The sequence below is a fragment of the Vombatus ursinus genome, unplaced genomic scaffold, assembly GCF_900497805.2.
Source record: "Vombatus ursinus unplaced genomic scaffold, bare-nosed wombat genome assembly UNPS02006779.1, whole genome shotgun sequence".
In the NCBI taxonomy this organism is placed as follows: domain Eukaryota; kingdom Metazoa; phylum Chordata; class Mammalia; order Diprotodontia; family Vombatidae; genus Vombatus; species Vombatus ursinus.
Window position 1 is genome coordinate 6796777 of NW_020946557.1, and position 139330 is coordinate 6936106.

Sequence of the window (139330 nt, forward strand, 5' to 3'; positions counted from 1 at the left end):
CCCCAAAGGACAGAGCCCAGTCATCTTTCTTCTGGGCGGGACCTATTTGCTATTTAAGATACACAATTGGTTGATTTGTGAGAAGGGCAGGACCACGATCAAATCATTACTGCAGTTCCCCAAGCCACTCCCCACTCCCCCATCCCTTTACCAGTCTAAGCAAAACTACGCTATGTTTACCTTAGAGACGGCCCGCCCCTCCTCCTCTGAAGTTGCTATGGAAACGGGTCCCCAAGCCGCCGGAGTCCCTGGAGCAGATCTGCTGGCGCCCCTTGTCCTCGAGCCCCACGCGCACCCCTTCATATAAAGCCAGTACCCACAAATCCACATCTATCGTCTCTCGCAAAAGCCATGGAAGTCTTTGCCTCCCCCAAGCCCGAGGAATCCCATGAGGAAGATCAGCAGGAAAAGCAAGAGGAGGGGGGAGCCAGGGAAGGCGGGCAGCCTGGGGAAGTTGCTCCACCTTCTTCGTCCCAAGACCCTGAACCCGAGGTAGCTGATTCCCTTAAGGAGGAAAAGGAGTCGGCACCCGAGCCCCAGTCCAGGGATGGGACTCCACCTCAGAGCTCCGGATCTGGAGGGAGAGCCTCTGGAGCACCCCCAGCAGAACCAGACGCTGCAGTTAGCCCTGCCTCTTCAGAACTAAGTTCAGAAGGTCCTCCTCAGCTGAGGCCAGGTCCACAGGGCCTTACCTCACCTACCAAGACTGAACATGACAGTCATGCAATTTCAGTGGCTGGGGAGCCTCGTCCTAGCCATTCAGAACAAGTTCCTTATGAAAGAGAAGCAACTCTTCACTTTACTGGATCAGAGGAATCCTCCTCTTACCTTTCCCAACAACCCCAGTATCTTCCCCAGGACATGAATCAGAACATCAATCCACCAGAAGAACACACAAATGCAGACATTTTTCATCATGATGAATCCAACAGTAACTCTGATCTCTCTCAGCTAGAACTTGGGCTAACGCAAAAGGGTGCACCTGAACCTGCTGCACCTAGTAAGCTAGAGATTGCTGCCCAGAATGCTAAGGCATATCTGCTGAAGAAAAGTAGCAAATCGGGCCTAAATCTGTGAGTCTTAGATAAATAGATATTGACTGAGGAAAGAGGAATATAACTAAGTAATTGAGTGTGTGTGTATGAGTGTGTCTTCAGAAGAGTCCTATTAGTAAAGAAAGTGACAAAAGACTGGAAGCCCAGGATGTGTTAAATGGTTATCTGGCTAGTAGTTTGATGAAGCCTAGGCACATAGTAATAACATTTCTTTCCATAAATTAATGGTTCTCAGTTATGCCTATCAATCAACAAACATTTTGTTGAATGCCTGGTTGGTTTTCATGTGTAGTGAATTGAATCTGTTTACTTAAATATCAGAGACAGTAGTAGTAAAATAGCTCATTTTGTTTATATTTAAAGAATATTCTATATTTTCACAAAACCAAAAGTAGGGTAAAATAGTTAAAATATTACTTCTACTTAATTATTTAAAGCTAGAATTTGTTTAGGCTAGAGAGTTTACTTTTCTTATTAATTATCACTAGTTTTCCTTTTCCATAGATTTTGATAAAGAGTAAAAAACAAAACAAAACAAAACAAAACAATTCTCCTGGTCATAAAAGCCTTTATCTATTCCAGGAAACAAGAAAAAGACAAAATTGGAGACTGGCCAATGATGTAGAAGGGGCATCATTCACATTAAAAGCAAATTTAAGCATATCCTCAAATAAGCATCTTGATAAACATGAATAAAAATGATGCCAGTTTTTATATGCAAAAATTACCCCAAAAAAAGTGAGTACTACTTATACAATGCTGAGGATAGTATCCAACATATATAAATCTATGAAACATGAAAATCAATGGAATATAAACTCTTTGAAGTTAGAGTTTGTTTGATTTTTGTGTTTGAATCCCAGTGCCTAGTACAGTGTTTAGCACATACTGACTATTTAAGTAATTACAGATCAATGAAAACTCACCTTGCCTATTGGTGTCCCCCTGTATATGAGAATAATGTGCTCTTTACTCTTGATACCTATTCAAGATATGCAAACTCTTTTCTTGATTTCAAAAAGTTCATTAATATAAATATACCAGAGCATAATAGTAACCAGCATAAATAGGAAAGTAATTCATTAATAAGCAATATGGTCCTTACTATACTTTGCATAGAAGTATGTTAAGGAAGTGGATTTGTACAAAATAAAACATCTCTGCCTTAGAAAATTTGACAGTTCATTTGAGGAGAATTCATATGAAAAATATATACATATGTATATATGACACACACACATATATATATACATACATATGTGTGTGAAACATATATTTGGGGTGTGTGTGTGTGTGTGTATAGTCAGTAAGCATTTATTAAATACCTGTTATGTGCCAGGCATTTTCTAAGTACTAGAGATTCAAAGAAAGGCAAAAGTCAGTTGTTGCCATTGTAATGGGGCAGACAACATGCAAACAACTATGTAAAAACAAGCTGTATACAGAATAAATAGGAGATAATTAACAGAGGAAAGGCACTAAAATTGAGGGATAGGGAAGGGCTTCTTATAGAAGGTGGGATTTTAGCTGAGTCTTAAAAGAAGCAAGAGAAGCCACGAAGCAGAGATGAGGGAGGGCATTCCAGGCATGGGGGACAGTTAAGTGAAAATGCCTGGAACTGAGAGGTGGAGTGTCTTGTTTGAAGCACAGTGACATTGGATGGGAGTGGAAGGTGAAAAAAGACTAAAAAAGGGAGGGGAGGGGCTAGATTATGAAGGGCTTTGAATGCTAAAGAGAAGATATACAACATGTAAACATTCATAAATGTAAAGTATATTTTAAAAATATGTAATTTCAGGAAGGAGCACTCAAGAACAAGTCAAGGGAACAGGAAAGTTTTCACGTAGGAATTGACACCAGAGCTGAGCCTAAAAAGAAGCTAGGGCTTCTGAGAGGCTGAGATGAAAAGCAAGAGCATGCAAACAATGGGATGTACAAAGGCATTCAGGAAAGAAATAGAATATTACATCTAGGGAATTGATAGTACGGCAGTTTGGCTATAGAATATGTGAAAGAGAGTAATAGGTAATAACAATGGAGAGGTAGGTGGGAGCCAGACTGTGGAAGGCTTTAAATACCAAACAGAAGAATTCATATTTTATTCTAAAGCAATAGTCACTTTTGAGTAGAGGAGTAACATGGCCAGAGCTGTGCATTAAGAATATCACTTTGGCTGCTGTATGGAGGATGGATCAGAGTAGGGAGACATTAGATATAGAGAGACAAAATAAGAAGCTATTGCCATAATCCAAGCAATTATTGATGAGAACCTGAACCAGTCTACTTGGTTATGATTGCAAAGAAGGGGAAAAATGGCAAAGATATCGTGAAGGAAAAACAGCCAAGACCAGGCAAGTGAATGAGTACAAAAGATGAGAGAAATGAAAGATTGGATATGTATATTTGGAAGTCATCTGAATACAGATTATTATTGAACCTATGGGAATTAATGAGGTCACCAAGAAATAGAATGTAGAAAGAGAAGAGGATCTAGGACAGAACCTTGCTGATCACCCTTGGTTAAGAAGTTGGGCATGGATAAGGACCCAACAAAGGAAATGGAGGAGTGGTTAAACATGTAGGTCCTCTGATCAGAAGGAAGAGGATGACATTATATGAGAGGCTTGAGGAGAGAAGAAATAATTTAGAACAGGTTCTGTAGGGGAATGCAATAGCCATTCAAGAAGGAGTGAAAGGATTAATATGCAGCTAGGAGTGCCAAATTGAGATAAAATAACATAAAATTTTAATGGACTTAATTAGTATGGTTGTTTGACTTCTTCAGATGGTGAGCAGCAGCAGCCAGGTAATAGGGAAAGCAATAGTAGAGGTAAACCAAGGTTGGAAGTTGTCAAGATGTGAACAACAATAAGACAAGAGAGCAAGAGATTCAAGGATACAGTTGGCCTGGTGATCTGTTGGTAGGACCAAGAGATGTAAATCAGGGAAACACTCTGGAAAGAAGTGAATCTAAGCCATGTCGTGGAAGGCAATATTATATAGATATTATAAGGGGAATTACAAATAGCAAAGAGAGATTTAAAGGCAGAAAATTATCAAGTTGAATAGTGGTGATGGAGAACAGACTTTTTTGGCTAGATCAAAGGCTCTAAGATAATGTATAGTAGTTATGATATGGTATTAAAGAGAAGGCAGATAGTTCTGGACCTTACTGAGTGACATCTTTTTCAGATGATCCCAGGTCTAGGGTTAAATTTTCACATCTGCAGGTTAAGATACTCAATTTTGTCGGTCAACTTTGAGGTAATCATTCCTTGGAGAACTGATTCATACTAAAGAAGCTCTCAAGAAATTGTTATTAAAGTTATGAGTCTGAGGGACAGGAAGGATGGTGTTGCCCTCTACAGTAATAGGGAAGGTAGGAGGGGTGAGTTTTCAACATGTTGAGTTTTAAATGTCTGCTGGACATCCAGCTTGAGATGAATGGCATTTGGAGATGGGATGAGATTGGAGGTCAGAAGAGAGATTGGGGCAGGATAAGTAGATTTGAGAATCATCAGTATAGAGATGGTAATTAAATCCATGAGAGCTGATGAAATTGAAGCAGGATAAGTAGCTGATGAGAAAACCAAATGAAGTAGTAGAGAGGGAAAAGTGAAGAGGGCCCAGGACAGAACCCTGTGGCACTTATGTTAAGGTGCCTTCTCCCTCTGAAAGTGCAAGAGACTTTCTGAGGAGACAGAAGGTGTCATCAGTGTATAAGCAATTAATATCTCAGTAAGCCTGAAAGTTTTCAGGCTCCTTGAATGCCTAAGTCTTTGCACTTTCATCAGTTTTATTTGCTACACTTAGAAAGTCTAATGCCCTTTTCTGGAATTTTCTCTGTTTGGGTAGATACGATCATCTCTGTGAGATGCTGACTAGAATTTTAGATCAACGTCCTGAAAATGTTGTTGACATCATTGAAAATATCAGTCAAGATGTGAAAAAGGCTCATTTTAATAAGAAATTGGACACACTCCAAGATGAACATGAGGTACCTTTGGCATATGAACTAGCAGAGAAGCAAAAAACACTTTTTCTCCAAGGAAATTTAGAAGGTGATCAAGAACAGGAAGATGAAATAGTAAGTCACTATGGTCAATTTTTTTTAATTTAAAAATCATACCTTCTTATTTCATAGTTCTCTATGAACTATTTTTACCTTTGTCTTTGTCAAGTGTTCTTCAGGTAGCATTTTCCAACTTATCTCATCTAATCATTAATTAATTAATTAACCTAAACACTAATCATTCCTTTGCTTTGGATTTCCCATTGATGCAATTTTAGGAGTGCAGGGACCCCAAAATACCAAGGTTTGGGGCGGAGTTGTCTGGAAAGAATTCACAGACTCAAGTGGTCTTCCAGTCAAGTGGCAAAAAGTTTATTATAACACAAATAAAGGCAGGCAGAGCTCCTTTAGGGAATTCACAACCTAACAGGAGTGATGCTAAAGCTTATACAGAAAAAGATCAGTGAATGTGTGCCAAGAATGCTAAGTAGGTGCTGAACATACAGTTTCTGTACCTTGGGCTCAGGTGTCATTCATTATCTCGCATCACCTGGAGGGGTAGGGGGGGGACTTCTAAGGGGTCTGCATGTCTGTACATCTATGTCTGTAACAAGATAGCCTTGGGAGTTGACATCTATGACTTGACCTCTGGCTTGTATATAGTAACTGTGGGAATCAGTACATGGTACTTCAGCTGGTACAAGATAGTACTGTTCATACAAGGGAAATTCTACAGAAGTCAGCTTGTTCCTGTAGCAGGGAGAGATAGTTTGCCTCAGTGGGCCTACTCATGAGTTATTGCCAGAGATAGGGTCTTTGGCCTGGGGAAAGATAAGGGAGAGATAATGGGGTCCAAGCACAAGCACCCCATCACCATCAAATTTGTAAAGTTGTACGTTAGCATTTTAAATTTTCTAGAGTCTCCTTATATTCTTGCCTTATCTACTTAAATGCATTTTTAAAGTCTTTTGTGGCAGGGGAGAGAAGCAGCATGATATAGTAAATAAAGAGCTGGCCTTGAAGCTAGGAAACCCACTGACTGTGTGATCCTGGGCAAGTAATTTAACCTTTCAGTGCTCTATGGTACTGTAACTCTATAAGACTATAAGTTGGAAAGGAAGTACCAAATTATTAGTAGAGAGAGAGATTTCTTATCTAGGAGGTCCCTATATCAATGAAATCAGAAGTCCAGTTCCTATCCCTGTGGCAGGGACAATATTTTGGTCATTTTATGTAAAAATACATCAAACATATTACCTGCTACGGAGAGGTTGTTGTTTATCAGCCATTTCAATCTTGTCCAACTCTTCATGACCCCATTTGGGGTTTTCTTGGCAAAGATCCTGGTGTAGTTTGTATTTCCTTCTTTAGCTCATTTTACAGATGAGGAAATTGAGGCAAACAGTGTTAAGTGACTTGCCCAAGTGTCTGAGGCTGGATTTGAATTCAGGTCCTCTTGACTCCAGGCCCAGTGGCACTCTATTCACTGTGCTACCTAGCTGCCTTCTACAGAGAGGTAAAATAGTATAATGGAAGAAACCCAAATGTGATGGATTTGAGCCTAGGTTCTTCCACTTGCTAACTGTATAATCTTGTACAAGTCAGTCAATTACTCTCTAAACGTTTATTAAGCACCTAGTGTGGTGCTAGGTACTGTGCTAAACCAAGGGATACAAAAAAAGGCAATGGACCTTAGTTTCTTTATTTAGAAAATAGACATGATACTTATGCTACCTACTTATAGGGTTATTGAAGAAATCAAATAAGGGAATGAGACATTATGAAAGTACTTCATAAACTATAGAAGTGTTATGTAAATGTTATTATTTTAGTTAATGCTTAATAAATGTTTATTGCATGAACAAATGTAGAACAATTGAAAGTCTGTCTTTAAATGACTGCCTTTACTTGGGCTTCCTTTGAATCTTTACCCAGACTGGCCTGCTTATATTACTCTTTTTTTTTTCTTTTTTTTTTTTTACACAAGTTGTTAAGAGATGAGAATGTGAGATGATTCAGGAAGGGCTGACAAGAAAGTGGAAAAATGAGATCATTCCTGCATATGTTATAAGAATCTGTGAACGATTCTTCACAGATCAGAGTAAGCTAGTATGAGACATAAGGATAGTATACTCTAATTATCGAATACGTGATGTAGTAACTCAAATTTCTGATGTGCAAATTTCCAAATAGAATCCATTATTCTATTTCCTAGCTGCCTGTGTATGTAGTATGCACTTATTATTCTGTTTCCCAGATGCTTCGGTAGTAAGTGAGACTATTCGTAGATGCCATCTTGAGCCTATCTCTTTGTTTATAAATTTGTTAGTTTAAGCAGATGCTATCCTAGAAGAATAAAAATGTCATGTATGTTCCTGGCCCTGTGGCTAATTTTTATCTTTATTTAGATTAGGAATTTTTAACCAGGGGGTAAGAGGTCTACAAAATGCCAGGTGCCTGTGGATAGATTTCAGAGGGTCCATGAATTTGAATGGGGAAAAATATACATTTATTTTCTCTAACTTCTCATAAAAATGTATAATTTCCTTCAGTTATTTAAAAACATGATTCTGAGAAGAAGTTGGTTTATAGACTTCACCAGACTGACAGAGGAGTTCATGACACAAAAAAAGATCAAAAGCCCCTGAGTCAGATAATTCATAATTCTTCATACCCTTCTTTAATAACAATCCACCAAAATAGACTTACTTAATTTCTAATTAAACACTTTAATATTCTCATATGAAATGTACACTAAGATTTTTTTTAAAACCACATTTAAGTATCTGTAATTCTCTTTAGTTCTGCTATAAAATATCTTGAAGGATCGATGCCAAAGACTTGCTTTATAAATGAGGCAGCATATATTAGAATGTTCTTTTGGAGGGTTACAAAATAAATATCGTTGGAGGGCTCAAGATAAACTAATCTTATATATAATTCTCAGTAGTGAAGTTCTAGTTAGCATATTTGCACATAATATATATTTTAGTGGGAGAAAAGAAGACAGATTTGTGATTCCATTGGTACTAGGAACCCCTGTTTAACTCCCCTGTACCTTGTCTGTGGTTTATAGTTTGAGAAAACTGGATGGTATACTGAGAAGTTAAGCAATTTACCCAGGGTCCCATAGGTAATATTTATCAGAGAGAGGACCTTTATCCAGGTCTTCCTGACTACAAGGTTGGTTTTCTATCCATTGTGCTATGCTGCCTCTCATGTAACAACACAACTTTATGTTTATATTACATTAGAAATTACAAAGTACTTTCATATATTGTGTCATATTAAATCTTCATTACAATTCATTGTGATGGGCAATATTATTATCCTCATTATAAAGGTGAAGAAATTGAGATGAAGGTTGTTACTGAGTTAAGTTCGTATGACTAGTATATGGCAACACTAGAAATTGAATCAGTCCATTACTAAGTCTTTGGAGAAGATTCATTCTAGGGCTTCAACCTCCAATGTTCTTTCCATTAAACCATGTTATTGGGATGTTTATTTGTTGGTAATCTTCAAATCTAAATACTATTATTACTTCCTTTATCTCCTCTCTATACCTGTGTGTGTATGTATGTGTGTGTGTGTGAGTGTGTGTGTGTATGTATGTGAGTGTGTGTGTGTGTGTGTGTGTGTGTGTGCGTGTAGGGGGCATGAGCATTGGAGGGGCAAGGGAGCGTGTAAAGAGACAGGCTTGCTTGGAATAGAAAGAGTACAAAGCCTTATTAGGTGAAGTGGTATCAATTTTGGAGGACCTTGGATGCTAGACTTCATCTGATGATAATTTTCATTCCCTTATTCATTAATGACTTATAGAACGCCTTCTAGTGCTTTGATGGATACAAAAAAAAGGAATAACCATTAATGTAGTTGTAGATTTGGTAGTAGATGCATGACTGAATCCAAAGAGTAGTCATAGAATTATAGATTCTCAGAGGCCTAGTCCAACCAACACCTTAATGGGAATTATCATTACAATGGTCCCCAAAAGTGATAGTCTCTGCTTGAATACCTCCAGTGAGGAGGAACCCACTGCCTCCCAAGGCAGCCCATCCTACATTTAGATAGTTCTAATTGATAGGAAGCTTTTTGAAACACCAAGCCTAAATCTGCCCCTCCTCAACTTCCATAGATAGCACCCAGTTCTGCTCTCTGGAGCCAAACAAAACAAGCCTAATATCTCTTCCATATGACAGTTCTTGAAATACCAGAGGACAACTAGCCTACCCATTCACATGGACTATTTGTGCCCGACCTGTGGTAGATAGAGCCTTCTGAGCTCATGTTGTTCTGATTGGCCACAGTCAGATATACTGTAACTTGACTCTAATGTAGTGATGTTATTTTGGTCCTCTTCAGGAACAAAGGACAACAATTAATCAATCATTCTACTTAGCAGCCAAAGTGGGCTACTTGTTCTGTACGTACCCAGTTCAATCCTCCAGCTCTGTTCATTTTCATCAACTGTTTCAAGTGCCTGGAATGCACTCCCTCTTCTCTGTTCCTTAAGATCCCTAACTTTGTGAAAGGCTCAGAACAAACCTACTACATGAAGTGTGAAAAGTTACATCTTTGTGTAATTATACCCTTATGGAGTATAAAAAAATCATGCCTATAGGAATCCTTTCCTGATCCTCTCAGTTGTTAGAGCTCTTGACCCCTTCCTCCACACACTTATTTACTTTGTATGTATTTTATATTACTAGTTTGTGTACATATTGCCTCCCCCCAATGTAGAAAGTAAACTCCTTGTGGCTAAAAGTTGTTTTTCTTTTTGTCTTTGTGTGTCCAGTGAATAGCACACAACAGACACTTAATTTGTTCAGTCATGTCCGACTCTTCATGACTCCATTTGGGGTTTTCTTTCAAAGATATTGGAGTGGTTTGCCCTTTCCTTCTCTAGCTCACTTTACGGATGAGGAAACTGAGGCAAACAGGGTGAAGTGACTTGCCCAGGGTCACACAGCTATGAAGTGTCTGAGGCCAGATTTGAACTCAGGAAGGTGAGTCTTCCTGACTCCAGGCCTAGCATTCTATCCACTGTGCCACCTAGTTGCCCCTAGACATTTAATAAATGCTTCTTATATGAAATATGGCATAGTCCCAGTCTTTATCATCCTGGATGCTCTGGATGCTCATCAGCTTAACAGTGCCCTTCCTAAAATGGGGCACCTAGAACTTAGTATAATATTCTATATGCAAACAGATCAAGATAGAGTGCAGTGGAAACATCACATCCCTCATTCTGAACTTCAGGAATCTCTTAACATAACCTATTGTCATGTTAGCACTTTTGGCTACCATATTGGACGCTGTCATTTTGAAAGCTGGCACATTTTAAGTTTGCAGCCCATGAACAAAAACTCAGGACTTTTTCATATAAACTGTTGTGTCCCATATAATTCACTAGTACATTTTTATGGACCCAGAGGTAGGACATTATACTTATTAAATTTCATTTTCTTAGATTCATCCCATGATTCTAGCCTATTGAGATCTTTTTGCCCCCTGATTGTCATCCAATATTTTGGGTATTCATCCTGGCTACATGTAGCCTATAAATTGATATCATTTCCTAAGACTATGATAAAAATAAAGAACAGAACAGGGCCAAGGATAGATATTCCACTAGTGATCTCCCTCCAAGTTATAATCAAGCCTTTAATGATTACTCTTGGCATGAATCAAATCATTCAACTAGTTCTGCTTTCATAATTAATTGTATGTTCATTTAGTTCACATCTTTTCTACTAGTTAACATGGGAGATTTTCTTTTCTCTTTTTTTTGTTTTTTTTTTAAATTTCCTTCCTTCTCTTTCTTCCTTCTTTCTTCTATTTCTTTTTCTCTTTCTTGCTTCTCTGTCTCTCTCTCTGTCTCTGTCTGTCTCTCTGTCTCTGTCTCTCTGTTTCTCTCTCCTATGTCTCTCTATTTCCCCTAGGCTAGAAATGCAGGAGTCATAATTAGGGACCTGATCCAAATGCTGGTCAGTATGGAAGCTTTAACTTGTATCAAGTTTCCAACCTGAACCAGTTTGCCCCTTCTAAACATCCTGGTGACCTGACACTCCCAGGGACTCACCATATTGGTGTCAGACTTATTGAAGACACCTGATCAGCTTTAGCCTTGCTGCAACTCAGAACCCCCAACTTAAAAGTGATTCACCAGCTTCAGCCTTCCCTAGAAGCATGGATTATGACACAAGTGTATGGCACCATGCCCAGCCATGAGGGAGAGACTTTTTCAAATGCTTTCTTGAAATCTAGATGTGCTATGTCAATGATAGTCCTCTGAGTCTTGTCAAAAAAGGAAATGAACTTGGTCACAAGTTGATGGATTTTTCTGCCACACCCACTCACAAAGACTATTACTTGTATATAGAAGAGTTGTGATCTGTGTCCCTGCAAGGGAATACCTATAAGAAATGAAATCAGAAATCCTTGAAATATTAAAGTAAGTATAAGATGATAGGATAAAAGCCTCCTATGTTAGTAATAAAAGAGAATGTAAAATAAATAAGTGATAAAGATGTTATTGAGCTAGGGACTCATCCCTACAGGATGATATCGAATTAAGAATTGAGAAGATAAACTGGCTGAGAGGTTGGTGGAACAGCACTGTGGGTGTCAGCAGTAACATGAACAAAAGTGTTGTGATTGGAATTAGTAAAGCATTCAAGGGAATGCAGGTGAAGAAAGGAATGTAAATAGATTCTCTTGTATTCAGTGGTGTGCAGGAGCTAGTTCTATTGGCCTGTGAGAGATGATAAATTTTCAGTGTGAGTATATTACCCTGGAAATCGACAATTGCTATAAATCAGGGCTTGATTTATAGTTTTGTTGATTGTCTAGACTTAAGAAAGTGTTAATAATACTGACTAAATTGAAAAATACACGTGCATATATTTTCCCCCTAAAGAGCCTTGCTAAACATTTATCAGCATACTCCTGTATTGCTTGATAAACATTGCTTGAGTTCATCAGAAATGCAGTAAAAGACTCAAGGAGTGAAGCTATTACCAGACTGGAGGACTGGTGCCTGTATGATAATAATAATGATAATAATTAATAGTAATAATAATAACTGACATTCACATAACACTTTAAGGTTTGCAAAATGCTTTACAACCATTATCCCATTTAAGTTTTTCAACACCCCTGCTTGTATCTGACATTCTAATGTATTTCTCTCTTAAGGCAGAAACCCCTCTTCCAAATATAATGGAATCAGCTTTCTATTTTGAGCAAGCCGGAGTTGGTTTAAGTACAGATGAAACCTACCGCATTTTTCTTGCCCTCAAACAGCTCACTGACACACAACCAATACACACATGCCGCTTCTGGGGGAAAATCTTGGGTCTAGAGATGAATTACATTGTGGCTGAAGTGGAATTCCGTGAAGGGGAAGATGAAGAGGAGATAGAAGAGGAAGATAACATTGAAGAAAGTGAGGCAGATGAAGATGAGGAAGATGAATTACCTAAGTCTTCTTACAAGGGCCCACAAGTGATACCAAAAGAAGACAACAGAACAGGTGCCAACAAATACACCTACTTTGTGTGCAATGAGCCAGGAAGGCCTTGGGTAAGCTTACCGTCAGTGACACCAGCACAAATTGTTATTGCAAGGAAAATCAAGAAATATTTCACTGGACGATTAGATGCTCCTATCAGGAGTTATCCCCCCTTTCCAGGAAATGAGAGTAATTACTTGCGGGCGCAAATCGCTCGAATTTCAGCAGGAACTCACATTAGCCCTCTAGGTTTCTATCATTTTGGAGAAGAAGGTGAAGAGGAGGAAGAGGTAGAAGGTGGACAGGATAATTATGAGAAGAATCCTGATTTTGAAGGCATCCGAGTCACTGAGCTAGTAGAATCCCTGTCCAACTGGGTTCACCATGTGCAACATATTCTACCTCAGGTATGCTCCTGGAAGTTCTCAATCTATCAATCAATCATTATTTATTTAATTTCTACTGTGTGGGAGACAAGTATAAGACAATAGTCCCTTAAGGAGTTTATAGTTTAGCAAAAGAGCTTTATAAAGGAACAAAAATATCAACTAAAAATACAAGTCAGAATACCAAATAAATGTCATCGATTAGAGACTTTCAAACTGTAGGAAGGAGGGAAATAAGCATTTGTTAATAACTGCTATGTTCCAAGCATTGTACCAAGTGGTTTATAAATATTATCTCAGGGGCAGCTAGGTGGCGCCGTGGATACAGCACCAGCCCTGAAGTCAGGAGGACCTGAGTTCAAATGTGGCCTCTTACTAGTTGTGTGACCCTGGACAAGTCACTTAACCCCAAATGACTATAAATAAATATTATTTCATTTGATTTTTCCCTTCTTGAGAGAGATACTATTATTATCCCCATTTTAAAGTTGGGGAAACTAAGGCAGATAGAAGTTACTTGCCCAGGGTCACACAGCTAGCAGGCCTGAGGCCAAATTTGAATTCAATTCTTCTCGATCCCAGGGATAGGATAGGGATCCATTGTGCCACCTAACTGCCTCAAGTGTGCCACTTACTAGTAGTGTTCTGTGAACTACTTCAAATAAAGTAGTATTTAGGTGAGTTTGGGAAATTATCTATTTTTTTCACATTTTAATTTTATGGAAGCATATTATTTTTAGGTTCTTGTTCCTTTTCTTTAAATCACATTCCTATTTCACCATAGTGGTACACTTATTACCAAGTATATTCAAAAACTATGTCAGAGAACATATAATTATTGCCACTCATTTGTCGAAGGCATACTACAATTATTTTAGCATAACTCACAGAAGGAAAAACATGAAAAAGATAATGAATTACATAAAAGAAAAGTGAGAAACTATAGCTTTCACTATAGCTATCCCCATCTCATCCCATCTTTTCTCATCTCTTCTCATTTATTTTCTTTTTTTTTTCCTCTTCTTTTCTTTCTTCTCTCTGCTCCCACTTCCTTCTCTCTTCCCTCTTTTTAATTTTGTCAGGATAGGGAATTCCACTTGAAGAAATTAACATCAAATAAAGATTGACACCTGTTCTACACCACATTTTTTGGAGCGTTCACTGCAATGCTAAGATTTTAAATAACTTATCTAGAGTCACTTAGCCAGTAGGTACCAAAAGCAGAATATACCTTTGACACATTACAAATATTATTGTCTTAATATTTACTCATTTATTCTTCTTATTATATTATTTATTTTTTTATTTTTAGGCAATTGGGGTTAAGTGACTTGCCCAGGGTCACACAGCTAGTAAGTGTCAAGTGTTTGGTCTGAGGCTGGATTTGAACTCACGTCCTCCTGACTTCAGGGCCAGTGCTCTATCCACTGCACCGCCCCCTATTATATTATTTCTAATGACCTCTTCATGTGCATCATTGATGATAAAATGGTTAAAAATACGGGGTATCCCAAAAGTCATATGTCGTACATATGTAAAATATGTAATACATATGTAAAATAAATATGCCATACATATGTAAATATGTAATACATATGTACACATATACATAGAGCATTAATAACTTAAAACTGCACTAAGATTTTTGGGATAACATACACATAGAAACACACACTCACACACACACAAACATTCCTTGCTTCAGGAGGTTTGAAAATCACTGTAAAACAATAATAGAAACAATAGTTACAATCTACTTTTGTTTGAGTTAACTGTATAGTTGAATAAAATTCCTCTTCAAAGTATGATTTTTACTAAAATTATCATAATTTAATTAGGCCCATTTTAACATAAGTTGGTGGTGCTGTGGAAATAATACCGGGCTTCCCATCGAAGAACCTGACTTTGAGCTCTAGCTTCAGCTCTTACTAGTGATGTGATGAGCAGCAAGTCACAGCTCTTTGAGTCTCCAGTTTCCTTATCTGAAAAATGGGAATAATAATTCTTGCACTATTTGCCTCCCAGAATTACTATTAGAAAATGATGAACTCTAAAATTTATCATAATCGTTGTGAATTATTATTATCACAGAACTGCTATCATAGGTTGAAGATTCTTATTAGCCTTCTAACTTTTGTTCCATAGGGCCGGTGTAACTGGTTTAACCCCATACAAAAAAGTGAAGTAGGGGAAGAGGAAGAGGACGAAGTAGAAGAGGAAGAAGTAGAAGAAAAAAGAGAGGAGCCAGATAACATTGAACCAGAAATGGGGCCACCTCTTTTGACTCCAATCTCTGAAGATTTAGGTATTTTTATACACACATGGATTCATAATTACAAAAATACTATAAAATATCTAGAATACACATATATGATACATGCATGTGTGTATACACATACAGAGAGATATTAGCCTTTGAAAAGTGATGTGCCAGAGTTCTCACCTCTTTTTTGTCATAGCTTGAAGTGGAGTGGAAAGAGTACTGGATTTAGAGTTAGGTAATCTGGATGTGAAACCCCTCTTTGCCACTCATTAACTATATAACCTTAGACAAGTTATTTAGCTTCTCTCGGATTCAGTTTCTTCACCTGAAAAATGAATGGTAATTGCACCGCCTACCTCACAGCGTAGTTGCATGGCTTAAATGAAATAATGGGTGTAAAGTATTTTAAAGTAACCATAAGGCACTATATAAATTTTTAGTTATTATTATTATTTTCTTCTGAGGTACCTGGGCTGCATTGGGAGTTTGGAATGCAGCAAAGCTTTGTTGACTGATGACTGGTTAGAATCATGAAAAAATTTTATTAGATGTGGTTCTCACAAATGTCTCACATTGATGAGAACTGGCCCATGTGGCACCTTTGGTATGCATGGTATAGGTTGTCAACTCAATAAAGTACAGAATACATTTGTATATTTTTATATAGTATTGCCTCAGTTCAGACCCTCAAAACCTCTTTCCTGTGCTATTGCAACAGCCTCCTAATTGGCTTTCTTGCCTTGAGCTTCTCTTCTCACTAGTACATCGTCTACACTGGTGCCAATTTTCTGCTCAGTAAATTCCCATGGTTCCTTATTACCTCTAAGATCAATTATGAACTCCTCTGTTTGGCATCTAACTCTTCATAACTGGGCTGCAACCTACTTTTCAAGGCTTGTTATATGCTACTCCTTTTCACATGTGCCATGGTCCAGGCAAATTGGCCTTCTTGCTGTTCCATATACACCATTATCCCATTTTCTATCTCTATGCCTTTGTAAAGTCCTTCATGTCTATAATGGCACTCCTTCTTCACCTCTTCCTTTAGAATTCAAACTTGTCTTCAAATGTCAATTCAAATGACACCTCCTACACGAAGCCTCTCCTAACCCCTCCTTGGCTGTTAGTGCCACCCTCCTCCCTACCCACCCCCACCCTCAAATCTTATATTTACACACTCTCTCTCTCTCTCTCTATATATATATGTATATATATACATATATATGTGTATGTATATATGTATATTAAATAGGCACTTAATAAATGCTTGTTGGTTGATTCATAATACTGACTTTTAGATTTCTAACACATTTCCCATCATTTTTATATTTATTCTTCTTTTGTTTTTGTTTACCACTTAATGTAGATTTGGAGTCAGTAGCCTTTGCTTTCATTTATAGGACTTGACCTTTTATTTAATAGCTTTGGACCTTAAGCGATTGTTCTCCTGCTTCTGTCTCATCTTCTTGACTCATGTATTTTAGCAGATTTGTAGAAAATGAGATGTTATATCTATCCATAATGCACATCCTACATGTGCCTAAGAGGTAAAAACATTATTTGGTGAGAGCCAGGACTATGATTTCTTAGGTATAGAAAATTAGTTATATGGAAACTCCCTCCAACAATGGCATTAGCAAATTGTCTGTAACTTATGGTCTTAGATGGGTACCTGCAGAACCAAGAGCATAAGTAATTTGCCTATAATTCACTTAGCTAATATGTGTCAGAGATAAAACTGATTTGATTTTCTTCTCTTTCCACTACCCAGTTTTGGCTTTCAAAAGTAAAAATTATCTATCTTATCTATCTTTGGTTCATAGAAATTCAGAACACACCTCCTTGGACAGCCCAGTTATCTTCAAATTTGATTCCTCAATATGCTATTGCATTCCTTCGATCTAACCTTTGGCTTGGAGCATATGTCTTTTCTGATGGCAAGTAAGTACTGACAGCTATACAGTCATTACAAGATACCCCTTAATAATTTACAAAGATTTCACACAATAACCAGACCCTAAGGAAAACAAAGCAGATAATTTAGGAAATTATCAGAATAATTCAATCACCTTTCTTTGTCACAGTCATCCTCTGAATGTATTGAGACCAAAGATTCTCCACCTTGTCAAATTCTCTTGTTAATTGCTTCTGTAATTCACTTTATTTTTCTAGTGAAGGAAAATCTAAACAGTACTTAAATCATTTTACATTTAGGGGTATTTGCTTTTTTCATTGGCATGGGATGAGAGATCTATAATGGGTAAGGGAAGGCTCTGCTAATTTATTTAAATTGTGGTTAAGATATAAATGAAGGGAATTATGATCAAAAGGAGAGTAAATGTCTTTTTCCCTACTTAGAACATATACCTTTACTACTCTTTCCTAATGATTTTACCAACACACAGTCAAGACTTTGAGAAGACTAATGGAATCTTTCAGGTTAGCTATGAGAGTATTTAGCTAAATGATCTCTTTATACAACATTTAAAAGACACAAAAATGTAAATGACAAATTGTATTTTGTGAACCAAGGAATTCCTAGGAAAATTAAGACTAGATATTAAAGATATTGAAACAGATCTTTAACATCTAGTTCTAATTTTCCTGGGATTTCCTTGGTTCCTTTGTTCATGTTTCAGACACAATTATTACTAATATTGATAGCCATCAGCTTTAGTACTTATGGTAAGGAAGTTTCCTCTGATAGGATAGATCCTGAGGGATATTTCACCTCTACTACTTCTAACTGAAGTTTTGTTTAGGGCTAGAGAAATGTAAAGCTCTCCAATGTTTGTTCACTGTTATAACCCATTCAGGTTTTACTTTTCTTTCTAAAAACTTATATGGTAATCATCCTTTTGTTTACAGAAAGTTTGAGAATCTTTACATAGGTTGGGGTCATAAATACAGTCCAGACAATTATACACCTCCACTTCCACCACTTGTTCAACCAGAGTACCCCAGGGGGATAGATATCATGGAGATAGATGACCCCACTGTGGATGAGGAGCAGGCTTTCCAGGTTGCCCAAGAGAAAGCTTTATTTGAATCTGAAAAAATTGAAGAGACTGAAGAAGAAGAAGATGATGATGATGAAGATGAAGATGACTAATAAGAATGGAAAAACGAACTCAGTACCTCAAGTGTGAGTAATAATAGCAACTAATCATGTTCAGGAATGTAATTCCTTGAAGATATGAAATTTGATGTTTCTTATACGAAGCTCTTATATGGTTCCAGACAGGTATTTTTAAATGGCAGGATAAAAGTAGTGACACTGATACTTTATATCACTATAAAAAATGCCTACAAATTAGTAAGGGCAGTATGGAATAGGAAATTAGGAAAATCTTAGCTTGACCACTAACTGACTGTGTGATCTTGGGCAAGTTACTTAGCCTCTCTGTGCTTCCCTGCCGCCCAACTTCCGCCATCTATAAGTGCTAAGTAATTCTAAAATTTTATGATCCTAAATTCAATTATGCTTTAGAAAATGGTCAATTTAGAGGTCAATTTGACTTAGGCCATATTTTGTTTTGAGAAAAATTATTTTAAAATCCCAAATTTTGATATTTTTATCCCAAGACATACATTCCTTTACTACGTGAGAAAGAGAATGAAAAAAAAAATGGAAAACTTTAAATTCTTCAGGGGAAAAGTATTATATAGATTACAGGTTCCCAACCTACAGTCCACAGACTATAGATTTCAGGAGCCTTTAAACTTGCATAAGGAAAAAATAATGTCATCATTATTTTTATTAAGTTTTAACTAAAATGTAGCATTTCCTTCAATTATTTAAAACCATTATTCTGAGAATGGGTCCCTAGGCACCAAACTGCCAAAAGGGTCTATGATACAAGAACATTATTAAGTCCTGATGTAGATCCAGAAACACAAATACTATTGCTATATAATTAAGAATTGAAACAAAATCTCATTCTATAAAAAAGCAGAATAAGCCAAGAAGAGCCAGGTTCTAATTCTGCTGATGACACGTACTGGTTGTGTGACCTCTGGGCAAATCACCTAAAAATCTCAACACTCAAGACAACTCAAAGATTTTAAGTTGCCTAGAAGGTGTTGACCTGCATTGGGCGAGAGGGGTTCCTCATCCAGAATCTCTCATTCCAATGTAATCACAGGTGCAGTCTCTACCTATATCCTTATTGAACCTCATTGCCCTTGTAATCATTGTCAACTTACAAGTGGGAGATAAATTTCCCTGGGAACATATTTCAGGTCTCCCAGTGTCAGTGGCTCTGATCTACCTGTCTTGTACCCTGCTATTTTAATAATGATGCCGATGTCTCCTAGTAAAGTATTGTTGCTGTTCAGTTGTGTCCAACTCTTTGTGACCCCATTTGGAGTTTCCTTGGCAGAGATACTGTAGTGGTTTGCCATTTCTTCCAGCTTAGTAAAGTAGTTGATTGACAATCATATTGGTATACTAATCCATTTTACAAACTGTGGAAGAGATTCCAAACATCTGAAGACAAACATACTAACAGATTGCCACCAAAGAAGCCTCTATGATTTAGAGAACTGTTATGACAAGTTCTGCTTGGGACAACAGCTGTGACAAGCAGCTAATTTGGCCCCAGCCATGTGACATGTTTCAGTTGTATCTATTAGAACAGCATATGGCTGTTATGAGGAAATTAGGTTTAAAAATACTCAATTATGGTCTTTTAAACTTTTTGAAAGGATTAAGCATTTACTGGTCAGCGGCTTTACTGCTCAATAAACACATTTTTCAATCAATCAGTTAGCATTAATTAAGTGCTTAGAATGTGCCAGGTGCTGTGCTAAATGTTGAGATATGAACAAAGGCAAAAAATAGTCCCTGCCCTCAAGGAGTTTATATGGGAGAGTTAATGGGGAAAACAACATGTTAATAAATGGGTACATACAGAGTAGAAGGAAAGTACCCTTAAAAAGGAAGGCAGTTAACATAAATTTTTATAAATTTAACTGCGCTGAGAAAAAGCCTTTCATTTAGATAGTGCTTTACAGTTTATAAAACATTTCTACAAATATTATTAAATTGCATTCTCATAGCAAGGAAGAACAGATATTATCCCCTTTTTACACATGAGAAAATACACTTAGAAAAATTCAGTGATCGGGGCAGCTAGGTGGCGCAGTGGATAGAGCACTGACCCTGAAGTCAGGAGGACCTGAGTTCAAATCCGACCTCAGACCAAGCACTTGACACTTACTAGCTGTGTGACCTTGGGCAAGTCACTTAACCCCAACTGCCTAAGCAAAAAAAAAAAAAAGAAAGAAAAAGAAAAATTCAGTGACTTGCCCCACATCCTATATCTTGAGTAAATGGTGTAATATAGGAAGGAAATAGTGGAAGTGGGGCTCAAACCAAGGTCTTGATTTCAGGTCCACTGCCCTTTATCTACTTTGAGCTTTGGCTTATGATTCTTTAATCTACTATAAATGTTCCAGCAAATATTTAAACTCTATTACCTGATAATTGTTTTGATTATAAAATATGTTCAGGTAAAGTGGAACCCATAAACGTAACTATCAGCCCCAGATAAGATATTCTGATGCTACCATGATTAAAATAGTCAATTTTGGATAAACTTTTGCAACTGTAAAAACAAAAACCAAGAAAATGTGACGAATCATAAACCAAATTCAATTTTTAAAAATGGAACTAAATTTTGTTTTGAAAAATGCCTGAATGAAACAGCTCCAATGGAAACTAAACTTCAATTTTCTAAACCTTTTGAACCAGGATATCAGAAGGTTGTTCAAACTATATCCATATTTCATTGTTTGAATTGCTGGTATAAAAACTAGTATATGTCAATCTTCCAATTATTCCTCATCTATTGAAAAATAATTTAATAAAATATCAAATCAACAAAATTGAATCAGTATGAAAAATCAAAAATCAGTCTGTATCCCAAAAAGATGAAAAAAAAAAGGTAAAGGACCTATTTGTACAAAAGTATTTATAAGCAGCTCTTTTTATGGTGGCAAAGAACTGGAAATTGAGGGGATGCCCATCAAGTGGAGAATAGCTAAACAAGTTGTGGTATATGATAGTAATGGAATACTATTATGCTACAAAGAAATGATAAGCAGGCTAATGTCAGAAAAACCTGGAAAGCCCTTCACGAGCTGATGCAAAGTGAAATGAGAAGAACCAGAAGAACATTGTACACAGTAACAGTAATATTGTATGATAATCAACTGTGAATGACCTATTTTCAGCAACAAAGGACTAATGATGAAAAAATTTTTATCCATATCTAGAGAAAGAATTGATGGAGTCTAAATGCAGATCAAAGCATACCATTTTTCAGTTTTTTTTTCATGTTTTTTTTTGTTTTGGTCTGTCTCTTCTTTAAAACATGACTAATATTAAAATGTTTTACATGATTGCACGCATAGAACCTATTTCAATTTGTTTACCATCTTAGGGAGGGGGGAGGTGAAGGAGAAAATTTGGAACTCAAAATTTAAAAAATCTGAATGTTAAAAATTGTCTTTAAATGTAATTGAAAAAACATTATTTTAAAAAATGTGTTCAGTTTGAGCAAAAGCTTTTCAATTTCATGTAATCAAAATTATTGATTACAATATTTTTTGATTTATATTTATTGATTACAATACAAAAATATTTGTAACTGTTTTTATCCTTTATTTAAGAACTCATTCCTTATCCATAAACATGAAAGGTATGCGATCTGTTTCTCTTCTTATAATTTTTTTAAAAGTATTATCATTAATATTCAGGTCATGTATTCATTTTTAACTTAATGTGGAAAAGTGGAAAATGTTGGTCTAAGTCTAATTTTTGCCAGACTGCTTTCCTATTTTCCAAGTAGTTCTTACCAAATAAAAAGTTCTTTTGTATGTAATTTATGATTTGGTTTTACTGAACACTGGATTGTCATTTGATTTTTCCTTTTCTAGTGTGATGTTGATCTACTTTTCTATTTATTTTAGCTGTACCAAATGGTTTCGATTATTGCTGCTTTATAATAGCTAAGTGGTGACTCTCCAGGCCTGAAGTTAGGAAGACTCATCTTCCTGAGTTCAAATCTGGCCTCAGGTACTTCCTGGGCAAGTTACTTAATCCTGTTTGCCTCAGTTTCCTCATTTGTAAAATGAGCTGGAGAAGGAAATGGCAAACCATTGCAGTATCTTTGCCAAGAAAACCCCAAATGGGGTCATGAAGAATCAGACACAACTGATATGACTGAACCACAACAAAACAGTGGATAAAGCGCTGTGCCTGGTGTCAGGAAGACATGAATTCAAAGACATCTTCAGACACTTGTTATATTGAAAAATAACTAATTTCTAATTTGTGGGTACAATTAAGACATTCTTTTTCCTATAACAATAAAATGGGAATTTTTATGAATATGAAGCAGGAAAACAAAACCTCTTTCAATGCAACAGAGAGTTTATTAAGTCAATTATTAAATAATGAAAGAACTAGCAACAACAGCTAAAAACATCTAAATTACATTTTAGAAAATCTGTAAAAGTACTCTCAACAGCTGAGTGCTTAGTAAACACATACAGATTAGTAAGCTGCACGTATGAGTTATTTCTGAATTCAGGAAATGGCACAGGTCATCTAGGAATTGTAGTACTTCAAGGAATCCTCTCAGCTGTAAAGATTTGAGAAGCTTTCATCCGAGCCTTGAAAGAGAATTAAACACATTAGTTAAAAGGTAAGCAAAATTATTAGAACATGTATAATTTACAATATTACAATTAAAATTTGGGGCTTGTAGTTCATAAAGCTGCACCCCGAAAAGAAATAGCAAATCTTAAATTCTAGAAAGTAGCAGCAAACTCTCCCATAGTTCTCTCTCATAGTTATCTATCCCAGCAAAGTTATAGATCAGAACAAGAGTCTCCAAATGTTTTTGATCTTACACTCTTACCAGCAGCAAATATGAGCAGACTCCAATGGGTATATTTACTTGGAAACTTTGTACATGTTCTCCTCTACTGATAATTATGGACATGATAAAACTTACTGCAAAAGTAAAAATTAAAGTGATGAGATAAAAAGGAAATATTTGATCCTAGAGTCAATAGGGAACCACTGCAATGATACGGGAATGACTTAGATAGGAAAATCAATTTGGCAGCTCAGCAGAGAATGGAATGGAGCTGGAAAGACATGAGGCTTCAAGACCAAAAAAGGAAGCCACTGCAATAGTCCAAGTAAAGAAGATACTGGGGTTGGGAGAATCTAGGTGACACAAAGGATGGTGGTGCAGTAGACAGTAAATAGGGAAATTTAAAAGACAGATGGAATGCAGTTGGTGGTGGGATGGAGATCATTTAATGACATCTGGGTACCTGTAATCCAGATCACAATCCATTCCCACCTCCCCCCCCCCAAGGCAGTTGGGGTTAAGTGACTTGCCCAGGGTCACACAGTTAGTAAGTGTCAAGTGTTTGGTCTGAGGCTGGATTTGAACTCTGGTCCTCCTGACTTCAGGGCCAGTTCTCTATCCACTGTGCCACCTAGCTGCCCCCATTCCCACCTTCTTATCCTATGTGCTTCACTCTTATCTACCCAAAATGAAAGAGGGAAGACAGGGCTCTTTCTCACTGGTCACTACCCTGCAAGTGCAACAGTTTCTTCAAAGGGTACCTGACACAGCAAAAGTGTTAAGAGACTAAGAAACAGGGACAGAATTTTCCCAACGACATTTGATGCAGCTGCTATGGGTATTCATCAGTTTAGGTTATAAATGCCCTGGAGGGCCCACAGCAGGCTTAGAAGGGAGACATGGAGTTTGCAGAAGTGGGTGGGAGAGTGGTGGAGGATGAGAGTTGGCTGTGTTATAAATCCTAAAACTGGCTCTTGCAGCAAGGGTGTTTTCTCTGATTGGAGATGACTGGATTAGAGAATGTGGAAAGATCAGAATTTAGGGAGGAGTTGAATGAAATGGAGTGGAAAAAAGGCAAAATTGTCATATCTTGTGGAAGAAATTATTTTTTTTTAAAAGAGAAACAAGATGTTCTGCTTATCTACTTTAAAATGAGTATCACTGAGAAATTATAAAAAGGTTCAGAGAGACCTGGGAAACTTCCATTTCATTCTTCATCATTTATTAAAATCTTTAAAACTGTCTGTTCTTCTAGTTCTGCTTACTTCATGTTATATCATTTCATCTGTGTTTATGCATGTTTTTAAATTTATCTATTTCCTTATTTCTTACACATACAAGTATTCCATCACATTCAAATACCGCAACTTATTCAGCCATTCATCAATTTAGGGGCATCCCTTTAGTTTCCAGATTTTTTGCCAGCACAAAAAGAGCTACTATAAATTTAAAACCTTTTTCCATTTCTTTGATCTTATGGGGGTAGAGGCCTAGCAGTGGTATAGCTGAATCAAAGGGTAAGCAATGGTTAGTCATTTTTTGTACATGCAGTCAATCCTCAACATTCACATGTTTAACTTTTGTGACTTCAAGCATTCCCATGATTTTATTAGTAATCTCATTTTAACTTTTGCACTGTGAATTGTACAACTGTGTGCAACACTGTGGTTATGTGCAACAGAGAGAGAGAGGGAGGAAAAAAAAAAAAAAGATGTGATGCATGCAAGTTTTTGTAGCAACTGGTATCCTGCCTAGGCACCCTTTACTGGTCTTGTTCATCTTACCCTGTAAAGAGCAACCTGTGCATTTGTTGCATATTTTCACCGTTTGTCTTTAAAACTCAAGTTTTGTGATACAATTATGCCCCCAAAGCATAGAGCAGGTCCTTTGGACTCTAAACCCAAGTGTACAAAGTCAGTGGTGCAACTTAGTGAGAAAATAAAAGTGTTAGATAAACTTTGTACTGGCATGTCTACCTACAGCCACTGTCAGCTATGGGTTTGGTGTTTATAAACTGACAATTCATTATGTTTGCAAAATGGAGGAAAGTAAACAGTACAATGCCCTTACACTACCATATGACACACAACTCTCTAAGACTATAAGATGCACAGAAAGTGCTGACCTGTAGGGATAGAAGGAATTTCCTAACTGTGGAATTCCCTATATTAATGAAATCCAGTCCATATCCCTGTGCAATATGTACACTGAATATAAATGTTTATGAGAAATGAAAAATTCACCTATGTTATTACTGATAGTGTCTCAGACAACTCGGGAAAAATGAATATTTAATATTGTCACATATTGACAAAGAAAATTAAATGGGCAACTGCAAGATTACATAAGCAAAGCTCTGAGATAAACAAAGGCCTTTTATGACTGATGTTTTATTTATGGTAAGAAGCATGGTGACTATATATGTAAGAAATAAAGATACACCACAAATAACTGACTCAGCTATGGAAACAGAAGTTTAGCATACATGCCTATACCTCACTACCAAAAAAACTTCCTTCTGCCCTTAATATTCCTTCAGATACAGATCTCATGGTTCAAGTCCAGTAGTATTATTTCTAGTTCAAACAATATTGTCAGCAGCAAAAATTGTTTGAGAAGCACCCATTTTTGGTGCTATGCTTCCAAACCACAGGTTTCAAATATGAGGAAATAACTCTAAAATTCCACCACAACCCTAAGGCAATCTTCAACCCCAAATAGGATTTCAGTTGTTATTTACAAATTAATAACTGTGCAACTTACAAATTCCATTACTAGATTAATCTTTGGTTTCACTTGGCTAAAATCAGTAGTAGGGCTGAGCACTGAATATGTTTATATTGAGAAAAATTCTTTAACTCGTTAAGAAATACTAAGCTGAAGACTTTCTAAAAATTTTCATATATTATCTATCTGCTATCTTTATAACCCACATTGTGAATAAGTGTCAAAATGCCTAGCTATCACTATTATTAAATACGCCTATTTAACTGTACTCATAATTGTCAGCATTAGATTCTTTCCTATAAAATCTTAAGTGTCAGACTCTGTCTAGGTAATGGAGAAAAACACAAGGGCAGGTAAATAATGAATATAAATTTAAACATGCCTTCAAAATATTTAAGAAACACTCCATTAAGCTCCTACTTCCTAAAACACCTTTCCAGACAGGTATGAGAGATAGCCAATATGAAGCTATGTTATGTTTTATATCACATATATGTGTATACACACACACACACACACACACACATACACATTACATTATGTCCCTAAACAGGGAGTTTTTCCTTAAGAACAATGGTCTATGCTTTTTCTTCACAAGAAATGACATGTAGAGTAACGTGTTCATCCAAGGAGGAAAAAGTCTCCATTTAGGTTCATCTAATATGAAAACTATCACCTTAATAATCTATCACCTGAAGGATGAAGCAACACTTTGGGGGTTAAATGTACAGAGGTGTTGGATATTCAGATATTTCTGACAGCTTCCATGCGACTAAGTCAAGACATCAGGGATAATAACTTTTTGGGAAACATCAATGATCATTTTGCTCTTTCTCACTATTAAGTTATACTTCCTTATACATAAAATGTTTGTAGTCACCAAATACTTGATATGAGATTAAATTTAAAATGTGCAAGAAACTTTGAGGTCTTCAATAAATGCCATGAAAATCTAAAGATAGTAAAGTATTTCTTTTCCAGTAAGTGAATGAAAATACAAGCAAAAACTTTCTGATTACTCAGTTAATAAATGCAATTACATGCTGAGATCTTTTTTTTCCAGAAATTTTAAACTGCCAATAAGCTCAATCTCTTCTTTATGATAAAAAAAAATTTTTTTTCAGATACTTACAACTTTCTCTTCTGAAGAAAGTACACCCTCTACAGTTACTATCTGGTATTGCTTATGCTTTAAGTTTCCCACAAATCTCCAGAGCTGTTTGAGACTGGTGACCTCAACCTCTTGTTTTAATAGTTTTTGCATTTCCCGAGAAGGACAGCCTGGGTCAAATATTAGTAAACAGAGGGTTCTGTTCTTTCTCTCTTCAATTCCAATAATAGTTCGGCTGTGTCCTAACATGAAAATAAAATAACTGTTAACAAAGTTACTGAATATTTTATCCACGTGTTTTATGGTTTACATTACTTGCTCTAGCAAAATTAGACAATAAAGAATATGTGATATATAACTTATAGAACAACAACATTGCATTTTCTTTGTAGGACAATGGGATTCTTTTACTACTAATACGCTTCCCCTTGTTTTTGTTAGTCAATTATCTTTCGTTTTCCACCATGAGAATGGAGGTCTAGAAGACCTACTCAAAAAAGAAGTGGGACTAGTTGTAAACCGGCCCTGCCACCAAACATTTTGCACTGTAATGAAAATGTTACTTGATATGTCATCCTAGAAATACCAAACACAAAAATGTAAACTCAGTGCTAACCTTGATGCTGTAGATAGATGGGAGGTTTGGAGGAGCATACTACCTTTGGACCTCCTTCTCTGCCTGAAGAATAGTAATTCAATACCCATTCAAATAATCGAGGGTGTGTGCCCAAAGGCCCAGTAGACTTGTGAAAATCAATAATTCGACACCTATAGAAATTCAGTGAAAAAATGCTCAGAAAAGTATATGTTAAAATATATTTATATTCATGATTAGTAAATAGAAACAGAAAGTCCATAAATTAACTTTTATCTGCCTGTGTTTTCCCAAGAATAAAATAAGAATATTTTAATTTCCGTCAGAATAGAAGTTATTTATGTTGAACAAGTGGCTATTTGCAAAGTTGTCCATAACAACTCACATTTAAATAGCTCTTTAAGGTTTCCAAAGAACTTTCCCTACAAGATTGTGATATTGATGGTGCAATTATTATTATTCCCATTCTGCACATGGGAAAAGTGAGGTTCAGAAAGGGTGAGTGACTGTTCCATGGTCACATGTCTACCAAGTATCTGGGGCAGGATTTGACCTGTGTCTCATGAAAAAGGCTAGCACTCTTTCCATTACTTCACCTTAGACTCAATTACCCTCATTTTAAAATAGTAATAACAAATTAGAATAATACCCATATAATCTGCAGAAAGAGTATAAAAAAACAACAACACTGTTTCAGCTGAACTCTACAAATAATTTATGCATAGTCTGGGATACAGCTTAACTTCCAAGTTCTTCAAGTGTGAGGGTCAGAGGACAATGACAATTTTTATTCTCCCAATTTAGCTATTAATATCAGGCAAAAATGCTCATATTTGACTGCCAAACTGCTATAATTGTAACAAAAGGACATAAGTAATAATTAAGAGTTGTGAAATTATTGTAGGCCATGCCTAGAATCTGGCCTATGTTTTAACTAATATTCTCTCCACTTGAGAGGTCAAAGTATCAAGCTTGAAATAAAATTTTACTAGTAGTAGTATTAAAAATATCAATGCCTACATGCAAGCCCATCAACAACCATATCGTTATCATAAATTTAGACAAGACTCATACATAAACAAATCCTCTCTTCAAATTCTTCCTTAGAGAAAATAAAATCTAAAGATGTACCTAAAATCATTAACAGTGGGTAGGCATAAATAAACGTGATACAAAAGTGTGCATCTTATCAATTTATAACTTAAGTACTGACAATCTATTAACTAGTTACTAATCAGAGATTTTACCAATGAATGATCTTCCACAGAGATTGTTTAGAAGTGAGAAAAAAAATCATAGCAAAGTAAAGATTTTTTTTCTTTTGGGTTTGGAAATTTAATTGCTGGGAAAATGGTTGTCATTTTAGACAAATTCCATTTTTTAGTATTGTTCAAAATAATATAATTCAAGAAGCAAAGAGTTGCCATTTGAATGACTGAAAATAAACTCACATTCATAATCTCTTGTTGAAAGTACAAAACCAATGACAACACTGAGAGAAGCTGTTGTCTAAAAGATAATCAAATGAAAATATGCCTCTTTTTCCAAAATTATTTGTAAGCTTAGTTGTATGATACAGTGTATACTTAATATGTATAAACAGAAAGCTAAGGAAAAGACAACAAAAAATACAATCTGACAGTCCTTTAAATTGGCTAAATTTTAAAAGTTATGATCCTAAACGTGCTACAAAAGTGTGCATCTTATCAATTTATAACTTAAGATTATTTTCATATGTAATCTCAATGACAAAAATGATTTTAAAAATTAGTTGAATTACTAAAAAAGTAAGACATAAAAGCAATGAAACAGTAAAAGAAAAATAAGCAATTACAAGAGTTCCTGTTAACAGATACGTACTTTAGTCTGAGAGAGGTTAGCAGTGAATATATTTCACACGCTCCAATCCAGGCTCTTGTTCCTTGTAATCTGTTGTTAAGTTGAGAGGCACCCTGAGGATCAAACCCTTCTTTCCATGCATCTTCAATCATGGACTGAATTTTTGGAATGCAAGGAATTGACATATCTGAAATTATGTCAATAATGTACCACATATTATAAAACACAGAGACATTATGAATGGTTGAATTTTTAAAATATTCTATTTTGTTGCTTTTAAGTCACAAAGTAATAACATTTCAGTTAGGATGCATTAAGTGGTAAATTTTTCTTTTGTACAGTTATAAACCTCAAAACACAGAGTCTATTCCAATTCTGACAGCTTTCATGTCACTTCTTTTTCTATACACTAACATTTAAGCTCTGTAGGAAAAGCATATTCCAGTCGCTCTATATACATACTGTTCTATCTCCATTAATGCCAGACACCTCAATATATGAAGTATATAAAGCATATAATTTCTAAAATTTTTTTTTCCTTTTGTCTTAAAGACCAGCCTTAACCCCAAATCATTCTGGCTCTCCAAATCACTCTTGCTCTCACTGATTGGCCAATAATAGATTCCAGGCCAAGCCCTACTAGTGTTTGGGCCCAGACTGGCTCAGAATGAACGTAAATAGCAATTGTTTCTGTTTTGGCTAGAAACTCTGAGGGTCTTCCCCTTCCAGATATTTTTTTTTTTTAAAGGCCATTCCTTGCTTCATTTCTTAAGACTTAATCACTGAATAGGCTTTGCCTCAGTCAAACAGTTAAAGACCTTAGCTTGAAAAGGCCAAGGTGCCCCACTGCATCTCGGACCATTTCCAGTTGTCCTAATCTATATCTCGCCACTGGACCCAGATGGCTGAGGAGATGAAAGTGAGCCTGGTGACTCTACACAGTCCTCCTTCACTTGCATGTCATGACATCTCCTTCCAAATATGTCATGGTCCTCTTTGAGAACAAGGACAAACAGCAATATAAAGAAGCACTAAGTGCATGTTCTCACAGATAGCCTACTTTAGAATGCAGAATTGACTTAAGAAAGAAACAGACAAACTTAATGTCACCTTTTTTGTTTGTTTAGACATTGAAGCTCTTTACCTTAATTCCCAGTGAACTATAACTTTATAGATAATGGCCTTGAGTGTGGTGGAACGGACTCTTGGTCTTTGGGATTTCCAGATAAGAATAAGAAGATATACTTCACATATACTTGTGAAATTTCTGTAGCCACAACCACAGACCTCAACCAGGGCCACAACAACAGAACTAATACATTTACAAAGTAAGCCAATGGATTAGCCAAATTCTCCCTAACTCTTCCCTTTTTCTCTTCTGCATTCCACTCCTCCAACCAATTACAGTGTTCAAAGAACTCAAACCATAGATATGGGATCAGAAGCAACAGAAAACATATGTCTCTACTAATCACTGCACTAGAACCCCTTGGATGTGATAATACTTTGTGAAAAATCACTGACATATGTCACAGATGGCCCCTATTCTGCATATAAATAGGAAGTTGGGGAGTCGTTTTTGTGCTACTTTTTCCTCACAAACCGATTTAAGGACGTCAGCACTTTCATGCCACAGATGGGTGGTTTAGACTAGATCTAGAGACTCAAATTAAAAAAAAAAGTCTTCCCAAAAATGCTTGGAAGAAAACCTACTGCGTTCATGTTTGTCTTTAGCTTTTGATACTTTATCAGATGCCTTGGCTGACTACAAAAGTATCCATCGACAAATCTAGCTAGGATATATTAGGCTTATGCACTGCCTATCTTTCATTTCTATGATGTAGTCTCTGACTGCAAAAATCATTCATTTAGAAAGTATCTGCTGCTAAATGGAGAGGAAGGTGAATAGGAGAGCTTGATCACCTTTCCTTCCTGCCTCTTGCCCTTCCACCCTCCTGAAAACTCCAAAGTAAAAAAAGCTATTATAAATATTTGTACAGATATTTCTTTACTAAGCCACTAACTGCTTCCTAAATAATATAAACTTCACATATACTTGAGAAGATAATGGGTTCAGAAAAGCAAACAATATTTTACATACCTTTCAAGCAGTCCTTATAAGAATCATTTCGCAATAGAGATGAAAGTAGCATTTGGAAATTTCTGTAGCCACAACCCCAGCCTTTATCTCCTAAAGATGAATAAAAATGGTCTACTCCTGCGGACAGCCACACTCGCCTCACCTCTCTCGTGTCATTCTGATAATGCCTACAGAGAGCTTCAATTATTCCTGAAGTAGGAGAAAATAAGATGAAAAGGCTACATAATAGCATTCTAGAGCATAGTGATTTTTTTTAGAAAGAAGAAATCAAACCAAGAACAGGTACTGGCTGAATGCCTACTAAAGGCACAATACTTAAGTTACATACAAGTATAAGACATTAACTACATATTTTAGATACTACAAACAATGAATAACGTTAGGTAGATAACACACAGACAATTAGAATTCAGCTCCAAAATAAATAGTATTCTCAAGGTTCCAAATGTATAAATGGAGAAATTTAAAGTACTGGCTAATCCAATTACCACTCACATAATTACTTTTTAAAAAGCCTTTACTATAATATGAAAGCCTCTTCCTCTTTACAACAGCATAAAAGGTTATTTTCCTTTGTGCTGTCAATTAAGGCAATAAAATATTTACAGAAGTGCCACCAGCATAATTTCAAAAAGCAAATACACTTCACACAATCTTATTACTTAACAAAAATTGTGTAAGTATAGGTACCAATCTAAGCAGACCTACCTAAAAATTTTTAAAGTCCATCAAACAAGAGGATAATTGAGTAACATTTTCATGGTGCTCTAAAAAAAAATCTCCCTATTAATCTTTTGAAATAGGACTTAAATACCTACCAGAAGTCCTTGTTTTGCCATCATCTATGCCAAAAGCTAATGATTCCAGCATGTCAGCTTTTCTTTTATGAAACTCAATAGGCTGCATCCTTCCTCTCCGTACTTCAATTTCCATATTTCTCAGTTGCTGCTGTTTATAGCCTCCAGAATTATCTAAACCATATTGTTTCTGTTGGAAATAAAAATGTATAACTTAATTATTTGGTCCATCTAGGTCAACATAGGTGGAAAGTAGGTGGATTAGACAAATAAAAATCCTAACTCTGTTATTACCAATGTGACCACAGGCAAATCATTTAGCCTCTCTGGGCTGTACTGTGTAATCTATAAAACAAGAGGGACAAACAAGATTACTTCTAAGGTCCCTTCCAGGTCAAAATTTATGATCCCACAAACGATAATGCAGTATTATTTAACCTATTTGGCAATGTACTATTTAAATAGTGTTATAAAAGGCAGCGTAGCATAGTTGAAAGAGAATAGATTTCAGAACCCCTGAAGACTTGGGTTCAAGTTCTGACTTAGCCTTATTTTACATGTGACTGTGGATAAGGCACTTTAACCTCTCAGTGCCTTCTGGCAATGTTCTAAGACTAAGTTTCAAAGCAGCTGCCAACATGACTTTATAAAATAAGTTTGCTCACCAGATGTTCTCTAAAGCAATAAAATCATAGGTTCAGAGAAAAAAGGGAAAAAACTAAATAATAATAATAACTTAAATTTATATAACATTTGAAAATTTAGAAAACACTGCCCCCAATGACCTTGTGAAGTAGGTATTGCAAGTATTATGATTTGAACTCTACTTCTACCACTTAAGAACTATATGACCTTGGCCAAGTCACTTAACTTTTTCTAGGCCTCAATTTCCTCAGATGTAAAATGAGGGGACCGAACTGAATGACCCTTAAAGTCGCTTCAAGCTCTAAATCTATGATCCTATGGTGCTATTTTACAGATGAAAAAACCAAAACTCAGGGCAATAAAAAGATCTCCCAGGGTCACAAAGCTATTGTGGGAGATGGGCTTAAAGCCCAGGTTTCCTGGCTTTAAGTTGGACTGATTTCACTTCAACTGATTATACATTTATTAAACGCCTATTCTGTGCTGGGCACTGTACTCAGTGCTAGGAAAATAAGGACAAAAATGCCTTCATAAACATAAATTGTATCAGGGAAAACAATATGTACATACACAGACAAGTAAATACAAGCCATATCAATGTAAGTACAAAGTAATTGGTAGGGGGAGAGCACCAACAACTGGGCAAAAGGTCTTATCAACGAGGTGGCATTTGAGCTGACCCCTGAGGAAGAGTGAGGGATATAGAGGCAAAGATGAGGGAGAACATTCAAGGAATGGAGGATAGCCTGTACAAAGGCATGAAGGAAGGAGTTAGAAAGTTATATATGGGGAAAAACCAGCCTGACTGGAATGTAGAGTACGTGAGGAGTCAGTCAGCAAGCATTTATAAGTACTATTATGTGCCAGGTATGTGTGCTGAGCAAGTATTGTGAAATTAGTCTAAAACAAGGCCTCAAACCTGGGGTCGATGAAACTTGTTTTTTTTTTTTATTAATTTATTTTGAATTATCAACAATCACTTCCATAAACTTCCGAGCTTCAAATTTTTTTCCCTCTTCCTCCCCACCTCCCTCCCCAAGACGGCGTGCGATCTGATATAGGCTATACATATACATTCCTATTAAACATATTTTCACATTAGTCATGTTGTAAGTAAGAATTAGAGCCAATAGGAGGAACCACCAGAAAGAGGAAACAAAACACAACAGAAGAAAAAAAATAGTAAATAGGATGCTTCAATCTGCATTCAAACTCCATAGTTCTTTCTTTATGGACAGCATTTTCCATCATGAGGCCTTTGGAGATGTCTTAGATCCTTGTATTGCTGAGAAAAGTTAAGTCTATCAATATTAGTCATCACATGACATGGCTCTTACTGTGTATAACTTTCTCCTGGTTCTGCTCACTTCACTCAGCATCAGTCCATACAAGTCTTTCCAAGTTTTTATGAAGTCTGCCTGCTCATCATTTCTTATAGCACAATAGTATTTCCTTACATTTATACCCCACAACTTGTTCAGCCATTCCCCAATTGATGGGCATCCTCTCAATTTCTAATTCTTTGCCACCACAAAAAAAGCTGCTACAAATATTTTTGTACATGTGGGTCCTTTTCCCATTTTTATAATCCAAGTCTTGACCAGCAGTCATTCCCACCTACCCCTATACATAATTAATACCAGTTTTCAATTAACAGGCTATCCCTTTAATGATCAGATTATTTCAATCACTTTTAATTAGTTCTCCATAGAGGATTAACTCAACCTAAATAGATATGGGAAGTCATTTGATTAATACTTTGAAAACAAGGTACAAATGAGTGTTCAATTAATAGATCAACCTTTTAATGACCAGGCAATTCAATCATTATTAGTTCTCCACAAAGAACCCTACCAACCCAAACAGATATGGGAAACCACTTCATTAATGTTTTGAAAACAGGGCAATCCCTGAAGATGATGAACTGGATTTGCTGAAAACCTATAAAATAGGGGCTAGTTATTCCTATCTTTATTACTTTGTATCCCTGATTTCCCCACTCCCAATTTGCCTGGGAATCCAGGCCATCAGTAACTATTTTAGCCATAGTACTAATAACCAAGGACCCTAGGTCCCCCAGAAATGTCCAGCTGGGCTTTCTCTCCATGACACATAAATCTCATCAAGTAGACGATTAAAGTTACAACACTCAGCCACATCCTCAAGAACTTTTCCTATGTGGGGGAAAAGCTTCACATAGTATGAGATTTGGTTTTACTCAAGCCTCTTCCTTTCCAAGACAGAAAACACAAAACTAAGGAATGGAATGGAATGGTTTTTTCCTATTAAGATGAAAACAATGAAACTCAGAACTGGATCACTTGGCCCTTTCACTTCTTATCTCCTTCCAGTTCAAAATGCTTACGCTTCTTAATGACAAGCATCCTCTTAGACCTGCAGTTGGGTTCTACACATTCAAGCCTCTATACAATCTTTTTTTGTGATCTTTGCCTTTTTCCAGAAAATTGGTTTTGTTTGACCACCATAGCCATTTTGCTTCCGATCATATCACCTTTTTCCCTGCGAGTACATGGAATCCTTGCCTTTCTTGTACTGCGCCACTTTGTGAGGCTGGTGCTTGCCACACTTTTTGCAGAAAGTTTTGCGGGTTTTAGGAATGTTTACCAAAGGGCAGCGCTACGCTTCCAACTGGGCTTCTCTGATGTCCAGGCTGCTGGGATCCCTCAGCCCACCTGAAGAAGATGACTGGCTTTGAAGGATGACAGTGCAAGGCTCGTTAGTCTTATTTTTGAAGGTGTTATTTTCTTCAGTATTTTTTTGGGTCTCCTTTAACAAGCTGTTGACTCATTTTTCAGTATTTTCTTGTACCACTCTCATTTCTCTTCTCAGTTTTTCCTCTACTTCTCTTACTTGCTTCTCAAAATCCTTTTTGAGCTTTTCCATGGCCTGGGACCAATTCATATTTTTCTTGGAGGTTTTGGTTGTAGGAGCTTTGACTGTTTGTTGTCTTCTTCTGGTTGTATGTTTTGATCTCCTTTGTCACCAAAGTAAGACTCTATGGTCTGACTTTTTTTGTGCTGTTTGCTCATGTTCCCAGTCAATTATTTGACTATTAAACTGCTAAGGTAGGGGTCTGCTTCCAGTGTGGAGAATGTACTGTCCCAAGCTTCAGGGGTTTTTGTGCAGCTGTTTTCAGAGATACTTCTAGGGACCTATACATTTTCAGTTCTTCTAAGTTGGTATGATCAAAGGTGAGGTGTTTACTTCTTTCCTGGCCTGTGCTCTGGTCTATGAATGACCACAAGCACTCTTTTCTGCCTTGGAACTGTGAGGACGATTCCCTTTCCACTGCCACTACAAGCCCCACCATGCCAGCGCTCCTCCTCACCCCAGGACTGCCACCCAGGACTTCGACTCAGATCCAAGCACAGGCAAAGCAAGAGAATCCTACCTCAGCACCAGCAAAGAGATCCCTGCAATCCCCCTCTGATCAGCTGCTCAATCCCCCCTCCATTTGTGGGCCCAGAGCTCAGGAAGCAGCTGCCGCCCCAGGGCTGCGCCAGGACTGGGGCCTGACCAAGCTTCTCTCACTGTGGGCACAGACTTTTCCTACTGACCTTCTAAGTTGTCTTTGGCATTTGTGGGTTGAGAAGTCTGGAAATTGCCACAGCTCCCCTTGATTCAGTCCCCTGAGGTCTGCTCCAGGTTCAGTGAGGCCAGGTCTTTGCCTGCGTGGTCTCCGCTGAACTGTGCTCCTCTCCCAGCCCAGTGCAACAGACCTTTCCAATCAACCATCCAGGTTGTCTTGGTCTGGAAATTTGTTTCACTCTGTCTTTTTGTGGGTTCTGCTACTCTAGAATTTGTTTAGTGTCATTTTTCATAGGTATTTGGAGGGGTTTGGGGGAGAGCTTAAGCAAGTCACTTTTACTCCATCATCTTGGCTCTGCCTCTCCATTGAAATTTTGATGATGCAATATTGTGTCATATAACCATAGGGTATTGTAAACAAGTCACTACATGCATATGTTCCTGCTGATGCATGCTAGACTTCCCAACAACGCGCAACACACTCGCCTGCCAACATTTGCTTGTTAAGACCTGTTGGTCGACTTGACTGCTAATTAATTATAACTTGCATTTTGTGTGTTTATTTGGAAAATAATATAATCACTCCAATTTTAACACTGTTACACAACAGATGAAACTGGTTTTTCAAAATTCTGTTCTCTTCTTTGTTTATGCTTCCACCGCCCTCTCATTTTCATACAACTCCTCCCAGTTGCACCTGAGGCTACTACTGCCCCCCCCATTGTTTGCCCCCCAGGGGGCAGTATCACCCACTTTGGGAACCTGTGAAATACAATGACCATATGCAGGCTTTGATTTCTAAGTCTACAGTAGGGAAGTCTTGTATCTTTGGTAACAAGGAAAAATTAGCCAGGAAAAATGAGTCTATGTCATATGATCACAGATTAAGAGCCACTACATTACATTTAAATTTAAGGCTGTCTAAATCAGTAGTTGTCAAAGTATGATGTGGGGATCCCCAAAACCCTTTAAGGAGGGGTCTTTGAAGTCAAAAGCATTTTCATGGTAATACCAAAATCTTATTTTTATAACTCACATAAACAAAAACTTGTTGGAGTCCTCAGTAATTATGTAAGACTATAAAAGAATCCTGAGACCAAAAAGTTTGAGAACTGCTTATGTAGATCAACTTTCCTCATTTTATAGATGAGGAAACTGAGGCTCAGCCTATATCTGTAACAGTATTGTTTACTATTTACTATTTTTTAATTACAAAAAGTATTACAGTTACATTTTGCTTTCGTAAGGTTTTTGAGGAATGTATTTAGAATCTAGCTACCACTTAACACCATTCCATGGCAAAATGTGTTCCAATTTCCAAACAATCAATATATTTGAAACCCTTTTGTAAGTTGGCAACTTCCTATGTTGATAAAAGTCACATACTTATATAAGGTAAGGAAGACAAGGGAATAACTAACTTTTCTATTTCTATATACTAGCAGTCAATTATTTTGCAAATGAGGAAATCAAAAGAGAAATAGTTTTTTCAAACTAACACACAGTTGAGATTCTTTAAATGTCTTATAAGCATTACTGGCACAGACTATACAGCAACTTTTGAAAAATTCACATTGAAATAAGCAGTTAAAATTAATATCCCTTCCAATTTCATCTTCGTCTTCATGCAAAAATATTTTCCACGAGAAATGTTCCTTAATAAAACTTTAATAATTCAAGGGAAAACCCCACCCCAACAACTAGCTATCAGGAAATCTGCATTTTTGTGTTGGTTCTGCCACCAATTAAAATCTTTTTTTTTTTACTTTCTTCTAAAAATTTTATTGTTTATTATTTTAACATTCTTTTTTTTATTTTGAGTTCCAAATTCTCTCCCTCCCTTCCATCCCTCCCCTACCCACTGAAAAGGTGAGCAATATGATATCAATTATACATGTGAAATCATGCAAAACATATTTTCATAATAGCCATATTGCAAAAAAAAGCAAAAAATAAAGTGAGAAAATTATACTTCAATTTGCACTGAGTTCATTAGATCTCTCTGTGGAGGTAGATTGTTTTTTTTTCATCATGAGTCCTTTGGAATGGACTTGGATCATTGTATTGATCAAAGTGGCCAAGTCTTGTTGATAATCATTACAACATAGCTGTTTCTGTGCACAATGATCTCCTGATTCTTCTCTCATTTCATTTTGTTGATATAGGTCTTGCCATGTTTTTCTGAAATCACCCCTGCCCTTGTCATTTCTTATAGCACAATAGTACTCCATCACAATCATATGCCATAGCTTGTTCTGCCATTCCCCAATGGATCACCAATTAAAATCTTGAGAAAGACATGCAACCTCTTTGCGTCTTTTTCTACAATTGCCCTACCATGTAAAGTGGCTGTGAACTTAAAGGGGCACTACAGGTGAAAGTACTTTGAAGAAGTTAAAAACATTCAAATTTTAAAAGATACAAATTTAAAAAAAATCCAAATACATGCATTTTCTCCATACCTGTAATTTTTGGAATTCTTCTATTTCTTGTCTTGACCCCTCAGACATCCTCTGTCCGTCGTCTTCTTGCTGGAGCTGACGAGCCAATTCCAGGTCATTAGAACCTTTATTCACCCCTGGGAATATGGTTTCAGAAGGGCCAATGATAAAATTATTAGCATAATATATAATAAAATGTCTATCTTTGACAGTTAATTATGAGATTTTATTTTTACCTAATTTTTAGTTTTCAACATTCACTTCCATAAAATTTTGAGTTCAAATTTTCTCCCCCGCCCCCTCCCCCAAGACAGTGTGCAATCTGACACAGGCTATACACATACATTCATATTAAACATATTTTCACATTAGTCATGTTGTAAAGAATTAGAACCAATGGGAGAAACCACAAGAAAGGAAAAACAAACAAACAAAAAAAGAGAGCAAATTGTATGTTTCGATCTGCATTCAAACTCCATAGTTCCTCTGCACGTGGATAGCATTTTCCCATCTCGAGTCTTTTGGGGTTGTCTTAGATCTTTGCATTGTTGAGAAGAGCTAAGTCTATCAAAGTTAGTTATCGCACAGTATTGCTGTTACTGTGTACAATGTTCTCCTGGTTCTGTTCACTTAGCATCAGATCATGTAAATCTTTCCTGGTTTTTCTGAAGTCTGCCTGCTCATCATTTCTTATAGCACAATAGTATTTCACTGCATTCATATACCACAACTTGTTCATCCATTCCCCAATTGATGGGCATCCCCTCAATTTCCAAATCTTTGCCACCACAAAAAGAGCTGCTATAAATATTTTTGTACATGTGGGTCCTTGTCCCATTTTTAGGATCTCTTTGGGATACAGACCTAGAAGTGGTATTGCTGGGTCAAAGGGTATACACAGTTTTATAGCCATTTGAGCAAAGTCCCAAATTGTTCTCCAGAATGGTTGGATCAGTGCATAACTCCATTGACAATGCATTAGTGTTCCAATTTTCCCACATCTTCTCCAACATTTACCATTTTTTGTTTTGTTTTGTCATATTAGCCAATCTGATAGGTGTGACATGGTACCTGAGAGTTGTTTTGATTTGCATTTCTCTAATCAATAGTGATCTAGAGCATTTTTTCATATGACTATAGATAATTTTAATTTCTAAATTTGAAAACTGCCTGTTCATATCCTTTGACCATTTATCAATTGGGGAATGACTTGCATTCTTATAAATTTGATTCAGTTCTCTATATATTTTAGAAATGAGGCCTTTATCAGAGACACTGGTTGTAAAAATTGTTTCCCAGCTTTCTGCTTCCCTTTTAATCTTGGTTGCATTGGCTTTATTTGTGCAAAAACTTTTCAGTTTAATGTAATCAAAATTATCAATTTTGCATTTCATAGTGTTCTCTATCTCTTGTTTAATCATAAATTCTTCCATTCTCCATAAATTTGACAGGTAAACTATTCCTTGCTCTACTATCAGCCTTTATATCTAAATTGTGTAACCATTTTGATTTTATCTCGGTACATGGTGTAAGATATTGGTCGATGCCTAGTTTCTGCCATACTGTTTTCCAGTTTTCCCAGAAGTTTTTGTAAAATAGTGAGTTCTTATCCCAGCAGCTGGACTGTTTGGGTTTATCAAACAATAGATTATTATAGTCATTGACTACTGTGTCTTGTGTACCTAACCTATTCCTCTGATCCATCACTCTATTTCTTAGCCAGTACCAAGTAGTTTTCATGACTGCTGCTTTATAATACAATTTAAGATCTGGTATAGCTAGGCCACCTTCTCTTGCATTTCCTTTCACTGACTCCCTTGATATTCTGGTCTTTTTGTTTTTCCAGATGAATTTTGTTATTATTTTTTCTAGCTCTATAAAATATTTTTTGGTAGTTTGATTGGTATGGCACTGAATAAATTAACTTAGGTAGAATTGTCATTTTTACTATATTAGCTCAGCCTACCCATGAGCAATTGATATTTTTCCAATTATTTAGATCCGACTTCATGTGCATGAAAAGAGTTTTCTGTAATTGTGTTTATATAGCTCCTGGGTTTGTCTTAGAAGGCAGATTTTTTTTTTAAGATTTTATTTTTAAAAATAGGGTAGAATTATGTTACAATTTTATTTTAAGTAAAATAGTTTTGAATGGAACATTGAGCTCCAAAACATCCCTCCAAAATGATACGGTGTTCTCCATGTATGGAAATATAGTAAGATTTTCTTACATAAGCTGATAATCCTTATATTAGAACTGAAAGCCACCTGGTATACAGGCTAGATACAAATTAAGTGCTTTTAATCATTTTTCAGCAGTCTAGTAAAGCCTATGGAACCATTCTCAGAATAATGCTTTCAAATGCATAAAAAACAAAGGATTACAAAGGAAACTGACTGAAATATATTTTTCAAAAAAAAATGTTTTGGGAGCAGCTAGGTGGCGCAGTGGATAGAGCACCGGCCCTGAAGTCAGGAGGACCTGAGTTCAAATCCGGCTTCAGACCAAACACTTGACACTTACTAGCTGTGTGACCCTGGGCAAGTCACTTAACCCCAATTGCCTTAAAAATTTTTTTTTTTTTAAAAACAAGTTTACAGAAAGCAGGTTAAGAACTGCTACTGGTTTAGACCAACGCTATTTACTGTATCTCAAGATAAGTTTCAAATGGATACAAGAGAGATATAAAAGCCTTATATCTAAATTAGAGAAACAAGAAACTACCTTTTGAACATACATGGGAAAGCGTTCATGGCCAAACAAGGGATGGAGAGGATTGTAGAAGACCAAACTAACAATTTTGATTAAATAAAATTAAAAAGTTTTTTTTTAATAAAAAAGTCAAAGTTTTAAACAAAGTAAAATTTTAAACAAAAAAGTCAATAAATATTTTAGTGTCTACTATGTGCCAAGTACTGTGCTTAGTGCTAGGAATACCAAAAAAGGCAAAAGACAGTCCCTGTCCTCAATGATCTTAGAGTCTGGAGAGACAACATGCAAACGACCCAGTACAAATAAGCTATATACAGAATAAAGAGGAAGTAATCAACAGAGGGAAGGTACTAGAATGAAGAGAGATTGAGAAAGGCTCCTTGTAGAAGGTAGGATTTTAGCTGGGGTTTGAAAGAAGCCAGGGAAGCCCAGAGTTGGAAATGAGAAGGAAATGAGAGCATTCCATGCAAGAGGGACAGTAGGTAAAAATGCTGGAGTCAGGAGATGGAGAACTCTCATTTGCAGAACAGCAAAGGAGGCCAGTTTCAAGGTATCAAAGAATATTGAAGGTTGAGGTGGGTGGGGGTGAGCACAGGGGTGGGTGATGCAAGGTGTACAAAGACTAGCAAGGTGGAGGTCAGGGTAGGGCTAGGTTATGAAGGGCTTTGAATGCCAAATAAGGTTTTATATTTGATCCTGGGAGTGATAGTGAGCCACTGGAGTTTACTGAGTAGAAGGTATGACACATTCAGACCTTTCCTTCAGGAAAATCTTGTTGATGGCTGAGTGGAAGATGGACTGGGGTAGAGATCTGAGGAAAGCAAACTAACTGGCAAGTTACTGCAGTAGTCCAGTAGTCTAAGAGTTAGGAGATGAAGGCCTGCACCAGGGTGGTGGCAATAACAGAGGAGAAAAGAGGGCACATTTGAGAGTTGATTCAAAGGTAAAATTGACAGGCCTTGGGAACAGATTGGATATGCCACGTGAGAGATAGTGAGTCAAAGATTCCGCAAGCTGAGGGGACTGGGAGGATAGTGGTGCCTACTGTAATGATAGAGAAGTTTGTAAGAGGGAAAGGATTTGCAAGGAAAGATTATGATTTCAGTTTTGGACATGTTGAGTTTACTGTCACTTACAAGACATCCAGTTCTAGATGTCTAATAGGCAGCTGGAGATATGAGACTAGAGGTTAGCAGAATAGTTTGGGATGGATATGTAGATTTGAGATAATTGAATCCATAAGAGTTGATGAAATCACCAAGTAAAATAGGAGTGAGGGAGAAAATGGCCCAGGACAGATATCTGTGATATAATGACAATGCATAAAATGCAGCTAAGATCAGAAGACAGTTAATGGGGGGAAAAAAATCACTGCAGCAAGTTTCTTTGATAAAGATTTCATTTCCAAGATACAAAAGGAATTGATTCAAGTTTGTAAGAAAAAGAGTCATTCTCTAATAGATAAATGGACAAAGTATATGACCAGGAAGTTTTCAAAAGAAAAAAAATTCAAGCAGTAATTACCCATATGAAAAAGTCCTCCATATCACTAATAATTAGAGAAATGCAAATTAAAGGAACTCTGAGGTTTCAGCCTCATGCCCATCATCAGATTGTCAAAACTGACAAAAGGAAAAATACAAATATTGGAGGGGCTGCAGGAAAGTTAGCACATTCATGCACTGTTGGTGGAACTGTGAATCTGTCTAAAGAGGTGGGGGGCCTTAAGGCCACATGTGGCCTTTTAGGTATTTAAGTGCAGCCTTTTGACTAAATCCAAATTTTACACTTTATCTGATAAATCCAATCACATGCAAGGTTCTTATTGTGAGATTTGTGTTTTACTTATTTTGGATTGATTTTTTATGCCTTTCCTCCTTTGATTCAATACCTTGTCCCTGCCATTAGTTTTGCTTACCCTACTCTGATGCTAATGTATTTCAACAGGCTCCCCCACCTCTTCACCCCACAACAGCTTACCTTTCTTATCTATATTTCCTTGAATTTACTTATACTATAGAATTTCTTTTTCTATTTATGTCTTTCCACTATTGTTTGACCTCTCCCTTTCCCAATATAAATAAATGTGTAAGTCAAAAGAATTCTGCTTTCCAATTTTGTAGCTTAAGCAAATTATTTTGGGATATCTTTTTCTAAGAAGTTTTCATTTTATATGATCATAGAGGCCAATAAGACAAAGAAACTGTGGCAAAGAGTTATTAAATATCTGAAGTGGGATTTGAATCTAGGTTTGACTCCAAATCCAAGGCTCTATCTGCTATACCATGCTATCTTTTCCAAATCACCTTCACAAGTCCTTTTCCTTCTGTTTATATTCTTCTACTCCTTTTCCCCACATTCATTAGAGTAGAAGCACCTTTGCCATAAGACTCCATCATGACTTCCAGAGGGGGTTAGTTACAAAACTTATGATTTCAGTTTCCACTTTACTGCACAAAGCAAGAAATTTCACAAGGATCACAAGAGATAGAAGGAAATTTAGAGAAACCTAAGTCTAATCCCTTCCTTTAAAGATGAAGAAACTGAGAGCCAGAGAGGTGTCCAAGATGATATAGTGAGGATGTAACAAAACTGAATCTGCTAAGCTCAAGACCAAAACATGGGACTCCCACTACAGCAAAGCTACTTTAAAAGGTCCAAGCTAAGCAAAGTTTATCAAAATAAAAACTAAATGACAAAAGCACAACAGAGCAGTAAGTAAACAAACTCCATATAAAACATGAGCTAAATCAGTAAAATGCCAAGTGGTTGTCAACCCAAACCTAAGTACTTTCCAGTCCTTGTCTTATCAACTGCTACAATGTATACAACTGATACTGAGCCTACCCATTGTTCTACATTGTGGCTATTTGTGTATATTCTCTAATTAAACTGTAAACTCAAAAGTAGGGACAGCTTCTCATTACTTCCAAGGTTCCACAGTTTAGCACAACATCTTACCTACAGTAGGTCCTGAGGAAAATTAAGGAAGCAGATATATCTAATTTAATTGAAATTATTTAATAGAATGACAATCTCAGACTTTGTTTTTAAACAGAAGAAATTATACCAAAGCTTTGAAAATTATTTTAAGGGGCAACAGATAACATTTACCCATCTAGACTTTCCTTGCATATTTTTAAAAAGTAGGTCAACTAATCATCTTCTTTAGTGCAGTTCTAACAGGTGATACTAGAAAACAATGTTCTTTCCAAGTCTAAGCCAATATATATTTAACTGATAATATCTGAATTAGCCCAGAAAACAATAAAGATGGCACCAAACTAAGTTCCCCCAAGAGCCTAGCTTCTCACTTTATCTGAAATTATTAGACTTTCAACCTTCAGGAAAGCTCAGTGGGGTCTCTGAATTAGTACTACTACTGAAAACAGATAGCCAGTAGAGAAAGAAGAAAAACCAGTCACTCTAACTCAGCAGTTCTCAAAGTATAGTTCACAGACCTCCTCAGAGTCCCCAAGACCCTTTCAGGAGGTTTACAAGCTCAAAATTATTTTCATAATAATTAAACATGAAGACATTATTTGCCTATTCAAATACCCTTCCTTCTTCCAAGTACATATCTGTGTGAGGCTAGACTTTCTTCATCCAAAATAACATATCTCAACAGATTAAATGAAAAAGTAGTTAAGATTCTAGCTATCTTTTAAGCAAGACATCAAAAAGAGATTTGTAAATACACACAACTCTTCTCACTATTTTCTTTCTTTCTTCCAGTAGTAGATTGTTATTTATAGTTAGTGTCAAGTACCTGAATGGTGGCAATGGGATTGGAGCAAAGGGCATAGATTCAAGATGGAGTATGGAGGTAAAATTGACAAGACTTTGCAAGTGACTGGAAAAGGAGGAAGAGAGAAGTAACAAGAATCTTTCCTAACTATCTTTATTCTTATTGGCATGACTCATTATTAATTTTGGGTATTTCTCCAAAATTGATTTTGTCTTGTGAAATTAAAATCAAATAATGGATGTACAAGATTACAAGAGTATTTCCTAGCAATTATCAACATTTTCATTTTTCAACTCACCTTCAAAATGGCCTTCTTCTAAATGCAAATCGATATGTTCATGTAGGATCTGATAATTTGTGCAGATAAGACCACATATTGGACATTCATAGAATGGCTGATCTTGACCTGTAAAAACATAAATCAAGTTAGCTCTGTTTTTTTTTTTTTCCACAACTACTCTTTAGATCCATTCCCAGGGTTAGGTCTTTGTCTGTCCCTTACATATGTAAGCCATATTGTTACTTTCTCTCCTTAGGCAGATTAATGATCCTTTTAAATAAGGGCACTTTTACCTGTTTTATCTGGTGTTTATGCAGATTAAGCCATGGGTTAAAAATAACACTGGGGATACAGAATCAAAGGTACTTTGGAGAAATAAATAGTGCATTGAAATAATTTTTTAAAATCACAGAAAATAAATGGCAGTGAAAAACAAGTCTTAGTTTTTTACCTCCGAGGCCCCTATCCCAAAAAATTTAAAACTGAACTTTAATCTATATTCACATAATTCAAAGATGTATACAAGTACCAAATATTACTTCCCCAAACACTAAAAAAGAATATGCAGCTGTAACCCTGATCAAATATCTCAAACACCCTGGAAGCTCTTCAGTTGCAGAAGCTGACAACCTGCTACCATAGTAAACCACTCATAAATCCTTCCCTAATTTTCTAATTGTTAACAGTGCTTTAAAATTTATAGTGCTATCTAAACACACTTCTATTTCTTCACTACCTTCTTTTCCACTAGCCCTTATAACATAGGTTCTACTTCCTCTACAACTTTATTAAAACTACTTTCTTAAAAGGTCAATGACCTCCCAATTGCCAGAACCAATGGCCTGTTTTTCAGTCTTCATCCTCCTTGACATTTGAGGCATTTGATACTCCCCCCACTATTGGGTATGCCCTCAAATTTCTTGGCTTCATACACTAAACTCACAAAGTTTTCCTTTTACCTCTCTTTGCTAATTCCCATCTTCTTTCTGATTCCTTAAAATGATGGTATTCCTAAGAGTCCAGCTTTGTCCCTCTTCTCTTGCTTTATTTAATAATAATAATAATGATGATGATGATGATGATGATATAATAATTATAATAGCTAAAATTCATATGGCACTTACTATGCCAGGCCCTGTGCCAAGTGCTTTATAACCACTATCTCTTTTTATCCTCACAATAACACTGGCAGGGGGGGTGTTATCATTATCATCCCCATTTCACAGATGAGGAAACTGAGACAAACTGAGTGACCTGCCCAGGGTCACACATCTAGTAAATGTCTAAGGTCCAGACCCTTGTGCTCAGGTCTTCCTGTCTCCATGCTCAGGTGCCCTATCCACTTTGACCACTACGACATCTAGCTTCCTATATATACTTTCTCTCTTGGCAATCTCATTCACTCCCGCTCCTTCAAGTAACATGACCCCTAAATCTGTATCACTGGTCTCGATCTCTCTTCTGAGCTCCAGAACCACATTAGCAATTGTCTCCATAATAGCTCCATTTGGCTGTCTTACTGGCGCCTCAAATTCAATATGCCTGAAACAGCTTATTTTTTCTCCTAAACTTGCTCCTTTTTGTGTGGTAGCACCATTGTATCCAGTGTCTTGGGTCCTTTGATACTAGCAAGTTATAAGTCCTGTCTATTCTACCTTTGAATCAACACCATAACTCATATTGATGCCCTCCTTCCAGTTGTTTTTTTTCTGCCTTTTTGGTGAGGCAATCAGGGTTCAGTGACTTGCCCAGGGTCACACAGCTAGTAAGTGTCTGAGGCTGGATTTGAACTCAGGTCCTCCTGACTCCAGGGCCGGTGCTCTATCCATGTGGCCCTCTAAGTTCTCACGTGTGGCCCAAACACTTTTATTAAGAGGATTTCTTCTGTGAAGTTTGGATTCAGTCAAAGGGCTACATTTAAGGACCTAGAGGGCTGCATGTGACCTCGAGGCCTCAGGTTCCCCACCCCTGGCCTAGAACATAGGAGATGTTAAGTAAATACTGATTTAAATTGAATTATGTGTCTGGCTAAACCACAATTTGTCCAAAATGAAGTTTCTTATCTGTAAAATGTGGATAGTAACTGCCCTACCCCCTCACAGTGCTTTCACAGGAAAGTATATATAAACTAAAGTGCTTAATAAATGTGAGTTATTATTTGTAAGCACATGTTATTAGGTAAGGTAGAGTAGCACAGTGGAGAATCAACCTTGGAACCACTAAAACCTGAGTTCAAATCATGCCTCTGACAAACACTGGCTAATGTGACCCTGAGTAAGTGACCTGACCTCTCAGTGCCCTAGGCAAGTCTCTAAGACTATAAATTGCAAAGTAGCTATCAAACTGCATTGGTAGAAGAAGTTTCCTATGCTAGTGAAACAGCAGGTGCAGTTCCTGTTATAACAACTGAACCTTTTAAATATAACTAATTCAGAAATAAGAAATACTTGTTCCTTTCTTATATTACAAAATGTATACTATACCTTCTGCTGGAGAGTCCAAAAGATTGGCATGCTTTTTTTTCACATGTGTTTCCAAATCTTCATTACATGCTTCTATTTTCCCACAGAATGGACATTCTGGGATACTGGACAGTGATTCATTTATTTCAGTTAAGTCAGATTGATTAAGTCTATTTTCTTGCAACTCTCTGAGTTCAGTCAAATTCTCTGAATGAAAAGTTTTACACTTTAAAGATGCATCCTTAGAGTGCCTGTGGTCTGTAATTTTCAGATCATTTGATGCACAAGCAGAATAAACATCTTCATTAACTTCCATTCTATAGTGATGAGAGTTTTCTTTTTCAGTTTTTCTATCAAGAGTTCTACGTTGTACTTGGTTAACTTTCTCCAAGTCTCTCTCATTTTCATTTTGTTCAAAATGAGCTGTTTCAATGTGTAAACACATTTCATCATAATTCACACCAGACAATTTGCAAAATGGACAAATCACTTCATTTTCCATATGAGTCAAAAGAAGATGAGTTTTCATGTCTTCTTCAGAGGCTACTAGTTCTCCACAAATATCACAGGTAAACATAGTTATTACAGGGGCCTAGAAATGAAAGCACACCATTACTTCTAATTAGAAAATATTATTCCAATACTTCAAGACCTTTTAATTTTCTAGATGTAGGTAATCCTTGCACTGATGGGAAATCCCCATGGTTCTAGAGCTTTAAACAATGTAAAAAAACAAAAACCAAAACCTGAGCATTTAAAAATCAGAAACAAATGATCATATACCAAACAAAAAATATTTTTTACTCAATTCATTCTGAGTTCACTTGAATTTTCTCTACCTCCAGCTTTGTCTTCTCTTTTATTTACAGTTGTAGTTACTGTACATATTATCATTTCTATGGAGTCAATTTATATCACTTTAGAGATTTTATAATATATCATCATATTGTTATTTGTAATTGTATGGCCCTACAGTATTCTTTAATGAACTACCTGGTTAATATACTCGTTCCAAAAGTATATAGCTCATAAGCCACCTATATAGTTATATTATGTATGTTTCTCTTCTATGTATTCACGTATATATTTCACAAGGGGACCTTATTGTAGGTCTGTTGGCATTACATGGGTACTAATGTTACATCTGTGCTATCTTGCTCTCACTATATTAACTGGTTATTTCCTATTTCATACATGTTTTATTGTCTTTAAGACCACTTTCTACAGGTGATTCATTGTTGACAACATAGTGCATCTTATTCACATCTACCATACTTCTATTACTCATTTAATGACTCTAAATTTTGATTCCTTAGAGACTAGTATGGCATGATTTGCAGTCATATAGTATAATTGGGGGGTTGGGGAAGATATTAAATATGGACTTATACTTCAGGGAGAAGTTCAAGATCATAAAGAAAAAAAAAAGCACTGCACCATTTACCCAAAGCAATCAAAACCTCTCCCTTCTTCCTTCGAAATCTTGGATCCCAGTTGGTTGTTTATCTGTATTGTCTATCCAACATACCCGTGGACAGGACAGTTCTATGGGTTCTCTCTCCAAACGCATGTTCTCCTCTGGACAATAGGCATTCTTTATTCACTTGCTTTTTCCCCTGCCCAAGAAAATTGTTTAACTGTTTTGAATGATTATGGACTTCACTAAGGAAGTTATTTAATATTCTATGATTACTTGATGAAATCAGCACATCATTCCCAAAGAGGATTATGTAGAAGACTTCCTCTTCTACTGAGATGTTGAAACGGACATCCACCTAGACCAAATGGATTTGTTCTGTAAAATTTGGATTGTCAAAAGGCTGCACTTAAGGACCTAGAAGGCCACATGTGGCCTTAAAGATACAGATTTCCTACGCCTAGACAGTAGCAAACAACACTGGGAAACATTGTTTTATGCCTTTATTAATACTACTTACAGGTGCTCAAAAAATGTTTAGTTATTAGGCCTTTTTATTTCCTCTTTGAAAAACCGTTCAAGTCCATTTTCTTTTTTTTTTTTTGAGTGAGACAATTGGGGTTAAGTGACTTGCCCAGGGTCACACAGCTATTATGTGTCTGAGGCTGTATTTGAACTCAGGTCCTTCTGACACCAAGGCCAGAGCTCTATCTATTGTGTCACCCAGCCGCTCCTCAAGTCCATTTTCTACTGCTTCACTGGTAGGTATTAGTATTAAAGGTAGGTATCATTTCCTTACAGATCCTAGAATTCAGACCTTTATTCTCTGTATTTAACTGCAAACTATTTTTCCCTATTTGTTTTTTCATTTTAGAAGGACCTTTTTTGTTACACAAAATCCTCTTAGCTTTGTAAAACAAAACCCAGTTTTGTCTTCAATAATTCCTCCCATTTGCTTGGCTGATAAAAATGTCTTCTTTGCATTGTTGGGAGCTATTAGTTATTAGAGATTTTGCTCCACTTAATTTTAGCTTTACTAGGTTTAGGTTTGTCTTTAAATCATTCTATTAAAGGGAATATTCATCTTTCTATTTTTATGTGTTATTAATTCAAACTCAACAAAATCATTTTAAAAGTTTTTCTATCATGTAAATACGTAAGCATCTTTAACTTGCACTTCCTATTTATCACAAATAGGAGTTTTACTTTAAGATTACTTTGCCTACAATTCTCTTATTAATTTTCCGTTTCTCTTAAACATCCTTCTGAACCATTTAGTGACTTAATCAAAACAATATTCTGCCAGTTTTAATATTCTGCTAGAATCTAGTACATCTTGATTTCAGAAATGTGAGGCATTTTATTCATGTAGCTTTTTTTTTTTTTTGGTCTTATGCATGTGTAAGTAGTGTTAATTCTTGTTTAATCATTTAAAATATGATATATAAAAAGATATATTTGAAAATGTCTTGGGCTATTTCTTTGTCCATCTCCCTACCCTCTGGTACTTTTTTCAGATGTTCCACAGTACCAGTACTTTTGTTCATTTTCTATTTTGGTTGATTTTTATTTTCATGTGTTTTACACTTTATTCTCTTTAGTGTTTATATGTTGTTTTATATCACTTCAGCTCCTCTCCAACTTAGAAAATGGTCATCTAGAATTGCTATGTCCAAAACGCCTATCAGCCTGTGGCCAACCTAGTGAAGAAAATAGCTAAATTTGGTTAAAATGGTTCTCAAATAAGTCATATGTATGCCTCTAATACTTCCACACTGTCATGTAGTAATGGAAGGGAGCTTTAGTAGAGATAGACATGAACGTAAAAAAACTGCTATTGATGTGTTTTTAAAATAGCATATGGATTTAGAAAAATAAGAACTAAATATAGTACGATCTGATATCGACAATTTTTAAAACAACATTTCCAAATTCATGTCGATCTGCGTGATTTTAGATAAGGAAAATCCTCTTCAGAACACTAAGTAAGACAATAAAAAGTTCACAATTCACAGATCTGAAGGAGGCACTGTATAATTGAACCCTACATTTAATATCACATTGCTAGCATAACTCTCAAGACAGAAAATAAACATGTGCAAAAAACTTTCCTGATTTTTCATGAGACTTATGTACATGAAAAACAAAGTAATACCATCTATCTTCTTTTGGAGAAAATTCTTCCTTGATCTGGGTAACCATGCCCATTGTATTTCTTCACATTTAATGGCAAGGAACAGGAGTGGGTTGCATCTCCAGCACCTAGCACGGTTATCTCCCGGTTAAATGGATACCCACTTTACCAATCAGGCCACTGAGGCTCAGGAAGCTACAGCTACACACCTGGCAGGTGATGTGAACAGGAGAGAAACCCCTATTCCCGGGTGGGCCTTCATTCAGTAAGCAGACCATCTTTCGATCCCTCTCCTCCCCCCATCTTCAGGAAATGAGCAGGAGCGGGCAGTTGTCAGGGCCTCCCTGCCTCCCTCATTTCAGTTTCGGGACGAGGTCGCAGGCTACAGGCTACAACGACGGCTACGCGAAGCCGGTGTCAGCAGCAAGGAAACGAAACCTGAGCCGAGCCCAAGGAATGGGAGGGGCCCCGGGCAGCCTCAAAACGCAGCACTAGTGCCCAGCGCCCCGGTAGTGCCCCCACTTTCACCCCGCGGCGGCAGCTACCTAGGCCACCGCCAACTGAAGCAGCTGCAGCCGCAGCAGCTTCTTTCTACTCACCTTTTCCTCCCGCGGGGAGAGAGCACTGCGCAAGCGCGTCGTCCTAAAAGGCTACCCCAGCCTCAATCGCCTGACTTCTGCCCTTCCTTTCGACGGCAGGGACAGGGGAACCCCAAATCGGCCACGGGCCCCCAGGAGAAGTAAGAGCGAATCATCCGATTGCACCTGGCGACGCTTTTGGAAGGCGTTGGCTCCTCGATTTTTAAATCGCCCTCCTTCCGTCACTGCGCAGACTGGATTGTCAAGCACTTCCTGCTCCGTAACTCCCTCCCTCCACCGCGTTGCATGCTGGGATTTGTAGTCGTCTTCTCTTGGATTTGTCCTGAAATTAACACATTAATCCTAGGCAAGGATGACTAGGAAATGTGGAAGGATTCCCAGCTGGAACTGGCTGAATTGGTTTTCCGCCTGCAAGGAGCAAGGAGCGGAAGGAAACATCTAGGACTGTTTGTTGGGTGACTTGGTGACACGCGCTCTAGAACTACTAAGCAACGAGAAGGCTTTCATAACCACATCCTCCTGTCGATAAAGTATTTCAGAGATCTTTTAACAAATTTTTCTTTATAGTAAATGAAGAAAAGTAATTTTTTAGGGTACAAAAACCCTTATACAACTACCCAATCCAACATAAAGGTTTAAGGTTTGCAAAGCACTTTACATGTTATCTCACAAATGAAGTAGGTGGTATTATTATTTACCTAATAATGGCATTGACCCATGAATTACTTTTATACATTACCTTTATTGATTACCACATCAAACCTAAAAAATAAGTTAACAGTTACAACTGGCATATATAGGATGAAAAATACAGTGTAAGTAAATAAGTGCTGTACTTGGAGCTGGGAAGATCTGAGTTCAAATTCTGCCTCTTACACTTATCTTGAGGAAGTCATTTAACTTCTCTGAGCCTCAGTTTCTTCATCTGTAAAATGAGCAAAGGTTGAACTAAAAAATGGCCTCTAACATTGTTTCCAGCTCTAAAATTGTGAACCATTGTTTTTGAAGAGGCGTGAAACAAGATGCACTTCGCCACTTCCTGCAAGTGAGTATTATTTTCTCTACTTTACAGATGAAGAAACTGACACCCAGAAAAATTAAGTGAGATACCCAAGGTCAATCAGTCAAAAAACATTTATTATGTGTTTATTATGTATGCATTATACTAATCACTGGGAATACAAAGAAAGGCAAAAACCAGTGCCTGTTCTCTCTGAGCTTATAGCCTAATGAGAAAAACAACATGAAAACTACCATGTACAAACAAATTATATATATAATATATATAATACATATACATACACACATAAAATATTATACATATATGCACATATATGATAAATTGGTAGTAATCTCTAAGGAAAGCCATTAGGGAAGGGAATCAGGATTTATGTAGCACCTACTATGTGCCTGACACTATGCTAAGTGCTTTATGAATGTTATCTCATTTGATCCTCACAATAACTCTGGCAGGTAGGTACTATTAATATCCTCATTTTACAGTTGAGGAAGCTGAAGCAAGTAGAGGTTAAGTGACTTGCTTAGGGTCACACAGCTAGTAAGTTTCTGAGGCCCAGCCCTTTTACTCAGGTCTTCCTGACTCCAGGCCCAACACTCTATACATTGAACCATCTACCTGCATCATTAAGATTAAGCAGCACTACAGAAGATGGGACTTTAGCCAAGCCCAAAGGAAGCCAAGGAAGTTAGGAGGCAGAGATGAGCAAGGAGAGAATTCTAGGTACCAGAGACAACTAGTGAAGGTGTACAGAGTTAGGAGAAGGTCTGTCTTATTCTGCTATAGCAAAGAGACTAGTATCACTGGAAGGGAGTGGGGAGTAACATATAAGAAGACCAGAATGGTAGGAAGGAGTCAGGTTATTAAGGGCTTTAAAAAACAAACATGATTTTGCATTCAGTCCTGGGGATGAGGAGCCACTGGAGTTTTTTGAATAGGTGGTGACAGTGAAACCTAAATTTGACAGCTAAGTAGAGGATGGACTGGAGTAGGGAGAGACTTGAGGCCACAGTGGTATTGTAATCATCCAGACATGAGGGGATGTGGGCCTGCAACAGGATGGTGGAAATGTCAGAGGAGAGAAGACTACACATATAAGAGATGTGATGAAGGTAGAAGGGATCTAGAGAAATGTAAACAGTCCCTTCCCTTAAGGAGCTCACACTCTAAATGTGTGAACATATAAATAACCAGTTACATACAACATATATATAAAGCATGGGGGGGAGGGGTGGTAGAGACCAGGAAAGATCTTCAGCTAAAGGTGTGGTTTGAGCTGTCTTGAAGGAAGAAGGAAAAGTAAAGCAGAGGTGAGGGTTCAGAGCCTTCCAGGCACAGAGATTGAAGATCGTCAAATTCTTAAGAAACTATCAGAAGGCCAATGCAGCTGTATAGAGTTGGGGAGGAAACTCTAAAAGGGCTGGTAATACCTTGCACCTCAAAAGGATCAAGTGGTAAAGAACTTTAAATAACAGAGGACTTTACATTTGAGCTTAGAGGAAATAGGGAGCCACTGAAGCTCTTTAAGAGAGGTGTGACATGATCAGACCTACAATTTAAGAAAATCACTTTGGTAGTTGAGTGGACAGTAGAATCGAGTGGGGAAAGACTTGTGGGGAAATGAATTAGGAGGTTATTGCAGTAGTGCAGGAGAGAGGTGTTGGGAACTAAGTGGCACAGTAGATAGATTCTAGATGTGGAGTCAAGATAGACTTGAGTTCATGTACTTTCTAGTTATGTGATTCAGGAAAAGCCACATAGCTTCTCCTAGCATCACTTTCCTCATGTGTAAAATGGTATAATTATAGCTATTTTGCAGGATTTTTGAGGATCAACATATGTATTTTACAAACCTTAAAGTTCTATATAAACACCACTTAATACTTTTTTATTATTATGAGGACCTAAAATGGGTTTGGTTATATGGGTGAACGGGACATATATTGGAGATATATTGTGAAGGTAGAAATGACAAGATTTGACAAGAGACTGGTTTTTCGAAGTGAGTGAGTGAGGCGTGGAGGATGACACTTCGGTTGAGAGCATCATGACTTCCACGGTAATAGGCAAGTTTGAAAGAAGAGAGGGTTTAGAGCAGAACTGCACAACCTGTGTCCCCAGCTGTGGCCAGAGAGCAGGTTGCAGCAAGCCAAAGGATTTCAGGCATCCTGCAGAAAAAGGTAGAGGAAAACCTTCTTTGTATGTAGAGGAAATCCTTTGGCATGCCGAAAACAGCTCGAGGGCTGCAAGTTGTGCAGGCCTGGTTTGTAGGAAAAGATAATGAAGTTTCTTTTGCACATACTGAGTTGTTTAAGGGAAATACAATTCAAGATATCCAAAAGTGATGCAGGGCCAGCACTCAGAAGAGTAAATAGGGCAAGATATATAGATGCACATAACCTAGAGTTCCAGCCTGGTACATTTACATAAGAATTTTCTCATTGGTAGAGAGAATGATTATGGACACCCAATGCCTAAGGGAGAGGAGGTGTTTGGGGGACTAGAGCCTTTCATTCTAGCTTTCAGCTTTGCTAGAGAACGTGAGAGAGAGGCCCCTAGAAAGAGAAAGATTTTCATGAAAAGTCAATATGTAGAAGAGCCTGTGCCTCAGACAGTTTCCCAAATACTACAACTTTGAGAAATTTCCCCTTGGATTTGATGGGGACTCTCTTTTTGCATAGATATCTCCCTCCCAATAAGAGAGCTCATTTGTTTTGTATTTTATCTGTATAACTTCTTTGATTTCTATTTACTATTAACTTGGATAAATGGGCTTATTCACTGTTTATTAGATGGCATAGTTTTTGTATAAATAGCAGTTGATGGGAAGGGCAAAAAGGGTTCAAGACTTTGGATCTAGTTTGGGGTACTTCTTTTTCCATTAAGTGATAGTAATTAGGAAATCAGCTTGAACCTAAAAAATCATTTCCCCTGGACTAGCAATTTTTTTTGGAAGGGGGGGGGCAGACAGACATAATTCTAGTCTGATATACTCTTTCTCAGGAGAGCAGAGTAGTCTAACCCAGGGGCCCCAATTACCTGCTTCCCTTAAAGTACTTATTAGTCTCCCTTGGAAAGGTGCATAGAGATGATACATAAATCTATGGTTGCTGCCTAGATCACTAAGTGAAATTATATTGGTGGGTACAAAGAGTGCCCTAGGATTAAAAATAATATTAAGGGTTACTTTCCCAGGCCTCCCTGAAGGGGTTTGAGGCTCATTCTGTAGCCTATTCTGTACCTTGAGATCCTAGAACTTGAGAACTTCTCAAGTCCTTTTCCCCTTATGAAATGTCATACAACTTGTACCAAAAGAATTGCCTTTGTCTCCCTTACCCTGTGTTCCTTATGCTGTCATTCATCTTCCTCATTCTATGTCATGACAGTTTTTTCTTATCTTGTAAACAACCATCTTCCTCATCTTTTGTTCTTATCCTGTCCCTAATCTCCAACTCCCATAAGAAATCATAAATATATGTCATCACCCTATAGGCTGTGTAGCTTTCTGTCTATATAAGCCTGGGTCTTTTCCTATATCCACACCCTTTGTTTAGCTTCTTGCTAACCTCAGGCCCGTGAAGCTTTGACAAAATACAGCTCCCAATGGTTACAGAGAAGGTCTAAGTGAATTCTTTCACACCTGAACCAGCTCTCCCAACTCTAAACTTCAACAATATGGGAAGGCCCAGGGATACCACTGTTATGAGGATGACATGGATGAAGAACCAGTACAGGAAACTGAAAAGGAGCAATCCGACTGGTAGAAGAACTGAAGAGGTCTAGAGGTTTTGGGGTGCTGGGAAACCCCAAGATTGCGGCGCTGGACCCTGCCTAAAAGAATTCAACTCAAATCTTCTTCTAGCCAGAGAAAAAGTTTATTACAGATAAAACATCCAAACACTTGACACTTACTAGCAGTGTGACCCCGGGCAAGTCACTTAACCCCAAATGCCTTAAAGAAAAAAGAGAGATAAAACATATAGGACATACTCTTAAGGAACCTGAACGTGCCCATGGGGACGAGTGGGCATGAGACAGTCTCAGCCTTTTGGGCATGAGAAAGTCTCAGCCTTTGAATGGGGGCCAGGGTGGATCTTATATACACTAAAGTAACTTTGGGTGGTCAGAGGAAGGGGGGGGTGGTTGGGAAAAGGGTCTAGTTGAGAATTCCCATTGGAAGGTCTGAGAGATTGAATAAACAATGGAAATAGATAATGAAAGGAACTGGAAGGAGAAAGTTTGAAAGCATCAGAAAATGGGGTTAGGGCTTTCAAAGGGAGATAAAAAGAGTGGATAAGGAACCTAAAAGTTTAAGGGTTTTGTGGGACCACTAGACAAAAGGGAGCCAGATTCTTTTTAGGGCTAGGGGCAAAGGTGCATCTGAATAAGATCAAAAGGTAAGGCTAAGGCTTTCAAAGGGAAATAAAGGGAGTCTATAAGGAATCTAAAAGTTTAAGGGTTTTCTGGGGTCTGTAAACAAATGGGAGCCAAATTCCTTTTGGCGAAAAGCGGCAAAGGTCTTGGCTTCTGAAACTGAATGATACCCCATCAGAACCAGAAGCAGTTCTTTCATTTTCTCATGAAAATAAGAGAATACAGGAGAGGGTGATTCAATAGTGTGGAAGGCTGCTGAGAGGTCAAGAAGGATGGTGACTGAAAAAAAGACCGTTAGATTTGGCCATTAAAATATCATTGGTAATTTAGGAGAGAACAGTTCCAATTAAATGTTGAGGTCTGAAGGTAAATTATGGAGGATTTAGAACAGATTGAAAAGAGTGGAAGTTGAAGTACTCATTGTAGATTACTTTCTTAAAGAGTTTATAGGGCAACTGCTAGACTGGTGGGATTATTATTATTATTATTTTTAAAGCATGGGATACATATAGGCCTATTTGTAATGTCAACCATGAGAACAAATGACCAAAGAGTTACAGAAATTTTGTAAGCACTGTTAATTCTAAAAAACAAAACAAAGCAAAAAATCCAGAGAGCTCACACAGATTACCAAAACCACAGTTAACTTTAAAAACAAAGCAGGACAAGACCAAAAAGCTAATGGTTGTTATAAGCAAAAAGCTTTCTTTTAAAAAATTTATTTATTTTTAGTTTTCAACATTCACTTCCATAAGATGAGTTCCAAATTTTTTCCCCCATCTCTCCCCTCCTAAAAAGGAGAGATATTCTTTATTCCATTGGAGAACAGAAACTAGACACATACGCCAGGGCTTCCTCTAGGAAGAGACCCTCTTTAGTGTGGGCAAATCTTAATACACATACTAGTGAATTCAAACTAAGCTGTAGCCCTGACAATGTGGGGGTAACAGCAACAATGAAACAAGTTTGACTCATAGCAGGACTTCATCACCGCAACATGGGGACTACAGATGCTTGGTTCAAGCTAAGAGACCACCTGGAGCTGTGTGAAATAATTCTGGGTTTTTGCTGTGGCTGAGTTCATCCAGAGGGTGAACGAAAAAGATTGCTGTTATGCCACGCTCAGGGCACAGCTTGCTTGCTGGGTCTTAGCTCTGGAAAACAAGATGTGTCCTAATAGTAAAAGGACAGGAGTAAAAAATGGGAGGGGGGGTAGTGGTGGTGGTCTTGAAGTGGAGATCCTGATAGTAGGCAGAAGGAAAGGAGCCTGTAAATAGGGAGAAAATGAAAAAAAAAAAAAAGAATGAGGAAGATAGGGGAAGAAATCCGATAGAGGGAAAAACTGGGAGTGGATGGGTTCAACGTCATCTCATCATCTGAGAACTTAGTAAACAACATATGTGAGTCATCTTTGCCTAGCATCTTTCAGTGATGGGGCTCGGGGCAGAGCAGTGAGGAAATGGGGAGGTGTGCAGAACTCACACAATAAGCAAGTTTAAAGGTCCCAAACTCCAACTCAGGTCTCCTTCCTCCAAATTTACCGCTCTTTGCATTAAGCCAAGGTACTTCTAATTGTATGCAATTAATGCTTGCTGAACTGAAGGAAATGGGACACTGTGATTCAGAAGAACTTAGACGATTGTAGATGGTATGGTGCCAGACAAATCACACCCTAAACCTGGGTTCTGGGTTAACTGTCTCTTAGCAGAACGAAAAGAGGACAGGATTTAAGTCTGTGAACATGGGTTCGGAATCCTGTATAACCCTGGGCAGGTCACATAGTAAACCTCAGTCACATAAGCGTCACAGATTAGAAGAGAAAGCAAAGTAAGGGAAAGGAGGGCAGAAAGAGAGCATGCGTCAAAACAGGTGTCGACTTTTCCCAGCATTCTTCCTGAGCGCGTCCCCCTCCCGGTGTAGCCAGACGCTTCGATCTGAGTGGGCGAGGCTGAGGGCTCGCACCTCTCTCCCTCCCACTTCGTAGGGCAGGAGCTCCTCGCCGGGTGCAAGGGCTGCTGGGAACGGAGCCTCTGGGGTCTCGGGGAGGGGGCGCCGGGCGGCCGCCATTTTGGATTGCGAACGCATCAGCCAAGCTCCTACCCGGCGAACTAGCTGAGCTGCTAAGCCGGCGGAGGCGTTAGAAACGACTTAACGAGCAGTCGGGAAGCAGCAGCCGAGTGCGGAACCTGGCCTCTCGATGGGTAAGGGGCAGTGACTGGGCTTTGGGCCTTGTCTGGCCGGGGGAGCGGGGAACACCCCCCTGGGGCTTCGGAGGAGGCTCGTGCCTGCGCTGGGCTGACCCGAAAACCCTGCGGGGGGTGAGGTCTCGGCGGTCCTTATTCTTGGGCTCGAGATCGCGCGGACCCCCCCGGCGGGGTCGTGGCTGTTTAGTAACCTCCCCTTCCCAGCCCCGGAGGTAACGAGGGTCGGCTGCTTTCTGGCCCCCACCACTTATTGGTCCCTTTCTAATGCCTGGAGGAGGTGGGGGGGAGGGGCGGGGAAGTCCGTGGCCTTGAGGACCCCCAGAGGCGGGGCACTTGGGTTAACAAACCTCAGCTGTTCTGCACCTGGTTTTCGACGTCACTGAAGACGCGCTGGGTTAAATCGGTTTCTTATTTAGTGTCTGATGAGACCCTTAGGGTTAGACCTTCCCCTCTGATTGCTTGCCCCCCTATTCCATGATAAAATTCTTACATGGGGTAATGAGTAATTTAAAAGGCTTCTAAAGATGGGGAAAGGGAACAAGCATTTATTAAGCTACTACTGTGTGCCAGCTACTGTGTTAAGAGCTTTATAAACATGCTTAAAGAATACGTGACAAGCTTCTGTACTAGATTCTAATTGCTTATTACAACCTTAACAATTGATCTCCGAGTGGGAACATTTAAGTTTCCTGGTTGGTAAACAAGTTCTAGCTATATAAAGGGAGGGTACTTAGGGTCAAGATATTTATTTTAACTGTTGCTTCATTAGCTGTTGGTGAGTTTACCTGCATTGTTCACGCATTTCTGCCTTCCATATTTATATCGATTTTTACTGATAAAACATAGGAATGGAAGTTGTAATTTAATGATATCAGTAAATCAGTACCAGAATTAGTATTAAAACTCTTTTCTAGGTCCTAAGTTCTTAGCTGTGCATTAGATTTTTCTTTTCCAGTATGAGAGAGGAATAAACAGAAAATAAGTACATGGTTGCGCAAAAAGGAAATAAATCCTATATAGGACAGCCTTACAATGCTTGATTATCATTCCTGGCATTAAAAAATGACTGTTTTGTGAGTCATCAGGCTTTAAAGTACAGCCTCTCTAAAAATTATATTATTACAAATGAAATTGTCTCATTGAAGTCATCCTCAGATCATACTATTTGGATTTAGAGCAGCTGAGTGATAAGGCGGCTTTTTGATAAGATACAGAGGATTGCAAACATAGATAAATTAGTTCCTAAGGAGGAAAATGAGCAAACTCTTTTGAAATTTTCAGGATAAATTTTTTTTGGGATAATTTTATGTAGAAAGATCTTACTACAACTTAACATTTGTGTAGAATTAGTATTTTGAAAAAGGATCCTATGAAATCTTCATTTCTGAAAAATCATTTATCATCTATTGAACACATAACTATTAATTTATTTCACAATTATATGATTTGGTCTTTTCCCTCCATGAGGTAATGGTACTGTTGGAGTTGTACAATCTTCACATAAGAAATGAATCAGTGGAACACAGTGTTTATATTTATATTAAATCTGTTTATATTAAATCTGTTCTAAATAGTAACGTGGACATGTGCACTGTTGCTAAGGTGAATTTATCAGTTATAATTGATATGATAGTTTTACTACTACATAGTATACTAGTTAATAGTAATACATAGTTTTATGTATAATATAATATACATTATGATATATACAGTATAATACATTTGCCAATAATAAACAATATTACTATATACAGTATAATAATACATAGTTGTAATAGTATACTATTACATCATGATTAGTGGGGAAAGCACTGGAGTTGAAGTCAGAAGAAACTTGCCTTTGAATCCCACTTGTGACACTAGGGATGTTACTGGGGACAAATCAAGTCACTTAACATTCCTTCAGTTTCTTCATCTGTAAAATGGAGACAGTGATGCCTGTGGTACTTTGCAGGGTTGTTGTAATACAATCCATATAAAAATCCTTAACAAACTAAAAGGTTACACTCATGTTTGCTGTTGGAAGGATTCAATATAATTACATTATGAATGGTCATACTTAATTTAGGTAAACTTTCACATGCATGAAGTAGCATTTGAATATCAAATGTAGTAATAATAGCTATCATTTATATAAAGCTTTAAGGGTTAGCAAAGCACTTTATCTGTGTTAACTCATTTGACTCTTATGATCCTAAAAGGTAGATGCTGTAATCACTCCTTTTACAGATGTGGAAGCTCCGTGAGGTTTAGAGGTTTTTTCAGGGCCACATTGCCATGTATGAGTCAGGATTTGAACTCAAGCTGATTCCAAATTCAGCGTTCTATCCACTCTGCTGCCTAGCTTTCTCTAATCAGATTGTCAGTAACCGGAATGGCAGATTAGATATTTTAAATATTTGATTTCTTATTCCCAAAATATTTGGTTACATTAGTCTGATTTTTGCACTGAGGGGAAAACCATTGTTCTTATTGCAGACTTTTTACGAAATAGTTTTGTTGGACAGTTTAAGCTTAGAATATGGCATCTCATTGTCTGGAGTGTCATCTTTGTGTTTGAACTTTTTCTTCCACCAGATGCCATGGCAAGCCCGGGGAAAGATAACTACAGAATGAAAAGTTACAAGAATAAAGCATTAAATCCTCAAGAAATGCGTAGGCGAAGAGAAGAAGAAGGAATACAACTTCGAAAGCAAAAAAGGGAAGAACAAGTAGGTTTCTTTGAATGTTTAGTAGTGATTTACCATGTAAATATTATTTGAGATGTGTTTTGGGAGTTTTACTATTATTCAGTTGGAGACAATTGATTTTGTAGTAATTAAATATAAGGATTGTGTCTGCTTAACTTTATTACAGTCCATGCAGTCTCTTGGCAAACTAAGAACGTTTGGAGTCTTTGTTCTCAACAAAGGAAAGGTTGTCAGGATTGTATCATCAGATCTCACTAATTCTTAGACTAGATGTTAACAGTCGAGGGAGTTTCCACATTGGAAATTTCCTATGCTCTTGAAATCATTCCTCCAGACTGCCTTTTCTTCCTTCCCATGAGATGAGATGGCCAGTCTGAATTAGAGAATACTTCAAAAGAGTGAAATTGTAATTTTTTAAAATTTTAACACTTCCTATAATCTTATTTGAACTTTCACTATCGTTTTATAGTACAAAGAGTACAGGTGCAAAGAATGAAACAGTCCCTACTTTCAAGGAGCTTGCATTCAAATGGGGGGAAAATACGTTTATAAATATATAAAAAGTAGTTGATGCGAGCTAGTTTGAGAAGAGCAGTAGTAGAAAGCAGGAATGGCTTCAATTAGAAGGTAGTGTTTGAACTGTGTCTTGAAGGAAGAGACTTCTGTAAGCCAGAGGTAAGGAGTGCATTACAAGCATGTAGGACAGATAGTACCAAAGCATGGTATGGGAAATGGAATGTCTTGATGAGGAAGAGAGAAGGCAGGTTTGGCTGGATCACAGAGTGCAGAAAGGGGAGTAATGAGGTTAGAAAGATAAGTTAGGGCAAGGTTGTTAAGGTCTTTAAAAGCTGAACAGAGGAAGTTTAAATTTCATTTTAGAGCCAGTACAGAGTCACTAGAATTTATTGAGGATAGGACTGAAATAATCAGATCTGTGCTTAATTAAAATAACCTTGGCAGCAGAATGGAGGATGAACTGGAATAGGGGGAAAGACTTGATTGGGGGAAAGACTTGGGTCAGGGAGACCAATTCAGTGGTTTTAATAATCTAAGCAAGAAGTAATGAGGGTCAGAAGTACAATAGTGACCTTGTAACTAGAGAGGAAAGGTCAGGTGTGAGAGATGTGGAGATAGAAACTGAAAGATTAAGCAGCTGATTATATTTGTGGGGTGAAAGAGAGTGGGGAGTCAAGGATAATCCCAAGGTTATGAATTTGGGAGACTGGAAGAATTTTGGTGCCGTCAGTAGAAATGGTTGCTTCGTTGTTGTCCTTCGTTCTAGAAGAGGACCACAATGACAACACTGTGTTAGAGTCAAGTGTATGGTGTGTCTGACTGACTGATCAGAGACTAATAGGAGCTCAGAATGTTCTTTTTTTTTTTAATTTATTTTAATTTATCAACAATCACTTCCATATGCTTTTGAATTTAAAATTTTTCTCCCCCTTCTTCCCCACCATCCTCTCCATGACGGTGAGCAGTCTGATATAGGCTGTACATAATAGATTTCTATTAAACATATTTTCACATTGGTGATGTTGTAAGTAAGAATTAGAACCAATAGGAGGAACCACCAGAAAGGAAACGAAACTCATCAGAAGAAAAAAAAATAGCAAATAGTATGCTTCCATCTGCATTTAAACTCCATAGTTCTTTCTTTGGATGTGGATAGCATTTTCCATCAAGAGGCCTTTAGAGATGTCTTAGATCCTTGTATTGCTGGGAAGGGTTAAGTTTATCAATATTAGTCATTGTGCAATGTGGCTGTTATTGTGTACAACGTTCTCCTGGTTCTGTTCACTTCACTCAACATCAGACCATACAAGTCTTTGAGGTTTTTCTGCAGTCAGCGTGTTCATCATTTCTTATAGCACAGTAGTATTACATTGCATTCATGTACCACAACTTGTTCAGCCATTGCCCAATTGATGGGCATCCCCTCAATTTCCAATTCTTTGCCACCACAATAAGAACTGCTATAAATATTTTTGTACATGTGGGTCCTTTTCCCATTTGTATGATCTCTTTGGGATATAGCCCTAGAAGTGCTATTGCTGGGTCATTAATAGCCCTTTTGGCATAGTTCCAAATTGCTCTCCAAAATGGTTGGATCATTTCACAACTCCACCAAGAATGCATTAGTGTTCCAATTTTCCCATATCATCTCCAACATTTATCATTTTCTTGTTTTGTCACCTTGGCCAATCTGATAGGTGTGATGTGGTACCTCAGAGTTGTTTTGATTTGCATTTCTCTAATCAATAGTGATTTTTAGAGCAATTTTTCATATGACTATAGATGGCTTTAATTTCTTCATCTGAGAACTGCTTGTTCATATCCTTTGACCATTTATCAATTGGGGAAGCTCAGAATGTTCTACTACATGTCAGGCATGTGAACATTTGAGGTGGGTTCTCTAAATTTGCACATCTGTTTCTTTTGAGCTACTTCAATTCTGCTTTGCTCAAAGAGCACAGCACCATCTTTGATGAGGGCATGCCATGCTGGACATTTCTGTGCCAGTGTCTGCCATTACACTCAATTAATTCCAGAGTTTTTCAGAGAGACCTTGAGAGTGTTCTTGTATCACTTCTTCTGACCACCATGTGAGTGCTTGCCTGATGTGAGTTCTCCATAAAATAGTCTTTTAGGAAAAGCATACATTTGGCATTTGAACAACAGAAATAGGAAATTTTGGAAGAGGGGTTGGTTTTGTGGGAAAACAATGTGTGCTGTTTGGACATGTTGAGTGTGTGATGTCTTGGGACATCTAGTTTGAAATGTCCAGTAGGTAGTTGGTGATGCCAGAGTGGAGCTCAGGGGAGAGATTGGGACTGGATATATAAATTTGGGAGTTTTTTGCGATAGAGGAGAGAATTAAACCCATGTGAACCAATAAGGCTCCAAAGAATGTGTAGAGAGAGAATAATAGGGACCTAGGATACGATATTGGGGAATACCCCCAATTAGGGGGCTTGAGTTGGATAATGGGCTGGCAAAGGACCGTTCAGTCAGGTAGGAGAACCAGGAGAGGGTGGTGTCATAAAAGCCCAGAGAGGAGAAATTATCCTGGAGGAAAGGATGGTCTGCATTATCAATTCAATAGGAGGTTGAGGACTGCTAAGATATCATCAGATTTGTCAGTTAAGATATCATTAGTAACTTTGGGCAGAGCACTTTTCCCATTGATGAGATTGGGAGCCACTTCTCCAACTGCCCATTAGACATCTTGAACTGAGTCTTCTGAGAACACCTTAAACTCACCATGTTGAATGCTGAACTCATTGTCTTTCCCCGAAAACCTTCCCTCCTTCCAAACTTCCCTGTTATTATCAAGGCACCACTATTTTCCCAGTCTCCTAGACTTGAAATCTAGGTGTTATTTCTTCCCCCCATACCTAATCTGTTGCCAAAACCTGCTGATTTTTACTTTTGTAATATTTTTCACATGTGCCCTCTTCTGTCCCCTTTTACTACTGCCATCCTGGTGCAGGCCCTCATCTCCGTATTCTTGGATTACTGCAATAACTCAGTTACTATTTTGCCTGTCTCAAGTCTCCCCCCAGTGCAGTCCATCCTCCACTTAGCTATCAAAGTGATTTTCCTAAGGTGAAGGTCTGACATATACATCATTGTACATATCAAAAAACTTCATTGGCTCTGTACCCCTTATAGGATCAAATATAAAGCCCTTCATAACCTACTCCTCTCCTAGTCTTTACAGTCTTCTTAAACCTTACACCTTTCTTCCCTCCCCCACTTCAATCTAGTAACACTGACCTTGCTGTTCCTTAAAGAAGACTCTGGACTTTGTCTCCTGACTGGGAAGCCCTTCCTGATCTTTCTTAGTTCTAGTTCATTCCCTTTGTTGATTATTTCTTGTTTATCTGCATATAGCTTGTTTGTATATAGTTCACATGTTGTCTCTCATTAGATTGTGAACTCCTTGAGGGCTGAAATTGTCTTTTGCCTTTCTTTGTATCCCCAGTGCTTAGCAGGGTGCCTGGCACTTTGTGGGTACTTAATAAATGTTATTTGACTGACTATTGGTACTATCAGTTCTTCGTCATCTGTGATACTTAGCTGGATAGGGATCATATCAGGAAAGAAAGGATCCAAAATTACATGTATATAATTAAGAGTGTTTGACATTGGTTATGTGGCAATTCATTCTTTTATTTTAGCATGATCTGTTCTTGAAAAATCATATTACAAGTAGGAAGTGATCAGAAATATTATGACTATTCTGCCTCTAACTTTTTTAGAGTCTTGAAATACTAGATTTGGAGGGGACCACAGAGCCCATCTAATTTCAGTATATACCTATGCTTTGTACAGTGTAACCAACTTGACAAGGTCATGTGTCTCATTTCACCCACAATTTTGAATCTTCAAAGATTGTGGTGTTGCAATATTTGTAACCATACAGAATCAGTACAACATTTAAATTACAAAGATGCTTTGGTCCTGTCATCCCCTCCCCCCCTTGGCTTTAGATCATTGAAAATACCAACATTTACCAATTTACCAAATGCCATCTGGCCTATTTTCTTTCTCTTAATTGATTCTCACCCTAACTCATCGTTCATCTTCAGCTCCTGTCTCAGATATAAGAACTATTCATATAATGGCTACATGCATCTCTTAATCAGAACAATAACCATTTTTTGTCAATTTATTTTTTTCTTTATGAATTGTTAAGAACCATACCTTCTACGATATCTTTGATCTTTTCTGCTTTGCCTCTCTATCTTACTATGCTGCTTACACTTTTGAGGAAATTTTCTTTTGATCTTTAGATGTAATGCAAGGAATTACTTATTTAACTTCCAGTTCTTCTCATTATGTTCCATTCCAAAGTATAGGTCTTTTCTAATTGTTAATAAATTAATCAAGCTTTTTTTCTGATGGCACAGCTTCTCTGACTCCTTTTTTCAGCATTGGTTTCACTTGCATTCATACCTCTGGGACTCGATGAGGGTGTTGGGATACTCTGTGCTCCTCATTGCCACTTCCAGACTCTCCTTCCATCACTGAATAGCCTTTCTTCTTTTGATATTCAATTCATATTTGTCACTCAGTCAAGATTCTGGTAACTATTATTTACTGACCTCCAGAAAATTTTCCTTCAAACCATTAGACTTAACCGCTACCCTGTCTCGTATCTGTTAGGAGAAATCATTGAAGACAGGAGGTCCAGTTTCCATATCAGTACCAGCAACAACTGCTGACCATCTGCCACCAGCAGTCAGGCACAGGAACCCTGAGGGTCATAGCACCCCTACATTATCAGCCCTTCTTCCAGCAGAACTCTCATCTGGGGAAGCAACTCTTGTGAAGAAGGGGCCAACTATCCCCACCAATTGTCAATCAGCTGCCACATACAGGGCAGGCAAGCTAGCCTGGATGAAGCAGCAGTGCACCGTGAGTGAGGGACAGGAGGTGTCATGGGCCAGGCAAGTCAGTCTACTACCACTGAGAGACTACCACCATCTCTTCTCTGACCTTGATGGAGATAGCCTAGGACCTTGCACCCAGAAGCCTGAGCAGTAGCATTGTTTTCAGCCCATTGTTCTCAACTATCATTCTGGGAAGTAACACCTGTGCAGCATGACAACTGTTCCTGCAGGTGCTACAGTCACAACTACAGAAGACCCAGGAAGGAAGGTTCTTGCAACTGAATTACTTGGCACTGTCGAATAATTCAAAATTGGAAACTGATATAATTTTATCTGTGGTAATAACATTAAAGAAACATTAACATCTTCTTTGAGGCTGTACCCTAAGGACCATAGAATTTTTCCATCCTGCAGCTGAAACCTTCTATGTATGTTGTCTTCCCTATTAGAATATGGACTCCTTGAGATCAGGGGCTATCTAGTGTTTCTGTTTCTGTCCCTAATTCTTAGTTTAGTGTTTTGTACATATTTTGTGCTTAAAAGATGCTTCCTTCATTCATTCTTTCCTCAACAAGTTCAATGCTTGACTCGTTGCCTTTATCTTTTCCCAGTTCCTGCTCTTATGTTAGGGGATTCCATCATACATATTAATATTCCCTCAAATACCCTAACCTTTTACTGAATTTACACGTTTCCCATGACCACCTCCAGCTTTACACACTTGCCATCACCAGCAGTTGTTCCTCTTAGATGTTCATGAACTCTGAGATTCCTTTATCTGATTATAATCTCTTATCATTCCACCTCTCCCTCTGCCTTGCAACCACTAACCCTCTTCTTTATCCTCAGTGTGACTTATAGTCCCTCCACTTGTTAGTTCTTTCCCAGGCTGTCACCTTGCCCTGGTTGCATTTTCTTCCCTTCCATGTTAACTCCTTGTTGAACCAGTTTAACTCCATACTATCCTCTTCCGTCAAATACCTTTCCCCCTTATCTTATCACTGGCCAAACCACAGTCTTGCATTAATTCCATCATCTTCTGCCTTAGCTCCTATTCATGATGCCGAATGAAGCTAGAGAAAACCACAAAACTGTTGACTGGATCCACTACAAATTTATGTTATGTAATCTCAACTGGGCTCTCACTGCAGCAAGACAACCCTTTTGCAACCCTTTAATGCATTCACTATTCTACTTGCCACTGGGCTTTTCTAAACCTTTTTACCCTTCCTCAAATCCCCCATGACTCTCACTCCACCAACCCTTTCAGCTTGTCCTGTTTTAATGAAAAAAGAATGAGGTGATTGGCCAAGCCCTCCTCCGTTTCCTCTTCATCTCATATCATTCAGATGGCTTCCACCACTATCTCCTCCTTTATACTGTCTCACATGAGGAGGTGGCCTTTCCACTTGCCATGGCAACACCTGGGGGTGGGGTGGGTGGGGAGGCCACACAGGTGATCCCATTCAATCCTACCTTCTCTATCAGATTTCTCCTTCTATTGTCCTCACTCTTTTATTAATCTTTGCTCTCTCCCCCTGTTGGTTGTTTCCCTACTGACTGCAAACAGACCAATGTTCCCCCCCCCCCCCCCCCCCCGTCCTTAAAGAACAGTTACTTGATCTGTCCAGTCTTTTTAGCTATCATCCTATATTTCTCCTCCCTTTAATGGCTCAACTCCTTGAGAATGCTATCTAAAATAGACCTCTATTTCCTTTCCTCTCACTCTCTTAACTCTGTAGTTTCATTTCCAATCTCATCGTTAAAACTCTGCAAAGACACCAATAATGTCATCTGGCCTTTTCTCGGTTCTCATCATATTTGACCTCTCAGAAGCCTTCGACCCTATCAGTTATCCTTCATCAAGGTTGTCCCCACTAACTGTGGATGTCCACCATTGTTCTTTCTTGGACCCTCTTTTCTTCTCCCTCTATGCTGTTTCACTGGTGATCTCATCAACTCCTATGGATTCAGTTATCAGTTATGTAGATGATTCCCAGTTCTACTTATCCAACCCTAACCTTTCTCTTCACTTTTATTCTGCAATTTCCATCTGCCTGTTGGACATTTTGAACTGGATGTCCTATGGATATCTAAAACTTACCGTATCTGAAATTCAACTCATCTTTCCTTATTGAAGCTCATTCCCCTTTTGAGCTTTTCTCTTACCATTAATGGAACCACTAATCCCCTGGGCTTGCAACCTAAGTGTCATCCTTGACTCCTTATTCTCACCGTTTCCCCTTTCCCAATCCAGTTCTTGCCACATCTTGTCCTTTTTATCTTTGTAACATCTTGTAATAGCTCTGGTATATAGCCTTATCTTTCTAACAACACTGCTTCTACCCTGGTACAGGCCCTCATGTACTATCTCTGATCTGCACCTCCTTCTCTCCTTTGAAACTGCAGGCTCTTATCGCCTCATTCCTGGACTAGGAATAGCCTGCTGGTTCATCTCTCTGACTCAAGTCTTTGTTCTCTCCAGGCCATCCCTGACTCAGCTCTCAAATTGATCTTCCTAAAGCACAGGTCTGATTATGTCATTCTCATTTAATAAACTCCAGTGTCTCCCTGTTATCTTCAAGATCAAATATGAAGTGCTCTGTCATTTAAAGATCTTTATTTATAACCTGACCCCTTTCTACCTTTTGAGTTTTTGTACACTTTACTCATTTCAGTGTACTCTGAGCCAGCGACGCTGGACTCATTGCTGTCTTTTGCTCAAGAGTCTCTATTTCCCAACTCTGAGCACTTTCACTGGTAGTCTCTTGTGCCTGAAATTCTCTCCTTCCTCATACCAGTCCCCTGACTTAAAGACTCAGCTAAAAGCCCACCTTCAAGAAGTTTCCCCCATCTCACCTACTACTGCCTTCCCTCTCTGATTTTATCTAATTTATCATATCTCTAGCTTATTGGTACATAGTTTCTTGTTGTCTCCCCATGTTTAGCACGAGATTCTTGAGAGAGGAGGAACTATTTTTTGCCTTTCTTTGTATCCCCAATGCTTAGCAAAGTGCCTGGAACATAGTAGGCACTTAATAAATGCTAGTTGACATGACTTAACTTGACTATAAGCATAATGCAGGGTGTCATTGTCGCCTCTCAATGAAAAATGCATAATGGAGGCATTGGTATAGTGATTAGGTAGAAATGGCGAATTATGGAAAATATTTGGTAATTGAAGAGTGCGTAATAGAAGAATGACAAGTAGCAATGGTCATTTAGATACTGTAGGAGTTTTAGTTATGTTGTTACCTGGTTTTGATTTGAGAGGGAGAGAATGTGTGTACTTCCCTTCCCTAGTGCCCCATTATAGTGTTTCTTTTAGGTCTGTCCTCTCTGCTAGTATCCTGTTTCATCCTGCTTTGCTCTCTCCATCCTTCTTTCCCTTGATTACATAATAATCAGAAAATGTCTTTTATCTCTGGGTCTTAAACTATTCTTTGTTAATTTGATACTCCACTTATCTTAATTGGTTATAAAGTACTAGTCTCTCAGCATTTTTATGGGAGATTTTAGAAGCAGCTAGATGGCACAGTGGGCCTGGACTGAGAAACACCTGGGTTCAAATACGGCCTTAGACACTTAACTAGCTGTATGATCTTGGTCAAGTCATTTAACCTCTGCCTTAGTTTCCTTATCTGTAAAATGAGGATAATAATACCTATCAAGGTTTTTGTGTGGATCAAATGTGTTATTTGTAAAGCCCTTAGTACAGTGCCTGGCACATAGTAGGTGCTATTTAAATACTTGCTGTTATTAGCTATTATTATGATGATTATGATTATGATAGAGCCTACTGCAAGTCAGTGAAGATACTTTTCAGCAGATGAATTTTCTGAGGCCTGTGAAATCATGCCATGTAGCTCCCCATCTACCTGTAGGATTGATGCCTTGATTGATGGGATTGTGGTTGGAAGTAGCCTTAATCTTTGCAGAGAAGGAGCCAGAGTTGCAGAAGAATTCTAGCTTGCTTCTAAACATCAATTCTTTTAAAAGTATCTATCATGTGTGAGAGAAACTGACAGTACCTGCCCTGTACACTTGGGATTTTATCTTGGTACACTATTTGCAGATTATTGTGATGGATCTATGTAGCTATGGGTTACAGTTGTTGTTACTAAAGTGTTCTCTCCTTCCTCAAATATTTAAATAATCCCCAAATAGTGTACCAAGATAAAACCAAGGTTTACAGGGCACAGAAGTTCATTCTGTGAACAACTTCTTTCACTCAGAAATCCTTGACAGTTTGTCAGCCCTGTGTGCTAAGGATCTGCCTCTAGATCTGGTGACATGGCATGTATTCTAGTAGAGTAGGGAAACTGTTTATTGGTTGTCTCTTTCACTAATTACATGACCAGTCTACTTCATTTTCCAATTATTATACTGTCTGCCATCGTATGAGAAGTGTTGATTTTAAATTGTCAAAATTGTGAAAGTGATAGCTGTTCATGTCACTCTTCTTAAATGTTTTAATATGGCAGAACAAAGTATTAGTATCAAAAACTTTCATGTGATGATGCTGATTTTTTTTTTGTTGTTGTTGTTGTTTTTGGCAGTTATTCAAACGTAGAAATGTCTCCCTTCCAGCAAATGATGACTCTATGCTTGAAAGTCCCATCCAGGATCCAGATATCAGCTCTACGGTACCAGTTCCAGAGGTATATTTTAAATCAATATTGTACAGGGTGACAATGAAAACAAAACATTAAATGGAATGATAAGAGAAAAATATGTGTTAAATATACTGTGTTTTGTGCATTTTTAGGAAGAAGTTATTACTGCTGATATGGTGCAGATGATTTTCTCTGATGATGCTGACCAACAGCTTACAGCAACACAGAAGTTTCGAAAGTTGCTTTCCAAAGGCAAGACTTTCTTTCCACAAGATACCTTGTTGCCATTTCAGATTTAAAGAGGTTTTAATTTAGACTTCGTATATTTATTACAGTTCAGCATTTTATTAAGGCAACCTCTTATAAGTAACATTTTAGTGTGGCTTTGCTATTTTTGTATAACTCAGTCACGAAAATGAGCAATTTGTATCATAGCCTGTTTAATTGACATTTCAAACATTTTATTCCCCCTTAGTGAATAGAGATAAAAATACATGTATTTTAATTATCAACAGAATGATTGAGTTGTAGATTTATATGTTTGTGCTACAACTAATATTCCTACCACTCCTCTTTGAGTTCTTTGAAGTCTTTTACTTCATATCACCTCTCTACAAACAAATGACAGAATCCCATATGTTAAGAAGGGGACAGAGTTAACAGTGTCCCACAGAGAGCCAGAAAGGACCCCAGTAGTCATTTAGTCCAGCACCCTCCTTTTACAAATGGGAAAAATGGGCCCAAAGAGGCTAAGTGACTTGGTTCGAGGTTATATAAGTATTAAGTGGTGGAGCCAGAATTCAAAACCTGGTTCTTTGACTCCAAATATAGCACTTTTCCACTGTGCCAGGCTTCCTTTCATACTACTTTACTTAATTAGCACTGACTTTTGTTTAGCCCAGAAATTTACAATTTGAAAAAGTTAGAACCCTCTAAAATTTTTTTTTTAATAAAGGGTAGGGGGAAAGAGAGGAAGTAACATTCTTAGATTGTATTAATAATGTCTTATCCTTTGTTAACAATAGGGGAAAAAAGCCCCTTAACTTCTTATTCAAAAAAGGCAGGATGTTTCGTAACTTCTTAGTAGGTCTGTTATTTGTTTAACTTTTAGGGGAAACATTTTCTGTACTTTGAGGCTATTGGATATTTCTATAATTTTTATAGTAATGAAGAGTTAAAAGCATTTTTTAGTCATGTTAGATTGACCTTAGAAGCTGTAATTTCACAGGTGTGAACCATAGCAGAGGGACAATGAAAGATAGAAGGCTTAGAAAGGATTCTAAGTATTAATATTCTCCTAGAATCAAAAGATCACAATAAAGCAAAATGAAGAAACAGTTGGAGTCAACGGCTCAGCGTCACTGCTACAATATTTAATTTCAAGTTAAACAGTTTATTATGCACCTACTATGTGCAGCAATTGCTGAAGGATATAAAATTGATAATAGATGCCTAATTCACAGTGTACTAGTGAGATGGGACATGCACACACATGAGTCAAACCAAGTAGAATATGATAGGTTGCTTTATGAACATTGAGGAAGGAGAGAACACTTTCAGTAATAACAATTGTAACCCATAGCTCAAAACACAAGGCCCCAGTTTTACATGGATGGGTTTATTCCTGTGTGTTTTTTTTTTTTTTAAATTCTTTGTCTAGTACCTCCACCCAGGTTTTTCCCTGGGAATATCTGTGTGTTAAAGAAATGACCACTGGTCTATCTAAATCTTTTGTTTGTTATCAAAATTTTTTCATGTATTCAGTTGAAAGATTTTTCTCCTGTTGGAAGATACCAGTATTTTATAGTTGAAGGCTAATAGGGAAAAAAAATTGCTTTGAAACTAACTTTCATGACAATTATTTATTTTGTAAAGAAAGAAAAACCAGACCATTTTTTCTTTCTAAATCTTATGACCATAATTTTGAGGATTTTAGGAGTTGGCCAGGGAACAATTTCCTTGCTTTAGTGATCAAGGACAAGAACTGACATTTAAATAATCTAGTAATTTTTAAAATATAAAATTGTAAAATAAATCAATTATAAAATTTCAGAACCGAATCCACCTATTGATGAAGTTATACAAAAACCAGGAGTTGTACAAAGATTTGTGAAGTTTCTTGAAAGAAATGAAAATTGTACCTTACAGGTGAGTTTTTCAAATGTTTCTTTTTATATTGTGTTTTTGAGATGACTGTAGAGTGATTTTAATACAGTCTCAATAATAACATAATTTTATAGTGCTTTAACATTTACACAATGCTATTCTCATAGCAATCTTGTGAGTTTAGTAGTAATAATAGCTAGTGCTGTATAGTGCTTTAAGGTTTTTGTGCATTTTTATCTCGTTTGATTTTCATAACAATCTTGTGAGGTAGGTGCTATTTTCTCCATTTTAGGGTCACATAGTAATAAGTATCTGAACTCAAGTCTTCTAACTTCAGGTTCTGCACTCTTACCCACTCTGACCTCCATTTGCCTCTAAGTAGTTCAAGTATTGTTATCTCTTTAGTTTACATATTCAGAAACATATTCTAAGAAGTTACATTTTATACCCTTAAAAATAAACATTAGATAATATTAGGCCCACTAATGCTCTTAAATAAAATAAAATTAAGTTTTAGTTCTGTGAACCTTGAAGACAGTGACTTTCATTTTTATGTTTATATCCTTCCTTAATGCTTTACGTAGTATCTTGGACAAGGAATGTATTTGGAAATATTTGTTTAGTTGAATAAAATTGCAGAGGGAAAAAATGGAAAATTAGCAAGCTGTGGTGGGGCAGGCAGGAAGCAGATGAGCTTATGTTGATGGAAGGATTGTTGAAATCAAGAGACTCATGGAGAAAAATAGAAATGGTCCTTAATAATATGGGAAAAAATAATGAGAAAGCCTTAACTATTTTCAGGAAAAATACCGTTTAAAAATTTTCTGTTAGGTTCTAAATTAAAATGACTTTAGGCAGTTATGTATATCTTTATCTTGTTATCAGATTTTACTTTTAACAGTTTACTAGATCAGGCTATCCAAAATAGCATCTCTCTCATAGTAACATTAATCAGTCTTTTCTAGAAGAAAGTGATAATTGCCCCTCCATTGTATTATCCTAAGTAGGAGTATAATCTTTGAATTTTTCCATCTTACATAATTTCAGCTTACTGCTGCTTGGCAAATCAGTGTTTTATTTGTGTCTAACACCATTTCTTTCAAATTTTAATGGTGTTCTATCTAATTCTAAAACTCAAGGATTTAAGTAGATAATTCCATATTTACCCTGTTGGAACTGTTCATAATTTTGTAAATTTTGATTATGTCCTTCATATTTTTTCCCAGGCATAACAATTTTTTTTTGTCTTTTTGTAAATGGAATGTGTTGATCCCATTGACTCTTTTTTACTTGAAATTTTCTGGATCTTTTCTAGTTTCTTTATTATGTCTAAAACTTTATCTTGAATTTTGTTTTTTCTTAGTTTGAAGCTGCTTGGGCTTTAACTAATATAGCATCTGGAACCTTTCTACACACCAAGGTGGTAATTGAAACTGGAGCTGTTCCAATTTTTATCAAACTCCTCAATTCAGATCATGAAGATGTACAGGAACAGGTAATTTTTCTTATTATTTATATTCATTATGCTTTTGTAAATTTTCTATGAAAAGTTTAGTTTACTATGATTGTATTCAGTTTTGTTTTTAATTAGAGGACCAAATCTTGAACATCTTGAATATACCTCATTTATGAGGCTTCAAAATTGTTATGGATTAATTGTACAGTTTTAGGTAATGCTAAAGAAGTTAAAGTAATTTTGGGGCAGTTAGGTGGCGCAGTGGATAGAGCATGGTCCCTGGAATCAGAGGAGAACCTGAGTTCAAATGCGGCCTCAGACACATGACACTCACTAGCTGTGTGACTCTGGGCAAGTCACTTAACCCCAATTGTCTTAAAAAAAAAAAAGAATTTAAAGTAATTTAAATTTTATGCCCTTAAAATAAACATTAAGGTCTACTAATATTCTTAAATAAAATTAAATTGGGTTTTAGTTTTGAATGTGTGTAAACTTGTGTTTTTGTAATTATTTAAAGTTCAGTAATTGAAATGAGAAAAACAGTAAAGTTTATGATGAACATTTTCAAAGTTTATGATAATTTTGATTTTGTAGGTGAACCCTTGTTTTTCAATGATATCTGCTTCAAAAATTAATCTGAACTAAGTTTAACTAATAAACCTTTTGGGAAATGTTTTTTCCTGTTAAAATCAGAACCACAAATAAATTTTGCTCAGATAACTAAAAAATCAGAATAAAAAATTGTTTTCCTCTGATAATTAAGCCAAGTTTTTAAAATAAATTCTGTATTTTGTGCTCTTAAAAGAGCAACAAGGGGGTTAATGCTGTACTTTAATATGACTAGGAATATAATTATTCAGGAGAGATAATTTTACGATTTGGCAAGTTTTTTTAATTAACTATCCCAGTTGTTAGTCCATTAGTAGTAAGCTGCCATATATGTGCAATATAGATTGATGAATGATTAATACTTCGTCACTGTTAAATTTATTTTTTATTTCCTCTTCCAAAGAAGTTGAAGTATGAGATTGCCCACTATTTCCTTAACATTAAAACATCAAATTTGGGTACTGAGGAAACCTAAAGTAGTATTGGAAAGTGTTTTTTTCTTGTTTAAGTTGGCAATTGATGTCTAAACCTGTGGGTTTCACTATAACATCTTGGTGACAATTTGCTCTTCTTATGAACAAAATAGTTGAATTATGCTAGTTTTTAATTTTACTTCTTTTACCAACACCATTTCTAAGAGATATTATTTGTGCAGCTGTTTAACTTTAATTTAGGTCTGATTAGGTTTTGGTGATTAAAAAACAAACAAGCAATACAGCTATATTCCTTATTCAAAGTCTTGCTTTTGAGAAAGTAGCATTTTTTTAAAGAACTCCAGAATTGTTTGTTATATCAGTAAGCTTCTCAGTTAAAAAAAGACAAATTTCATTTAATCTGTAATTTTGCTATTTTCTCTTGCTTTTTATGTCTATGCCAATAACATTTAAAAAATTCTTAAAACTGTTTCAACTACATGTGACTTGGTATAGATTGTACTGAAGCATTGGTCTACTGTAATGTCTGGTTTTTATTATTAGAAATTCTAAAATGGTCAATTCAGATTATGGTTGGGAATTGCAGTAAATATTGTCATCATATCACTCACCCTTTTTCTTATATGCCTAATTTCTTTATGTCATTCTGACCATTCTCTTCCTTTCTCCTATTTTATCACAACTTGCCCTTTTTGTTTTCCCTCTGAATAGCAATTCACAAATCACTCTTGTCTCATCTTCTTCCTTTGGGTATTCCAAGTGAGTTGGACTTTGTAAATATGCGTGAACATTAGTGAGACTTGAACTGGACTGTGATGGAGCATTCATTGCTAGGATTCTTGTGAAGTTCTTTAGTATAGTTTAAAAATTAAGGAGGTGTCTGTTATGAGAAGTTGCTTATTCTTATTTATTTTTTTTCTTTTTCTTTTTTTTTTATTAAGCAGATTTAATGCCCTGATAATTTATCAATGCAGTTTCTTGGAAAACTTGAACCCATACTAATTTAAATGTTCTGCATTTTTTTTTTTGGTTGCCAAGATCATACCTCCAGGGTTATGTTGTACTCATAATGTATTTTGATTTCATCAAAACATTTGGAGGTGTCTAATTTTTATATATCTTTGAGTAAGCTGGTAAAGGTGGTACCCGAAGAGTTTTGATGAATGATTCCATGTCCATTTGGAAACTGAAAGAAGCCAAAGAGATTCTGTACCTTTGAACATGTTTGTCAATGTCTTTGAAAAAGCCTTAGAAGGCATGCTCATCTAAATTTCAGGTGATAACATAATTTGCACAGATTATCAGAAATATGATGATAATGATTCAGAATTACTTAGGCAGGAAATATGGGCTGAAATAAAATGCAGTTTAACAAGAATAAATGTAAAGTTCTGCATTGGGTTAAAAGTACAGGATGAAGGGAGATCTTGATTGGCAGCAGTTTTATTTGAAAAAGATCTAAGGGTTTTAGTTGATCACAAACTTAATAAGCAAGCAGAGAAATGACTTCTTTAAGAAGTTTATATTTACATTAATAATAACATTCAGATAAAAGTCATTTGTTGTGTTTACATACCCTGCACTGATTAGAATATCTCTAAAGCACTGTACTATTTTGAGCCCAATGTTAAGGGAGCTTTGACAATTCAGAATTTGTGGATGAAGAAAAAGGTATAAAATTTCAGAGTTTGAAGAAACCCCAGAAATCATTTAGTCCATTTGCTAACATGAAGAATTCATCATCACCCTGAAAAGCAGTCATTAAGTCTCTGCTTAAATATCTCCATGGTTGAAGAATTCAGTATATCCTAAAGCAGTCCATTCTATTTTGAGACACCTTTGTTAGGAAGATGGTAAGCTTCTATTCATTTAAACCTGTGTTCCTATAGGTTCCACATATTTGTTCTAGTTTCGTATTCTAGAGCCAAATAAAATATACAATACCTCTTTTACCTGGCAGACCTTTAAATGCTTGAAGAAAGCAAGCAGATTCCCACTTAATTTTCACCCAGAGACGAGAACACTAACACAGTCTCAGATTTGGAAGGGATCTTGGAGGCCATCTAATTCACCTCCAAAAATCTATGAGAATCTCCTGGGTAACAATTTTTTGAGTAATAGGTGATCATCCTGAGCTGACAACATGTTGTATAACACTTGATAATCCTGTGCCTTTTGTGGCATGTTTTAGAATTCCTTCACCAGTTAGCCACTTTGGGATATACGGTGTTTTTGTCATTGTTCTTCATGTCATCTTGCTCAGAAGTGAACATAGTACTGCAGATATGTTGTAATGAAGGCAGAGTACATAGGGACTATCATTGCCTTGGGTCTTGATTATCATGGTTTCGTTAATACAGGCTAACATCACTTTTACTCTTTTTGGTCTTCTTGTTATAACATTGCTTTGTATTGAACTTGTAGTCCACTAAAATCCACACATTTTTTTCATGAGGACTACTTTGTAGCCTTCTTACGTCTTCCCACTCCTTTAAGCAGTTGATATTTTAAAAAACTAAATCTAGGACTTCACATTCATTCCTGTAAAATGTCATCTCATTAAATTTGGCCTATAATTGCAGCCTTGAGGAAGATTTTTGTATCTCAATTCTGTCACCAGTTGTATTACCTATCTCTTCTAGCTTTTTATCATTTCAGAATTTGGTAACTATGCCATTTTCTCCTACCTGCATCATTGATTAAGAACATTGAATTGGGAAGAACCCTGGGTTCTGCACTGTATACTTCCCTCTAGGTTAACATCAACCAATTAGCACATTTTATGTTTTGTCTTTCAACTAAATCCATCTTACTGTATTACTATATAGTCTCCATCTGATCTTTAATGAAAGATTGTCAAGTATTTTGCTAAAATCCAGGTATACCGTTTCTGTGGCTTTGTATTTTACCAGTCAGAGAATCTTGTTAAGAGTAAATAGGCTTAGCCTATCATGACTTCCTTTTAATAAGTATATGCTGATTTGTGCATACTACTTTTCCCTTTTTAAATGTTCATAAACTAACTCTTTAATAATGACATCCTAGAGTTTTGCCAGGGATTGCAGTTAAATGCATTGACTCAATTTCAGAAATCCTTCCTTTTGTGTGAAAATTGGGACATTTGCCCAGTCCCTATGCATTCTTCTATTCACCTTTATTTTTCATGGTTCAGCATTGTATTCACAAGCTTTCTGTACCGTAGTGGTGGAATCCTAATAGAGCTGCCCACAGCCCCAATATTCTAACTTCCTTATGGGCCCCACTGAACAACAGGCATGTCCTGATTTAACCACACAATCTGGCTTTAACCACATCACAAGCCCACCAACTCTAAACCACTCCCCTCAGACTCAGTGTAGCCACTGCCTCTAGCTAGCCACTGCCCTTTGGTAGCCCCTTGCCTCCAGACTCGATCCTTTAGCTAGCCCCTGCCCCTAGATCCAATTCACGTATTTCCCACAGAAGCAGGTGTGTCCATGCATTCAACCACAACCACATCATCCATCTTTACTAGACAGGACCACAATAGCTAGCCAATCAGAAGGCAGCACCACCAGGATGTAGAGCAGGATGCTTGACCATCAAATCATAGAACCTAAGATAGTGCCTGTGCAATAATAATAAAGAACTGACCTAAAGTGAACTTACGATGTAGAGAGGCTTATTATAATATCATTATCATACATACCCCCCCACATGGGTTTTTCTGTATGCATTGTGGGTAACGATTTGTGTGCAGTTCCACTGACTGAGACCCCTTCCCCATTGCCTAATCCCTTAACAAACTCCTCCTGCCTTTTTTAATATTAATCATATTCCTATATTCTATGTAAATTTTGGTGGTTTAATCAGCATGATATATTTTATAAAATTGTCTGAATTGCCTTATTGAAGTTGCTAATTCCTCTAAGGAACTTAGCCACTCACCAGAGTGTGAGGCCTCAAAACCATAATAAATTTTTTTAACTGGCTTGGAGTCAGCCTGAGTCTTTGAAATTCTTTGGAGATGTCCCCCTGCAACTCAGCCTGACCCTCATCGGCAAATTGGTGTCCCAGTTTGGGGCATCCCCGGGGGGGGCACTTACTTGTCTCTTTGAAGATGCGTGGTGACCAATCCTAAGGTAGGGTGTGACATACCTGGAGGGTCAAATTGAGGGTATCTTAACCAGATGTCTTGGACCCAAGGCAATTAGGAGTTCTTTTACTATGTCTTTATTTATCTTCAGTTTCAATACCCACATCTTTTTATTTTATCTTGATTTCAGGCTCCTTGATAGAGAAGGCAGAAACAGAATAGTTAAGTTTTGCTTTCTCCTTGTTTTTTACCCTCATTCTATCCACCTATTCCTTTTTTATTTTTCTGGATTCTAAATGTAGCTAACATACCTTAGCATTGCTTCTGCTTAGACTGACCCTCCCTGACATTATTTCAACAGAGAGCATTGCCATTCTTATGAATTTTTTCTTGGTTGTGTGCCCTTGTTTTCATATTTCTTAAGTCACAAAATTATATCAGCCTCTTTCGATACATCCTCCTATCAGAGTTACTTTAAAGCTCCTTTCCCTCTTAAGAAGACTTCCTTTCTTGGAATTAATCCAAAATATTGTAACATTAAGAAATCTGTTTTCCTAAATGTAAGATCGTTATCAGACTATACCCAGCATTCCCTTCCTTTTGTTGTTATTGTTCAGTTGTTTCAGTTGTGGCCAACTCTGTATGACCCCATTTGTGGCTTTCTTGGCAAAGATACTGGAGTGGTTTGCCATTTTCTTCTCTAGCTCATTTTACAGATGAGGAAACTGAGGCAAATAGGGTTAAGTGACTTGCCTAGGGTCACACATAGTAAGTGTCTGAGGCCAGATTTGAATTCAAGAAGAGGAGTCTTCCAGATTCCATGCCCAGCACTCTATCCACTGTGCCACCTAGTTGTCTTTCCTTATCAGTCAACATTTATAAATTGTCTGCTAGTCTGTCAGGCGCTGTATGATGGCACTGGGAATACAAAGACAAAAAAAAAAAAGAAAAGAAACATGCTTAAGGAATTTTTGCTCCAACAAACAATGTAATTCTCAAGTGATAATGTACAGAATAAGTATATAGTAGTTAAGGGGATAGGGCATGTAGTTTGGGAGACCAGGAAAGTGGTGGTATTTGAGTTGCATCATGAAAGTGAGGGTTCTATGAAGCAGAAATAAGGAGTGCATTCTAGGCATGGGGGATAGCCAGTATAAGGACATGGAGGTGGAAGATTAAGTGTCCCATGTGTGACAGACAGAGAAGGCTATGATGTCTGAAATTGAGTGCAAAAAGGGGAGTAATATATAATGATGCTTGAAAGATAGAGTGGGGCTGGGATTTAAAAAGGACTTAAAAAGCAAAACAGAGGAATTTATATTTGATCCTAAAGGCATTAGAGAGGCACTGGAGTTTACTTGAGCAGGGGACTGACATAGTAATGTCTGTGTTTAAGGAAAATCACTTTGGAAGGGCTCAGTGGAGGATGGATTCCAGCTGGGTTTAGGGGATACTGGAGAAAAGGGCAAATAGACCAATTAGGAGGCCATTGCAGTAGTCCAGGTGGCTGATAATGAGGGCCTTAACTAAGGGGGTTACCATGTGAGTAGAGAGAGAAAAGGAGTCATATTCATTGAATGCTGTGGAGGTAGAAACGGAAAAATCTGGCAAATAATTGGATATGTGGGGTGAAGGAGAATGAGTAGTAAGAATAGTGTTCAAGCCTAGGAGACTTGGGTAGGTCAGTGTAGGAGAAGATTTTGAGAAAAAAATAGTGAGTTCTGTTTTGGATATGTTGAGTTTGAGCTTTTGTGGGATATCCAGTTTGAAATGCCCAGTTAGCAGTTGGTGGTGCAGTATTATAGTTCAGGGGAACTGTTTAGGGCTGGATATGCATATTGCTGATAAGCCCATGTGAGTTGATGAAGTCACCAAGAGAGAATATGTAGAGAGGAGAGTAGGGGGCTCAGGACAAAACCTATACTCAACATTTAAGGAGTGTGATATGGTTGATGGGTCAGCAAAGGAGACTGAGGTCGGACAGGTAGGGAGAGAACCAGGAAAGATTAGTTGCCTAAAAAAAAACTAGAGAGGAAAGAGTATCAGGAAAAGAAGGTGACCAGCCATATTAAATGTTACAGAAAGGTCAGGAACAAAGAGAACTGAGATAAGAGCATCACATTAGGCAGTTGAGCCCATTGGAAACTTTAAAGAGGGTAGTTTCAGTTGAGTGATGCCATATCATTTCTATGTAGATGACCCCAATTTTAAGAATAAATTCCCTGTATTCCCACTTTCCCACCCTCTATCCCATAAGGCAGCCAGGTAAAGATGCCTTTTTCTTCCTCCTTCCCTTTCCCTGCTACCCAGATCCTATCTAGGGTGGCTGAGCAGGGAGATCAACATAGAGAGTCATAGTGTTTGAATAACCTGGGAGTTAGCAACTATAATCTTTCTGGTGAGGAAGACCACAAGGCCTTTCCATCTGCCCTGCAGACTCCCAGGCTTTGCATTTGACTTAACCTATATACCCTAAGGACTGTTGGTCTTTGCCATTCTAGACCTTTCTGTTGACCCCTGCAGTTGAACTCTTTTATATTTTTTTACTTTCTTCAATTAGAGTGTGAGCTCCTTGAGAGCAGGGATTATTTTACTTTTTCCATTTTGATCCCCAGCATTTAGCATGGTATTTGGTGCTTAGTAAGTGCTTTATCATTCATGCTTTTTCTAAGTGCTCTAAAAAGTATCACTCAATTGTGTGATGGTGAGCCCTAGTTCAAGAAGGTTATACTAGAAGAGTACAAGTTCAGATAGGTTCTATTCATCCTGAAGAACTACAACTTAGAGACACAATCATAGACTATGTCTGCTGTCCAAGGACTTGTACAGAAGATCATTACCAAAAAAGTGGTCACTAGTTGGTGAAACATTTTGGTCATAGCTCCCCATGAAAAAGAAATAAAAAAAAAAGTCCTCTTCTTTCAGTGTTATTTCCTTTTGCTTCTGCACTGATGGCAGCAGAAAAGTGGATTAAAAAGTGTTAAGAACATCGCCAAACATTCGTGTAACTGGTAGTATTCTTAAATTGCAAACTTTGTCCAGTGAGCAGGTGGATACTGTACTAGAGGAACTGAATCACATCCATATTGATGGCCTCTATAAATGAAACTAAGAGACACAAAGAAATTACAGTTAAATGCAAAGGAGTTTCTTGGGTTCTTACAAGTAAAGGAGTTAATTTCATCATGCACTTATGGGCAATAAGAAGCATTTCAATAGGATACTTTTTCCATTTTGATGTCTGTGATGAGCATAATAAAACGAGGCACCATGAAGTAATTCCTGTTTATACAGCATAGTGTAGAGCACTGCATTTAGGGTCAGAAGATTTGGGTTTGAATGCTGGATCTGCAACTTACTGCCCTCTTAACCTCTCTGGTCTTAGTTTCCTCACTCAAAAAAATGAGGGGGTTGAACTTGATTCCTACGGTCCCTTCCAGCTCTAAATCTATGATATATGATCTGTTGCAGAGGATGAAGAACTTGATAAGATCCTTCAAACTAAGTCAGCATCTACATTAATACTGAATGACTTGTTGAAGGTGGGCACAGGGGAGGACAGTGAAAAACTATGTTGGAAAATACAATTTGGGATCAAGAAATGAAAGAGACCGAAGGCTTGTCTTATATACCAGTACATCATGAATACTTTGTTCAAGAAGAAAGTCTGCAGGCCCTGGATATGGTGAGCAACAAAAACATATGGCAAAACATGAAACTGATTTTATCTTAGCAGACAGAATGACTAGTTGCTGATTTGAGTGTCATTTCAGATGTCTGTGTACACTCAGATCATTGCTTGTTAGAACAAAACTCAAAACCCATACCAAATCGGAAGAAAGGATAAGCATAAGAAGAACCTGCAGTCAGTAGTTCCTACAGTTTAAACAATCTGTCTCTTCCAAAATATGGGAAATGAACAAAAGTAAAGACATTGAATCTCTCACCACTTCTTAGTGAAGTTTAACTATTGCGAAATGGTCACCATGGCAAGGAGACAGAACAAGCCCCGAAACTGTTTCAGCTAACAGATATTTGCTCTTGCCAAGTGGAGCAACATAGCAGCCAAGGGCAACATTGTTTTTAGAGTACAAGCTAATTTGCAAAACATGGAGGAGGAGGATGGAGTATTGCAAGCTGTATCACTTCACGAAAAGCTAAAAAGCTCTTCAGTGAAAATGAGCCTGCAGAGAGCTTGATGTGAGAGCCAGCTAAGCCAGACCCTTTTGAGGCCATTTGTAGATGAAACCAGGAATGAGGGCAACAAATGGATGTGAAATGGATTATATCTGCTAGTGTTCCTATGAGAGTCTATTCTCATCACCGACAATAGTTGAATTACTGCAGTTGGACTCTGCAAATTCAGTAGTAAAATGTACTGTGTGAGGAAGTGGCAGTAGCATTTGGAACCATGAAGCTGGGAAGAATGGCTGCACCTAGTTGAAGAAGAAATCTGCTGGGGGTAGTAGTCTTATAGATTTAGAGCTAGGGGAGGCCTTAAAAGTAATTTAGTCTAACCTCTTTATTTTAGAGATGAAGAAACTGAGGCCCAGAGAAGTGAAGAGTCTTGCCCACGATCCCACAAATAGTCAATTGCAGAGCCAGCATTTGAACCCAGGCCTTCTTACTCCAAAGTCAAGTTCTTTCCACTGTACTGTACTGCCTCAAGGGAACATAATTATTCATTTATCCAATGTTTTAAAAATAAATTCCCAAGATGGGGAGATTCCAAAAGAATGAAAAAGTTTACGGATAGTAATTTTATAAACACATGTACACAAAAGGCAATTGAGAAGTACCCCACGTGCCTATTTCTCATCTCTGAAATCTTTAATGGTCTTAACATTAGTCAAGATAATCCTTCATAAAAACACGAGAAGATAGCAGATAGGCTTTCACAAATAATTTTCTATAACAAACTACATCTTTATAATCATGTAAGTGATAGAAACATGTAGAGGTCATAAAACCATGCTATATGTGGTTGGTTCATCTTCTCTCCCTTCTGTCTTCCTTTCCCCACAACTCCAAAAAGGAAAAGCATTTTACTCAACAAAAAACAACATTAAAAGCTCCTCTCCAATATGGAATCTTCCATACATGTTAAAAAGGTTATTCTGTGACAGATAATTTGACTAAGTATTCTGTTGAGTAATAACATTAAGTGAGTTGTAAATAAGGAGAAGTATGCCCAACTAGGGTGTTTGCCAGTATTATGAAAGATTTCCAGCATGGAGTTCAGATGATTCCCTCTTTGGCAAAGGTCTCTGGGAACTCTTCATTGTGGATGACATACTGGTTGTATCTGATCCTGGAACCCTACAATAGGTCTTCAGTAAAACCTATCATCTTTGAAAGAGCTCAATTTAATTAGCTGCTGAAAAGAGCATGGATGAAAAAAACACATACTGCTCAGATTGACATACAGTTGGGTACACATATTTATGTTTGTAAATAATCATGGATTTTGAGCTAGATTCACATTTAAGTGACAGGAAATCGGGCGAGATTGCAGTTAGAAGTTATGCAGTGCTTTCACAAATCCCCCTTTTAATTAGCAGTATCCTTTTAGTGATGGTAGTTGCAGCTGCAAATCATGGAATACAGTGATGTCAGGATAATCAGAATTATAGGTGACCCAAAAGACAATGAAATTACATAGTAATGATAGACTGAAAAGCACATTATCGTTAGTGATTTGAATGTAAAAAGTAAAATTAGAAGATATTAACAAGGATGTGAATGGTCAGACAAGGAGATTGGCTAGGCATGTAGCAAGAAATAACAATGTGAGTGCTTTCTGGTAACCAAGAAATAATTAAGAAGGACAGAGGACATTCTCCATTGTATTGTATATATCTTCTTTGGAGGATTCATAAAAAGATATCAGAGAAGAATTACATAAGATTCAAGCTTTGCCTTCTAGATCCTCAAGTATGGCCCTTTGACTGAATCCAAACTTCACAGAACAAATACAGGATTTGTTCTGTAAAACTTGGACTTAGTTGAAAGGCCACATCCAAGAACCTAGCAGGAGTGGATTCCCCACCCCTAGTAGGTGATCTGAAGTGGCATGTATAAACTGGTGGAGAAATTAACAAGACCATTGAAATCCCTGATTTCATCAGAGTTTATTGGTGTGCAGTTCAATTCTAGCACCCATCTAGGTGATCTGTGGTTTTTTTGTTTTTTTTTTTTTGTGAACAAAATGACCTTTTTTGGAGTTATGAATTCTATTTTACCAAGTCTTTGTGGTGGCTTTGAGGGGAAACTTATCAATAAGATAGCAAGATTTGTTGACTATCCAGAGAATGGACTGTCAGCAAAATTGATACATAGACATAGACCCGTAAGTAATTGTTTCTGATATTATTCTTATATCTATTCTTTACATAAATACTTCTACTATTCTTTCTATGTCATACTTTCTTCTCTCTGTGGTAGTTGATTTTGCAGATGTTTTTGTGTAGTTTTTTTCCCCTTCTCTATTTTCAATTTAAAGCCTTCCTGATTAGGTTTGTAAATGCCTAGAGATGCCATTCTTTCTCCTTCTCATAGGTAGTACATTTGTGGCTCCTAGACTATCTATCTTTCATTTCTACGTAAGCATTGGTACAGAAAGCAAAATTTCATTCTCTAATACCGTCTTCTTAGATAGCTATTTGTTCCCATAACCTCATTTTTCTTCTAAAGGATTTATTTTCAGATGGAAGTGGTGATGGTAAGAAGTCAGAAAATTATCTTAGAAAGAATAGAAGGAACTGAGGGTGCTTTGTCCAAAGAAGATTTAAGATGTTAATGGCTCTCTTCCCTGATTTGCAGGATCATCACAAAGAATGTGAAGTAGAAGGGAGAAATAGGACAAATTGGTTTAAGTTACAGAGGGGGAGATTTCAGCTTAAGAAAAATTTTTTTATATTTTGGGCCCTCTGTCTATAGAATGGACTGCCAAATGAGGTCGTCAGCCTTATTAGAAGTGTTCAAGCAAAGACTGTAAGATCTTTAGTGATGTTGTAGGAGTGATTTTTGTACCGGGTGAGTGCATGAACTAGAGCTCTAAAGTCCCAATTCTTAGATTCTGTGATATTCCAAATGTAGTCATTCCCTATTCTTTGAGATTCCAAAATTAGTTTGATTTTATATACTATTATCAGTTTTCTCAGCCATGCCTCTACAAATAAATGGCATGGTTTCTTGAATCCCTATATTTCTACTTTCTTTACTACCTAGTTTCCAGTTAATAACTTGTGTGCTTTATACTCTTTTTGCCTTTCTTAACTCCTGTTTTACTTTCCTACCGTACTACTTGATTCATATCATTAGTCCTAGTATATTTCAGACTTCTTAACTGTCACATTTAAAAGTCAGGTAGGTGACTTAAATTTTGGGTACAGGGCTTGGGAAATAAGTTATGTTGCTATGGTATATTAATAGTATGATGTTTGTATGAAAATCTTAATATTCTTTATTATGTCTTGCTCTTTGAGGCCCAGTATTGTTTTTGATGCTTAGCTTTGACCAATGCAGGAAATAATAGAGAAGCAGATTGGAAAAGAATGAATGGAGTGAAGGATTTCATTTGAGAAGTAATAGGGAAAAAATAGTTGAAGTTGTGATTAAAGAGGCCAGCTATTGCACAGCACCTAAAGGAACATTATGTTTTAGGGCCAAATATCACTTGATTTGCATTAACTAGGGAAAAGAATCTAGAAATGGATTTCATTAGTACCGAAAATAAGTTTAAAACATTTGCAGTACCCTTGGAATCACAATCCTGAAAACTTTTCACTTTAACTTTGTATTTTATGATGTTGGGCAACCTCAACTTTTGTGCCTTGAGTTAGCAACATTATCTCATTTAATCTTTGTTAATCTTATAAGGAAGATGTATTGTAATAATTTGTAAGGTATTGTTGTTGCTTTTGAATCTTCCCTTTCTCATGGTCTTCCAGGATTGCAGAGTAATTTGGAGGGGATCTAATATTAAGTATTTTAGCTCTGATTCATAGCTATACAAGACAAGCCTTATTCCACATAGTTAAAATTCTTCCTTCTCCCAGAAATACATGACTTCCTATTCAGTAAGTCACACATCTTTCTATTATTCCCTTGGCTTTGTTCCTCTTAAAATGTTAGTTAGCCCTTGATAGTCTTAGTTATTGTTTATCTTTATTATATACCTTTAACATTTTTTAACATATGATCCTTACCTCTACTCTGAGAAAAATTTAACTTTATACTATGACTTTATCTTGAATTCGAAGGTCCTATCTTTTATCTTTTGGTAGTAGCTTTAATTCTTCCTCTTTATCATTTTTTTCTCCTCCTAATGTCCACCTTTTCATTTCCTAGGTAATTAACCATCAGTCCTAAGAAGTGTCCATGTATCTTACCAACCAAGGATTAGGAAGGAGAACAGAACAGCCTTCAGAGTTTCACTTAAGCTGTCATGTGCATTATCAGACCTTGAACTGGAACCATTTTTTGCCCAGGTCTTGATTAACCCAGTCCTAGTCATTTAAATTCTTGCTAGCATAACAAGACACAGATTGGCTTGCCCAAGGGGGAAGAGACAGATACAGAGACAGTTATTGGCAGAACCAGGTTGAAAGATACTGGACTCCTCATTTTTAGTTCTAGCTGCCATGCATGGTGATTGTTGACTTTAGCAGCTACCTCATATTTGCTTTTCTGGTATATGAAATCACTTGAGGCAAGAAACTGATTATAGGTGATTTTTATTATAGGTGATTTTTATTTAAGTATAGGCAATTCATGGAATGTTTTTAGTGCCAGGCTTTTTAAAAAATTTTTGTTTTTTTTTTTGTCTTGTCATCTGACATCAGGCAATCATCTTCTGCTGACAGTCTGTTCAAGGCAATGCAAACTTAATTAACATTTCCTGTTTCCTTTAAGCACATACACTTACTGTCTCCCAAGTGGATATTATATAATCCTTGGTATTAACAATTGGAATATTGATTGTTGAGGTGATAGTAATAGTAACTAACCTCTCTAACTCAATTTAGACTGGGACAAGCTCTTTAGCCTACAACAGGATACAATGTCCATGAGGTTGTAAAGAAACAAAAGAAGCAAAATTTTTTCATTTGGGGAATCATTTTCTTTTGAAGATTCCATTTATTGTAGCTCTATCAAAAGGATTATTCTCATGGTTAAAAAAAATATTGGATTTGTATTAATTTTGTTTTAAAGTACTGTTCTTAAGAGAGTTTCTTGTTCAGGGAGTCAGATGGGACATTGGGAAGATAGTTGGTTTAATAATATGCAGCTAGTGCAGAAATGCAGATCTAAATTATTTTTTTACTTTGATTTAAAGGCAGTATGGGCACTTGGTAATATTGCTGGTGACAATGCAGAATGCAGAGATTTTGTTTTGAATTGTGGAATACTTCCCCCTCTCTTAGAGTAAGTATTTTATTTAAATTTTTATTATAACTGAGCTAATATATTATAAAAGAAAATCTATGTTTCTTACTTTAGTAAATTTTTTTTGTCATTTTAAAAGATGCTTTTAAACTTAGGTGTTTAGGTTCTATTACAGTTTGAAATAAAGCAAAGTAATGAAAATTATACATTGGTGACTGATTTTTAATGGCTATTTTTTATAAAGTAAAACTTAAAACATTTGTCTTTAAAAGTCTTAGGGTTCATCATTGTAGGTACTCCTTCCATCAGCACAGATTTCCCCTACTCTTACTTCTTACCTCCCCTCCCCTCATCTTAGCGATATTTTCATGAGTTGGTCTGGCCAAAAAAAAAATGAATGAATGAATTCATTATCATGCATTTGAAATTAATATATTTAAATTATGGAGCTTCTTGTATATCTGGTCTTGAAAGGCCTACTGGAGGTTATATTCTGCTGGCATATAAATAACCCTGGAGAATCCCAGTGCCATGGTGAGACATCATGGTGCTAGTCATCTGACTAATGTGATGTTGGGAAAAGAGTTTTGGATTTGGAGTTAACACCTGGGTTCAAATCCCAGGTGTGCTTCTTACTACTTGGGTGACCTTAGACAAATCATTTCGCTTTTGTGGGCTGTAGTTTGCTCATCTGTAAAATGAAGAGGTTGGATTAGATTATCTCTAAGGTCACTTCCAACTCTAAATCTGTGATCTTTTCCCTTAGTAAAGGAGTAGTGACTTTACTGAAATAAAAGTTCTAGATGAAAGAACACACAAAGGGAAGCTGAAATAGGTATCGGGTAGAAAAGGAAGATATTTGCCTTGGGGGCCTGATGGAGAAATCCAGAGACATGCAGCCAGGTGGGAAATAAAGAAATGGTTGTTCGGGGGCCTTCCTTCAATGGAGGTTCTGGGAAGAGCCGTTCATTCTGCCCTCCAATCAGAGGGAGGGCCCCAGGGCAGGGGGTCTCATGAAGTGGGAGCTTTAGGGCTGAAGTAATTTTCTAGGATGAAGAAGTTCCTTCCTGGAGCAGGATGAAAAGGCCAGAGGAGTACAGCCAAGTAGGAAATAGTAGGAAATGAAGAGGAAAAAAAAATCTTATGTTTATATGCCAGTTTACAGTTTGTAGATTGCTTTTACATATGTCATTATTTGATCTCACAAACTCTGTGAGATTTGTAGTGCAGTTATTATAAATTATAATATAAATGGCAATTGTTTCTCTTTTGGCCAAAAACCCTGAGGATCTTCCCTTCCCAGATTGATTTTATTTTATTTTTTGACTGGGTAAAAGAGACCATTCTTTACCTTGCCTTAATCACTGAATGGGTGTCGCCTCAGACAGACTGAGGCCTGGGAAAGACCTTAGCTTCAAAAGGCCAAGACCTCCCACTGTGGCCTTCTTCATTTGTCCTGATCTGTATCTAGTCACTGGACCCAGATGGCTCCAGAGGAGAGAGTGAGGCTGGTGACTTTGCACAGCCCTCCTTCACTTAAATCCAGTTCATTTGCAAATCATGACATCTCCTTTCTGATGTCATGGTCCTCTGAGAATGAAGGACAAACAACTACAACAGTAATTATTATAATTCTCATTTTACAGATGAGTTGATGAGATAGATTGTGCAACATTTTCAAGGCCACACAGCTATTAAACAATGGAGGCTAGGACATAAACCCTGGTCTTTTGATTTCAAAGCCTAGTGTTTTTTCTGCCATACCACACCGCCTAGTTAAATATTTAAATTAAAATATTGTCATGGGCAGTATACTTTTGATTCTTACACACATTTTATATTGAAATCTGAAAAAATAATGTTTTGATACTGTTCTACAAATCAGATTTTTATTTATGACCTTGAGGTGTATCTTTTAAGTGATTTAAAAATATTCACATTGAGTTTTATATAAGATTGTTTTATGTAGTATTATGGGAACAGTCTTAATTTCTTGCCAAGTGTATTATTTGAAAAGTGAATTTTAAGTTGTCCTATTAAAAACCACTAAACCACACTACATTTTATTGAAAATTATGTTAAAATTTTTTCTGCTTTTCCTGTGTAGTGTCATGTGTTTTGTACTCAAACAGTAAGCTTAAAAAAGAGCCCACTGTGTGGCAGGCATTGTGTTGAAAGATATATGGTTTTCCTATCAACTTAGTTGATTTGTCTTACCGCTTTTTATAAAGATCCATCTCTCGTTTCTTACTAAAACTTTTCCATTGCTTAAAGAAACCAGAATCATTTAGTGGCAGGAAATTTAAGATCGCAAGTTGATCAGGAATGTTGGTGGTGTCTTCTGTTTAGTGGAACAGAATAGTAAGAGGGAATTCTAGGCACCTGACTCTTAAAGGTAAATTCATTTATGATCCTCTCTGTGGTCAAGATTCATAGTGTTTTATAGAATGATTAACTGTTTTAATAAGCCAGAAATTCACAAATTAAGTGCTAAGCTGCACAGTTGAACATAATTGGAACTGGAATTAAAAGAAAGCAGAGATCCTTGTAGATTTTTCAAGAACTGTCTATTATAAACCTCATAACAGAAACACCATAGGGAAATTATTGTGTAAATAAGACATTTGGATATATTGAAAGCAAAAAGCAACTGGGTACTTCTTAACATTTTTACTATACTGTAGTAGTTTTTCTGTGATGTCATTATTGTGCTGTTATTGAATTTAACATTAAATGCATCTTTTATGTGCCTTTATTTGGTGTGTACCATTTGTGTTAGATGCTGAAAAATCTTTTGTTATGATTTCTTGAAAATGGTATAAAAGTTTATATGCCTTTTTATCCTACTTCAACAAAACCTCTATACAAAGAAAACAACTTGTAAAACAAAAGACATCTTTTAATTGTAATCTTCACTATGTTCATCATAAATTTCTTGACAGAATCCAGAGAGTAGAGAATCCTTGTAAAATGAAACAAGAATCACTTTAGATAAAGGCCAAATGCTTTCCCCTCATTCTGTTTAAAGTATGAGGTGTGTCTAGCTTTGTCAGTTGTTTTTTTAAGTTACTTGGTCCATAGAAACTCAGTTTGGCTCTTAATTCCTACAATTTACGTATTTCCAAATTCAGTTTCTCATGCCCTTTACCTTCCATATATCAGATTTAGAGAAGACAGACAGACATATATTTTCCACATGTCAGGTTCAAACCAAGTGAAAAGAACCTAGGACAGTCTTTTAAATGTCAGTTCCTGTTTTACTTTTTCCTTGCTCTAATTTTTTTAAGGCATTGGCTATGTCTGGATGTTTGTTGTCATGACTAAAGGTAATGCAGCACTCTAAACAGTTATTTCAGTAATAAGCACTTTAGTTTAAATATGCTTTGTGATTTTCATTATCAACCTTTCAAAACCTATGAAAATTAGATCTAAAATAATTTTATGTTTCAGAAAATCTTGTAAGTTAGTTAGTTGCAAGTAGGGATTGTTTTGTTCTTTGTACTTGTATCCTTAGCTCCTGGGACAGAGCCTACCTGGTATGCTCTTAATAAATGTCTGTTGATCAAGTGATTGAGTCCCTTTCTCAGAAACAGTATAAATCCCCTCCTCACAAATGTGTTTGTGAATTATTGTTAAAGGGGACAATTCCTTTTTTCTTTTCTTGCCAGATTACTGACAAATTCGAACAGACTCACAACAACTCGAAATGCTGTATGGGCCCTTTCAAATTTATGTAGAGGCAAAAACCCGCCTCCAGACTTCAGCAAGGTATGCCTGACTCAGACAAATTTGTAAGTATGTTTTGGACTTTAAAGGAGCATGTAAGAGATTGAAGATACTAAACACGAGTTCCATTCTTCTCATGTTCGAAATAAGGAAATTGAGGCTGACAGTGGGGACGTGAATTGCTCAAAATCACAGAGCCATTGTCAACATTTTGGAAACTGCGATGTGGTTTGTTGGCTCTTATTCCAATGCTCGGTCTGTTGTCCTTGCTACTTCACACCTGTCCTCATCTGTAGTCTGTTGTTCTCATCCTAATTTTTTTTAAGTGTGTTACCCACATCTTATAGTAGAATAACATGGCTGAATATTTTGACATTAAACAAAAGGACAGTCCCCATGAAAACAAGTTTTTTTTTTTCCCCTCTTCCTCTTCACGTTTAAATTATTGGGGCCAATGTTGTTGTCACCCAGAAGGAAAAATGACATCCTGTGAGTTTGAAATTGATTAGGGGGAGGCTGCAAAGCTGAAAACCATATTTTTCCTCCTAGTACTAGACCGTTATGTAGGACTAGTTTCAAGAGTAAATGATCTATTTGAGAGTTTTTTTTAAAAATTGCCATGGCGTTTATATATGTTAAAATGTTGATTTAGAATTTAAATTGCGTATATTTGTAAGGAGGTGTTAGTCTAATTGTATTCTGCCATGATCAGACCAATTTTAGAGTGTTGTATTGAGTTCTAGGCACTACATTTTAGGAGAAGACATAAATAATCTGAAGAGTACCCTGATCAAGGCAGGGTAGTGAAGGGTCTGGAATTAATGTCATATGAAAATTGGATGAAGGAATGAGGGATGGTTAGCCTAGAAAAGAGATGATGTAGGGGAGAATGTGATACCTGTTTTCAATAATTTGAAGTTACTTCAGAAGGAAGAGAAGTTAGACATATGCTTACCTGCAGAGGCTTAAACTGGGAGCAGTAATAGGAAGTTACAGAGGCAAATTTAGGCTTGATTTGAGAAAAATGTTGGTAATAATGAGAGCTGTTGAAAAATGGAATGGAGGGCAGCAAGGTGGCACAGTGGATAGAGCACTGGCCTTGAAGTCAAGAGGACCTGAGTTCAAATCCGACCTCAGACCAAACACTTGACACTTACTAACGTGTGACCCAGGGCAAGTCACTTAAACCCCAATTGCCTTTAAAAAAAAAAAGTAGAATGGGCTATCTCAGCAGGTCGTGAGTTTTCACTCCCCCTTCCCCCCACCCCAGACCGTCCCCTCTGGTCTTTAAGCAAAAGCTGGATGACTACTTATTAGTGATGTTGTGGCAGAGATTCTTTTTCAATTGTGGTTTGGATTAGATGGCCACTGAGGGCCCTTCCATCTCTGAAGTCCTGTAATATCAAAGGAATATTTAAACTTCTGGGTCTTTTTTTTTTATTCTTCAGGTATCACCTTGCTTAAATGTTTTATCAAGATTATTGTTTAGTAGTGACCCAGATGTATTAGCAGATGCTTGTTGGGCCCTTTCTTATCTTTCTGATGGACCCAATGACAAAATCCAAGCAGTCATTGACTCTGGAGTCTGTAGAAGATTGGTGGAACTTTTGATGTAAGTATGATTGTATGATTAAGAAATGTATAATTATGTATTAAATTTAGCCCTTGCTGTAGTCTAACAATAATAATTATAGCTCAGATTTATGTATCATTTTGAGATTTACAAAAGGCCCTGCATGTATTATTTAATTTGACCTTTAGAGTAGCCCTATGAAGTAGATGCTATTTTTTATCATTTGTAAAATAAGGAAACAGACTGAGAGAAGTTGTGACTGACTTATGCAACTAAGAAGTGTATGAATTTAAACTCGGGTTTTCTTGATAAGTGCAGCACTCTGTCTTTGGTCCCTAAACGTTTTTGATCACATAAACTTACTAGTAAAAGATTTTGAACATGAATGATAGTATTATTAGTGATAATAGTAGATAATACTTAAATATATGTATACTAGTTCTATATTATAAAAGAACATAAAAATAGAAATTAAAAGTTGAAATAAAAATGGAACACTTTAAATTTTCTTATTAATACAAAACCTTTTCTCATTAAAATATATATATATTTTAAAAATATACATTTTAGAGTAATATAATTGAGTGTGTTCATCTTTTAAAAATCTTGGATTAAAACTTTGTGATATAGTGATTTGAAGGACTGGTTCAGTTTATTTTGAATACTTGGTTTTAATGATTGTCTTAGCTGAAAGAGAACACCTCACAAAATATGTAGATCCAAATGGAAGAAATGCATCTTTAGATGTACTCACTAAAATTTTCATTTTCATTTACCAGTTGTACAAATAATTTGTGATTGTTCAGTCTTTTCAGTCATGTCCAACTCTTCATGACCCCATTTGTGGTTTTCTTGGCAAAGATACTGGAGTGGTTTGCCATTTCCTTGTCCAGCTCATTTTACAGATGAGGAACCTGAGGCAAACAGGGTTAAATGACTTAATCAGGGTCACACAGCTAGAAACATAAGATTCTAACTTGCTATTCCTGACTCCCAAGCTCTATCCACTGTTCTACCACAAAAGTCATTGTGGAGAGCTTAAAACATTAGGCAGAGGAGTTTGAACTTTATCTAGTAAGACAACAGATAACCCCTAAATTTTGAATGACGAGGCCTGGGCGGGGATTTTTTAAGGTATTGTTGGGAAATTCTCTAAGGAAGTTGTTGAAAGAGACTCAAAGATTAATTGAAGTTGTGTCATAAAAGTGTCTTTGTTAATTGTGAGTGGAAACCCTAACCTTTGCTTCTTCTGCTGTTCTGCTCAATTCCACCCCCCCCAAAAAAAAAGTCTGCCTTGCATCTAATACTGCCCTTAATTTGACTCTTGCCATTGAGCTCCTTTTCCACCAGGCAAACCAGCTAGGACTGTAGGACTGGAACACCAAAATCAGAGCTAGAGCACTGGCAGAGCTGCCTTTTTTTTTTTTTTTTTTTTTTTTGACAATGCTAACCCAATTTAGTTAAGACTACTTTGTAATTTTTCCAGCATTTTTTGTCAGATAGTGAGTCCTTGGCCCAATAATTTTTGTCCTTGGGTTTATTAAACACCATTACTGTGCTTCTGCATCTTGTGTACCATTTCTACTCCATTAATCAGCTTCTCTATTTTATAAGCAGTTTGAATACTTTTGATGATTGCTGCTATGTAGTACAGTGTGAGATCTAGTACTGCCAACTAAATGTGCTCTTCATCCTCAGCGTGATCTCTGGTCACTCCATATCTATTGTCATCACCTTTCATTCACTAGTTATCAGTCTTTAACTACTAGTTCCTTCCCTCATCTTTGTTAACCTCTCTGCAGTTTGACAGTATTGACCACCCCCTCCTCAATACTCTCTTCTTCCTGGGCTTTTGTGACGTTTCTCTCTTCTGGTCCTCCTTTCTGACCAGAGCCTCTGGACTTTCCTTGGCTGAATTATCATACATGTCTTGCCTCCCTCTAATCCATATGTATAATTCATTAGCCTTAAAGTATCAAGTTGATGTTCCTAAGGAATATGTTTGACCATGTCATTCTACTCAAAAAAGATTGTGGCTCGTTATTTCCTCCAGGATTACATAAAAACTCCCTTGTTTGGCATTTAGACTACTTTACAACCTGGCTGTGGTCTCTTTCCAGACTTATTTCATGTTCTTTCCCCTCACAAACTTCTAGGTTCCTTCCTGGAGGTTCCTACATACATACATTCCATACCTGGAATGCTCTTCTTCATAATCTTCCCCTCATATAATCCCTAAATCCCTTTTAGGCTCAAAGTGCCACCTTCTACAAGAGAGACCATTCCCCTAGTTATTAATGCTTTTCCCTGGCCTCCAAATTACTATATTCACTTAGGGTTTAATTTCTATTTATTCCTCCATGTACATGTTGTTTTCCTCCAGTAGATGTAAGCTTCTTAAGGGCATGATCTGTTTTTATTTTGTGTTTTGATCCCTAGCTCCTAACTCAGTGTATGGCAGGTAATAGGCACTTAATCTTGTATTCAGACAACAGTGGGGAGTTGGTGCAGAAGTGGGAGATTTGTTTAAGACAAGGTTCCTACCCTCCGTTTAAGGAATTTTCATTCTAGTTAAAGGATCATTACTATTATTTACCTACTAAAGTGTGGATTTCCATGTATTGGAAATAATTCAGTATTAATGGATTACAGCTGTCAAATTTATTGTTAGTATTTACTGTGTAAGAGAGAGACAGTTCTTGCTTAGAGAGGCAAATAAAACCTTTTAGGGGCAGCTAGGTGGCGCAGTGAATAGAGCACTGGCCCTGGAGTCAGGAGGACCTGAGTTCAGATATGATCTCAGACCAGACACTTGATACTTACTAGCTGTGTGACCCTGGGCAAGTCACTTAACCCCAATTGCCTCACCAAAAAAACAAAAACAAAAATAAAACCTTTTATGTAGCTTTTTTTCAGCAGTGTGTAACTGGTCTATCTTGTTATATGTATACAAATTAGTTTTTTTATTGTCTTCAGGCACAATGATTATAAAGTGGTATCACCTGCATTAAGGGCTGTTGGTAATATTGTGACAGGTGATGACATTCAAACACAGGTGAGTTCAGACTTCAATAAGATAAGCATTTAAATGACAGTAGAATCTATGCTCGAATGTATTACAAATTACAAAATTACTTGTTTCATACTGATAGTTCCTTCAAGCATATCCTATAATCTTTCCATGTGTAAATAGATGTACTGTTAGTGACATGATTAAATATTTGTTGGGCATTTCCTCTTTTAGTCACTGTATTATGTTTTGGAGTTATAGATATATAGGAAGGACACTGTCCCAGTCAAGGAAAGGAACTTTTAAATATCACTCTGGGAGGAGTATACACACACAAAATCAGCCTTACAAAATATAAATATATCATCCTATATGCCTCAGATATGTGCTGTATCTGGCCAATTAGATCTATAGTAGTTCAGCAAAGGAAAAAGATCAGGGGGCTGGAGAGATTGGGGACCTTACAGGAAAAGTTGTCATATTTAAGATTGCAATAGATAGTCAGCAGCAGTGGTGAGATTTGAACTTAGGTTTTCTGACTCCAAAGTCAATGTTATGCTACTACCTCACCTCTTGTATGCTGCCTAAATTTGAATTTTTTTTTATTTTTTTGAATCACAAATCTTAGAGCAGCAGTAGCAAGGGGAAAACATATAGATTGTTACTCCCATTGTGAGTTGATGTGAATGCTTCTGCTTTTGTCTCCCAAGTAGAGTCTTCTTGGTTGTTAAAGCAGAAGAGGTAAGGGTAGAGGCTTATGGCAGATGCTGTGAGAGCTTTTCCAAATCTGAGACTCTTCCAAGGACCCTAAATGATCTGAATTTTTTGTCTCAACAAGAAATTGATAATTACTGTTCCCTGGCAACACATTAAGTGTTTCATTCTCCTCTACCGCCATCCTTTTGTAACCCTTTCTTTAAACATTTCCTTGAAAGCATAAAAATTCATATACCTCCTGATTTATCTATCTAAACTATTGCCATCTGATTTTCAAGTGGAAAATATTCTCATTGGTTTTAACTTATATAACTTATTTATTACTCCCCAAAATTTACTTGTAATATTTGTATTTTAAACATTGTTTTAACCTCTAAATTTTTGTAGGTAATTCTGAATTGCTCTGCATTACCCTGCCTCTTACACTTACTTAGTAGTCCAAAAGAATCGATTAGAAAAGAGGCTTGCTGGACTGTGTCTAACATCACTGCAGGAAATAGAGCACAAATTCAGGTAAGTATTTTTCTGATTGATATTTAAATATCTCTTTAACTTTTTTTTAAAATTACTTTAAAGTAAGTGCTTGTGCTACAGGTCAAAACTGTATATACATCTCTGTATAGTATAAATGGTGCCAAAAGCCCTGAATACAACTGAGTCTTTGGAATAATGGTAGATAAAATAAAATTTCAAGACACCAGTTGTCTGACATAATGATTTACCTGTGTCTGTTGTATTTCCTTGAATTATGCTCATCATGCTAAATGTTAGCTGCAGTTGCTTTTAAAGTGATTGTACAGTTCTATTTCTTCCCTGATTAAATAATAGTATTAAGTATATCATTATTCCCATTGATTTTCTTGTTTTGAAATGGATACTTGTAGGCGTAGTTTATCAGTACACATAATACTGACTGAAAATACCTTTTAAAAATATTTTATTGATACTTGGATTTTTTTACATCACTGTCTCTATCCAGTAATTTATTTCGTCTACAATAGAAGCCTCTTGTATCAAAGAAAAGCATTAGACAAAACAAACTGAGGTATTAACCATGTGTTAGAGCACCCAAAACATTCCACACGATTTCACTAATAAGAGGAAGAAAATGTTTCTTTGCTAGTGCTGTGGACTTGATCATTAAATTAATCTGAATTCCGTTGTGTTTTTAGTTTGTACTTTATAAAATATTATTGTAGTCATTGTGTGTGCTCCTTGATCTGCATTAGTTCATGCAAATTTTCCTCAGTTTATCTGAGTTTCATTCTTATTTCTTATGGTATTCCATATATTTCATTATGTTTATATACCAAGGTTTGTTCAGCCATTTCCCAGTCTGTGATCACCTTCTTTTTTTTTTTTTTTAATCACAAAAAGTACATTACCAACTAACTGCGTTTTGCATGCTTTGTCTGGTAAGCATCTCAAACTTAGCATTTTTTTTCTTTTAGCATTTTTTTTCTTTTTGGCTAGGCAGTGGGGTTAAGTGACTTGCCTAGGGTCACACAGATAGTAAGTGTCAAGTGTCTGAGGTCACATTTGAACTCAGGTCCTCCTGACTCTAGGGCTGGTACTCTATTCACTGCGCCACGTAGCTGCCTTCCTCCTTATTATTGTTTAGGGGACCACCATCAACCCTGCTACCTAAGCTTCCAACCTTGTCATCCTTGACTCCTCACTTTTACCTCACATGTTCAATCCATTACCAAATCTTATTGTTTCTATCTTTATATCATCATCCCTGTATTCACAGCCACAATCCCAGCCACATGTACATACACATACACACATTTGTAACATGCACATTTAAAAACAATGCATAGCTCTAGTTCTTCATTGAATATGAGCAAGAAGATTGTCTTATTAGGGATTAGGATGAACAAAAGTTAAATCATTGTTGATATTAGTAACCAAAACTAAGGTTTTATCAGGTGTAGGTAGTTCAGGCATGAATTTTCTATAAAGGGAGGAAGCACCAGATGAATTCTTAGAGTCTTTTTCCACTCTATTTTTTTAATAAGATTATGATTTATGAATATTTTTAAAATTTTAGTGGGTTTTTTTGTGAATATTTTTCTTGTGGTTTCATGATACTACTTCACAATTACTTGCATTTTTAGTATTTCAGAAGACCCATGTGATGCAGATTGCCTCCATGCCACACTATTAATACACAGTCCTCATGTATTGTCACTGTCAAAAAATAAATCTGTTGGCTAGCCTTTCTGGTGATGACCCTCTCCCAGATGGTTCAGTAGATGCCATTTCCTTAACTATTCTTATATGCAAAGCTTTTTTTTTTTTTAAGCTCTTTGTTCTATGATAAATGGTATTCCTTTAGTGAAGGTACTATTGAAATAAAGCTTATGTTTTAGGAGGTACATGCTATCATTTATTGTCAGACTGGAGAGATGCAGACATTTCAAAAGTTCTGAGAATAAATACCATAGTAGCATTTGAAGATAAACCATAAAAGTTGTGTAATTTAAATATTACTGTACTTGTAATATTTCTTACAAAGTACTATACTGACAGTAATATGTTTGCATTTTCTTTGTGTCAGGCTGTCATAGATGCAAATATCTTTCCTGTTTTGATTGAAATCCTTCAGAAAGCTGAATTTCGTACCAGAAAAGAGGCAGCATGGGCTATAACTAATGCAACATCTGGAGGCACTCCAGAACAGATACGGTATGATGTTAATAATGAAGGATAGTGGATCTTAAAATAATTTTATAACAATGGACTTTACTACTTTTTAAATAAGAAAGCATTAGAACACACTATCATTTTATAATGGACTTTTTCTTTTACTTGTTCTTTCCAAAATAATATTTTAAGAAAGAACTCCCTATCCATCTTGCTATAGAATAATGAAAACAATAATAATCGATGTAGCATTTTGAGATTTGAAATACCTTTTTGTTTAGGTATGAAACTACTCAATTCTCAAATCAAAATGGATCTGCTAAGCGTTATGAAGTGACAGGTATACTTGGTAGGCTCTAAGCCGTATAATTGTTTTCACAGCAGTTAATTTCATAGAAGTCATTTATTTAAATTATTTCTCAAATTGCTTTTGACAAATTCAATAAATTGGTTTTTACATTGTAAACTTAGAGGACTATTTTTTTTAAAAACAGAATATGACATTTGTAGGCACTGAAATTTAAAAAAATTACCTAGGAAGTAAACATGTAATTTTATCTTACAGAAATGACTAGGGTTTAGTAGCCATGTGCTTCATGGGGAATTATTATGGATATTTTCTTCTGGAGTGATGCAGGTTGACATACAAGCCTTGACCTGTACCAATGTTATACTAGTTAAGTTTTTTCCTACTTCATGATAGCTGATGATAGTTATGGTACTTTTCTAATTGCTTTTATTCATCATAACCCATGACCTAGATCATTATGCTAACTTTGAGACTCAGTTCTGTCTTTCTTTGCAATATTAACAAGTAGCAGTCCTTTTTTCTCCACCTAAACACTCCTTATTCCTAAAGACTCTTGCAGTTTTAGAATCATTATGTGGATCAGGAACGTATCTAAAGTTCCTTGGGCTTGTTTTTTAAGAAATACTATTGAAAGATAATCTGATGAAATTTGCACCTTAAAAAATGTATGAAGATTGTATTCTCGGTAAAAATCACACTCAGAGAATTTTGATTCTTTTTTTCCTGCTATGATCACTGTTTATTTTTAATTTTTTTTATTTCTATATTTTTAGTAGGCAGTGGGGTTAAGTGACTTGCCCAGGATCACGCAGCTAGTAAGTGTTATATATCTGAGGCCGGAGTTGAACTCAGGTCCTCCTGACGCCAGTGCCAGTGCTCTATCCACTGTGCCACTTAGCTGCCCCTTTAATTTTTTTTTTAAACTAGCTTTGACTTCTGGGATCTTTTTGAGTTTTTTGTTATTTGTGGGGAAAGGTCTGTGGTTTTTAATGTCTTTGTATTTCCAGTGTCTTTTGCTGTTGTTTCATCTTCTTGGGCCTTCATTGTTTTTTCCCCACATCGTCAATTAAAAAAAAAAATAAAAAGCTTCCCATTTCCTATTGGTGTTTGACATATGCAGTCATCAATAATACAAGGTCTTTAATTCAGTTTTTATTGTTTAGGATAATTTGGTAATACTTTAAGCTGAAGTTTGTTTTTGTAGAAACCTATATTTTATGTAATTGGTCATTAGCAAAAGTTTTTCATTAATATGTCCAATACATATATCAAAAGGAACACTTACATTCATTAATCAACTTTTAATAATTTTATTATCTATATAAATACTTTTAATAATTTTATTATCTATATAAATGTAGAAAGAACATTTCCAGAGACTATACAACTTGAAATTTGATCTTAACAAAGTTTATTCAGAAAAGAAGCACTTTTCAATTGAAAATATTTTGATGGCTGTATTTCAGTTTAAGTTGTTTCATTTGAAAAACTTTTTCATTCCTTCCTCTGCTAATGAAATTATATCACTGTTAACTGTCCCATTGATACCTTTTTACCTAAGATAAGGTTTTTAGTAGTATAACCAGTTCAGAATTGCTTTCTGACCAGATGACTCAGCCAAACTAATTTAGGCATTTTCACTCCCTGCCTAAAAATTTTGTCCATATGCCCAAAGCCATCCCTCTTAACTTATTTCCTGCCTCCTATAAGAGCATCACATCTTTCTGCCCTACCAATCCATCCCCCATAAAACTGACAAACTGATAAAGAGCAGATCTTTCCATGTCACTCTTCTGCTCAAAAAGCTCCAGTGACTCTTTTTTGCATCTAAAATTGAAATAGAAGCTCTTTTATTTGACATGTAAAAGTCTTTCACAATTTGTCTCTGACCTACATTCCTAGGGTTACTTATTACATATGACTTTCCTGTTCAAATATGGGATTCTAACCAAACTGGACTACGTACTGTTGCTTGTATTTGACAATCCTTCTCCTTTATACCAAGCTTTCTCCAAACATAAGTGTCACTTCTTACATAAGGCCTTTCTTGATTATGCCAGTAGTTCTATCCTAATTACACTACCTTCCCACCTTCTGTTGCCTCCCCGTTAATTTAAATAACAAAGCAAAACTTACTGTATGAACATTTGAATTTTGTCACACATCAGAATAACAAAATAAGTGCCTAAGGTGAAACAAATGAAAATTAAGAAGCTTTAAGGAAATTAAATACATATATATATATTTGCAGTTCTTATTTCCTTAGTTTTTTAGTGGAAATATGTTGATGTTTGATGGACTGTAATCATGTCAGCTTTTGAATTATACAAGGGTGTGTGCTTTTTTTTTTCCCTATAGGGTGGTGATTGATTTGAAATGACTCATACTCTTTGACTTAGGAAAAGATGCGTTATTTATAAGATAGCCTGTTAGAATTGAAAGTATAATCTGAGGCTGTGGAAATGAGCACTGTAACTGAGTCTACTGAGCATTTTTGCCACTCTAAGTTAGTTACATTCTTGGAATGTTCTACTTTAGTTATACTCAGAATGCCTGTGGGTAGCATTTTTATGAGTCAGTACCATAAACTAATAAAATACATTAAATTCTTCCTTCCTCTTGTTTCCTTAATTATTTTAAAGGTATCTGGTAGCTTTAAGTTGTATTAAACCTCTCTGTGACCTTTTGACTGTGATGGATTCCAAAATAGTCCAGGTGGCTTTAAATGGTCTTGAAAATATTTTACGCCTTGGGGAGCAAGAAGCTAGACAAAATGGAATGGGCATCAATCCATACTGTGCTCTCATTGAGGAAGCATATGGTAAGGACTTACACATTTATAATCCTACTGAGTGCTTAGTTATCCTTCCATATAAAGATTTTTAAATCTCAGTGTCTTCTCTCTGGAGTCTAACGCATTTTGGTCCACCTAGTCTGCTGTATAAATTTGCATTCAGGAACTAGAAATATAACTTTATAAACTAAATGAAATATATCTGCTTTATATTCCTCTTCTGTCTCCCTGCCACATTCCCAAACCAAATATATGCATTTATATATTTACTGTATGTATGTGTATAAAATTATTTAACAAGAAGATGTAAATGGTTTTTTCATTATTCAACCCACTGTCCTGGAGTTGGCTGAGGACACTATTATGGAAGTCAAAGTGACTCCCAACCTCCCAGCTTAAATTTCCTCCTTTGTGAAGTAGTATAATAATATTTGCACTGCCTATATCACAGCATGTAACTTAGTGTTACATAAATTTGAGTTGTTTTTGTTATTAAGGTGCATAGGCTTTCATTGCCTATTTTAAAATTAAATAGTGGAATGTTTTGATAAGTTTTAAAATTTTTGTTCAAATATGGTAGACTGCTTTTGTAGTTTTGTATTGATCCTAATTCAACTTTATATTAGGATATTTTGATGCATTTTGAAATAGTTTTTATAGGATATCTAACCTGAGACACACTTAAATGGTAAATCAGAGGTGCTAGCTGTCAGAGATAGTGCCAGAATAAGGTGCCTAATTAGAAATCCGAATGTTTTCTCTTTCTTTTTTCTCTCCTTCTTTGCATCTTAGGTCATATTTTTGATAAGGATTATTTGGCATTTCTTAAAATAATAGGCTGTTAAGCTTTTAGTTTACTTAATATTAAGACAGTGTTGTTGCCTTTGTTCATTGACTTAAGAACACTACATAGAGTAAATAGATATAATCCCTGTGAATTGAAACCAACCATATATTAAGTATAGATGTGATTGAGTCTTTTTTCTTTTCTCCATGTACTCCCAACACATGAGGTCTTTTGCTGGATAATTCAGTTCAGGACTATATTAAACATCACACAGCCTTACCTACAAAATTAACTCCTAAAAGTGGGAATAAAAAATACACTGTGGAAACACATAACCACCAAACTGACCTTTAGTCTTTCCTTGCCCTTGGTAGGCACTGTTAATACAAGCTAGATAGAGAGAAGAAGCCCTTGTTTTTGTTTTTTTTTTTTTTGGTTAATTTTTGTTTTGTTTTGTTTTGGTTTTAGGTTGGGCATTGAGGGTTAAGTGACTTGCCCAGGGTCACACAGCTAGTAAGTGTTATATGTCTGAGGTTGGGTTTGAACTCAGGTCCTCCTGAATTCAGGGCCGGTGCTCTATCCACCATGCCACCTAGCTGCCCCAAGAAGCCCTTGTTTTGAGGAGTACAATTATAGATGTGCAAATAGTACCTTACACTCTAATATGTAGATACAGTCTTTCCTTGAACAATTTTGTGTGTGTGTGTGTGTGTATATTATTATTATTATTATTTTTTTTTTTTTGGCTTTTTGGTGAGGCATTTGGTGTTAAGTGACTTGCCCAGGATTACACAGCTAGTGAGTGTTGTGTCTGAGGCCAGTTTTGAACTCAGGTCCTCCTGACTCCAAGGCAGGAGCTCTATCTGCTGTGCCACCTAGCTGCCCCCAATTGTGTATATTTTTAAGCTGTTCTAGTAGAAGTCTGTAGCATAATATTGTCTCATAATCTTTTTTAAAAATTATTATCACTTACTATTTTATAGGTTGCAAAAATTAGTATATGTTAGAAAGAATCTCATTGGTAGCAATGTGAATGACTTTATGTTGATTTATTATTTGGGTTTCAATTTTTAGTTATCAGATTTTTAAGCTTGTACTTTTAAAAATTTAGGTCTGGATAAAATTGAGTTTCTTCAAAGCCATGAAAATCAAGAGATCTACCAAAAGGCTTTTGATCTAATTGAACACTACTTTGGTGTGGAAGACGAGGATGCCAACATTGTCCCTCAGGTGGATGAAAATCAGCAGCAATTTGTTTTTCAACAGCAGGAAGCACCGATGGAAGGGTTTCAGTTATAAATAGCTAAGTGAAAAGAAACATAATGTTAAATGTTGGCTTCGCATATCTCCTCTTTTTGGCCAGTCAGAAAGTTTGATGTGGTTTTGGAGAGGACAAAAAAAGAAGCAGCTGATGCACTTTTTAAAAAACAAGAGTTCTGTTTAGATGTACCTCTCTTCATTTATAGCTTTTGTCTTTTGTATTTATATATTTTATTGTTAAATTTTTTGTAACTGACTTTGAGTTAAGTGTGCATTAAATATATAATTTAATGACTTGAGCTTGAAAGGGAGAACCTTAGTGAAGTATTAGTTAAATAGTGGCTCTGAATTTTTTTCAGGCAGTCTTTGAAACTGCATATCAGCAGTAACAGCTGTTGATAATCGCATTTTGACAGTAAGTCTGACATGCCCAGTTTCTTAAATCTACCTCTGTCCTGAAGCAAAAAATGTCATTGCTTCGGAACAAAAGCATAAAATAAGAGACAAACTAGTCAAAACTAAATTAGAATGTGAAAATATTTATTACTTTAAATTGTGAAACACTGTGTTGTACATTATACTTTGCAGAAAAAAACGTGAGCTCTATTTATGAAAAAAATTTTAAAATACCATGTGCTGAAAAACAGACTTGTCTTTAAAAGATGGCAGTTTAAGAAAAGAAAAGCTTTTCTGGTTTATGTTGAGCATACACTACAATGTTTGCTTTTCTTGAGTCATTTACTTATTTCTTTTGGAATATATACAATGTTCACAGAATCTCAGATTCTGTAAGTGTGACTGACCAAATATGCTGCCATTTTTTTGCTGCTTTTTTTCCATTTAATTTTAGACAGTAGTACATCATGACAGATATTTAGTTATGAATGTAAAGTACTGCTGCATAGCAAAAACAGTACAATAATTATTTCTGATTTTTGTCAGAACAGTAATAGAAAAGTTGTGCTTTTCTTTGTAACAATTAAACTACTTGAATGCCAAAATTATTTTAAAGAAGTCAGATTGTTCTGTATTAACTTTGGAAAATGTATTTAATGTTATTTGGGCACTAAATGACCAATATCAATGAGAAATGCTAAGGATTCTTGACTGTGTTTGAAATCTATATTAGATTTTATGGCATAATACTCAAATGATCATATTGCTGCTTGATGTATACTTTATATAACTTAATGATTCAGTGTTTCAGATTATTCTATCATTTTAAGCCATGTTTCAAGTCAGATTTCATGTATTGAGATTAAAGGAAAAAACCTTCAAAATATAAAACTAATAAAATCATGTATTATTTACTTTGAAAAGTGTTCTTCCCTTGGTACTGTGCTTGGTAGAAACTTTGAAGCAGATATACTATTGAATTAATTTTTTTTATTTATAGTTACTAAATAATAGCCAACTATTTGCATTTCCAATTGATATTTACCAAGAATATGTTTTTAAATGTAGTTTACAGCTGTTTTAAGATGGTATTTGCAGTTTTGATAAGATTCTTAGTCATTTCAGAAAGATTAATTTGATGTGTTGCAACATTTACACTTTTGAATCCACTGGAAATCAGAGGCATGTTACAGGACAAAAATGTAGACGGGAGTGCTACTAATACTTTGTAAATTATATATAATGAAACTAAGCTTTTTAGCAGGTCATTTAAAACCTACAAATATACAAAATAGGCGGGAGAGGGGAGGGTTGACTAGCATCCATAATGCTAGAATACATCTGCCAAACTTTTTAAATAATGTTACTTAGAGAATTGTATTTATGTCCTTTTTTTGTTATGGTGGAAATCTGAGGTTTAGTACAAAAAGTATCTCTTTTGCTTTGTATATATTCAAAAGAACAGGGTGATGACATTAAAGAGTACCAGATTAATGGTGAATTTATCAGATAAACACATTCTTTTGTTATAAAAACAGTTCTGAATATCAGGTAACAGGGTATTCCACTGTTTCTAACTTATTTTGATAATGTTGCATGCAGCATAATTCATAAATAAAATAACCAGCTGTGCCTGCTTTTATTTTGAGGACCCTGTAGACACTGTAATACGCCTCTCTAAGCCAAATCTTTCAAGCAGAATAATCCTTATTGAAGGGAAAAATATGTCATGAGTTTCTTGAGAGGGTTTTTAGTTTCTGCAGGTAAAAAATACAGAAAAGTTTCTGAGCAGTGAAGTGACTGCACTTTACACATTTCAGTACAAACCATTAGTCCTTGGACCTGTTGTTTGAGTAACAAAGCTAATTTGGTTGGATTTGGATTCATTGTGTTAATTTGAATAAAAGGGGCACTATCTAGTAGTTTCGGACCAAAGTTTGAATTATATTAAGAAGTATTACATAATAATGAGTTCTTTAGAGTGAGTACACAAACACCTTAAAGTGTACCACGATGTCATAGAAATTTTTGGAAAGGCGGCCTCTTTCACAAGTTTACATTTTAAAATTCCTAGATCAATGGGATCATTCCTCTTCAATGATCCTTGAGGGGGAAAAAAGTTGTAGTAGTCTTGTTTTCCTCTAGTTTACTATATCAGAGATGAAAAGGGGGAAATGCTTTGCCAAATGAATTTTTAGAGTGTATTGAAGTTATTTTAAGTCTTTTTAAAGGGCATGCGCACTTGGAAAACAAAACAAACCAAAAATCGGGAAAAAGTACTTGAAAGTGCCCCTTTTTATTCATTTAATCAAGTATACTGTTCTGTCAGTTTGAATTTTGACTAGTTAATCTATGCAATTATGCAAATTGGTTTCTGTTTCCTTATGTACTTTACTCACTGATCATAACTAGTTTTCTACTAAAGTTTTTCATTATTACATTTGTTTCCTTTTAAGAATTAATATTACTATTTAATTTTGTAGTACCATATTTTATTTATACACTGTTGCTGATAGCAGCCAGAAAGTAAAAAAAAAAAATCAAAATTATAGTAAAAATGTTGGCACAAAAGTAACTCATCTTTAACTGTAGAACATGTTTGCAGTTGGAGAATGATCTCTTTGGTTAGATGAAGGACTAAAAGAAGCACTACTCCTTTTCCTTCATGCTATTTCTTTTCTCATTTAAGAATAAGCACTTGGGAAAAAAAATGACAGATACAGTGTGATTTAAAAAAAATTCAACAAACTAATCTTTAAAGTACTTACTGCTTACTTGTGAAACTGTGAAATTAAACATTGGTACTGTTAGCAAAATAACCTTTACTTGTTTCAGTTCATGGCATTATTGTTTGTAATGTGTGAAGCTAAAAAGCCTGTATTATAGGGCTTTAAGGGGATAGTGCATCTTTAAATCCTGATTTGGGAGTGGGATGGGGGTGGGGGAGAGGTAAGGGTAATATATGTAATTAAACCAACACATGAGCAGTATGCTATATTATGGAATGTTACAACACAATACTTATTAAAATAATAAAAATATTATTTTACACTTTTGTGTTTATTGCATTTATTACTTTAATTTGTTGTAGCTTCAGTTTTATACAAAGCAAACAAATGGAGACCTTAAGTGACCAAGATAACACCTCATTTTATTTTGGTCTGTACCATTTGCAGTGACGTATATGAATGTTTGGTATTTTTACAACCTGCACGTGGAAATTGAGTTTAAAATATGTAATGTACATTTTCATTCTGTTTGAAAAACTTTCACTTGAGAACCCAAAGAAATAGAAATCTAGTGAATTATTTCATTCAACCTGCCTGTTAAATTTATTATCAGAAGTTTGGCCAGTTTGAATGAATGTTGTTCGTTACAGAACTTAGGAAAACAGCTGAGGCCTAGATGGAGTAACCATATGGATGAAATAACGTCTTTTGAAGTATTTCGATTAGATATATCTGGTGGCCACAGAATTTTCACTGCACAACAGCTAGATGGTGGCTCTATGTATTTCAGTTGTCAGTATATCAAAACTATTTGAAGCAATTTTTTTTGAGTTTCCCAGTTCACCATAATTTTTCATGTAACATGAAAAATCAATTGAAATTAAACTATCTCCCTTTCAATTTTGTCAAGCCCTTTTAATGACTAGTTTTATGTTTGCTATTTCAGTTGTGTCTTCCTATCTTTAAGCTTTTTTTTGGAGTTTTTTTACTGTAATAAAAATAGAGTGGTGGATTTTGTACAAATGTAGTAATGAATTTGAAACTGCAGGTTCATTTAAAATGGTTAAAATTTGTATAAAACCTTCTTTGAAATAATGGACAGTTTTATCTGGATGAAACACCGGAAGTCAGGGTTTATTTAGTGACCAGATACTGCAGGAAATATAATGCTGTTTTCCAGTAAATATTTCTTTTGAGTCATAAGATAATGAAGTTGCAAAGCTGGATGTAATGAAGGGACTTTTCTGAGAGTTAATTCATTTCACTTAAATATAAATAGTAGTTTCCACTACTAAAAGAAAAACCGATGTTAGATTTCATATTCTGGTTTACATAAGAGTTGGTGTCTTTGGGTAGTAGTGAATAGGTGAACATTTCTTCCAACAAAATTATTTCTTGAGCAGTTCCTCCAAGCCTCCTCACACCACTTAGCTTTCTTTGCTTAGTTCTGTCTTCTTAGGGACTCGTGTCTTTCAGCAGCCTGAAAAGAATAATGCAAAACTTTTTCCCTAAATGACTCTTTAAAAAGGTTTGTAGTTTTGAAAGTACATAGACATATTTTGAAATAAATTTAGGGAAATAAAGTTAAAGCTAGTATCAGATGGAGACCTAACAGAAATGTGTGAGAAAATGTGTGATGTAAAAGATACAGAAGGCTTGTGTGTCCTGTAAAGGGGGCAGGATATGTAATGAGAAAGAGGAGCATCAGTCTTGGTACTTAAAGATACTAAGAGCATTGTGAGAAAACATCAACTAGAATTATATTTAAGAATGAGAAAGTGCCAACATAGGTGAAGTCAGGGATCTGTTTACCTAAAAAAACTGGTTTTAGAAGAATTACTTTAGGATGATAGTAAATTAGGCAATTTACCTAACTAGCACTTAACATTTCATTGAGGATAAGTATTAAGTGAGTAATCTGCCCCTTCTCACCCATATTTATATTAATTGGTTCCAAGAAAATATCAGCAAGCAAAACTGTTACTGGGGCAATTAGTGGGAACATTTATAAATGAGTCATGAGTTCTTGCAGGACAGGTTTGTTATGTTGTTAAAGTGAGGTTAAAGTGAGGTTTATTTCCAATTCCAATGTAACTAATAGACCATGCATGTTATGCAGAATGTGTCTAGAATTGATTGCCAGATCAGTAGTGTTAAATTCAAAGTTGGGCCATAAATTGTACATAAGGATCCTTGCAGGCTTTATATTGACGTAATTTTAAAATGTAATGTTATCTATATTTTACTGATTTTTTATTTTGTTGCTTATTTCCCAGTTACATTTTGGTCTGGTTCAGGTAGCACTTGGGAGTGTTCTGAGTACTATGTTTGACACCTCTGTGCTAAATGACTTCAGTGAAAAAGATTTTCATGTGGTAACAGTCTATGGGTTTGGCATTTATTTTTTGTAGTTTATATAACTGGTTGATTAAAAAAAACCCCACAAACCTCCCATTTTACCCTTGTTTGAACCCTACTTTTCAACCTGACAAATACTTGAGTACTACAAAGATCATCCAAAATCATTCTGTCTTTTCGAAGTGGTCTGGTGAGTAACTGTTGCTGGAAAAAAATCACCACTGATCTGTCAAGCATTAATTAAACTCTTACGATATACCAGACAGTGTTCTAAGCAGTTGGGGATGCAAGAAAGATGAAAAACAGTCCTTGGCCTCAGGGAACGTATATCCTAATGGAGGAGGCAACATGTAAGTAGGGTACACATATAATATTTACAGAGTAAATGAAAGGTAATCTCAAAGAGAAAGGCAACAGATAGATGGTATTGGGAAAGGCCTCCTGCAGAAGTTGAGATTGAAGCCAGGGAAACTAAGATGGAGGTTAAGTGGTAGAGCAGATATGAGGGACAGCCAGTGCAAAGGCATGTAGATGGAGTGTCTTGTGGAACTTCAAGTAGGTGACCAGTATAGTATAGGTGGATGGTAAAGTTCATGGACAGGAATAAGGTATAAGAAGGCTTGAGAGATAATCAAGGGACAGGTTATAAAGAACTTTAAATGCCAGAACACTAGAAGTAATAGGGAGCCATTAGAATTCAACGATCTGGAGTCAGATCTACTTTGAAAAATCACCTTGGCAGCTGTGTGGAAGATGAAATGGAGTAGAGAGAAGCTTAAGGCAGAGACACCAAACTGATAACTGCAGTAGTATAAGGGGATAAGTAGATAAGGGGACACATGCCAGAGATGTGATTGTAGAAATGACAAGATTTGGCAATGGATTAGATAGTGTGGGATGAATGTAAGTGAGGAGTCAGACATGACACTGACATTGATAGACTGGGAAGATGGTGCTTTTGAAAGTAATAGAGAATTTCATAAAGAGGGAGCATTTGAGGAGAAAACTATTTAAGTTTTGTGTATGTTGTTAGTATGTTTACATCCAGTTCATGAACTCGTGATGTCCAAGTGGCAATTGGAGATGTATTGAAAACTGGGAGTGTAGAGGGAAAAGAGCCAAGCACAGAGCCTGGTGAGGAGGGGCATCAACCATGGCAATAGGCATGACATAGATGAAGGGCAAACAAGAAAGACTTGAGAGAGGTTAGACATGAACATCAGGAGAGAGCAGTGTTAACAAAACCTTAGGAGAGTATCGAGAAGGAAAAATTCTGTCAATACAGAGTGGTCAGGGAGGATCAAGATTGAGAAAAAAACTTTCATTTTGCAATTAAGAGATCTTTGGTGACTAGATTTTTCAGTTGAGTAGAGGTTTTAGAAGAGATTGAGGTGGGGGACAGTACAATGATTGCAGACTACTTTCTCAAGGAGTTTTGCTATGAAAGTAACAAGGGAAATGTGCATAGCTAGTGGGGTTGATTGAATCAAGTGAGGATTTTTACAACATGGAGGCATGGGCATGTTTGTAGGCAACCGGGAAGGACCCAATAGATTGAAGATAATATGATGAGATGAGAGGGTTAGACTAACCCTTGGGTGACAGTCCTTAGAATTTAGCTAGCTTGTCTTCAGATATGCAGTCTGTTGCTGGGCCTAGCAATCAACAGCCATTCCAGTTTCAAATCCTAGCTCTTTGCCACCTGTTTCACTTGTGTGACCTTGGGTGAATCATTTAACCTCTCTGGGCTTTAGATTCCTCACCTAAGGTCTTTCTAGGTCTGTATCTATGATCCTATATAAAAGACTAAATTCACTTAGATGTGCTGTTCCTTAACTCTAATTTTCACAAATTTGTTTACAAAATGATAGCTTCAGATCCTTCTAAGACTGAATTTGATTGCTCCCCCCCCCCATTTCAGATAAGCCATTCCTAAAATCAATCAACAGGTAGTTATTAAGCACTCACAAAATCCACTGATTGATGGACTTAGTCCATAGCATCTCTTAAATTGGTCTATGTACATTTTCCAAATATTCTCTATATGAAGATAAACTTACCCTATTGCCAGATGTCATCACTGCAAAACAGACAATTATTGTTAGTTCAGTCATTATGTTGCAAGCTTTCATTCTAGCTTTGTTTCTTGCAGCATCCCTCATTGCTGGCCTAAAACAAAATCTATGTTTAATAGGCCATACATAATGAAAAAAACATAGGAAATAATTTGTTGTGTAAATTGTCACAGAGCCTACCTTGAATACAAATTGCTTAGTGTGAAAGATAATCTTCTATCAATTTCTTTTTATCAACAAGTATTTCCCTAAGCACTCAAATGCATGGAGATCATTATGCTAGCCTATGTTGTAATTTGCCTCTAAATTATGACGTGGAGCTGAGATCTGCCTCTTTCATTGTTTAACATTCTCTGTCCTTCGTTCTCAAAGAGGATCATGACATCAGGCAGATGATGACATGACTTGCAATTGACTTTGATTTGAGTGAGGGAGGGCTGTGCAAGGTCACCAGCCTCACTTTCTTCTCCAGAGCCATCTGGGTCCAGTGGCCAGATATGGATCAGGACAACCGGAGATAGCTTAGGATGCAACGGGAGACCTTGGCCCTTTTAAGCTAGGTCTTTCAGGCTCTCACTTTGAGTGAGTCAATGCCCATTCAGTGAATAGGCCTCTTTAAGAAGTGAGTCAAGGGATGGCCCCTTTAATTAAAAAAAAAAAATCAAACTAGGAGAGGAAGACCCTTGGGTTGCTGGCCAAAAGAGAAACGTTTACTGGTAAGTCAAATGAATCAATCAATGCATTTATTAAGCACCTACTACATGGCAGGCACTGTATAAAGTGCTGAGCATGCAAAGAAGAAAATAATCACTGCTTCAAAAAGCTTTCATTGTATTAGAAATGACAATACATGTAGAAGTATATGCAGAATAAATATGAGGTAGTTTAAGAATACTCTTGTAGTTGGTGGGGATCAGGAAAGACTTCCTATACAAAGTGGTATTTGAATTGTCTTGAAGAAAGTAAGGGATTTTGTGGGGAAGAGGTGAGGAAGGAGTACTTTTTAGGCTGGAGGATGGTGCATAGGCATATGCATATAATTGGAAAGATAGGGTCTAGGTTGTGAAACTTCTCTCTTTGAAAGTAGGCAGTTATTTTGGATATCCAATATCACTAGACCATGGAGTAACAGTTAGGGAGAAGAATGTAAGGAGACTGGAAAGATAGGAAAGGACCAGGTTATAAAGGGCTTTAAATGCCGAAGGATTTTATATTTGATTCTAGAGATAAACAGGAGTCACTGGAGTGTATTGAACAGTGGAGTGATGTAGTCAGACCTATCCTTTAGAAAAACACAGGAAGCACTGGAGTTTTTTAGGCTCCAACCTCTAACAGATTCACTCTTGTTCTGGGCAGCCAGAAGGACAGGAAGACAGCTTCAGAGGGGTTAAATAAGCTTACTTCATTCTAGTCTGGTCTTCTCAAAAGGGTTGCTGATAATGGGAGCTCCAACTCCTACAACATTCCCTAATCAACACTTCCCTCGGGGCAGGCAAGAATGGTAGGAGCTACAACTCCTTACCAGTGCCCTATACCTCAATGGGGCCTGTTGAGGTAAACACATTCGCCCCCAAGCCTTGTTGGGGGCCAATCAAGGCAGCTACATGCGTTACCCAAATCCCAAAACTGGATCCCAGACTTACTGACCAGCGCCCGCTTGATTTATAGGGCAACAGACAAAGAAGGCATCTTGCCAACAATAGGCTCACAGATTAACTTTAGCAATATCATCATGAACTAGCACAGCTCAGACATACATTATGTCATCTTTATATCTCACTGCGCAAGCATGGTGGAGATGTTTACAAAACATGACCATCAGAAATATTATCTAACACTTGGAAACTAGAGATTGTTATGGCTATAGATCCTGGGAACTAAACTAGAAGATAAGAGTAACAAAAATCCACCTTACATACAATCACATTGGAGGCTGAGTGGAGGATGCATTGTATTGGAGAGAAACTGGAAGCAGCCAGAAAAACTAGGACACAATTGCAAAAATGCAAGGGAGAAGTGATGACCTGATGGCAACTATGTGAAAGGAGAGAAGGGGTAACAAATGGAGGATGTACGTGAGAAATGTATAGAAAGAAATCATGAAATTTAGCACTGATTGGATATGTAGGTGAGTGAGAGACAAAGGAGTCAAGGATTACAATAAAATTTTGAACCTGGGTGGCTGGGAGGATTGTGGTGTCCTTGATAGTAATAGAAAAGTTCAGAATAGGGGGAGATTTTTTTTTTGGTCACAGGCATTTTTATTAACAGACCATTAGAAAAATAATCATGGTAGAGACCTTTAGTTCATTCTTCTAATAAACCTGTTGATCTGGTCTTCCCTGTTACCAGCATCTCCACCTTCCACAGAATATGTAGTCTTTTTCTTCATTCTGCCTCATGAAGAAGATAATTTGAAGGGCCACAGGAAATTGTTGGCAGCTTTGAAGTGTTTGCCAACAGCGTAGATCTCATGGATCAAGTCCTCCATGCAGATAATTCCGTATTTACCAAGAGATTTTGCAATAAGGACAATCCGTCGGGCAATTCTCTGTTTCTTGATCTTGCCATAACCAGGTTTGTAAATCAAGTCATTCACAGACTTCAGGTTTGGGTAACCCCATGCAATGTATGGTTCCACAGTCCTCAGCATGTTAATTAAAGCCTTGTTAAGCTTAACAAAAATGCCATTGAAGATTTGGCGAAGATGCTGCAAAACTTTTTGGACCTTTGGGCTAACACCATTGTTACCTCAGATTCTGATCACAAAAGCTAACTTGGGTTCAGCAGGTACATAGTAGTTGCCAGCTTTGCATGCTACTCTAGCCAGCTGGATTTCACTTCTGTACATCTGTCTGTACTCTTTATGGTATGCTTTAGCTTTTTCATAGATAACTTTCCTCCATATTTTACGGAGCTTTTTCACAGCAATCTTCTTCAGGCATTTTGCCTTCAGTATTGTAAAAACCTTTCACTTTTTCAGAAGGGATTCTGGAACAGATGGTAGCTTCTTCTTTTCTTCTATGCCCACCATGATTCCAACAGAAAAAGAAGCTGGGGAAAGATTTTGATGAGAAAAATGAGTTCCATTTTGAATGTATTGAGTTTGAGATGCCTATGAGATATCCAGTTTGAAAAATCCAATAGGCAGTTGGTGATGTGGGTCTAAAGCTCAGGAGAGAAATTAGGGCTGAATAAATAGATACAGAAATTATCTATTGAGATGATAATTAAACCCTTAGGAGCTGATTAGATCACCAAGTGAGAGAGTATGTAGAAAAAAGAGAAGAACCTAGGATAGAGCCTTGGGTGACATGAGGTAGAAGATCTAGCAAAGGAAACTGAGAAGCAGCAGTCAAGATAGGTAGGATTAAAAAAGGAGGAGAATCAAGAGACGGTAGAGTAATGAAAACTGAAGAGAAAAAAGAGTATCCAAAAGAAGGTGAACAATGTCAAATGCTTCAGAGATGTCAAGAAAGAGGATCAGAAAGAGATTGTTGATGGGATGGGTCTCTAGGAGGGGGAGAATGGAGCGATACAGGCGGAAACATAAATGATATAAAAACTAAAGGTGTAAGAAATTTATTTTAAAATGTTTTTAAAAAAAATTTTTAAATGAATGACTAAATTCTCTAGTAGGGAAGAAACAGGCTTCTATATGCAACATTCAACAATAGACCATATTAGACCATATCTTTGCCATTTTATGACTAACTGAAAGATACACAGAATGTAACATCCCATTGTGATTTTTGTTTGTTGCATATGAAAAAGCGTTCAACTCAGCAGAATAAAAGGTCACCGCAGACTCTTTTATTACCAGTTGTCTTCCATTAATACATCAGGAACATTCATGATCCCTTGGGAGATGTAATAACAGAAATAATCTTGTTTGATTACTGTCTGAAAATAAAGATTGAAGCATAACATAGGGAGATTTAGGGTCATTAAAGGTACTTGTCATTTTGATAGAGGATATCCAATGCAAAATCCAGGTTGAGGAGGGAGTCCCTATGGATGGTAAGGTTTTCCAGATTGTCTAGTTGGTGGATGACATTATGCTAATTTTATCAAGCTCCAAAGTATTTCAGAACCTCTTGGAAGAAATCAGTAACAACTCAAAGGAATTTGGCTTGTCCATTCACATGGGAAATACCAAGGAGATGAAGAATGTCTATTGTCCATATTTCAACATGCATTTGAATAGACACTCTATACAGCTTGTCTCAGCAATCTGTGCCCATGGGACAGATATTACAGATAGAAAATTATCTGGGTCCAGAATTGAAAAGGAAGAGAACTTGAATTGCTTTCAGAAAATTGTGAAGGTCTTTGAGTCCAAATTTCCTGTGGAAGCAAAAGCCATCCTTTCAATTCAAACATTTTGCCTGTGTTGCTATGTGGTAACAAGACTTATAACACCACTGTCTCTAAAAATGAAAGATAACTGTCACATAAAAGGCAATGGCAAGGCACATGGCAACTGTGAGCAAGCTGTAATATATATAACCAATACGGAATTCAGAATAACACAATTAAAGAAGGTAATGAAGAGATTGTGTGGCAGAAAGGCAAGATGGACTGGTTACAATGGCAAGAATGGAGGATAATAGGTGGACAACCAGAGTGTTCTACTAGTACTCTGGCAACGTTAGGAGAAATAGAAAAAAAAGTCTTCACCATGTTGGACTAACTCCTTGTGCCAAAATGAATAAGAGTCACACAGGTTGGGCAGGCATGGATAGGTTTTGATTGAAATGAATAGAGGGGGCTTTCAGATTGATAATGTCATCCAAATCTATTTGAGTATTTTGTGTATTTGATCAAATCCTGGCAAATGCAATATCAACTTCTCATCACGTGATAAAACTCACTTCAGATATCCCATCATCAGAAATGAGTCATTATAGAGAACCTGACATTGAACAACTGTGTACTCAGCTATATTATTTGATGCAAAAGTTTGAATCCAAAGGATCTGAGCCTTTGGTGTCTGAGCCTCTGGTGCATGAGTCATTTTAGATTTCTTTGTCTATGACAGAAATGACTGTTCATACCATCAGTGGAAATATACTCACCTCTGAATTCTCCAGTCTCTTTCTGCAAAAGGAATTTTAAAAAATGTCTCAAAAGAACCATTAAAATGATATGAAATTCCACCTAAAATGGATAAAAAAAAGATCATTGGCAACTTTGGAGAGAAAAGTTTCTGTTGAGTGATGATGTTGGAAGGCAGGTTGATCATTTTAGGAGTGGTACTCATGTCTATTCTTTGTATTAGGTCATTGAAAACATTAGAAACATCAAAACTGTTTTTTTTTAAGATGAGGTAGTTAAAATGTATTTTTCATATGAAATGGGAGATGGCTTATGCTCAGATGACTCCAGCTGCTAGATAAGGTGAAGAAAATGACTAGGGGCAGCCAAGGGGAAGATGTCTCCCAATGGCAACCAGTATGTAGTCAATCTCTTCTTCTGAGTCCTGGGGTAAGGATGCGGGAGAGAAACAGGGCAGTCACAGTCTACATTCATTCAGTAAACCATTATTAAGTGCCTACCACATGCATGATGACGTGCCGGGTTCTGGAGAAAGGACAAATAACATGTATTGCTAGTTCAAAGAGCTTATTCTGGGGCTTCTTCCAAGGAGAGAGTAGGGGAGGAGGAGAAGTGGACTTGACTAAAACCCTCTGGCCTAGTCTTTCTTTCATCAAGATGATGCTCCACTTTTTCAGCTGGAAGCACAAAACATGTTTCCCTTCTTTCCTCAATCCAGCCCCATTTTTGTTGATCGCGTAACAATAATAGCTATCATTTATTTCTATAGCACTTTAAAGACATTATCTCATTTGATCTTACAACAACTAACTCTATGAGGTATCTACAATGCAATCCCTATTTTACAGGTAAGAAATTGAAAACTCAGTGAGAATGAAACTTGCCCAATGTCTCACAGCTATAAAAGTTTAAGATAGGAGTTGAACCCTGGTCTGAGTTCAACACTTTGTAGCCTATAGCAAGCTGCCTCGGAATCATCATGATCTGTTCTGGCTGAGTATATTCCACTGCAAGTTAATTTTCCTTTGAGACTAGTGGGTGTATCTCAAAAAAAGGACTTAAGGTGATGGCCATTATTTTACCTCTTCAACCAACCTTACCCTTCCCTTGGGCTGACATATCTCTCCCCTTTCCCTCCTCACCAAACAAGAAGCCACAAACCAAATTCCTGAAATGATCCACTTTCCAAATGAAGCATATTGCTAAAGGTCAGTGGGGACCACATAACACAGCAACACTATCAGATCATAACTATAAAAGTATAATGTAGTAGATCTAGGACAAGATAACTTGGGTTCCAATTTTGTCTTTGCTTCTTGCTTTGCTACCCACTTGAATGAGTTATTTTCCCTCTCTTTTTCTTAAATTCCTCATCAATAAGGGGGTTGGAGTACCCTCTGAGAACCTGACCTATTGATCCTGAAACCGCTGAGTTATGTAACTCCAAACATACAGCACTTCTTTCTTCCCTACCTGCCAAAGCAGGAGCTACTGTGCAACACTTATGGGATCCAGGCCAGTATTCCCTCCATAGACTTGAACTGTCATGTCCACAGGAGGATTTTCTTGTCAGACTTGGAAGGCTTGTGTTAGTATGGGACTCTGTGACCCTTCATGGGAATGCCCACCGACTGAGCTGTGAACAGATGCCTCTACTCTTCTGCCATCCTCTCCCTAATACTCACCCAACCCGTCATTGGTTGCTCTCTCCTTCTCATCTGCCCCAGCCCATTCCCAATGCTCCCCACTCTCCACCCTTAGGCAGACTCCCAGCCTGGTAGGGCCTGGAAAGATAGTCCACAGAGCCAGGATCAGGGAGCCCAAGGCCAGTGTCTCTCCCCTTCTCGGTAGCTTACCTGGACAGCTGGTGGAGGCGCTTACACTGGGAGGGGTCCCACAGCTGGAATAGGCAAGGAATGCTAGGTACCAAAGATCTGAGGGATGCCACAAATGGGCCAAGACTGCCCCAACAGTGGAGGGAAAGAGGCTGATCAAGTGGAGGTCCACAGCCAGCATGTCTCTGCCTTCTCTCTTCAAAGGTATGGACAACAGTCCATCCCGCTCTGGAGCCTCTCCGCTGGGAGCAGGTGTCAGGATGCAGCTGTAGCGATTACCCTATAGGCTTTTCACATGTAGCTAAAAACCCGGGACCCAGTCCAGGCCCCTTCTTCCCTGATGCCCACTGTTCCCTTTCCTGAGCCTTTTCAGTCCCTTCAATATATCTTACTCTCCAATCCTCTCTTCCCTCCCCCCACCCCTTTTGGACTTCTCTAGTTCCCTATTCCCAACCATTCTAACTGTACTTGGAAAACTCATCTTTGCTTAAGCACCTCTCATATTTTATTCTTGCAGAATGTTAAATTGAGAGACATTTTGGGATACTGCAGCAGGTTATATAGTGAGGAAAACTCTAGGTTTGAAGTTGGATGATGGAGATGTGGGTTCAAATTGTCCCTTGAATTTTTAGCCCTAGTTGTTTATGTCTGCATATGCCATGATATCATTGGTCCTCTTCAAAAATGGACTAAGGGGCAGCTAGGTGGTGCAGTGGATAGAGCTCCAGTCTTAGAGTCAGGAGGACCTAAGTTCAAATCTGGCCTCAGACACTTGACACTTACTAGCTATGTGACCCTGAGCAAGTCACTTAACCCCATTGCCTCAAAAAAAAGGAGGGGGGCAAAAATGAAGGATTACCACCACCAACAACAATCTCCATCTCTGCACACATCTTAACATCATCAGGAAAATGGAGATACTTTCACTTCATACCTCATGCAGTGGTCATAAAAAAGTACTTTTTAAACTTTAAAGTATCTTATAAATGCAAATTATAATCTTTGGGTATCTTGGAGAGAGTGAACTAGAGCTGGTTAAGCATTTAAATATTCCATATAACTAAGACTAATTCTCTCTCAAGTACTGTTATTTCCAGATTGCTTCTCTAATTCTCCCAACTAGTCCCCACTTCGCATTTACTCTGTATATGTATATATATTATATATATATATATATACATATAAAATATACATAGATATATCTATACACACTGTTTCTCTAATTAGAAAGTAAGCTCCTTAAAGACAGAGACATTTTAGTCTGTTTGCTATCCCTACTTTCACCCTAAAATGCCCTCCTCATAACCCAAGAAGTTATCATGTATGGTAGAGGGAGTTTTATCACTTAAGTGTTCTCCATACCAATGAAATCACATGTCTAGTACCTAGACCTAGTGCTAGCCCTGTGTTTACTAGCACGTAGTAGAATCTCAATAAACTCTTGTTTATCAACCTAATTTATATGCACATGTTGTTGCACTACTCCTCTTCCTCATCTCCAAACAAACCTCTATTTCTCCTCCATGACTTCTATTTGTCTTCTGCTTTTACTCTTCTCCTTGTGTGCATTTAGATAGAAATCTCCTAATAGACTCTGTGTTATTCATTGTTGTCTTTGCTTGGTTGCTATACTTATTTACCTTTCCTGTATATCTGTGGTCTGAGGTGTTTAAAAAGCAAATATGTTCTTCAAGTCTTGTTTTCATTCTAGAAGTTCTTTGAACACTTTGGTTTTTTGTTTTTTTTTTTTTTGACTTGGCAATGGGGTTAAGTGACTTGCCTAGTAAGTGTTATGTGTCTGAGGCCGAATTTGAACTCAGGTCCTCCTGAATCCAGGGCTGGTGCTCTATCCACTGCACCGTCTAGCTGCTCCTGAACACTTCATTTTTTATTGAATGTTCATCATTTTTCATTAATAGTTAAGCTTAGGTTTGTGTGATATGTTACTTTGTCTTGCATCTTAAGCACATTTCTCTTCTGAACACATAATTCCTTTCTCTCTTGGTGTTTCAGGTGGGTGCAGAATAGTCTTGTGTCATTTGAGTTTCCTTTTCTTTATATTTGAAAGTTTTCTCCTGGTCATTTGTAGAATTTGTTGTTTGTCCTTAGAATAGTTAAATTTAAGCACTACTTATCTTGGAGTTTGCAGCATAGGTCTTCCCCCTCAATTCCTCCCACCCCCAAGACAATCTGTGGATTTCCCATGATTTGCATTTTGTTTTTGTGTTTAGAAGTTCTGGGCAATTTTCTTGTATTATTTTTTTGCATTATGGGTATTCAGGCTTTTTTGACTTGTATACTTCTGGGAGATCTATTATCCTTAAGTTGTCTCTATGTATCCTGTATTCAAGAACAGTGTATGATTTGCACAAAGATTGTGTTTTTTTTTTGATGTTATTGCATCTTGTATCTTCTTCCACATTGTCCTTGACTTCTATATATTTGTATTCCCAATCAGTTATTCTTTCTTTTGTTTCTTTGGTGAGACGACACCATGGATTTAAGTTTTTTTTTTTTTATTCTGCCAATTATTTCTGCTATGTAGGCCATAAATTCTCCTTTCACAATTCTTATTTCTCTTTTAAACTAGTCAGGAACATCCCGCCATGATTCTATCCTCTCATGAAAATCCTCAGGTTCACCTCTTTCATCAGGTATGGCTTTATTTTGCCTTGTCTTGCAATACTTATTCATAGATATTTGGGTTCTTTTACATAATTTAAAGGTCATATTCCCTTCTGTTATTAATATCTTCCCTGTTGGTTTATTATTTATGTCTAAAATCTTTAATTGATTTTTCTTCCTCTTGAAATCTTTGGTAATTTTAGTCTTAAAAAAATTTGTCCCCCATTACTCACTTTCTGACTTTCTTTGATGACAGTTTCCCTGGGGACTGAACCTAAAAAAATGTGTCAACTTTCTCCCATGCTTGGCAATTCACATTTCACTGTCATCATTTTCTGCCCCAAAGAACTTCAAGGGGGACAAAACTGACCTAGCTAGATATGGGCTCTTTCCGTCAGGCTTAGTGGAGTGACAAATAGATACCCACACATGTCCTATTCCAGTTCCCTCCGTTCTTAAGCTCTCTGGTTGAGCTTTGTTGCAGACAAAGTGCTTCCATCTGCTAAATCAGTCTGAGTAAGCTTCTATTTTTGGCTTTCTGTCACTGGACTTGGGGATAGGGGAATTGGCGGGAGGGTGGCATATAAAGTTGAGTTCTGTTGCAGGCATGTGGGTAAGCTTGTGCAGTCTTGCTGCTTGCTGGAGCACAGTGAATAAGAGAGGGTGCTAAGAGAGCATTTAAGGGTTAGGTGATTGCCTTCTTTGCTGTTATTTCATTGAACTGTTACCACATTTGGGTTTTTGGTGTCCTAAACTATGGAGATAGTTGAAATTACTTCAACTCTTGTGTATAATTCTTATTTTGAAAAGGTTTGAGAAGGTCAGAGAAAATGTCTAGACTATCTCATTAGGGTCATGTGAACTGGAAGTCTTCCAAACCTCCTTAATAGTCCTGAAGTGGTGTGTTGCTACCCTGTACTATGAGCAGGGTTGTCACACCTTCATACTTTGTCTCCACCCTTGATTCTGTCAGTCATGAGGGCTTATGGAAAATTATGTCAAAATTTGGTTGCCTGGAGCAGTTTATCAGTATCATACATCAATTTCATGATGCTTGCCTGGGTTTTTGGATAATGGACGATGTTCTTGCATTTTCCTAGCCGCCAATGGACTGAAGCAGGGCTGTGTGCTTGCTCCTGTGCTTTTTAGCATGAGATTTTCAGCAATGTTGTCAGATGCTTTCAATGAGGATGAATATGGCATTAAGGTCAGCTACCACGCTAATGGTAAATTATTTAACTTGAAAAGGCTACAAGCCAAGATTAAAGTGGAGGGAGAATTGGTGCATGATTTTTTTGTTTGCAGATGATTGTGCACTCATGGTAGCCTCTGAAGTTGAGATACAAGTATGGATCAATTCTCTGCTGTTTGTGCTAATTTGGCCTAACAATGAACACCAAGAAAACTGAGTTTTTCTCCACCAGCCAGCACCATACTATCCATATGGTTACAGCAAATGGAGAAATTTTGAATGCTGTGGATAAGCTCATTTACCTTGGTAGTATACTTTCCAGGGATGTACACATAGATGGATGACGAGGTTGACATACTCACTGCCAGAGCTAATTCGGTGTTTGGGAGGCTCTGAAGGAAAGTGTGGGAGGGAAGAGGTATTAGATTGCCTACCGAACTGAAGGTCTGCAGAGCCATTGCGCTGACTTCATTGCTGTATGCCTGTGAAACCTGGATGATATACTAGCCCAATGCCAAGAAACTGGATCGCTTTCATTCAAATTGTCTTAGGAGGATTCTGAAGATCACCTGGTGAGATAAGGTGCTGGATGCTGAAGTCCTTTCTTGAGCTAAACTGCCAAGCATTCAAATTCTACTGCAGAGAACACAACTCCGATGGGCTGGCCACATTACTCGAATGCCAAATGTACATTTGCCTAAAAGACTATTTTACATGCAAGGAAGGTACTCACATGGTGATCAGAAGAAGAGACACAAGGACACTCTCAAGGTCTCTCTTAAGAACTTTGGGATTGATTGTGTGACATGGGAGACACTGACACAGGACCGCCTAGCATGGTGTGCTGCATCCAAGAAGGGGCTGTGCTCTATGAGCAAAGCAGAATTATAGTAGCTCAAAAGAAACGTGAAATGAGCAAATCTAGAGACGTCTCCACCCCAAATGTTTACGTGGACTCTTTGTGGCCAGCCTGTGTTTTTTAAGGGTGTTACAGCTGAAATTTTCTGATTTAAGGGCACTCTTTCCCCCCACATAACCTAACCCTTAACTCAACCCTAGTGTCTTATTAGAAATCCTGAATCAAAATCTTCTGATTCTCTCATGATATTCAAAATTACTGACATTTACATAGCTGATTTCAAGTTTGCAAAATGCTTTACATATTTTATCTTATTTGAACCTCATAACAACACTGGGAGGTAGGTGTTATTTCCTGTTACAAATAAGGAAGTAGGTTTGGAGAGTTTATGTGGCAGAGTCACTCAACTAGTAAATCTCAGAGGCTTGGAATTGCAATATCTGACTAATTGATATCCCTACCTCAAGTCTCACCTCTCTACAATCCATCAGCCACACAACTACCAAGGAATATTACTAAAGCACAGCTTTGCCCACGTCAAAAAAACACAGGAGTTAAAAAGATGAAAGGCACTACTCATCTTGTACAGGCTGCATACTTAATCATTTTTGGCAATTCTAACTCTACTCTGAGAAGAGCTCATCATGCTGAAAGAAGGGTATTTGTGCAGCTGACAGGATGGGCTATATTGATTGAATGTTAAAAGATTCTGGTTAGATGATTCAATAAAGATTAAATGAAAGTGGAGATTTGTGTGCTCAGCCTTTAAATCGTCATTTACTTCTAATATAACTACTATGTTCTTGCCTTAAGTATTTCCTAACTTCCTCTAAAATTGATGTAAGAGCTAAAAGGCTAATTCATAGACTCTCCCAGAAGACTGTTAAAGGCGTTGAAGCTTTTGTTAGTCACATCAAGGTATTTTATAGAAAAATGGACTTCTGAGGTCATTTTATGCATGCAGAACTGAGTTGCTCTCTTAATGTAAGCTTCCCAAACTGATAGTATCAGCGAGATGCTATCAGTCATACCATAAGATTGGGTAGCATTCCAATCTTTACTTTGGGAGGGATCTCAGTGGCTATCAATCTATTTTGAGCCTTACCTGAACAAGAATCCCTTTTATATCATTTATCATTATTATACCATTATATCATATTTATATCATGCTCAACAAGTGGGCATGTAGTCTTTACTTGAAGATGTCCAGTACAAGGCAAGCTACTACCTCTTGAGATAGCTAATTCCACTTTTGGAACTCTACTTATTAGAAAGGTTTTCCTTATATTAAGTCCAAATTTGTTCATTCCTCAACCTTGGCACCTTCCCCCTATTGCTTCTAGTCTGACCTCTGGGGATGAGTAGAAGAAATCTATTATCTTTTCCATGTGACAATTCTTCAGATATTTAAAGGTGCCTACTCTTCCCTCTCCTTCAGGTTCAACACTCTTGCTTCCTTTGGAGGACATGACATGAATTCTAAGCCTTTAACCATCCTGGTTGTGCTATAGTTGGTCAATGCTATTCCTAAAATGCAGTGCCAAGAACTGAGTACATATAGACTGACCAATGGAATTGTTTCCTCCTTAGTCATGGACACTAAGCCACTTTTTTTTTTTTTTGTGAGGCAAATGGGGTTGAGTGACTTGCCTCGAGTCATGCAGCTAATGAGTGTCATGTGTCTGAGGCCGGATTTGAACTCAGGTTTTCCTGACTCCAAGGCTGGTGCTCTAACCAGCTAGCTGCCCCGCTAAGTCACTCTTAAAGCAGAGATGTAGAGGTGGACAGACTTCAAAAGTCATATAGTCCAATCTCCTCGGAAACCGAGGCATAGGGAGGTTAAGGGATTAACCCACTACAGAGACAGTAAAACAGTTAAGATTTGAACCCATATCCCCAGATTCAAGGGTCAATGCTATTTCCACTTGTTCACACTGCCTCCCTAGCTTAACAGAATTCACTTTCTTATCTACCATTTCACATTATTCCTCCCCATGTACTTTTTGATCCAATAATACTGATCTTCTTGTCGTTCCACAAAGAAGACACTCCATCGCTCAGCTCTGAGCATGTTTTTTGGCTGTGTCCCATGCCTAGATCTTTCCTTCCTAATCTTTGCTTTCTAGCTTCCCTGATTTCCTTCAAGTCCAAACTAAAATCCCACCTTCTAAAGGAAGCCTTTCCCAATCCCTCTTAATTCTAGTGCCTTCCTTCTGTTAATTATTTCCTGTTTATCCCACATATAGTTTGTACATATTTGCTTGTTGTCTCCTTCATTAGATTGTAAGTTCCTTGAGGGAAGGGACTAACTTTTGCCTCTTTTTGAATCCTTTGAGTTCTTAGCACAGTATTTAACACATAATAAGTACTTAATAAATATTGATTGGTATAGCACTTACTTTTTCCCCCTTATGCCTCAGACTTTGCACGTAGTAGGTGCTTAAGAAATGCTTATTGAATGAAGGCATTGAATGAATAAGTAGGTACTTATAAAGTTGTATTAGAATTCCAAGGAAAGATTGTTTGGTGGTGGTGGGGTTGGGGTGGTGAAATTTGATATTAGAGAGAGCTTCTCATAGGAAGTAGTATTTGAGTTGTGTCATGAAGGCTGGGTTGCTTTTTAGGGAAGGTGGAAGGGAATTCCAGTTGTAGAGGATGGTGTGAGCAAAATCTAAAAGGAGATAGACAGTTTAACTAGAGCACAAGGTATGGGAAAGGGAGAAGTGTGAAGTGAAACTAGAAAGGGAGATAGGTTGGAATAATGTTATTCAGCCTGGAATTCTAAGACTAAAGACTTTTGACTTTATTCAGTGAGCAGTGGAAACCACTGAACACTTTTGAAAAGAAGAATAACATAATTGAAACTCTGCATTGGGAAGCTTAATCTGGCAGCGGTGGTTAGTTTAGACAAAAGGAGAAAGGAGTTAGCAAGACCTCCTGGTAGACTAAAGATAGTTCAATTTGTAGAGAGCATAAAGGATAACTTCATATGATGCTGAATTAAATGTTTCCTTTCAATTAATTACTGAAAAACAGATGGGAATATAATGATGATGATGATGGTGGTGATGATAACTAGCATTTATATAGCACTTTAAGGTTTGCAGAATGCTTTACATACGTTAACTCATTTGATCCTCACAACATAGGGCATGGGTGTTATTATTACCCCATTTTACAGATGAGGAAACTGAAGCTTCTGTAGGTTAAATGACTTTCCCAGGGTCACAAAGTTAGGGAGTTTCTCAGGCAGGATTAAAATTCAGGTTTTCCTGACACCAAGTATTATGTTCTATCCACTGTACCACCCAGCTTGTAGTTTGACATGTTTCTTTTAGCTGGCTGAGAAAATAAGACTGAGAATTGTAACTTCCCAGATTCCCCATAAACTCCCTCTTCAAGGTCTTTCACGATTTGAATAATTACAGTTGTAGATTAGGCAGATCCTGGTTTCTGACTGGAATATAGCAGATGCCAAGTATGTATCAAGTCAGATGACATGATATGGGTTGTAGAAAAATTAGTTTTATTTCAGAAGATTGAGACCTGTCCACTGATATTTACTGGGCAGATACTTGGTTAGCTCACTGCTTTCATTTCTATTATATAATTTGTGAATTTACTCTTGCTAATAAATATCCTTTTTTGAGACAAGGTATTCAAGATTTGGTAAAGAAAAATAGGGTTGGAAGCCGCAAAAGACAAGGGTATCCTGATAGCAATATGGACTGAGGTTGTGTCTTGAATTCTGGGTTCCATTTCAACAAAAGGAGAAGGAAAGGCAGGATGGCAGGGGATTCCAGTTGTAGAGAATGTTGTGAGCGAAAGGAGAAGGATCCAAGAGTAGCTGTGGGGCTGTAACCAGTTTGGCCTGTAAGTTAGGAAAATTTTAATCTTGGTCGTGAAGAGGTGGTTTACCTGGGACCCAGATCCAGCTGCTGAATTTGTGATCTGGCCAATTATGGCAACAATGGCACTGTGGGTTTTGCCTGATGGGAACATCTGTAATTACAAAGGAAGTACGGGTCCTAACAATTTTACTTAGAAAGTTGAGGCTTAGAGAAGTTAAGAGATTTGCTCAAGGTCAAACAATTAGTAACTGGTAGAGCTAGCATTTAAGCACAAATACAGTGATCTTGCCATTACATATCATTCTGTAATCATTTTTAGGTGATTTGTCTTTAAGTTTCTAACTTGTTAGCAATCTTCATGAAGTTTGAGGTTTTCATCATAAAAATATTAACCAGTTGATTTGACATAGTAATGAACATTAATATTAATGTCATATATCCTGCTGCTCATAGAAGTTGCTGCTTGCTGTTTGTCCTTCATTTTTGAAGAGAACAATGACATCAGGGAGGTGATGCCAGAACACGCAAATGAATTGGATTTAAGTGAGGGAGGGCTGTGCAAAGTCACCCAGCCTCACTTTCTCCTCCGGAGTCACCTGAGTGCAGTGGCCAGATATAGATCAGGACAACTGGAGATGGCCCGGGATGCAGTGGGGGACCTTGGCCTTTTGAAGCTAAGGTCTTCAACAGGTCTCAGTCTGACTGAGGCAGTGCCCATTTAGTGATTAAAGCTTAATAAAAAAATGAGACAAAGAATGGCCTCTTTAAAAAAAATTGACACTGGTCCCAAATGGAGCCCGTTGCTCATGTGGCTGGAGTGTTGCCTTTCTGAAGTTTAGTGGCATGGAGTCAAGGTCGACTATGTATCCAGGAATATTTATCAGCTAAATGCATTATCTGAATCGTCCACTAGGTGTCGGTGCTCTACGTAAAGCACCAATTCAGGGTTTGTTAGTTTCTCTCCAGCACACAATAGGAGGGTAGTTATTTTCTCAGAGTATGCAAAATATTCCTGATGGCCCCCAGAGCACTCAGTCTGCAAATGCCTAGGCTGCTGTTCCCTGCCCAGCTAAGCCTAGAAGGAGACAGAAGTGCTAGGGCAGCTTTCATTAATTCCTCCTTTGTTGGCAGGGTCCCAATTTAACCTAGGAGATGCTCAGAATATTAAAATGTGAAATATACTGTCTTTAGCTAGATCAGAGACTTCATTCCATAGTGCATACCCCTCTCTCTGTTCACTTCACAATATGGATTCAGAGATTTAGCAGATTGTGATCACATAGTTTGTTGTCCATAAGATCAAAAAAAAAGAAAACTAGATTAGATACTTCTGTATAGGAACATTCAATTCTAACCATTTTTGGGCTATATGGAAGAGTTTGACTGTTTAAGAGTAATGTAAAGCAGAAGATACTTTTCTAACTGTCTCCTGCCTTAGAAATATGAGAGTTATTGACTAAGTCTGGCCATAGTCATTTCCTCTCCCACCAAGTGATCCCTGATCATTGCCCTCCACTTTAACCCAGCAGAAAACAGTGAAGGTAAAAGGAAGGAGTGAATATAGCTGTGGCCCAGAGTCAGGAAGACCTAAGTTCAAATCTGAGCATAGATGCTTACTAGCTATGTGACTCTGGGCAAATCACTTAACCTCTGTTTGCCTTAATCCGCTGAAGGAAATGGTAAACCATTCCAGTATCTTGGCCAAGAAAACTGGACAGTATGGTCCACAGGGTCACAAGGAGTTGGACACAACTCAACAACAACAACAAGAGAGCACTGGAGCAATGTGTGTGTAATGAGAGTGTAGAGAGACAATAGATTTACTTGATATGGTATTCCTAAACTCCTGAGTCCATTGGTAGCTAGGACTCGTGGTGGAGAGCCAAGTATAAGGTTTTACATTTATCGAGATGAGATCTTTAAGCAAAGACTGGATGACCATTTATTGAGGCTGTTGTAGAAGTATAGATTGACAGATTGTTTACCATCTTGGGAAGGGAGGAGGGAAGGAGGGGAGGGAGAAAAATTTGTAACTCAAAATCTTACAAGAACGAAGCTGAAAATGAAGTTGAAAACTATCTTTACATATTATTGGAAAAAATAAAATACTATTTACAAAAAAAATTGAGCTCAAGCTGCTCCCATAGGGGAGAGAAGAGAGAAATATTCTTATAGGGATGTATGATTGTGGATTTTGTAAAAATGCAGTCACTAAAGCATACAAATTTAACAAAACACTTTAACCAAAAAAAAGTATTGATTAAACTCTGACATCCCTTATGAGTGTCTGTGATTGTTTGAACTGCAGCCTACACTTGAATCCCTTTAGAGATATTCCTAAGGCAATCCATTCCACTTTTGGACAATTCTAACTGTTGGGAAATACTTCCTAATATGAAACTGAAATCTGCCTCCCTGCAACTTCTATCTACTGCCCCTCATTATGTGTAAATATAATTTCTGTACTGTACAAGAACCTTTAAAATACTTGTATTTTATCTGTTCCTCTATGACTTCTCTTTTCAAGGTTAAACATTTCCACCCAACCTCATACAACCTGATTTCTTATCTCTTTACCACTTAGACTGCCCTTCTCCCTGCAAGTCCAGTTTATCAATGTCTTTTTAAAAATGTGGCACCCATTATTAAACAGTTCTTTAGATGAGTGAAGAATACAACAAAAGTGTTACCTCTGTGGTCCTGGACAGTGTCTATTATTGCTAAGCCAAAGTTATTATGAATATTTTTATTAGCATCTTTGGTCACAAACTCTGATTTTTAGATACTGTTATTGAAAAGTTACATTATAATTATCCACTAGATGGCAGTGGCATCCTCAGAATGTTTTGAAAAGAAATTAAATGGCAGTTTACCATGAGTCAGACACAGGATGGCCTCAGTATGTCAAAGCCAGTGAGATCATAATCCTTGAGGCTCTAAGTGTACTCTGACCCCTTATTCCTTTTAAAATATCCATAATCCTCTCAGTGCTTTGAAAAAGCCAGAGTTGGTATTTTAGCTATGCAGAATCTCATTGCACAATGGGTTTTTATGATAAGCCACCACATACCTTTTTGTAATTAGAGTAACAGAACTCAAGGAGTTAATTGAGGGCTGGTTTGTCATCATCAGAGAGTCTTTGATATCCTTTCTAGTAAAATTTTATATTTTATCAAGAATGGGATATTTCATTTTTTTCTTCCTATAAGGAGAGATGAGACATGTACATAAATTTATTATATTTTGGAATAGACCATGAGATGTATATGAGATCAAACAATAAGGAATTACTAAGCAGCTATTTTGTATCAGGAACAAAAGGTGCTGGAAATATAAAGACAAAAATGAGATAATCCTTGTCCTGGGTAGCATTAATATTACAGTCAAGGAAAAACATATACATTCATAAAGACACACATTTACTTGTATATATATGTATACACACAGTATAAAATATATGCACACATATACATCTACATCTGCACACAGGAGCAGATACAATGTAATTTTGAAAGGAAGGTATTAGCAATTGAAGAGGAAGGGCTTCATGGAGAAGATGGCATTTGAACTAGATCTTAAAAGAAAGTAGTTATTTTAATAAGCAGAGATGAAGAAGGAATGCCTCCTAGTTATGAGGGGATAGCCAGTAAGCACAAAAGTAAGGAAATTGGAGATAGAGTGTTGTGTGTAAGGAACAGTAAGAAGGCTAGTTTGGTTGAATTGTAATGTATGTGGAGGGGAGTAATGTATAACAGTAATGTTTAATATAAGGCTGGAAAGATAGGATGGGAACAGATTGTGAAGGAGTTTAAATGCCAAACAGAGAGGGTGGGTGGAAATGTTTAACCTTGAAAAGAGAAGTCTTAGAGGAACAGATACAATACAATATTTTAAAGGTTCTTGTACAGTACAGAAATTATATTTACACATAATGAGGGGCAGTAGATAGAAGTTGCAGGGAGGCAGATTTCAGTTTCATATTAGGAAGTTTTTGAGTTTGTATTTGACCCAGGAGGCAATAGGGAGCCAGTAGGATAAATTAGTAGGGAAATGACAGGATCAGACATGAGCTTTAGAAAAACCACTTAGGCAGTTATGTGGATAGGTGGGAGTGGGGAGAGACTAGATGCAGCAAGGATATTATTCTTTTTTTTAAATTTATTTTAATTTTTTATTTTAGGCAATTGGGGTTAAGTGACTTGCCCAGAGTCACACAGCTAGTAAGTGTCAAGTTTGTCTGAGGCCGGATTTGAGCTCAGGTCCTCCTGACTTCAGGGCTGGTGCTCTATCCACCACCTAGTCGCCCCTAGGAGGTTATTCTAATAGGCTAAGTAACAGGTGATGAAAGCCTGAATTTGGTTGATGACTGAGTGAGTGGAGAGAAGGGGACAGATGGGAGAAATATTGTGGGGATAGAAATGACTAGAGATGACAAGGTTAAATATATAGGAAATGTAAGAGTGAGGAGCTGAAGATGACAGGTTTCAATGGCATCTGAGGTGTTCTTTCAGTTCTGAGATTAAGATTGTAAGGAAGGCTATTTCGGCATAGTTTTTGGAATATGAAGCAAGAAAATAAGAGATCTGTTTAGACAATATGAAGTTTTTCCTACAGACAAGTTTAGAGATATTTGAATATGCAGGCAGTCAATAATAAAAATAACTAACATTTATATGATACCTACTATGTGCCAGGCACTGTGCTAAGCACTTTACAATAATAATCTCATTTGATTCTCACCTCAACCCTGCAAAGTAGATGCTATTATTATCTCCATTTTATAGATAAGGAAACCGAGGCAAACACAGGTTAAGTGACATGTCCAGAGTCACACAGCTAGTAAGTATCTGAAGTCTTCCTGACTCCAAGTCCAGAATTCTATCCACTATACCACCTAGCTGCTCTGATCACCTTTCAAATTCACGTTTATCCTGACTTGCATTTTAGGAGTTAAGCCAATACTACACACTTCTAGTATCCAAAGCAGCTACATAGCCCATAAATAATTCACATCAGTAGGCATCCTGATTTTTTTTAAAAAATTGTAGGAGATATTGGGAAGGGAAGATGGCAACATGTTAGGACCTAGAGGAACCCAGAGTATTGCCCACAAATATCCCAGCAAAACTCTAAAAATATGCCTAAAGGAATGATATAAAGAAAACTAGAGAATAATCTTAAATTCATTCATTCCATCCAGGACTGCACAAAAAGACTGTCAGAATCCTGTAGAAAGAAGCATTGCTATCTTTTCAGGTTTGTAATGCTTTATTCCCCATCACATACATTTGAAGGCCAAATTGGCCTTCTTACTGTTCCTTCCACACAACACTCTACCTCCAATTTCCCTGTCTTTGTACTGGTTATCGCCCTTGCCTGGAAGGCATTCCCTCTCCTCTGCATGTTAGAATAGCTGCTTTCTTTCAAGGTGAGCTCAAGTGCCATCTTCTCCACAAAGCCTTTCCCAATTCTCTGTCTCTTCAGTAGAAACAGGGGAAACGACCTGGTATAGGCAGAAAGGGAAATGCAAAACAGCCTAGTCTCATAGCAGGAGAGAAGGTAGGCCTAGTATCTAGAATGATACAACTCGGGGATCCCATTCCTATCCTTGGCAAGAGGCGGGGCCAGAGCTGCCTTTTATTTAGATTTCTCTATGACACTTGAAGACATTAAGACTCTGAGAGGATATTTGTTTCTTCCTTCCTTAATATCAGGTAAATAAAAATGCTCACATAATATCTTTCAATTGATCAAATAAATGTATGTACCTTTCTATGCTTCTCTTGTCTCCTGCCTTCCATTTCTGTCTATTTCATCCTGACTTTTTTTTTTTTTTATCAAGAATGCTTGCAAATCCTCTCCTTCATTAAAGGTCTATTTGTTCCCTATAAGATTATTTGCAATTTTTCCAGAGAGGTTATATTTGGTGGCAAACTTCTATCTTTTGCCTTTTGGGATGTCATATTCTAAGTTCTCCTCTCCATTACGGTGACTGCTGCCACATCTTATGTAATCCTAACTCTTGCTTATTAGTACTTGAATAATTTTGTGTGATAGAAGCCTTAGATTTTGTCTATGACATTTCTGGGCATTTTCACTTTGGAATTTCTTTCAGGTTGGAATTATTAAAATACTTCAATTTTTACTTTTACCACTGATTCTAAGGGAGATAAGCAATTTTCACTTGTGATTTCTTGAAATATGTCATACAAGCTTTTTTATTGGTCATTATTTCAAGGTGGTTTAATGATTCTTAGATTATCCTTAATCTGTTTTCCTCTTTATTGTTTTTTTAATTAAAAAAAATTTTTTGTTGAGGCAATTGGGGTTAAGTGACTTGCCCAGGGTCACACAGCTAGGAAGTGTCAAAGATCTGAGGCCAGATTTGAACTCAGGTCCTCCTGACTCCAAGGCTTGAGCTTTATCTGCTGCAACACCTAGCTGCCCCCTTTTTGAACATATATACCTTACATTCTCTTCTTTTTTTTCTTAGTGTTAAGATTTTATTTTTAATATTGCTTGTTGTCTTATGAAATGATTTTCTGTTTGGCCTATTCTAATTTTAGGAGAGTTCAATTCCAAATCAAAATTTATATTATATAATTAAAATGATAAAATATGAGATTTATTCTACCTATAATTGTGAAAACTCAATATAAAGTTATAAAACTAAAATTATAAAATAATTATGAGTGTTTTACATGGGACATCTGTAAGAATTAAAAGAAATAATCCAGGAAGAACTCATGCTTACCATTATCTCCAATATTTAATATTACATTTTTTACTTGACAAATTTTATTGAATATAAATGACATTTTTGATGAAATAAGTTACAACTTGGAAGATGTTTAACATAATATAATAATCATATATAAACAATTTCAATGTTGGGCTTTTTTATTTGAGCAAAAGCTTAAAATATTTGACTCAACACTGGACGAACAAAGTCTTAAATCTGGTTCTACATCAAGTTAATTTCTGTATTTTGATTTAAAACAAGAATAAAGTGAAAGTGCTTGCTCCTACAAATGTGTGGTAGAAAATGATAAGAGAAATGTACAAGCTTTCTTGCTAAGAGATGGAAATTCATTAATTTTTTAAATCCACCTGACCAAGTGATAAAAAAGAATAGCTAGTTATGATATTATATTATAGTATATAGTATATAATTATATATTATATAGATATTAGTTATGATATTAAGTATTTATTTTTCTACTGGCTAATGGCAAGTGTTTTGTTAAATGATCAAGGTACATGAAGCAAAATTTCATATCTTGCTTCATTTCTAACAATGTTTATATTTTAAACTCTGTTTATGAAAAGAGTATCTTCAGATGTGACTTCCTTCTCTTCTCCCATTGCCACTCTGGTTATACTCTCACAGATACTGTAACCGAACAGTTGACCAGTATTGCTGACCAGCTCATTTGAAAATGTGCCAGAGGGAAGAATGGTAACATAAGCAGAGGGTAAGTTTAAATCAGAAAAATGCATTAAAGGGCAGCTAGGTGGCACATAGATAGAGCTCTGGTTTTAGAGTTAGGAGGACCTGAGTTCAAATCTGACCTCAGACACATGACAGTTACTAGCTGTGTGACCCTGGGCAAGTCACTTAACCCCAATTGCCTTGTAAAAAAATCCAAAACAAAACAAAACCAAAACAACAGCATTAAAACTGGAAGGAGAGGCAGTATAAGGTTTGTTTCTGCAGAACATTTGTAATGGTCCATGATGTTTTTAAGATGACTTACAGTGCACATGCCCAGTAATCATGGTTTTCAGACAGCCTGACATTTGCACTGCAAGAATGCAAGCTATCTTGATCATGTAATTGTAAGCTGATGATGTATGATTACAGAATAACAGAGAGGAACGAGGGAGCTGCTCTGATGCAGTGTACAAAATACAACTGAGGGCACTTGCACGCATATGGTCATCTGTTGGGAATTGATTTGCACTTTGAATGTTGAACTTTTGTCACAGCTTAGATACCATTTGATGGCAGGTTGAGAAACTATAAGAAAACGTGCATAGTCAAAAGCAGTCGTAATTTGATCTAAACACTGCATAAACATGAAAATTGTGGCACAGTGGATGGAGTGCTGAATCTGGAGTTAGGAAGACCTAAGTTCAAATCTGACCTCAGACACTTACTGTGTGGCTCTGGACAAATCACTTAACCTCTGTTTGCCTCAATTTCCTCATTTGTAAAATGGGAGTAATAATAGCACCTACCTTCCAAGGCTATTCTGAGGATCAAATGAGATAGTAATTGTAAAGAGCTTAGCACAGTGCCTGGCACATAGTAGGTACTACATAAATATTAGCTAGTATTATAGTGGTTTTGAGTCACTGCAGAAAAAGAAACCTACAATGCTTCAAACATGCTCATGCTTATTGTCATGGAGGAAAATTACATTTGTAACATAATTGGGCAGTTACTGACTACTGAAAGTGCCATTAAATGCTCTCCTTGGACCATCATTGTGAACTTCCTAGGGGATTGTGTACCATTAAATAGGAACTACTACTGCTTTACCATGGTGCCTTAGAATTAGTACTTTAAAATTACTGATCAAAGGAAAAAGCCATGCTTTAGTAACAGTTGCAAACCACTGTTAACAGGCATAATGTTGGCCTTGTGGCTGGAATGAAAATACTTGTATTTAGGAAAGCTATGATAAATTCATTGCTATGTGCTTGCTTTGGGTGTGAAGGCTATTCAGGCTGAACTTCAAGGCTTTCTGATACTATTAATCAAACTTATAGTAAAGAAATCAGATAATGGCATAGTCAGTACAAGTAAGGGTTGGTTCATATCTCTGAAAAGTGGGTTTGCTTTGTCTAACATCAGTCCACATCAAAAAGGA

General features: G+C 36.9%; 3 protein-coding genes and 2 pseudogenes across 5 annotated transcripts; 2 read left to right on the top strand and 3 right to left on the bottom strand.

Moving 5' to 3' along the window:
• The first annotated feature begins 351 nt into the window (after positions 1-351).
• On the top strand, positions 352-22278 carry RSPH4A (radial spoke head component 4A). The gene is made up of 7 exons (XM_027848654.1): positions 352-1073; positions 4911-5142; positions 12268-12990; positions 15115-15274; positions 17056-17173; positions 18101-18377; positions 22208-22278. The coding sequence occupies exons 1-6, from the start codon at positions 352-354 to the stop codon at positions 18342-18344; spliced, it is 2199 nt and encodes a 732-aa protein (XP_027704455.1). The 3' UTR covers positions 18345-18377; positions 22208-22278.
• A 387-nt stretch (positions 22279-22665) lies between these two features.
• Positions 22666-52503, bottom strand: ZUP1 (zinc finger containing ubiquitin peptidase 1). 3 transcript variants are annotated; one of them, XM_027848661.1, is made up of 11 exons: positions 52280-52503; positions 49658-49745; positions 48151-48721; positions 45686-45793; positions 38948-39063; positions 32313-32481; positions 31495-31683; positions 29415-29580; positions 27576-27727; positions 26981-27201; positions 22666-22912 (listed from the first exon to the last, which is right to left on the bottom strand). In XM_027848661.1, the coding sequence occupies exons 2-11, from the start codon at positions 49697-49699 to the stop codon at positions 22865-22867; spliced, it is 1782 nt and encodes a 593-aa protein (XP_027704462.1). In that variant the 5' UTR covers positions 49700-49745; positions 52280-52503; the 3' UTR covers positions 22666-22864. The 3 variants fall into 3 exon arrangements, with proteins under 3 accessions (XP_027704462.1, XP_027704463.1, XP_027704461.1); XM_027848662.1 differs by lacking the exon at positions 49658-49745; XM_027848660.1 differs by lacking the exons at positions 49658-49745; positions 52280-52503 and adding an exon at positions 51890-52040.
• On the bottom strand, positions 35123-36938 carry LOC114033081 (annotated as a pseudogene).
• Positions 52504-59659: 7156 nt separating the features above from the next.
• Positions 59660-110916, top strand: KPNA5 (karyopherin subunit alpha 5). The gene is made up of 14 exons (XM_027848655.1): positions 59660-59872; positions 62453-62586; positions 72524-72625; positions 72733-72832; positions 74634-74728; positions 76050-76181; positions 90601-90689; positions 94319-94418; positions 95825-95988; positions 98926-99004; positions 100064-100189; positions 102240-102367; positions 105278-105456; positions 107328-110916. Exons 1-14 carry the CDS (start codon positions 59869-59871, stop codon positions 107513-107515), a joined length of 1620 nt encoding a protein of 539 aa, XP_027704456.1. The 5' UTR covers positions 59660-59868; the 3' UTR covers positions 107516-110916.
• A 6376-nt stretch (positions 110917-117292) lies between these two features.
• LOC114033222 lies at positions 117293-118068 on the bottom strand (annotated as a pseudogene).
• Between the last annotated feature and the right edge of the window lie 21262 nt (positions 118069-139330).

Excerpts from the sequence above, each read along its gene's own strand:
- ZUP1 (XM_027848660.1), bottom strand. The coding sequence starts at position 51,958 with ATGGTCTGCTTACTGAATGAAGGCCCACCCGGGAATAGGGGTTTCTCT. Across the intron at positions 45,794-48,150 it reads TTTGGACTCTCCAGCAGAAG|GTCAAGATCAGCCATTCTAT; the intron begins GTATAGTATACA and ends ATGTTTTTACAG. Across the intron at positions 29,581-31,494 it reads TTATAAGGACTGCTTGAAAG|ATATGTCAATTCCTTGCATT; the intron begins GTATGTAAAATA and ends ACATAATTTCAG.
- KPNA5 (XM_027848655.1), top strand. Across the intron at positions 74,729-76,049 it reads ATGAAAATTGTACCTTACAG|TTTGAAGCTGCTTGGGCTTT; the intron begins GTGAGTTTTTCA and ends GTTTTTTCTTAG. Across the intron at positions 102,368-105,277 it reads GGCACTCCAGAACAGATACG|GTATCTGGTAGCTTTAAGTT; the intron begins GTATGATGTTAA and ends ATTATTTTAAAG.
- RSPH4A (XM_027848654.1), top strand. The coding sequence starts at position 352 with ATGGAAGTCTTTGCCTCCCCCAAGCCCGAGGAATCCCATGAGGAAGAT. Across the intron at positions 12,991-15,114 it reads TGCAACATATTCTACCTCAG|GGCCGGTGTAACTGGTTTAA; the intron begins GTATGCTCCTGG and ends TTTGTTCCATAG. Across the intron at positions 17,174-18,100 it reads TATGTCTTTTCTGATGGCAA|AAAGTTTGAGAATCTTTACA; the intron begins GTAAGTACTGAC and ends TTTTGTTTACAG.